The sequence below is a fragment of the Aristolochia californica genome, unplaced genomic scaffold, assembly GCF_029961685.1.
Source record: "Aristolochia californica isolate CCGP_79_NKW_82.1479 unplaced genomic scaffold, dmAriCali1.0.hap1 SCAF_4, whole genome shotgun sequence".
Lineage (NCBI taxonomy): Eukaryota > Viridiplantae > Streptophyta > Magnoliopsida > Piperales > Aristolochiaceae > Aristolochia > Aristolochia californica.
In genome coordinates this window covers 42,492,012-42,613,907 of record NW_027182103.1, presented here as the reverse complement: position 1 = coordinate 42,613,907, position 121,896 = coordinate 42,492,012, and the positions used below count along the sequence as shown (strand labels likewise).

Below are 121,896 nucleotides of genomic sequence, written 5' to 3'. Positions count from 1 at the left end.
TTGAGAATCTATCAAAAATTAAATGGTACATATCAATACGGAGAATGTTAGTAGTTTCCTACTTTTTAGGGATGACCCATTATCCTTTAGAGATATGAAGGTGGGCAGTTGTAACTTTCCTCTTTTGATGGTAAAAGATGAGTTTTAAGAATTCAGATCTAGTCTAACATAGGCAATTTATGTCTTCTCCATGGAGAGCTTCTGAATAAATGAGATACTCTTCTTTTGGAATTTGATTGCCATGGCTGGAGGTAAGCATCTTTCTCTTTTGTTTACATTTCATCTATGAACTTCATAATGATGGTGGAAATTGATTCTTATAGTATGTGGTTCAAGAGACTTTTCCAACTCCGCGACAGAACACTTGCATAGTCAAAGCTCACGTTACAAGGTTTAGTTTACATGATCAGGTTCTTGTTTACATAATAATAACAATATGAATGCCATTGGGAAAGAGATAACCATGATCAAGGTTTTTCAGTAACACCGTTACCTCTTTGAAAATCTCACCTACTTCTCACTAGAACTTGTAGATGTCTAACCAAATCTAATAAAATCTTTACTTAGGAAAAGCAACTTGACGTAATTGTAGGAAAGGATTGCGTTATAGAGGGAGGATTCAAAGACACTTAGGATAACATTGACACCGTGTTGGTATCTCTAATTGGAAATTTATATCCCACTTAAAAGTTGGAAATAATTCTCCTAGGATATACAGTTCCAAGAATCCTTCAATATAAAATCCTATTACTACCTTACTAGGAATTTACATGAATAATTTTAAAGTTTACTTATACGCTATATTAGTGTATTTTCTAAGGAAATAAACAAAAAATTATTAATCAATCTAATATATTACCATATCTAATTGATGGATTTTTAGTAAAATTAGATGTCAAATATTAAATTTAAAAAATTATCTAATTATAAATTGATCATGTAAAATCAACTATTCTATTCTACATATCTAAACAAAGACCATTGAATCCTGTCTCGAAGGAGATATGTCTCCATAGCAATGAATTAACCCCCATTATCCTCCACAATCATTATTGAATGTTATACAAAAAGAGCTGCTAAATGAAGAGAAGAGACCACAACATGCTTAATATAAAACCGTCAAGCAAAAAATATGACTAACTAACCCTCAAGTTTGATGCGCTCCTATTCGATTTCTTCTACAATGGCGCAAGTAGAAGTGACGACTCAAAGAGATAGGGGGTATAACTAGAAGTCCATAATCTGCAAGGTTTCTTGATGAGTAATGGAAACCAAGTGAGCAATATTCTTTCTCTCTCTCTCTTCTTTTTCCCCCTCATTTGTCAAACATCATAAAAGCAATTTGACGAATAATTAGTGAAGCAAGAGAGAAATTGGGTTTGTGTTGTAACAACAAGATTGAATTGGCCATGTAGAACCACTCAACCTCCTTATTTTGACTAACTAACCGAATCATGGCAGTTTCTCAAAAACTTATTTCAAATCGGAACTCGAGATTGAGGAAATTGAAATCTGAATTTCTTTTGTTCTTCCCTTATTTGTTTTCCTTCAATGGATTGATTTTTTTATCCCCAAGCCTCTTATCAAAATCGATCCCTCTCCGAGGGGATCGGGTTCATTACCATCAACTAGAGGCGACATCAAACCAAGCCGGTTCGTGAACAATTCAAGCTTAGTTCGGCCCTGGCTCGATTCATCCCGTTCTATAATTTGAGATTTGGGTTGCATTGGTTTAGTTATACGGGTAGAGCTTGACTGAACCTCGGTTCTATTCATGAGTTCGCGAGCCGACTCAGTAACTTAAATGCCTTGGGCCTTCAGAAATCAGAATAGAGCTTCGAGTTTGAGATAACGAATTTTCAAATTCCAGAGACTTCGAGATGAAAAAATGGTCATTCTTGCCTCTCACTCTGTCCTCTGATCCTTCTCTCCTATCCACTCTCCACTTATCCTGTCTTCTCTAAAAAAATGAGAGAATAAAAAAACTCTTGGGCTCTACCCTTTTTTGGAGGGATTTCCTATTTCAATAGTGCCATCACCATGTTCTTCACCATCGAATGTCTTCCCATCTATGCCCTATTCCTCAGCCTCTTCAATCAACTAGTTTTCGCTAAGATTTGTTGTGGTTGACGAAACAGAATAAAAGTATAAAGGTAACATTTGTTCATCTACTTATAATCTTTTATTATTTAGGCAGTATAGAGAAATTTCTCTGGTAATAGGGTTATTTTTGTGAAATATATTTTCTTCTTTCTCTAGTTCATTTTTTTCTTTACCTTGCTCCCTTGTGCTCTAGAATGGAAGTTCAAATCTCCATTTGATTGCGTCCTTGCCAAAGTTGTTGATTCATTCATGGTCATATTCTTTCCCCCTTAAGTTCTATTTGCTTATGTTATGTGATTTTGTTATAGTTTATGTGATTTTATTTTAGTTTATGTGATCTTGTTATAGTTTATATGATTTTGTTATAATTTCATTCATTTCGGATAAGTTGGGTTCGAACAAAAACTAAGATTAATTTTTTTCTAATATTATTGCCTATTCTAATCTTTACTGGAATCTCTGATACCTATTGTGGAGATTTATTTCTATCTGCGTAAATTGTAATAGCTATAGGCATTACCAAGGGTAACAACAATAGTAAAAAATTATGCATGTTAAGAAATAACATGAGCTACACCAGACCAACATCCACATAAAAAGAAACAACACGAACTAGAGAAGTGATATTAATCATAGTTCTACACTGGAACAACATATTATTTTCTACAATTTGCTTCTTCTTTAGCTCATGCTCCAAACCCTTCTTATATTTATGCTAGTCTCAGAAGTGATGCTTATTGTAGCTCTTGTTGGCCCTGGTGGTTTCTCAAAAGGGGTGAATTGAGAATTACATATTAAAATTTACTAAATACGTAGAAATAGAAAACATGCAAACATACAATTTCAAAAGTAAAACATTCACATACTACAGAGATAACACAAGATTTTTTGTTATCGATGTTCCCCTATTGTTATTCACCACCCTAGAATTTGTGTTTGAAAAATTTCACTAATTTAGTTCTATTAGCTGGAATTTATATCAAAGAGATTGCGGTTCGCTTTAAACCACATGTAGCTGAAATACACGTTTTCACAAACATTTTTTCCCAAGAGATTGGCTAGATTTTAGTTCTAGTTAGGCCATTTCTATCTAAATTTCAATTGTTAAAACATGCGTGTAAGCAGCAAAAAACGAAGACCGGACAAGTGAGTCATAGTTAGCATGCTTTGAAATATAACATAAGTAGGGTGTGACATTAGAAATGATAGTAGGGATTCGATTAATAAGGAATGCAGTAGTAGAGAATGCTTCCACCCAAAATTTCTAAGGTCCACCACTTTGAAAAAGGACGGTGAAGCCGGTGTCCATAACTTGGCGATGCTTTTGCTAAGACACGTCCTTTTGTTCATAGGTATGTAGGCAAAAGACCTTCCAAAGGGTTCCATAATGATCTAAATATGTTTTGGAAGCATTGGAGAAAAATTCCCCACCTCGACATTAGAGGGAAGGGAGTTTCTCATAATGTGATCGTAGGTTGTTTAACAGATCCCTTTGAACTTACAAAGATAATTAGCAATGAAGGTGTCGGGCCCTTTTTTGTAAGGACTAGAGCTCTCGAATTTTTGATGATTGAGCATTTTTTGCCAAACTTCAAATGAAGTGAGCAGATCGATTACTTAGCAAATGACAACCTCCTCCATGGTGGCAATGAACCATGAGAAGATGAGTTGATCGAGTTCCACCCAGAGTTCAATATCTTTGAGAAGCTGCAGTGGTGGAGACTTGGGTCCATTGACTAAGGAGAGGAGTTTTCTGGTTAGCTTGATGGAAACGAGAAACATTAGCAGATGTGGCAGGAGGAAGAGATGGATAGCTGGGAATGAAAGAAGACAAGATGGTTGAACAAAGAATGGAGAGGAGATAGATCGGCAAGACTCAAAAGGAGAAAGAACGAAGGATTGTCCCTTGTTAGGCCCATACCATTTTGAAAAGTGAATTGAATGGAAATCTTTTGAAACGATGATAAACCTTTTCTAATTGATTGAGAGACATCTTATACAATATATATACACAATCTCACTTGCTTCCAACGGCCTATAACTTGAAAGTTGATGCAGCTTGACTCTCCCTATCCTTTCCCTTTGTAAATTCAAGACAATCACTACAAATTAAAAAATTTCTAAATCAATTACCATATGCAGAATATACCTCCACAGACATGCCTTGTTGGGTTTTGAAGTCCAATTGCGCAGGTTTCAGCTGCTTCCTATTATCTGGAGTTTTAAGCTAAGAGAACCTGTGCGATACTTGTTATCTTTAGGGTCTGTTTGGAACCCATGGAAAATAAAAGAAAAAGAGAATTTGCTAATTGTAGTAAATACTCGTTCATCTACCCTTATCATCTTTAAATAGGAAATATTATATGTTTTTTTACTCATTTATTTACCTTATTACTCTCAAATAAATTAATTAATTCATAAATATATTTGCAAATTAACTGCTGGAATGATATGGTATAGAATCAATAAAGTTTTTGTTAAAACCTTAAAATAATTACAATTTTTAGTTAAGCAAATAAGTGAGTTTATTTTAAGTAACCATTCTCTATATAATTAAGTCATAAATAGTAAATTAGAAATTCTTTTCTTATAAGTACTTTCTAATGGCTTAAAAAATTACTAAACTATCCTTCTATGCTTGAATGATCAAGTAACATCCACATACCTGCAATTTTGTAAGGCACACAAAGGAGTGCACGTTGCCCTCTTGATTTCCCATTATTTTTAGTGTAGACACAAACACTAGAACTAGTTTTCCATTATTTCCTGTGGGTACGAAAACAGGTGAAAAACAAAAAATTAATCTAAGAAAATTATTTTTCCCTTATTTTGTTTTCTTTGTAGCACGAATAATCCTTACTAACAAAGGGTTAGATGAAAATACTCATTGAATCCTGCCTACTCTAATCAAATCCAACTAATCTGAGGTCAACAGAATCCGTTGAATCCTGCCTACTCTAATCAACCCAGAACATTTGAAACCTACCCAAGCAAGGACGAGAGATGGATCAGGAACGACCAAAAAGAAAACCTCTGTTACCTTGAGCTTTTCAATGACGCCATCGAATTACATGCATAATGCCGATATATATATATATACCTATCAAACGAATTTATATATGAATGAGTACGTCGACAACTCCTCGGAAGTGTCAGTGTTGAGAGATCCTTTTTTCTTTCTTAAATGGGTGTCTCCAAAAGATGATGTAATAGAGACGAAGATTCTAAAACACTTGGTTAAGAAAATGCCTTACCAAACCCTTGTTTCCAAAGCTGAATATATTACAAGGAGAGAAGAACCGAACGAAGATTTGATGAAAGAAGCGTTGAGGAAAGACTGAAAAAAATAAAAGACGAACGATCACGTTGCTTCTTCCCAATGTGTTTTATGAATTACAGGCTGTAAATTTTAATGGGTTCTTTCCGGAATGACATCAACGCAGATTTGGAGCATTCATCAATCCATCTGGTGAGGAATCCGCCGCCACAAATTCCATACGGAAAAGGCCTGAAATAACCCATCAATGGCAACCGTCAAGCCAATGTGCTCACTCTATGGACTCTTCTGCTTATACTTTTCTTATTATCAACTCTGTAACCGAAGGGCATATGTTTTGTTCCCAGTTTGTCTACCTCTTTCTTCCCTGTACATCTCACGTTGTTTATTTTGGCTTTCATGGAACAAAAAGCAGATTATGGGTGAGATGAGATCACTTCAGTCCAGAGACTCCCCTGAATACTTCCGCGCTTAAAGTGACTCCAATTATTCGTCACCAACCTAACTTTAACCATTATGTTTGAGTTAAACCCCATGAACTCATTCAATCCATTTAAAAACAAGGATCAATTTCTTCGTCGATCGACTGCTTCGGAACCTCATTGGCAGAAGCTTCTGCTGGTGGGTAATGTGTGGATGATAAGAAGAAGTTAAAAGTTCATTTGTTAACGGTAGTGACGGCACTGTTGTTCAAGATAATTCAAATTTTAATGGTGTTTGGTGGAAGTGCTCGAGTGAGCATGCATGATCCGTTATAAACCTCGTTGCTGTAGAGGGGTATAGTTTCTCTCAACAGAAAAATATATCGCGAATAACTCTGGTTTAAATTTTCTCTTCATGCTTCTCTCACTGTACGAGCATCCTAAGACAGGATTTTAAATCTATATAATCTTGAGGAAACATCGTAAGAATGTGATCGTAAAACTAGCTTTCAACTGCAGAAAGCCTGAAATGTGACTGTATAACAACTGATCAACAACTCCAATGCATGAAGCTGGTCAAATTCCTAACAAAGAAAAGGTACTCATAAATAATTTGCTTCAAACATTCCTAAATGGAAGTGAGCTCACCCACTGCATCACCCTGCCTAATTCTCTCACTGTCTAACCTGTAAAAAGATTCGTTTTAAAATAGTACAGGAAATCAACTGGAAGAATGTCTTCATATGTAGGAGTACTGTGATGCATCTAGAGATCATTAGCTTAATAAAGATGAACAGAAACTCTTAAGATTAACTAATGAAAACTTGTGGATGTAAGAGAAACCACCCACAAGAAGGGTCAGCAACGGTCCTCTCCATCCCTCCAAAAGGCCAGAGAAAGAGCAGTTGAAAAGACAGAGAACAGAATGCTCCACAAGAGGAGAGGTTGCACGGAAACAGAAAAGGCCATCTTTTCGACCTAATGACATCGCTTTCCAGATTGCAACTCCATGTCCTTTGTTAGATAAACAGACGGCAACGTGTCGTGCAGGTGAGCTCTTGTAAGTTCAGGTTGCAGCTAGCTTACACTATCGACATTCTCGGATACTGATCAATGGACCCTGTTGCTTCTCGAGTTTTGTTCGATCACGAGTCTCATCCTCTCTCTCTTTCAGTTATAGTTAAAGAAGAGAGTTTCTTCACATGGCAGCTCCTTGTCCATTCAAATTCGGAAAATTTCCAGGAGTTGTGAACCTCTTCCTGCAATCTCCTGTTTGGTTCACGTAAAGTTTTGTGGGTTTTGGATAGCTATTCATATTCATCAAATTTTTCTGGACTGTAGATGCAATGGCAACTGGCAATTCGTTCCGGAAACCAAAGAAATTTCTGTAAAACAAAAAAAAGAAATCATCACAGCAGTGTCGCCATGGTTTGTGAGAGAAAAAAAATTAAGTAAAAGGCTAAAAAGTTTTATTCAGTGAACTTAATGAGTAATGACAAAAGTACATGTCGCGGCTCTTTTATTATATGGAAAAGGAGAGTTGTTTTGGAACAACAAGCCACGTTGAAGACTACTGTAGATTTGTACTCACGCGTAAAGGCCAATGTACTCTTTGCTCACTATTCTCTACTCTGGCTCTGTAGATTATTCTTGCCATGGAGTGATAATGTAGCATATATGCTTAAAGAAGCCTCATCGGAATCTCTGGTACGGTGGTACCCCTAATGACCGCCCTTCACCGCCCCTTTACCTAACTAAGCCTCAAATAAATTAAAAAACAGGGATTGGAATTTGCCTAAACAACAAAAGAAGGTTTAGAAAATTTCTGTTTCAGACACTTTTAATTTTTTTTTTTTTTTTTTTTGACAAATCTCTGACCGGCCTTTTAGAGGAGGGAAAAAGGCCTTGCTTCAGAAAACTCAATAATTAATACCCTGATTCCAACATAAAGACTTTCAGTATACTATCTTAAACTAATCAATATTGCATCCGATTACTGATCAGGCATTTTGACAAACAGATCTATCTTCCTGTGAGAACTGCGCAAGGATTGGGGAACCCCAAGAAGCGGACATGTTGTCTCTATTTAGGGTATAGGCCACTCTTCGTCTTCCTTCTTCAAATAATTGCTTTTTTCCCTTGTATGGGACGACTTAAGTCGAACAACCGTGATGGAGAATAAAAACAGAAGCGAAAGCAACGCCTTACCGCTCTTCGATGTAAAACAAAGGGCAAGAAACGTTAACTCATCTCAATTACAGACAAAAGCACTTAATTACTATCCTAAATTCCTAGTCAGTTAATTAATTTGCCAAATTATCGTATCGGAATATCGGGGGAAGTGTCTTTACTTTCCCCTTTTTTTCTTTTTTTTCCCCCTTATCTAGTCACGGCGCATTTCGTAAGGCGAAAAAAGAAAGAAAAAAGCGTCCGCATGTGTGTAAGGGTATGTGTATGGTCTGTGTCGCCACTTACGGACTTTGTCGAAAGAGAAGAACCTTAGGAGAAAAGTTACAATTAGCGATTAGGTCCAATACCACATCAGCAAAAGAAAGTCTCAGCTTGATGAAGACCCTCGATCTTGTGGGCCCAGAAGGTGAATTTGCTTTGTTCCCGGCCATAGGAGCTGCAGCATCGGATGGTGGAAAAGGAAAGGTGAAAGCGAAAAAAGGGTGGAGTTCCGCCATTGATTGGGGATGTAAGTTGCTTTCCGTGTTACTCACATGGACCCGTACCAGCTATTGAGAGTGGTTTCTGGCTTGGTTTTGGTTGCTAAAAGTCGGAACACGAGTCGCGCGTGTGCCGTTTATCTGCCACTTGTTCCTTGGGGGTAAAATGTTAATGGTCGACAACGTAGTCTTTTTCGGAACGTTGCCCTGTGTTCAATCGATATCCCAAGCATCTATTCCGGTACGTTCGGCTCTGGTCTTACCCCAAGGGGCATTTACATTTTATACCGGAGTCGGTGGTGGGTGAGTCAGCCATACGTGTCTCACGTATTATTTATTATTATTCCAATTCTACTAATGATATGAAATTTTATTTATTTGCATTTCTTTTCAGCAGTATAATGGGTTATAACTCGAACCAGACTACTACGAAGTCCGCAACTCAATGCTAGAATAATGTTCTTAGTATAATAACCAATTTAATAGACATAAAAGAAAAAGTAAATAATTTCATTAATATTTTATTGACAATAAGCGGTGAGTTTGGCTTATTATATTTAACGAGCCTTATTTCAAGTTTGAACTCGAATCAAACTCAACTAATGCCGCCCGTAATAATGAGAGAATCATATAATCAATTATATTGTAAAGTTACTGATTTCTAATGTGCTCCCTCTTCGTTAGGTTTAAAATCAATTAGACCCACTTAACCTTAAATAATTGACAAGTTCAATCTAATCAAGACCTCTGTTAATACTATACTGATCTAGTCATGTGGAACCGAATTTATGTCATTTGGGTTAATCCTTGTAAAAGGTCCTGTTGCGCATTTCACTAATGCCTAAAGGTTTTAACTGGGAAAACTTAGCTAATTTTGTGTAGGTGACTTGTCTCTAATAACCGACGAAGAAGATTTTTTGTTAAGCATGATATCGTATGACATCATCTTTTAAGTCAACAAATGATTAAAACCATTGGCCCAACTTATGGGTAATGATTTCTAAAAAATCTGTATTGAATAGACTATCTTATTAAACATCTACTTGTACTATGAAAGAATCCTTTGAGAAAATTAAAAAAGCAGTTTGGAAAAGTCTCACCAAAATCACAATCTATTAACACCTACCTTTTTCCTTCTTATCTTTCCGTCTTCATCAAACCTTTTTGCCAAAGAATCTAAGACACGGCGTGAGCAAGAGAACCTTAAAATTTGACTGAATAGGGCAACAATTTAACAAGCCTCGCAGATATTTTCCATGAACAAATTCCCCCCCTTCGGCGTGTCTAAATGTAATGTACTAATCGCAGTACAGTCATTGGTTTCTTTTAGGAGTGTCTTCACACCGCCGCAATTCGGATGAGAAAAAATATTTTATATACTCGCGTCGTGGAGGGTAGTTTGCCCGTCCCCGTCCCCGTCCCCGTCCCCGTCCCTGTCCCGTAATACTGAAAATACAAAAGAGAGTTGTCGCTGGGCCCTGGCGTGGCCGTCCACACTCGCAACCAAGCCGCGGACGAACTGGTGGTTCCGTTACGCGCTCAACCGATTTACCGGTTGTAGTAGGTGTCTGGGGACCTGATGCGTCCCGCTCAAGCGACATTGAGTTGGTTTACGGTTTACCCGATGCGAAAGAAATCCACCAAATCCACCGCTACGTGTCATCGTAAGTAATGCTCACGTTTCATTTCATAAAATTTGCTCTCGTTAACCGTTTGCACCGTGTGAGAGGCGATCAGGATAATCCCGCCAAATAAGTAACGGGCCGGCCCACGATAAGAATTTCGGCGTCAGGGTTACCGTCCCCGACAATCCAAAGTTTGGTAATGTATCAAATCGTAACGCGACGCTTTCAAAGAAGGGAGCTTAATTTATGCTTTGAGAGATTTTTCTTCACGCTGAAACCGAAGTTTCAACGACACGAATCGTTGTGAATCCATATCGGGCGAAAAATAGCCTGGTAAAAGAGAAATCGTTCAAGGAAGGAAGCCATCCATGGTCATTTACGTCGGTTTAAATTTCGCTACGGAGCTGCAGAGTGCTTACAGTTACAGACTGTACAGCTTTTTTATTTTCTGTTTTGTAAATCTGCCTAGGTAGAGACTAATCATACACGACGCGTGGGCAGACCCACTGTTGATTATACACGTACGGTCCCACGACGCGGCTATTGGATCACCTATCACAAGTCACTGTCTGTGACATGGTGCGTGAGGTGGACTTATTACTGTGGAGTGTAACGGGTCGGGGTCCACCGCCGAAATTTAACAAGTTAATGACTCTGGCGCCGTAGCCACTTGAGACGTTTCCGAGGATTTCGGTATGTTGTCACGCGGTAGTCATGTACAGACTAAGCTGGAAAGAAGTCCTTAATTGCGCCGGCTGACCGATTTGGGTAATTTGCTTTTTCTGGCGGTGAGACTAGTGGCATCTAAACTCTTAGATTGTCTCAGATTTAGTACGGATCGATATTTTTGTACATTTTGTTTTTTATTTTATTTTTTGGTATAGCAAATAAAGTTATTCCATTATCTATTTATTTACCTAACTAATAGCTTGATCTTATTTGTCGACTACATCCTTATTATAAGGTTGCATTTGAAAATAAAATATCTAAATTAATGTGCATTAAAAACACATTATCTAAATCACTCTTCACGATTCCATATTTATGAAAAATTAAAGACTCTCTCACATATGTCAAACCGTTCTTTTATCCTCCGTTACTGATCTCTATCCTTTTGGAATAATTTGATTTTTTAATCTCATTATTTCATAGCTTAATTTCTTTGGGAGTCGGTCTTTTTTCTTCCCTGCCCTTAAGTGGGAAGGATGGGTTCTTCCAAGTTTGAAGGTTTGGCGTGCAGGTGATCTGTAATTGCTCAGATGTTTATCCTGGCCTCACATCTTTACAGGCAAGATACCTTTGCGTCTCTTGCTCATCATGACCCTTCAAATTAAGCTTTGTTTTTTTATTATGATTTATTATGTTTATCCTTTCCGTTTTTAAAAATTATTTTTATAATATACAAGCATAAATTCGAAAGAGTTTGATGGCCGATATATTGGGTTGTTGCTGTGAGCAGGCCTCTTGTCTTTCGCTCGTTCGCCTCGCGCCTTTCTCGCCCGAAGCGGAAGGGTTGAGAGCAACCACTCGCTCTCTCACTCTCCTCAAATCTCTCTCTTTTTTCTACCTCTTTGCGTATGCACCTGTGACTGTGAGAGGTAGATACATAACGCGGAGGTAGGAGAGGTTGGAAGGGAAAAGGGCGCGGTTGGAGATAGACAGGAAGGGGTTCCTCTTCTTTCTTCCTCCTCTCCAGATTCTTCAAAGGAACGCTAGACGCCCTTTGCCGAACCTGGAGGAGGCACCACACTTTCTTTTCCATCCGTTGCTTCTTCTTGTCTTGTATTTCTGGCGTCCAGATCTTGGACATTTGCTCTGCATTCTCTCTTTAAGAAAAAAAATCGGGATCTTTTCACTGTGAGTGGGCGGATGGGAATGTACGAGCTCATCAAGGGGGACGAGAACGGGATGGCGCATCAGTATAAGAATTCTCTGAAGATGGAAGAAGGATATGCGGAGAAGGAAATGGAATTGGGAGGGCAGGTCTCTCCGACCAAGGCCGGTGGCGGGGATGCTCGTGGGAGCACCGTCGTTTTGATCGCTGGAGGAGGAGGGAAAGGTGACACCGCTACGCGAAGGCTCGTCTCGCTGGACGTGTTCAGAGGCATCACCGTTGCTGTAAGATCCGTAACGCTATTTCGGAAACTTGGATTCTCTGTTTTCTTCTTTTACAATCCAATTGGTTCTGTTTGTCTTGTTCCGTTGTCTGATCTGCATTGTCTGTGAATGGCCGTTTCTGTTCGCATGTTTCTTTTGCTTTTTGTGATCTTAAACCCCGTAAGCGCAACTGTTTTTTTTTCTTTCGTGAAGTTTGATATCGCGTTTTTCCCCCTCTCAAGTTGGAATCTGGATTCTTAATTCATAATGCTCAATGGAGATTTCTTTTTTTTTTTTTTGCTCTTTTGCCAATCGGATTTTCAATACCTAAACAAGCGCCATTTATCTACGATTGTTTCTCTTCCGCTCTTTTCCATCCTCGGCAGTTTCTCCTTTTCCTTTTTTAGTCTGGAACGGAGACATTGGATGCTCTTCGGCGAATCTTTTCATGATAGAGCATATTTTTCTTCGCTTTTCCATTATTTGATGCTGTAGTTTGCAAGGGATTCGAAATTCGGCCCTGTGCTTTCGGAAGAGATCGACTGTGAGAGAGTAAATTTCTGATTCTTTTCGCAGCGTTTTTCCCGTTCGAAATTCGATTTCTTACCTTATATTTCTTCCTTAATTCCTAATTAGATCCTTAATGTCGAGAGGAAATTCAATGAGTATATATGAATTTGGAAATCCCTCTCTCCTCTTCGTCAGTTCCGTCTCCAGCTGTGCAATCTTATTGCGTTCTTATCTTTTGAATTGAATCAAACCTCTGCTGCTGCCGCCAAAAAAAATTGGATCATCTATTTCTCGACATGTCTCTTTCTCATCCACCTTCCTTTTTATTCGTTGATCCTTACTCTTGCCTTTTCTGTATCGCACTCTTTCCTCTCCATTCAATTGCTATGTGGAGATTTCGCTCTCGCCTCCTGTCTTTTGGCGCTCTCGAACAGATTACATCTGGAATATAACATCTATCCCGTATTTATGTTTTTAACAAATTTTCTGCAACCGATTCGCGAAAATATCTTTCTCATTTTTACGGCATCAAATTATGAAAATGCCACTAATATGTAGCATATTACCGTACTATCTGGTTCCATGCGTATTTCTGTTAGATCTCCAACGAGATTATTTTTTGTGATCTTGAAAGGTTTTCTAGTTTTCTAGTGCTTTTAAGTATTTCTTATTATTAATTTAATAAATGTTTGTACGTACTGATCTAATCCTTGTAAAGGGCGACTGTCAGTGGTTTAGTAAAGGCGTGGACGGTCGAGGCATTGAACCGTGGATTTGAGTCCCCTCTTTAAAGTACTTTTGGAAATATTTGGGTCTTCATTTTCGCGCCTAGAGAGAAAATATCGGTTGGGCGTCGGTGAATATTTTAATGATAGTTTATGTTTTTCCCGTTTCTCTGTTTTTCTCATTAGAAAAATCGATAATAGTTTTAAGCGACCTTCTTGCTCCCTCGATTGAGGTCGAGAGTGGAGGACGAAACATGGGATCTTATCTGTAATGCTTGCAGAGATAAGTTCCTTCATCGTGCTAGAAGTCTGATTCTAGGCGGAACAGTGATCGTTCCCTTCTATAGTGGTCCCCTGTTTTCCAACTCCCATCTTTCTCCACTGAATCTTGCTCTTTGTTCTCCAGTCAACTTCGCTATTTTTTGTTCTTGCCTTGTTACTGATCACTTACCAATTTACCATATCCACTTCCTCTGTTTTTGGGAAGAACGGAGGCCCTTATGGTTTACTCTCTCTGGTTCAAATTCTGGTTTTTATAAAGGTTGTTACCCGTTCATCCAATCTTTTTCGTACCCACTTATCTTATATATTAACAGATTATATAACTATAATGCAAAATTAATTTGGTAAATTTTATTTGATTATATTTAGAAAAAATATGATTCAATATCTTTTAAGAATTGCTAATATTTTTAGGATTTTGTTATATATAAAAATCATATTCTTTTTAGTTTTCTGTATATGTGATATAAATAATTTCTCTAAGTTATTTCTATTAGTAGTGACAGTCAAGTGCTTTCGTCTGCTTCGCCGTATTGAATATTGCCGCCCTCTTATAGACGCGGGAAATGTTTTCGGAGTGGATAGGCCATTCAATGGACGTGGGCTGTTTGCTGTGTTTTGAGTGTTTGGGTTAGCAAACTTCTTCGCCTATCCCGAAAATTTGCTTTCCTGCGACAATTAATATCCCAGTCTGAGACAGAGCATTAGTACTCGTTAGCGTGCTGGCCCGCGGCTTGAGTTCTGACAGGTTCTTATATCACATGAAAAAGGATCTCGTAGAAAAAAATACCCAGTGAATTTTTCATCTTTTACAATCTTAATAAAGAAAATTATTGCCACAAAAATCTCAAAAAAATCTGATTTTGCCGGTTTTGATAGCGGCTTCCTGGTCTTTTATGGTTTTGTTTGCCTGTATTGGGTGTGGACACCTTAACACTGAACAGGTGTCTAGTATATGTTTGCGAGGATAGTCCGGTATTTGCTGCCACAGCTAATTGCCAACCAGGTTGCTGCTGAATCACAGGACAATATGAATGGATTTCGCTGCTGGACAAGACCTACCAATTTTGTGCCTACCAAAAAACTTGCAATTTTATATATTGACAGTCTTGTCATCTGTAGCAAGACACGCGGCATCCAGTAAGTTTTAATAAGCTTGGGTTAGGAATTGGCCATGGGTGCATTCCACTTGGTTGCTGAATACTGCATGTCTTCTTACCGACATTCGTGGTTATTGAGGTGTTAGCTTTATTAGCTTATTCTATCTTTAGCATCGGTTGTAGTATTCGTCTTATCGGTCCAAAATCTTTACAAATCTTTATAGATATGAATAAAATGCATTTGGGTGCTTTCCAGTATGCACATGTGGCCTGGAAAGTGGAATAAATCGCCTACAGACAGTCACGTACATCGCATATGACCTGTTAGGAGCCTATCTCACCCAACTCTTTTGTTAGGAATTGATTAAGCTTCCCAGCTCTAAAATGTATATTGTTTGATGTTCAGGGTGGTATCTTCTAACAGTATACAAGAAATGAGGAAAATCATAAGACGAGAGAAGAAAGAAACTCTTCAGTGTTTAACAAATAATTGACAGTGTCCTCTGACATGAACTTTTGATCTTGTACAGAGATGCAATACGGAACTTGTTGAACTATGTCAGATAGTTTGACTGTGTTAGGTACCTAAGGTTAATGTGCTGAGATTTTTTCTGTGGTTTCTTTATGCAGCTTATGATACTAGTAGATGATGCTGGTGGGATCTTTCCCGCTATTAACCATTCTCCATGGGATGGTGTGACACTTGCTGACTTTGTCATGCCATTTTTCTTGTTTATTGTTGGAGTTGCCCTAGCACTTGCATATAAGGTAAATGTTGCCTTAAGTGCTTTTACATTTTTTGACTTGTCTGTTTAGCTTTTACTTAGATACAGATAAAGCTGGGAAAACAAAAGAGTGATCTAACCCTCTATCATGGGTGCAGAGATTATCAGACAAAGCTCTGGCATTACGAAAAGCTGTTCTCCGGGCATTGAAATTATTTTTATTAGGGCTTGTTCTGCAAGGTACTTAAATCTTTCTTCTATTTGGTAACCACATGAAATTAGAGTGTGCTTTGTTGAGCAGTTTGGTTATATGAATGCATGCATAGATAGATTTTTGTGCCATTTCTTATTATCTGAGGATTTTTAATTCATGTGCTTATCAATCTTTTTGAAAACCCTTGACTCAGAATAATCTCTTCAATAAATTTGACAATATATGGCCTTTTACCTTGTTTTCTTTCCCTTCACCAGGTGGCTATTTCCATGGCATCAATAATCTAACTTATGGCGTTGATATAACACATATACGCTTGATGGGTACACTGCAGGTATTATTTTTGTTTTCTTTTATTTTTTGGACAAATATAGGTTGGAAAGGCTTAGGCTACCTCCGACTTCCTGGCAAATATTTGACAAATCGGAAATAGAGGTATCCTTTCTTGTTCTCAAGAAGCAAAAAGATTGACCAGTCTTTAGACAAATGTCAATTAAGTGGTTTAGTGCCTTTTTATGTGAACTTGCATTGGCCATGTATTTTGATTTAATACCATTTCTTGTTGATGAATTTGTAATTCTTGACTGATCTCGTTGTTTCATGTAGAGAATAGCCACAGCATACTTGGTGACTGCAGCTTGTGAGATTTTGCTCAAGAATGAGATTGATGTGGATTATGGCATTTCATTACTTAAGAAATACCAGTACCAATGGTAAATTATTTGACTGCTTAATTCCTCCAATTAATAATGCTTTGCTTGATGTAAGTTTTCTGGCTTGGTAAGATTCTCTTTGTCCCATTGTTCCATACGTGACACCATAAGTAAGCTATTAATATAGCGTCCTGTTTGCATGGTATGAGTTAGATGGTTAACTGGGTTTCTTGGTGCATCTTTTCTGCGATGATTCACCTATACTTTTCAGTCACTGAGATATATCCTTTTTGAGTGTCTGATAATATAACGGAAAGATAACATACTTTTGTACACTTTTAGCAATAGTGTGGAACACAACTTTTAGAAAAATAGTGGTGATATTTGGTTCTCATTGTGTGGTGTCTTGGGTTAAGTATCTAGGATGTGAGTATCACTGTGTTTTTCTGTAACCAATATTCCTTTTGGAATATAATGTTATCAATGCTCTCATGTTTCAAAAAATAAAGTTATAAATTTCTACTCATGATAATAAATCATCTGTTTCTTACCAGCTTCATTGATCTATTTTGCAGGCTCGTGGTTTCTGTACTTTCCACTGTATATATCATTCTATTATATGGTCTTTACGTGCCAGATTGGGAATACCACGTCCCATCAGGAAGCATGTCTGTTGCCCTTAAGAGTTTCTCAGTAAGTTTCAAATTTCATATTTTTTTCTTTACATATTTGGTACTTGTTTCAAGGCAAGAATTAATTTTTCAAAGCATCTTGAGTAAATTATCATAACTATATGCTTGCGTCTAACATGCTGTTCTTTGAAGGTGAAATGTGGAGTCAGGGGTGACACCAGTCCTGCATGTAATGCTGTTGGGATGATTGATCGTAAATTACTGGGTATTGAGCATCTATACAAACGACCAACATATGCACGTACAAAGGTTCGTGTCATGCTAGATTGGGTTTTCATTGTGTCAGTTGGTATCTGCTTGTAGATTTGTTTGATACATTTATATATTCTGAAACGATTTTTGGATTTATCTCAAGTGCACATTTACTATGTTTGCAGCAATGCAGCATCAATTCCCCTGATAATGGTCCATTGCCACCTGATGCTCCTTCTTGGTGCCAAGCACCTTTTGATCCTGAAGGTTTACTAAGGTATTGACCATTCTTGCTCAATTATTTATTTTATTTCTTTTGGTGTTTAATTTTTTAAATGTTTCTTTTTCTTTTCTTATTAACGTGATTGCAGTTCTGTGATGGCTATTGTGACTTGCTTGATCGGGTTACATTATGGGCACATTATTGTACATTTCAAGGTAAGAAGTACTTTATCAGTTTCAGCTGCTACTATACGTTTTTTTGAGCCTTTGCATTGCTAAGCTTGCTTTATCTATACCTTCTGCAGGATCACAAGGACAGGATCTTACACTGGATGATCCCCTCTGTCAGTCTTGTAGTTGTCGGTTTTTATTTAGATTTCATGGGTGAGAATTCTTTCTCACGTGATCTTTTCCTGATAATATTCTTTCACGTTTCCCTCGTTTTTCATTCTCTTTTCTTTCTTCAGGAATGCATCTGAACAAGGTCCTCTACAGCTTCAGTTATACATTCGTGACTGCTGGTGCTGCTGGCATTCTCTTTGTTGGAATTTATGTGCTGGTTAGCAGATGACTTGAACATATACTTCTAATGTAAAGCAATCGTTGTTGTTGTTTTGCTCTAAGGGTTCATTATGTTTTGATCCTTGGACAGGTTGATGTATACGGATATAGGCGCCCGACATTGGTGATGGAGTGGATGGGAACTAATGCCCTGATGATATATATCCTTGCGGCTTGCAACGTTTTGCCAGTCATGCTTCAGGGTTTTTACTGGAAGAAGCCTGAAAACAACTTTGTAAGTATTCTTCTTCTGTAACCCGTGTATTAATTATCAGTTTTGCTTCTGCTGTTGTTTGTTTATTCACGATTGTGTGCTTTTCATCATATGCAGTTGAGATTAATCGGAATCGGATCTTGAACGATGGTTCAATGAGACATATCAGCGGGTTTTTTGTCTTGGGGAGGGGTATCTCGTGGGGTCTGCTCGCCTCCCTCCATCTCAAGTAGGCAGATTTTTCCCTTCATTGTCGATTCCATGGGAAGAGATGACGGCTCGGACTCAAAGATACTTGTAAAGTCAATGATGCATCCTCCCGCCCCATCTGCAAATTTTTTTGCATTTCTGATAATTGCTCTCCAACACCTTTCTTTTTACCATGCTTGTAAAGTCAATATCATTATCCAATATGAGCAGCTAGACCTGGTGCTTTATCTTCATTCACGTATATGAATAATTTTTACAGAGTAGGCACATATTGGAATTCGTACATTTTTAGATCTTTCAGGAAGGCATGACGATGAGCGACGCTACTTAAATTTTAGAAAAACTGGGAAAAAAACTGATATATTTGGTCTAGCACATCACATGCGTACATTACTCCAAAGCAATGTTTGTCCAGGCCGCATAATGCTATGTGAAAAGGAAAATGGAGTTTTTACCTGTCGTATCATATCGGACTAAAATTTTAGAATTTTTTCTGGTTCGGTCAGGTTTTAAGAACTGATAACTTCGTATGATTCGGTCCGGATCTCATATTTGAACTAGAGTGGATTATTCCGGTTTTTACTATCTTGATCAATTCGATATCAACAAGTGTTAGTGTCAAACCCGCATCCCTAAACTCATTTGAAACACGGGTCAGTTATGCATAAGCAAATGAGAGAGTATGAGATTGGTATTCATTCAGAACCTATTACAAGAAAGACCAGATATGAAACTAGAGAATCTATGGGCATGACATGATGAAGAGCATATCAGAATACTTCACTTTCGGGAAACAGTGGCAGAGTCAGAAATTTTTGTGGGAGGGACTTGTTATACAGTTATACTTATCAAGGCAAAAGGCGTTACATTGTGGATGAGGAACAAAAAATTTAACGAAGAGACTGGGAAAAAAATGGGACAAATATAGTTGGTAGTTCACGATTTACAGGCATTTGCCTTGCTCGAGAATATAGGTATTAAGAGGACCCTAAACATCAAAATGGATCAAAGAAACGGACCAACACTTTTGAAATAAGCTATGTCAAAGTAGTAAAATTTTCTTTTCTCATGTTAGATATTGAACTAAAACACCGTCCTTTCATTGATTAAGGGTGGTATTTATATTGTTTACAATATGAAATGATAAGTTTTACATTAAAAGATAATTACAACATGAAATAAATACAATGAGATTTTGTTCGATAACTGAAGCGATTATTCTAATCCCTTATCATGCTCCCTCAAGATAGGCTATGGTTAGATAGATCAATTTTGTCTCGTTGCAACTGATATTGTGAATCTGGCACTGGCTTTGTAAGGAAATTTGCTTTGTAAAGATATTTGTTTTGAGGGTTATTGGAAACAAAAGGATAGAAACAAAATGACAGGAAGAACAACAGTACTAGTAGCAGTTAAGGCAGACGGAATCAGAGAGAGTACATCATCCAATGAAGAGATGTGTTACGAAGGTTCTTGGAAGAAAAAGGATGGGAAAAGCAATGGTACTAGTAGCGGCTAGGGCAGACATAATCGGAGAGAGCGCATCGTCCACAGAATAAATGTGTTTCGGGGGTTCTTGGAAGCAAAAATGACGGGAAGAGCAGTGGTACTAGTAGCGACTGAGGCAGACGGAATCGGAAATAGCGCTTCGTCCAATGAAGATGTGTTTCAAGGGTTCTTGGAAGCAACAAAATCGAAAAAGCAATGGTATTGGTATCGGCTGGGGTAGATGGAATCACAAAGAGCGCATCGTCCAACGAAGAGATGTGTTTAGAGGATTCTTGAAAGCAAAATGACGGGAAGAGCAGTGGCACTAGTAGCGGACAAAATCAGAGAGAGAGCATCGTCTGACAAAGAGATGTTTTTCGAGGGTTTTTGGAAGCAAAAGGGTGGGGAGAGCAGCTACACTAGTAGTGATCGGGGCGGATGGAGCTATCAATGTAGCCAAAGAGATCATACCCGATAAGGGTGAATTTGAGCCAAAAGGGCAAAACTTGAATTTGGGGAGAGATTTGCAATGTGCTGGAACTAAGAAACAGTGAATTGGCAATCATTGACTGCGAGTTTTTGAGAAGGGGGATTTTTTCCCCTGAACATAGGTTTCCCATGCTTGGTTATGCTGAGATGATGCCGAGGGGGAGTTTGGTGCGGCACCCATGAGGAGCTTTGGGAGCGATCGACACGGTTGTTGGCAGAGCTAACGATAACGACGAAAATGGTTGTGTCGATGACGAGATGTTTGAAGGACAACGATGGAAGGAAGAATGGTCGTTGAAAGTGATGGTCTTTGGCGACAGCGATGGGAGAGGAGTTGGAAAACAAGGAGCTACTGTAGGAAGGGATTCTGGGGTCTGAAATGGCACCATTGCGAATCAGGCGATGGTAGGGAAGGTCCAACTGCTCGGGCAAGGGTACGACGAGCCCACAACATGAGATTTGGGGGAGATAAAGAACTTGCTGATGAGAGGTGATGACATCCACTTTTGGTGGTCTGCTGCTTGTTAGGCTTCTGCTAGAGTACCGACATGGCCAAATGTCATGATGAAAATTAAACCTTTTTCGTCGATGGAGTGAAAGAAGGAAATAGCCATCGGAGCAATATCCGAAAGGGGAAGAAGCAAAAGCAAGATGAAAAGAGCGGATTAATTGGAGGAGGAAAATAGATGAGAACTGTACGGTTACCCTCGATGTAGTACACATTAGGAGGGGTGACACATGCGCACGACTGCCGATGGTTCAACTTAAAAGGATGGAGGGTGTTCACGAGAGGGAGTTACTGGTGGAGAAGCAAAGGAAACTAAAAAAAATCAGAAGATAGCAGATACAGAAGATCTATCTGCTCTGATACTAGATATTGAACTGAACCACCATCCTTTCATTGATTAAAGGTGGTTTTTATACTTTTTACAATCTGAAACGATAAGCTTTACATGAGAATATAATTACAACATGACACAAATATAATGAGATCTTATGTAATAGTTGAAGTGATAATGCTCACCCCTTATTAGCTCATAGCTTCCACCAATCACTTGTTTAGTCTGGCAGTCCTGAAGAATACAATGAGAAACATAAAAAGTTACAAAGCATCTAAGTTTCTTTGTAAGTTAACTAACTGACATTAAGGGTTACATGAAATTGAAGAACAAAGAGAACATCAGATAAAGGTTGAGAAGAAGAAGGATTTGGAATACCTACTCCTTGAATTTGTGTTTCAGATCTATCGGCAATGGAGACTAACCGCGAAGTTGAACATGAGGAGTCTTCCCAATAATATGTTCAAAAGACCTTGTATCAATGATCAATCAAGGAAAAGTGTCACAAAAGAGTGTGGTTGACATACATGCAGTGGCAATGTTGGTTGAAGAGTTACTAGGAATGTTAACTAACATACTTTTCAACCCTAAAAGACTTCATAATCCTCTTCAGTGAGAGTTTTATATATTTTAGAGACTTCTTTTGGTTCACTTGATTCATAAGTGTTGGTCGACCATGAAGCTTCCAACACTTGTCTCGTTCATGATTAGAAAAGCCACAGTAGGTACAAGAGGGAATGTGAGAAATCTGACATACTTCGACCTTTGCTAAAATTACCACAACTTCTTCCAACTCTTCCTCGTTCCTTTAAAGTATTAGGGGATTCTCTACCTTGAGAAAACATGCAGAGGTCACCAAGTGATTTTAATCTTGAGTCATTGATTGGGACTATAGACAAAGCAACACAAATATCATCAAAAGAAGGCTTAACTTTAGAATTGAGGATTTGAGATTTTGCCACTTTTAAATATGACTTCAAATTAGCTAAGCAAATTGCTCCAACCAATTCTTCTGGTTGTTTTTCTTGAGTGGCCACATCAAAGGAGTATGACTGAGCCAACTTCTAATATTGCATGTATCTTCTAAATTTTGCAAAAACTTCTTTGAGGTTAGCTTCACATTTTGTAGTGTACATGACTTAAAAAAATACCCTTAAGTCTTTGAAAATTATCAATTCTAAAATATATCTTAGCACATGTATCCTAAATAATTTTGGTTATATCATGATGCACAATATTATTAGTGATGCTTTCTTCCACGCTATTGATTAGCCAATTTATAACTAATGTATCTTAATTGACCCACCTTCTATAATTTGCATCTTCCTCATAAAGTGGTGGTGGAGATTTGATGAGGTGATCAACACGATCTTTTGTAATAATAAGCCTTTTGATTGATTGAGCCCATGAAAAGGTCGTTTGCAACCCGTTTAAGAGGTATGGTGGTTATTCTAAGAAAGTTTTTTTAAGATCGAATAAGAAAGTGACTATTTCCAACTATAATTTGGCTTTATATGATTTAATCAATGTTCTCTTAGAAAGGAAAGAAAATATTTAAGACATCAAATTTAAAAAGTTTTCAAAAAGGAATATTTAACTTGCTAAATTAAGCATAAGAATATAATAAAGGAAAGTAAGAATATGGTAATTTTTCATCCTATTTTCTTCTGTCTCTCTTTTTCTTTCCAAAAGAGAGAAACTTCAACAACTAATTAGATGCCCACAAATTTTGGGATTTAATTTAGGAAATTTCTTTTAAAAGTACAAGGAACTTTAACATTAATTTAAGAAGGAATTTCAGCAATAAAGAAAGACAAGTTTCCAAAAAGAAAAATGAGAAACCAAAAAAGAAGAATTCCTAATTGAGCAAAGTGATTGAGATAAAAAAAAAAAAAGGCAACAGAGGGAATTTGAGCCATGATTTTGTACTTTGAAAAGGGCAGTGTCCCATCTAAAAAAACAAGTTTTTTTGTATGGGATGGAGCAAAAATGAATTTTTGAAGAGGATTTAATAAAAAAAACTTGTTGATCCCTTTTAATAAAAAAATCAATTAAATCAAATTTCATAAGAAAGATGAATTTATCTTTCGAAGGAAGATACTAGCTATGCTTGATTACCAACGGTGTTTTCTTCAATGACTTCAATTTCTTCCAAAGGATTAACGTTGAGCAGCCTTCAAACGAGGGCTTAGATCATTAGTTTTGATACCATGTTGATTTCTAGGGTTATCTTCACATAATTGCTAAGGTCTAATAGAATAGAAAGAAAAAGAAAAAAAAAGAAATTGCTAAGGGAGAAAAGAGGGTTGCAACAAACAGAAAAAATTCTATTTAAGAATGTTATTGAGTATTGCATGTGACGCCACAATTTATAAATAAATCCATACACTAAATAGGGTGACGTATCCTACATTTAGAATAACATGCAATGCTTTAAAATTATTCGGAATAATAATAAATTTCATGTAGCACTTATAGAAGCAAACATATGTTGTTTTATTCCTTTTAGGTTTGATGTCTCGATTTTTTTTGCGTTTATTGTTCTATTTCTGTTATTTATAACACTTTCTAATATGAATAGACTCTTCAAATTTTACTGTGATGACCTTGGTACCGATGAACTACAAGACATCGCAGAGGAGTCCAAGACTTTGTAATTAAGTATACTAATGTATAACAGCCAGCTTAATAGAACTAAAGAAAGAACAAACACCTCCATCAATAGTATTTATTTTATTGGCAAATAACAACATTAGATGTTGAGGAACCCAAAAGGGCTGAACGATTGATCATCTTTGAGGTTTGAAGTAAATAAGAGCAACTATCAACTAACTAAAAAGGAAATTAACAAGAACAATTAGAGTAAAGGGTATTTTCGTAAAAAAATCTATGATAACGAGTCAGCTCGTGAGCGAACAAGTTGAGCTAGGAAGAGCTCAAGTTTGACTTGCTATACTTGAGGAGTCTTATTTCAAGTTTGAGCTAGAGTTGAACTCAAGTAAAAACTGAATTGAGTTGAGTTTTTTCGTGCCAAGCTCAAACGATTTGCAAGCCGGTTTGTCTTGGTGACACTCATAGTGGTGGATATGGGGACGAAAATAGAGTCAAGGTCAAAGTTACCTTTTAATAAAGTTTATCTTCTTTTTTACAGTAAGGTATGAAATAACCATTACTCAATTCTATTGCAATTAATAAACAGCAAAATAATAAGATTTTTATTTCATTTATATTTAATCAACAATAAACAGAGAAAGAAAAACCAAAACTGTTTGACAGCGCCTCACAGAACACATCAAATTGACCAACTCAATTAATCTTCATCTGCAATCTTTCCCTTTTCGCTGACATAAATACCATCAAGGAACTTCCTTATATCCTTGTTCTTGACGAGACATTTCTGTATATACAATCCGACAGTTGAACAAGTAATAAGATGCAGAGAGAACATGGATTGAGATTAGAGACAGGAGGGTCACCTGGTTAATCAAGGCAGCAGATCTTGAAACAAGTTCGATGTCATTAATCACTTGCTGAAGTGGGTAACTGAACTGCACTTGAGATGGTATGTTTCATTCCAGAATGAACAGAAGAGGATTTAAAATTTTTCCCTTTCAACTCCAAGACTCTATGAGCTCATTTCTCACCCTTTCTTTCACAAGTGTGGTATTGCCTCAAATGTTTGGTTCATGAAGGGCATATTGCCCTTCATCGTTCTTGCCACTACAAATAACCAAGTACAAGTAAAGCTTCAAAACAAATGAAAGTAGAAAGAAGAACAGTGAAAAAAGGATATAGAAAGAAGAACAGAAAAAACCTGGTTGTAATGACTAGAAAACCAATGGATCTCCTCATGCATCTCTACTAAGGTAAAGTGCAAAGTGTCTTTCAAGGTAAGGCGTCGACCACAAATTATACTGCTCAAACTTGTATAATGGAAAGAAACCACACACAATTATCACAATGTCAAGAATACATTAACACCAGATGCTACATTAGTAACATAAAGGAAATGGCTACATGACAAATACTCAACAGACAAATCAATATACTAAATATCATACAGACCTTCATAAAATTTTAACACGATTTAAACTTGACAAATCTTTGGGGGATTAACAAAAAAAAGAATAAAAAAAATGCTCGATGTTCTTTCAATTCTATAAAGATCATATTTAACTAAAATTCCCACAATAGCAGTAAAGATCTAAAATACATCTCCACCCATTCATGAACAGCAGATCATAGATCAGAGGAGAGAACCAGATTGATAAATAGACATCTAAAACTTCATGTTACGCGTAAGATCACATGATATGTCAATAATAAGTCACAATCAAAACCAAATGTAAATATCATATAAGTGTTGGGAGACATGATACTCTCCCACTTTGTGTAAATCTGTTGAAAAGTAATTTAATAGAGAAAAACCACACACACTCAAAGACCCAAGATTTTTTCCGTGGAAAACCCTTCAAAACAAAGGGAAAAAACCACAGGACCTAATCCAGTTAAAACTTTCACTATCAACATTGATGTGTACACAAATATTCTCTCTAGATAACACTAGAGACATACAATCAACAATAATCTCAAGAAAAAAATACTTTCTTGGCAACCATATAATGTGATAGAAGAGATTTTACGTAAGATGATGTGTTATTGTTCATGGCTTAAAAACATAAAAAATACGGCTCTTAATCTGATATCCACCATTCAGATTGTAGAACCCTCAGTCGTGAACGTCTCTGTAAAGTTTTAGCTTGATCGGACCATAGATGACATCGATCAGTGCGTTTGACGGGAACTGTATGGACTGTTCTGTTTTAGCAGTCCCTTTCCTCCTTTCTTCTTCTCTGCCTTCTCTCACACGTTTTCTTCTATTTATAATGTCAACATCACTAAGGTTTTATTAAACCTAAAAATAGTTGGGCCTAAAACCTCTCTCCATGTGGGCTTAATGGACCCACATGGGCCATCCTCCATATAGGAGGGAACCCACACAATGAATATCCCCCTTCCCGACTATGTGGAGGGACTCACCATCTCCACCATACCTGCTTTTGCTCTGCATAATTCAAGTTTTTGCATAGGTAATGGTTTTGTCATCATATCTGACCCATTCTCATCAGTATGGATTTTTTTAATCTGTAACAACTTCATATCCAATGCATTACGAATCCAGTGATACCTCACATCAATATGCTCGGATCTTGAATGAAAGGTTGGGTTCTTACTGAGATGGATGACACTCTGACTATAACAATAGAAAGTATATTTCTCTTGTACTGAGCCAATTCTTCTAAGAACTTTTTTCATCCATATCAACTCTTTGCTTGCTTCAGTTATGGCAATATACTCAGCTTTTGTGGTAGACAAAGCAACACATTTCTGTAGTTTGGATTGCCAGGACACTACTCCCCCTAAATAAGTAATCAAGAACCCTAAAGTGGACTTTCTGGAATCAATGTCACCAGCCATATCTGCATTTGTAAACCCTTCAAGTATAAGTTTACCATTTCCAAACCACAAGAATATCTTGGAAGTACCTCTAAGGTATCTCAAAATCCATTGAACTGCATTCCAATGCTCTTTTCTTGGATTTGAGAGGAAGCAACTGACTACTCCAACTACATGAGTTATATCTGGCCTCGTGCATACCATTGCATACATTAGGGTACCCACTGCTGAGGCATATGGGACTTTTGCCATATCTTCCTTCTCTCTATTTGTAGAAAGACTTTGCTTCGTGTTCAACTTAAAATGAGTAGCAAGATGACAACTAATTGTCTTAATTTTATTCATATTGAATATGTTGAATACTTTTTCAATATATCGCTCCTGTGACCACGTAACTTCTTCTCTTTTCTATCTTAATAAATTCGGATACCAAAAATTTGCCTCGCTGGCCCCAAGTCCTTCATATCAAAGGACTGTTTTAACTGCTTATTCATATTTTCAATTCTTGAAGAATTCCTTCCAACAATCAACATGTCATCAACATAAAGCAGTAATATTATGAAATCATCATCACAAAAATTTTGGACAAATACACAATGGTCAGAGGTGGTCTTCTTGTAGGCTTGTTCCATAACTTACTCAAATTTCTTATACCATTGTCTAGGCGCCTGCTTCAAACCATATAAACTTTTCTTTATACGACGCACACAATCTTCTTTTCCTTTCACCCTAAAACCCTCTGTTTGTTCCATATAAATCTCTTCCTCTAAACCACCATAGGGGAAGACGGTTTTCACATCTATCTATTCAATTTCTAAGTCTAGGCTAACTGTTAAACCAAGAACCACATGGATGGAGGACATCTTCACAACTGGAGAGAAGATCTCATCAAAATCGATACCTTTTCGTTGACTAAATCCCTTAACAACCAGTCTAGCTTTGTATCGTGGTCGGGAAATGGGTTCATCTTGCTTCAATCTATAAACCCACTTGTTCTTCAAAGCTCTTTTGCCTTTGGGTAACTCTAACAGTTCAAAAGTGTGATTGTCATGTAATGACTGCATAATCTTGCATAGCATCATCCCATTCTGCCTTATGTTCATCTTCCATGGCTGCAGCATAACACCCGGGCTCTCCCCCATCAATCATTAACACATACTCGTTTGTAGAATACCGAGTGGAAGGATATCGGTCTCTGATTCTGGTAACTGATCAAGGGTCTCATTCTATAAGGGAGCATCTACATCACTTGGACTTTGTTGGTCATCTTGAGTAGCATGTTCAACCTACACTGGCAAATCGGTCAATGGCACTGGCTCCAAGTCAATTGAACTATCAAACTGAAGTGGAACACATGGTGTCATATTAAGAATATGTACGATTGTATTCAAAGCTTCACCCCAAAAAAATCTAGGCAATTGTGCTTATGAAAACAAACATTTCACTCTCTCAATCAGTGTTCTATTCATCCTTTCAGCTAAGTCATTCAACTGAGGAGTCTTCGGAGGTGTCTTTTGATGCCGAATACCTTGCTGTTTGCAGTAATCATCAAATGGGCCTGAATACCCTCCCCTGTTATCAGTTCGGATGCACTTCAGCTTCTTTCTAGTCTGCCTCTCAACTAAGACCTGAAACTGTTTAAACATTTTTAATGCTTGATCCTTTCTTTCAAAGTATAATAAACCCAAGACTTCTTTGAATGATCATCTTTCAAGGAAGAAGGAAAGTTTGGGGAATTTCCATTATTTTTCCTTATGTCTTCTTTTTTTCCCTCTGCAATTTGATTGTGTTCTATATTTTTTCCCTATACATTATAAAAGTAAACATATATATCACGGTCGAATTTATGAGGAAAAACAAGAATAGCTAATTTATTAATAAAATATTAAATTATTATATATTTTATAATATTATATATTATGTTAAATTAATAAAAGTAAACATAATATAGATGACTCTTAATTATTCTATATTATAAAAGAAAATATTAAATTATTATATATTTTATATTTAATTAAAATAATAATTTAATTTTAATTCGTAATTTTTGTATTAATGTAGACTAAACTATAATCTATCTTAATTTATTAATAAAATATCCTACTTAATTATTTATTATATTAATACATTTTAATATTATATTAAATTACTAAGTATAAAAATAATCATATTATAAAAAGTAACTCATTCTCTTGTTTCAACTATATTTTTCATTTTGAACATTAACAAAAAAGAATAAAAATTCCAACTATATTTTTTAGGGTTACTTTATTTGTGCTCTCACTATGTTTTGGAAGTTTATTGGGTTCAGAAAAGACAACGAGGAGTGAGTCAATATTTTGGGCTGGTTTGGTTTTTCTCAAAACTTGAATAGGTTCAGAAGACAATCAACAAAAATAAAGGTATTTTGGTCTAAAATATTAATATTTTGTAATTTCATAAATAGAAATTAAAGAATCAAAATCCATATATTCTAAAATTTCCATTAAAGAACGTATATATAAATTACAAAGTGTTTTTTTAAACGTAGTCAAAGCGAAGCTCTCAGACGGAACACCGATCCAACCCCGCTTTTCCGCCGTCCCCAGGTCTAGTCTCTTCTCATATTTTGCCTTCGCGATTCTCCGCCGCAAACGGCCGCCACCTGCATCCCCTGTATACTGCGCGTCTGCACGGAGTTGGGGCAGGCAAGCCCTAGAATTCAGTGAGGCGTATCCGGGTGATAGTGAGTCACTTCCTTTTGTTGTACCTCGTTTCTTTTCCTTCAAATTTTCTCGTCGAATTTCCGAATCAATCTCTCTACTGCGTGCATCTTTCGTGTTTGGCTGTCTGTCTTTAGTTGTTGAAATCACAAGAGCGAGTTGCTCTTTCTGCCTAATTTTTACCTTCAGAGGCTTCGACAAGTTATCTCATAGTTTTGTTGTTGGCCCTCCGTTTTTTTAGTGTTTTATTTTTTCTATAATCTGAATAAAATCTACAGAAATTCAAGCGGACATTAGCTTAGGTCCAATGGAGGATTCTTCTATTTCGTCCGCCAACCCCGTGGCTTTTACCCCTGAAAATCCTCATTCGTCATACTATCACAGTTTTCAATCTGCTGATTCTTCATCTGATAATACTCTTCCTCGGAACCATAACCTTGGTCTTGAAGCTGGGGTTCCTTGTTTTCATCCTCAGAATAATTTCGTTTCTTCTGAAACCCTAGCTCCAACTCTGTTAGACACCTGGAATTTCGCTGAACAAGCACCTCAACCACCTCTATCTGGTGCGATCGATTCCTCTAATCAAAACCCTCCTCCTCCAAACATTGAACATCCTTCATCTGGAGCGCAACTTTTATTTGAGGTCAAGCCTGGCAGTGGGAGGCCTTTACTAGTTGAAGATGGCGTTAATGTCACCAACAGTGGGACTGATAAGGATATCTCTGGCGGAGAGGAAGAGACGTCCAGCAAGCGTCGCCGGCGCAGCCGTTGGGACCCGCCATCTGAGTCCGATAATGCTGATGCTGCAGGTGGAGCACGCAAACGAAAGTCTCGCTGGGCAGATGATGAGCCCAAACCTGTGATTCAGTTACCAGACTTTATGAAAGAATTGACAGGCGGTAATCTTGACCCTGAAGTACAAGCTCTAAATATCCGACTCCTGGAAATTAACAGAATGTTACAGTCAGGCCTTCCCTTGGACGACCGCCCTGAAGGGGCACGATCCCCATCACCTGAACCCATATATGACAACATGGGAATTCGGGTAAATACCAGAGAGTACAGGGCTCGTGAAAAACTTACACGGGAGAGACAAGAAATTATATCGCAGCTTATTAAACGAAATCCGGCCTTTAAACCTCCTGCTGATTACCGCCCCCCGAAGCTTCAAAAAAAACTTTACATTCCAATGAAAGAGTACCCAGGGTACAATTTTATAGGACTTATTATTGGTCCGAGGGGAAACACACAAAAAAGGATGGAAAAGGAGACAGGGGCAAAAATTGTTATTAGGGGCAAAGGTTCAATAAAAGAAGGTAGGTTACAGCAGAAACGTGATTTGAAACCTGACCCTTCAGAAAATGAGGACTTGCATGTTTTAGTAGAGGCAGAAACTCAGGAAGCATTAGAGGCTGCTGCAGGAATGGTAGAGAAGTTGTTAATGCCTGTAGATGAGGGGCTTAATGAGCACAAAAGGCAGCAACTTAGAGAACTAGCTGCTTTAAATGGGACCATTCGAGATGATGAGATTTGTCGATTATGTGGTGAGTCTGGTCACCGCCAATATGCTTGTCCAAGCCGCACAAGCACATTTAAGAGTGATGTTTTATGTAAAATTTGTGGTGATGGGGGCCATCCTACGATTGACTGCCCCATGAAGGGTACTGGGAAAAAGATGGATGATGAATATCAGAATTTTTTGGCTGAACTAGGGGGGACGGCACCTGAATCCCTGACTCGCCAGAACACTTCATTGCCTATTCTTGGTTCAGCTGGTTCAGGAAGTAACCCTCCTTGGGCCAGTGGTAACTCTGGAACATCACAAGCTGCATCTGGTGCTGTGGCCAAGACAGTAAAGGAGTATGATGAGACAAATCTGTATATTGGGTATCTGCCACCTAATTTTGATGATGATGCTTTGATACGACTATTTTCATCATTTGGGGAGATTGTAATGGCTAAAGTTATCAAGGATCGGGTGACTGGATTAAGTAAGGGCTATGGTTTTGTGAAGTATGCAGATGTTTCACAGGCCAATCAAGCAATAGCCAGTATGAACGGGTATCGTCTGGAAGGGAGAGTCATAGCTGTAAGAGTTGCCGGAAAGCCACCTCAACCTTCTGTACCATCCGGGCCTCATGCTCCAGCAGTCTCTACTTATTCCTCTTCGGAGCAAGTGCCCGGTGCATACCCATCTCAGCAGTATACAAGTGGACCATATGGACATATGCCTCCTGCGAACTACATGGGTGCTCCAGTCCCATGGGGTCCACCTGGCCCACCTCATTATCCTCCATATAACCCCCCACCTCCTGGGTCGAGTGTATATACTCCAGTTCAAGGCCAAACAGTTCCTCCCTATGGCGCTCAATATCAGCACCCTATACCTACATTACCCTTGGCTGCACCTTCTCAAACAGTGCCTTCCAGTGAGGCTTTACAGAATCTACCACCTGGGGTGCAATCTCAGATCAATCCTCCTGCACAATCAGTTCCAGGCAATTTCTACGGAAGTTCAGTAGTTGGAATGGCCTCTACTGTTCAATCGCGATATCCTCCATCTTCGTTAGGTTACTCGTCTTATTATCATGTACCTCCTGCTCCATCTCATTCTGTGGTGGACCAGTCACAGAGTGTGGCAAATATGCCATGGGCCACAAATCCACCTGCAGCACCACAGGCTGTTTCATCTGCAGAAACAACACATGCTGCCGACTCAGAGTATGAGAAATTCATGTCTGAGATGAAGTGATAGTATCTTTAGCTCTGTTCCAGTGGGAATAGTAAGTATGGACATCTTTGTTTTTGTAATTAGTGATTAATCTGTCTTTGAAAAATATGCCATGTACTCAGTTGTATATTCTATTCTGGGAAGATTGCTTACTCTAGTTTCTATTAACATTTGACTAGTGCTAGTAGTAGGAGTAAAGTGGACTGACTAGGAGAAATAAACCAAATGTAGCATTGAATCACATAGATGAAGAAAATGTTATGTAACTAAAGTTGTCTGGATAGGTTGATGAATAGAATCTGTGATTTTTTATCAAGTTCCATTTATATCAGTACACAGTTGATAGAATCTGTGGTTTATGATAGTAGCCATTGATATCGCTCCTTCAATATAAGTTTTACTTCCTACTCTGTGCTACGATACATTGAGATCATACTACTGCTCCATACTAGTCCCTACTCATGGAAAAAACTGAAGCAAGGCCCAGGAAAGAATATACAACTGAGACACCAGTTATATCTGTTTGTTGAAGTTTCCTACTTTCCAAATTCTAAGGCTTTGCAAATTTACTTCTATCTGCTTGAAACATTAGCAACTCTAGTATTCTGCAGTACATTTGTATCTCAACATCTTTCTCCTTCTGGTGATGCCATTCTTCGAAAGATTGTGCTGAGCGGGAACATGACATGCTATATCGAACTTGTTCTTAAGTGAATAGCCCCTGCATGTCTATCATTCATTTCTTTTACATGCTACTACTGCTCTTTTTTTATATTTCTCTCTTCCTTCTGTTGACCTTTCTTCTCGTGATTATTGAATTTTTTACAGGCTTGGTGTTTCTTGGAGCTCTTTTGTACCTGATTTAACATCTTCCTATGACCTCAACTTCTTGGAAGTTATGGACTCACATCTTTAACCTTGCTGTGCTGTTATGACAATTGCAGAGAATTATGGGCTTACAAGGATCTGATCTTTTACGTACTGCCAACACTTCTGTTTGTCCAGTTTGTTCACATTTTTCCAGGTTCATTGTTAGCCTTGGGGGCTAGGCACTCTGTTTCCATATGGCAATCTGGGTTTAGCATGCCAATTTCAGTTTCTTCAAGATGCTCATTTGCTCTCATATCTTACTCTTTTCTTAGAGATGCTAATTCCTGACAGATATATATTTTGTCTTATATTAGATGCATTCTATGACTGGTTTTTCTCTGGCTAACTACTTTTGATTGCTTGGGAAATCAGTTTGTTTTTCAATATTGAGCTTTATATTTTTGTGTGATATTTGATTTATTAGATTTTGGTTAACATGCTCATGAAGCTTCTTGATGCTCATAACCAGAGCAAAAGGTTTTTCCACAATCTGGTATACACAGGCAGATACGGGTACATTGGGTTTGGCTATAGGAACTCAAGGTATTTGTCATTGCAGTATATTTGGATTTCAGCTCATTTCTTGGCTTGATGAATCTTCTAGTTCTAATGTGGCAGGTCAATTGACATCTTACCTGTATTAATAATCAGCGGTCTTCTGGGACAATACGGAACTCATAAATGATGGAGAAGTGGTTTTAACATTTTTATCTAACAGATTATTTTTGTTAGTCCTTGTTGTCATCCAATGTTTCTAACAGATGACTCCTGTGGTCTACAGCCTCATCAACAAGCCATGCCTATATTTCTTATGAACATCAGTTTAAAAAAAACCTTTATCGATGTTTGTCGTTGTTGTTTTTTTCTTTTTCTTTTGGGTATGTGTGTCTAACCTCCATGATTCCACTCTAGAGGTAAAAAGAAAAAAGATAAAGTAATTGCTTAGGTCAGTATTGTGGTGGATAATGCTTTCTCTGTGTAAGATTTGTTTGGCTAGCTATATAGTCTTCTTCTCAAACATGATTCATGTTAGTGAGGATGATGAAAGAGGGGGAGGGGGAAAAGAAATGGGAAATGTGGTAAATTGAGAGGCTTGCTAGGAGGAGAGTCAAGTAATTTTAGGTTTATGTGATATGCTTCTCATTGCTAATACGAGAAGCACTTTAGTTAACATATTGCTTGCTTCATCTTCCTTGTTAGTTGTCTAGAGCACAAGCACTAGAATCCTCCTGTATCCAGTGTCTTTTTTTTTTTTTTCCTTTGGTCCACTTCAAGGATGCATTTTTAATCGGTTATATGAGTGCTGGGTAGGGAACATTACAATCTTAGTCATTCCTACATTAATTTTTTGGAAAGTTCTTTCTGTGCCCATTTCTTTGTACAATCTTAGACATTCCTACATGAATCCTTGGACATGAAACCCGGTGGAGTTCTCTCTGTTCCCGTTTCTTTGTACAATTTTCTATCCTCTGTTTGTGTTACTTGTAGTTTGGTTCTCTGTCATACTCTTCCCCAATTTAGTTTTTAGTTGCACAGAATTGGTAACTCAAGGAGCGGTGGTTCTGTTATCTTATCATTGCTGGCTGCTAGTTGTGTATTATTGGTACGACAATAGTATGAGGTTTTGGTGTCTATTGGCTTAATGAACTTACGGAAGTTCCAAAGGATTGAATGGGATTTGATTAAGCGTCCATCTTTTTCCTTCCTTGTTTCCCAATTTTCTTCTTACTGGTGGTTTTTGATCTTTAATCAAAGATCAGTTATGACTTTTTTCAAGGGTCAGTCCACATTGTTTTTTTAGTGTTCTTATGTGTCATTTGAATGTACAACTGCTCTGCTTGATATAATAGTTATGGTTCAAGGCGTACTCTATAGTGGAAATTTTAAAGTGGACGTTTCAACCATGTTGTGTGGTTAGTGTTCTGCGAATATGTTCTTATCTGGGACGGACTCATTCATTAGTCTGACAGATTGTTCTTCTACAGTAAAGAGATCTAGTATAGTCTTATGTGATGTCTGTAAAATTGCCATTTGGTCCGTTGGTTCTACTTCTCGTACGCTTCCCTTTCCACCTTTATATTTTACTATTTCTATTTTTCAAGAGAAAATTGTGTGAGTAGTTCTTTTTTTGTTTTTCTTTTCTGCTTTGAGTGAATTTTGATTTTTGGATGCTTTCTTACATGCGTAATGAAGCAAAATTAGGGGTTGGTTTATTTCTTCGACGATGATACGATGACAAATTTGACTTGGTTTAATGCTAATCCAATGTAGCGTAAAGATTGGAGCGGGTTTTGACTGGGTCAAGTCTCTATCAATATTAAACATTGGCAGTAAATGTGTGAAACGGTCAAGCTAATAAAATATCATGTTAGTCGGCTAAGGAACAAGGTTTATAGTACTATTAGGATGTATCAGAACGATGCTAAGGAGCGTCTTCTAGACAGAAGAAGGGCGCAGGGATTTTGTTTTCATCGATTTTTTTTATCTTTTTACTTATTAAATTGACATCAAATGATGACATAGCAAATCAGTAGCTGCTCCAACTCGGTTGAGCTGGGTTGAAATGGAAATAATTACCTTTGCCAGGTCGGTTATAATATTACAAAAAAGTATTCAGATAAAGGATGTCAACATGGTTATATTCGCCTATCATATAAACGAGCCTTCGTTTACCCGCTCTCCTCGGGGGACTCGTGTGTGTCACGGGAAAAGAGAGCTCTGCAACTTAGGTAGACACGGGTCGGGTCGGGTCGGGTCGGGTTTATACTTAAATTAAATTTTAGACAACGAAACCTGAACCCCAAAGCCAAATCCGACCCCTGGCTAATCCCGGAAACTTATATCTGACTCATTTTCACCTTATTCTTGTAAACGTAATGTATCTCAACAAACCCGACCTAATGACTACCCCTACGGGTACGTTTGAATTCTTAGGAACTATAACCCAGTGTATGTAAAAACATACATTTGCATTAACTTTAAGAAATAAAAACAAATTTACCTAATTATATTAAAATAAAAATTAATAACTAAATTTCTTTTGATCTAAACTCCATTATAAATAACTAAAAATATGACTTCTTAGTTTTATCTCACCTTTTGTTATTTATAAATAATATTTGTATTTTTGGAGTAATACAAATACTATAGTTAATATTTTTCTCATCATATGTCAATCAAATCAACCATATATTTAAAAAAAATTATGTACATAAAAATAATAATAATAATTTTTTTTCAATAATTGTCTGTAAATGCACCAAGAGAGTAAAGGAAGGACAAGCCTTTCCATTACTCTTATTGAGAAGTTGATATTGACAACCAAAACTAAATTGACTACGCCGAAAATATGAGGAACCCTGCTAGCAATCGCTCAGTGCAATAAGCTGATCCACCACACCTGGATCGGCAAGTGTACTTGTATCTCCAAGCTGATCCAACTCCCTAGAAGCTATCTTTCTCAAAATCCTTCTCATGATTTTTCCGCTTCTTGTTTTAGGGAGCCCTGGTGCCCAATGAATTCGGTCTGGAGCAGCAAATGCACCAATCTGTAGCAGTAAAAGATGGTTAATTGCAAATGTGTAATGAGCCCATAACTCTGCACGCCGAACCACATATGATATGTGATAAAAGAGGGTGGAATTCTAGCTGAAGATCAAAATCTCTCTGAGTTGCATAATGTACACTTTAATGTCCGAGGTCACCTATATACCTTCTGACAGCTACATAAAAACCGTGGATTACCTTCTATATACAGTATTTCATAGATTGTTTCCTTAAAAAATGAAGCAAGTCTGCATAGTTTCTTATTTGAGAACAAGAGATTAAAGAGACTAATCAAAACGTGCATTTAAATAGTCCAGTAGCGAACCTAAGCTAGGAAATTTCAAGAGTATGGTACAACCAAATAAACAAGTTGCTTCTGTAATTACACCTCATAATATGTATTGCCGACTACAGAGTATGACGCAGGTTGGCAGACGCAGCTTACGACACTTCATTATGACAAATGAAATGCAAACTATGCTTGTACAGTCATGTTATTAGAAACTGTCTACAATCTACAGCGTGCAAGATGTATCCCTGTATTTCAACTTTCCTTTTCTAAGTAATGCATGCATGCATCCATGTACGGAGCTAGAGACTCTTGTAATACTTTGTTTTTGGGACTGTATGGTTATGAAGTTCAAGATTTAAGAGGCAAGAAAATGGTATACCTGTTTTCGAACCGTTAATATGAGACTTTTCCGAAGTTCTTCACTGTAAGGAACACCCTCCACCAAAGTCACAAAGGCATAAATACCCTGTCCCTTGACCTGGTAAGAAAAGTGGAGGTTCTTAACCCAAGAAATAAGAGTTTCTTACATAGCTATTCACATACTATGCTTATTAACATATTCAGACTTCAAATAAACCTAAATAGTCAATCAAATTGACAGACGATGAAACAAGCATTCAAGCTATAGTAACCTAGTTATTACCTCATGCTCAAAACCAACAACTGCCGCTTCTGCACATTGAGGGTGTGAAACGAGAGCAGATTCTACTTCAGCGGTGCCAATTCGATGTCCACTGCACATATCAAATAATTAGAGGAATTCAGCAAAACACTTTCCCTTTTATTGTACAGGCCTTTGGGTAAGACGAATTTACTTAGCACCAGAAAATCACCTGACATTTATAACATCATCGACCCTGCCAGTAAGCCAATAATAACCATCCTTATCCCTACAACAAAGATGAGCAAGATGTCCAAGTAAAGAAAAGGGGTAAAAAGATCAAAAAGGTAAAAAAGAAGGTACCGAGCAGATCAGGCAAGTCAGAAGTGGAATACAAAAGGCAGACAAAAGAAGAAAGTGCATTTAGTTAGATGGGTACCGGCTACAACCATCACCACTGAAGTAATACCCCGAGAATGGTTTAAAGTATGTAGTTTCGTATCTTTCATGATCACCATATAGCGTTCGGAATGCTCCAGGCCATGACTTTTTCACGCATAAATTTCCGCTGCATTCACCTTCAATCTCTATGCCTTTCTCATCAACTATAGCTGGCTGCATTGTGAACTTAAAACACATACTATTAACAAACCAAATGGCTAAGAGGTAACTAGTATCAGAAAATATTTAATTCATTGACACATGCCTGGATTCCAAAAAAGGGAAGAGTGGCAGAACCAGGCTTCTGTGGCCATGCACCTGGTAGAGGAGTAATCTGCAGAGAGCAGGGAAATTCAAATAACTTCAGCAACCACTTAAGAAATAGACATCCCTTGAACACTTAAACATAAAAACTGAAACCATAAACTATTGTGTCAAAAGAAATTGCCTTGAGTTTCATTTTAAGCATAACAAGAACCAGAGGAAGCTAACCATGAAGCCTCCTGTCTCAGTTTGCCACCAGGTATCAGAAATAGGACAGCTGGAATCTCCAACAACATTATAAAACCATCTGTAAAAGATAAGAAAATTGCTAAATATTGCTAGAATAATCAAATAGCCTAAACTGCACCAAGGATAATAGCCTAGGAGGCTAGGTACCTCCAAGCACTTGGATTTATAGGTTCTCCAACACTTCCAAGAACACGTAGTGATTTACGGGAGTAGCGAGTAACATACTGCATGAAAAAAAATATATATATAGAAAATGTGTATTTTGTGACTGTAACATGTTCCTAATGTATTAGTATTCCAGAGATTATTAAAATTGTTTCTTGCCTCATTGCTTTCTCGCATGAGGGAACGCACAAGGGTGGGAGCTGTATAGAATACTGTCACTTTGTATTTGTCAACAATGTCCCAGCAACGACCAGAGTCTGGATAGTTTGGGGCCTGCAGTGTGCTAGACTTATTAAAAAAATATAACTAGATAGAGAACCATGGCCAAAAAGCTCTGAAAATTGTGATGATGATCATTGCATATTAATAATGGAATCACTATCCTCTTAAGAGGAGTAACAATTCTCTTTAGATGAGCATAACCAAATAAAACACTGATCATTCGCATGATTGCATAGCCACAGGATCTTGGGTTTCAAACTCAATGGCAAAGAAACTACCAAATTCTTAAGATCATTGGCTCAAAACTCTCCAGTTAACTACCAATGGAGATGAACAAGTACTCGTTCGTTAAGTAAAAAGTAAATATCCTTATGGCCGAACTCAGTGTGAAATTTTTGTTCCGTTTACTGTTAAATTTGATGCATGCAATTATGGATGTAATATCTTGCTTCCAACCATTTTCAAATCACATGGCCACATTATTCTAAAATGACAAGGTTTGGTATCACTACCCCCTCAAAAACAACAATGCTAGCACCATTTAGCAGAGGACCATATGTAACATAACTGTGTCCAGTAATCCAACCACAATCAGCAGTGCACCTGAAAGTCAGAAAAGGATCATTGTACGGCTCTTTACAGCTATTAGAAGATGGTTTAACAGAAGATTAAACTACACCATGTGAGACCAGCATACCAGTATATATCAGATGGCTTGGAATCAAATGCATATTTAAAGGTCGTCGCTGTGTATATCATGTATCCACCTGTTGTATGCAGAACACCCTGTGAACGTGTACAAGGAGTGGACCCAAAATGAAATTAGTAGGCACCCATTAATAACAATTACCGTGTAGGTGGCATGTTATAGCATGATGGCAAACGGTTTCAGAGAGTTATAAAGAAACAAAAGAGGGAGAATGAGATATGAATCAAGGGGATACCTTTGGTTTTCCAGTGCTCCCACTAGTATACAAGAGAAAAAGAGGATCTTCTGCGTCAACCCACTCTACCTCACAGGTTGTTGGATATTTTGGAACAGTATCCTGGAAGAAAAACCCAGATTTTGAGAATTGAAGAAAACAATCACATAAAATTAGCTCTAGGAATCAAATCCTAATGTTTGATCGTACGAAAATCGCCACTAAGATCAAGGAGATTTCCCTTCTTCATAATTTGAAATTCTCATCTATTTCACAATCAGGAAGAACCTGAATTGTCGTTATTGAATTGCCCAGATTCCCCACAAAGGGATTACAACAGCTAAGGAAAAAGAAAAAAAAGTCAAATTTTCAACCTGCCACCAAACATCCCTTGACGCATGCCATTTTGTTGCTTCCCTCTTCATAACAAGCTCGTTTTCATAGGTCAAACACACTCCTGAACAAGGAAAAGTATAATCTGCTAAACATATCCTCCAAACACAAGAAAAAAGAAAAAGAAAGGACAAATAATAATTTCATTTACAACAAAAGTTACCAAAACATATTAATCAGTGCACATGAAACTATGAAAAACTTTGCTAGGTATGAGAAATTGATAAAATAGCATTAAAATCACAAGCTTATAAATAATGAAGGAAAGCATTCTCTATAAGAAAATTGTATTTTTTAATTGTTGTTTTGAAACAGATTGAGTAGGAAAATGAGGAGCTCAAATTGGCTTCTGCCCATCACAGGGAAATCAACCTAGTTCATCCTTCAAGGAGCAACAGGGTCAACACAAATATCAACAGCAAAATGTCCTTAGGTGAAAGTTATAGTTCACATACCTACAGAGATGCCTTCTTTAGATGATTGAACCAATGCAGCATCTACAATATCTTTGAGATGAATAACCTTAGGACCCCTTCTAACAGCATTGCAGGTTATAACTGCCTTTGGTTTGCAATCCATGATTCTTTGTGAAAGGGAATCAGCAGAGAACCCAGCAAATACAACCTAGAAGACCATTGAAATAAACCAAAATTTTCCGCCGCAAGACTGAATAAAAAATAGTAGTATACAAACACCAAGATATATATAAAAACTAGTAGTATGGAAACACCAACATAGACAAATATGGCTTTTTGAGCAATTACCGAGTGTACAGCACCAATGCGAGCACAGGCCAACATTGCAACAGGCAATTCCATCAGCATAGGTAAATAAATTATAACTGCATCTCCTTTTCCAATGCCAATATCTTTCAAGTAGTTAGAGAGCTGTTTCACCGGTGATATAAAAAATCAGACTTCGAATTTTAAATGCAATAAGTCTAAAATTTAAAGTTCATAAAAGATTCCCATTTAAGTACCTGGCAAACCTTGGCCAACAGCTCGGTGTAGGTTAAAGCCCCATCCTGTCCGAGGTCATTTCCTTCCCAGTAAAGTGCAATTTTGCCACCATTTCCAGCTTCTATATTTCTATCCAATACATTGTAGCATATGTTTGTGACACCACCCTTGAACCACTGTCAGGAACATATAGACATATCTGAGAACCCCTAAAATAGACCAATAGCGCATACAGAGGTTAAAAATGATAGAAAGTCTTACTTCAATTTTTACAGTGCCCTTATTCACATCTAGATTTTCTGTAACTACTTGTTCACCCCATTTCTTTTCCCAGTAAAACTCAGAAGCTATCTCTGACCAAAAACCCGCTGGATCCTCGATAGATCTTCTATACAGCTCCAGATACTGATAAAAGGACACTAAACAGTCAGTCAATTGCTATAACCAATAAAGTTATGAAAATTCGAATCCAAATTCGGTTTTGCTGGGAACAAGCTTCATGGATACGAAAGTCGACTTTTCGTAAAAATCAGATGCAAAGACACGTATTACCAAAACCAGATCAGAATAGACATAATGTCAGCTTTCTGGTAAATTTCGACCCGAGATCTACCAGAAGCAAACGTAAGTACGCTTACATAAACAAGTTAATTGAAACGTCGAAAGGAAAATAATCCCTCGTTGAAAAAAAAAAAAAAAACTCGCATATACAGGCAAGAATAAATCATTTCCTGAAAGATATCGATGAAGTTCAACGGAGATAAAAGATGAAACAGAATGGATATAATAAATTATAAGCTTCAGGTTGCAGAAAGTTGTTTTAAGAAACACCAACCGAGAAAGCGCAAAAGCAACTTATGATAGTATAAGTAGACAACACAAAAAACAGCAGACACTCTGCCTGAGAGTCATCTCCATCCTAAAAAGGAAATGTGAAAAGAGATAGCGCAGAAGCATACCGTTAACCATGTGTTGTACAAGGTAACAACCAAAACAAAATGGACAAAGTCACGACTCCTAGAAAATAGAAATCACCTTCTCAAGTGAAGGAACGATAGCATGTCTGGAGAAATCCTCGCTGGGGCAAACCAGATCGTTCTCCTCGGAGGAGAGTGCCTCTCCGAGAATGACCGCATTCAAAAGGTCAAACTTCCCAGCACCAGACGGGAGGACGGCCATTGAGTCGACGTGCCTGAGAGGATCCGACACGGTCAGATTCACCTGAGGAGCGTCGTCCGCCATCAGTCCCAGTCGCCAAGGAGAGAAATGCCGCCTCCGTGCACCAGAAGCGCGCAAAGTTGACACGCAGAATCCCACACCTCGGCTTAGATCGAAATTCGGGGACAGCAGGTTCATGTGAGGAGTTGATGTGGGTTGAATTTGGACTATCTGTGTTTGTTATTTGTTTATTTACTCGATTATTCACAGATAATTTTATATATTTGTAGCATGACCGTTGAAAAAGAAAGTGTGATAGCATTTACGGCCCGTCATTTGGATCTTGTCCCTTGCTTTGCTGACCTTGACTCACATTTAGAAAGTGACTCGTGAAACGATCAGGACTCCATTTGTGCAGGATCACTTCCACGTGTCATCTGACCAGATGGAACTTGCCATATTTTCAAATGTGGTCTGTTAGATTAGGTAATTCTACATATAGATTTGAATTGGACCCATTATGTCTGGGTCCTATTAAATAAAGTTGGATTAGAATTCGAATTCACAGACAAAGCGGAGCTCGTTAAAGGCTCATAATAAGTTATTTGGATCGTACAGATCTGGGCTGGTTTTGGGCTTAATGACAGGCTACTTGAGCTATGTGGATCTGGGCTGGTTTAAATGGAGATTGTGGACATTTTTATTACTCTTGATACAATGGCAAACCACTAGGAGTGCTAACTTTGTAGTGGAAGGAAGCCTCGTTGGTATCTCCAATTATTGTCTTTTTCTTTTTAGCTTGTTTTGTAGGTTGTTCTCGATACCTGCTTGTCATGTTACGACTAGGGGTGGGCACGGTCGGGTCAAGAACGAGTTTCCTAAAACCTGAACTTGACTCGAACCCTGAAAAACCCGAACAAGGTTAGGAAACCAACCCCGTCGCCGCTCTGCCTTGCCCCATTCACCGGGACCATAAGATAAAAAGGCTCATTAAAACACTTATAAACCTATAAAAATTATAAAAAATTTAATTTTCCATAAATACCCTTAGAACTTATAAAGTTGTATTACTACATCATTAAATTATATGTCATTCCTATATTTTCTAAAGGCATTACGGGTATAAAACCTTGCAGCTCAGGTTTGGGGAAACCTGTGCACGACCTGAAACTCAACAGGGTCCCCCACCCTTCTCACTGACCCATGGGATGAAATGTAAAATCCATCCACGTGTTCTTGGTTCGAGTCGGATAGGGTAATGTTCCCCATGAAACCTGACCCAATGCCACCCATAATAATGTACTTTCTTATCTTGAGAGTGCATCCTTAATTATTTTTTTTCTCCTTAGTCAAGTGGTGTATTTGTAATTCATGTGTTTGAACAGAAAATTTAGTTGTATGAAAATATGAGTTCCCATGTAATTCAGTGTTCCTATGACCATTTTGTCTACCTTGCTATCATGTGGGATGATGGCGACTCATTGGGACCCAAAGAAGTGCATGACTACGTAAATAGAGTAATGTACAAGAGGAGAAACAGGTTTAATCCTCTTTGGAATGCAATTGTTCTTGGTGGAGTGACTCTTTAGTTTAAGATTCCTTGTAACTTTTTGTTGTCATGAACATGTCAGTAAGTAATAAGTTCAAGTCATAAGTGTGCTGGGAATTTAATTTCCAGGTTAACATGATTGGTGTGCATTATGACGACAACCATGTTGCAACTGGATTTGGAAATCACCTTACCCGGCCAATCCTTCGAAACGAATGGCATGAGGACATGAACTTTGAGGAGGCTGTTAAAGCTGATTGAGAAGGGCGTGCTAAATCATATATACTGGGATAGAAGACGTCGTTTTTATTAAAATTTGTAAAAATCGAAAAACGATTGTGGGAAACGTTCAGGAAGGAGGGGAAGGGCCCCCACCTTCCCCTTCCCCCTTCCCCCTTTATTCTGCTAGCAGGGGAAGGGCCCCCACCTTCCACTCCAGTGTGTAGAAATCAATACGGCAGAGGGGAAGGGTGGAAAGTCTCCCCCTGCTCTCCATTGACCGAGGAAAAGGAGGATTGGCAGCGATCCCATTCATACTGAGTAGGGGAGGAGGTCCTCTCCCCTCCCCCCCACCTCCTTTTCTTGGGGAGGGCAGGTACTCCCTACTATAACCAAGAGAAGGAGGAAGGGAAGCTGTCAGGGAGACTTCCTCGTCACCTGTCTGGCTCTGTCAAGTGGGGAATTTCCTCCACACAATAGCGATCAGTTGACGAGCGGGCTCACCAGTTCTTCAGTTAAACAGGAAAATCTGGCCAATGAGTTAGGTTTTATAGGTCTGTAACCTGTAGGAGATTGGGTCTGATTAAACCTCGTTCAACTGACCCATCATTGAGTTTATGAAAGAACCTTGGAATTCATGTTGAACTGAAGGGATGATTATTATATATAATTGATTTTGCTCTTACTTCAAGTTTTTCTTTGTTTGAAGCCCTGGTGGTAGTAAAAACATGTGATATGCAGGTTATGTGGTTGATAACTCTATGTTTCTCTTATCCATCGTCTCTCTGAAACAGCAGAGATGAAAACAAAATAAGGGAGGGAGGAGGGGGGCTTCCCCTTACTACCACTATTTTGCAGAAAGGTGCAAAAGGGTGGGGTCTTTCCCCCTCACTCGTCAGAGATTGACAATGAGGGAGGGGGAAGGTCGCCCTACCTTTCCATCTTTGCCATGTCAGGGAGGGTTATGCCAGGTTACAGGGCAGCAGAGGCAGGTGGGGTGGACTCAATCAACCCTATCAAAGGTCAATGAAGGTACAGGGTGACAGGTCTCCTTGGTAAGTTTTACAATAGTGAAATTCTTAAACTGCCATATACCAACTCAGCCAAAGTCCTTACTTAGATTACACAACTTAACAGTATCCGTTTGTCACTGCATTATATACTGTAGTAGGGCCTATTATCTTGATATTTAGTGTTCTTTTGGTCATGCAGGTCGCTAAGATAATAGAAGAAGGTACTACTATTGGTCAGCCTTACTCTTTGAAGACATTTTGGGGTTTTTCAGCTTTCAAGAATCCAATTGAGGGTGCAGTAGGATCGTGGTAGTATCTTTATATATTCAACCGCATGGAATCAGATAGTCTTAAAAAAAAAAAAGATTTAGCGTGCGATTTCATGTAGCCTGTAAGGGAAGATTAGAAAAGTATCTTCATCAATTTTAAAATACATCTGGATCTGATATTAATTCATGTATACTAATTTAATATCCACCACAGGAATTCATGTATCCTGGGGTTAACTTTCACTGGTAAAATACAGACGATTAACTCTAAATGGAGACAGCCATGGTTTTTGTTCGAAATTATGATTATGCCTCGAGCTCAGGACGAAGAAAGACTACCGAACATTATGGAAATTATAAATACAGAGGCATCTGCTTGGATGTTTTTCTTCTCATAATCTGTAACCCAAACGGCCGACAACGAGAGCTGGAAGAATAATGGAGGTGTGCATGGTGGATGGTCTCAAAGAATTGAGAGAAACCTAACCACTCACCCCATAAATTTGAACCAGAAGAAAACGAAGCGTTTGGAGTTCAAATTACTCTACACAAATGTGGCTTCCATGTCGTTTATGGTTGTCTCTTCGCTTTCAAATTTTCATCGAGTCTAGAAGATTAGACCAATTTAAGAAAAATTATGAAAACTTTGGCAGGCCACCTACCCACCTATCTTGTCTATATTCCAAATACATCTAAAACCCTTAATCTCATCCATCACATCCTACCAAAAGCACCAACGATGAAAATTATATTTCCTCCTAAAATGATAAATCAGGCTTCTGTTTAGTGCCTAATCCACTCTGCTTTAAAGAATTAAGAGATTGAGAATAATCAGTACACGCACTAAAAAAAGAGATCACTTTCCTTGATGATTTCTTCTTTTTGCTCTAGGATTCTCTCAGGAAATCTGAAAATGATAACCGATTGAGATGTCTGCAACAGCCGTCGGGACGTCAATAGCCATAGCAAACAGCCGTCGGGATGTCAAGTGATATGGATATATTTTTATAATGCTATCTAAGATGAAGCTTCATTGTCAGTTTATCTTCTTCAAGTGGGCGGTCCTTAAGCTGACAAGTGGGTCGGAGAGAAATGCAAGAAGATAACGACGACGACGACGAAGACACTTGTTATCCCTAGAATGGAATGGTAGGTGAAATCAAACAACAAAATATGAGAAAATTTTGCTGAATTATTAGCTGCTGACAGTTCCGTAGATATCTTGGCTTACTGGAGTTTTAGAACTCAGAAGAAGACGAACATTTTGCAGTTGAGGATCATCGGCTTGTCCGCACAGAGTATAAAAATTTAGCTTCACCCCAGTAATTCGAAAACCGAAACAGAATTCTTTCTCCATTGTCGTTTGAACGACAAGGTTCTTATCCAACCCAACAGGAAGGCTTGCAGCAATTCTTTAACAGCTCATTTCCGGAAGCGGCTCTGCTTTTGAAATAAAAACGAAACGAGCATCCTTTACTGCTAAAGATTAAACCACTCTAATATCCAGTTGGATGATAACGATTTCATGATAATGGCAGCGAAGGAAGAGGATGGCAGATGTGACGTCCTGCCCAACGAGTTTGATGAATCAAGCTGAGCATGTCGACATTTCCCACTAACCAGGTCCTACTTCCATGGAGTAACGAGTAAGATTACTACTTGTGTGCAATTTACCAACAAGGTTTTCAAAATAATATCTTCAGGATCGAGCCACGTGGAAAGAGGGCCCACTAGTAATAATGTTTGTTACCTTTGATGTGCAGATTAAAAGCTTCGTTTATTTGGTCTTATTCAACACGGCTCAATTATTAAACATATTTTAACCCGGGTCTATTATTGAAAGGAGACAAATATTTCAAGTGACTTGTTCATTTGATTTCACATCATTTGTCACGTTTGCCTCGTAGAATAATTTTTTTTTATCAAATAAGGGTTAAATCCACCGAATTTAGCATTATAAGTTACATTTGATCCTTTATAATTATGTGACAAGGGAGAATGAGACCTTTTTTTTGTAAATAAATCTTATTCGGCTAACCTTCCTCTTGAAAACAAAAAGAACCAACAGCCGAAGCTGCGAGCTGCCAGACCTCCTTTTTAACTTTTGTGAAGCCAGCACCGCCCCGTTCCACACGCCAAAAGCCGAACACCTTTTCCTTATCCTCTGCGCTAAATTAGTCAAGGCCTCGTCGCTTCGTGCCGCTTTTCAGCTGGACCTCACGATCCCTGTTTTCACACTCACACGTATCAAAGCGGCTGATCAATCTTTCCGAGTTGTCCGCGTTGCCGTGCAATAGACCCGGCATGAAAACCCGATCCCCAGGACTGAACCCGAGCCTTTTCGGGTTGTCACTTGTCCGAGCTGATGCACGGAGCCGGCATGTTACCCATTACAACCTCCGCGGATGTAATTGTTCAATTAAATGCGCGAATGCGTTCGGATTCATGTTCGAGCTCAATGAAAGCTTCTGAAATGACGACAATGTCCCGGATCGTTCCAGAGAGTTGCCAAGGGATGCTGTTACAAGCAGGACAGATTCGTCACGTCCTCATTGCTTTCAATTCCGCCAAATTTTGATAAATTTTGGGCGCCAAGGGGAGGTGGGTATGGTGGGGCCCATGGTTTGGTAAAGGCAGAGGAACAGAATCACGGGAACTCCTGCCCTTCCTGCCCTTTCTGCCCTTCCTGCGCTTTCTTTACTCTATAAATGCAAGTGCCGTCGAGAGAAATGCAGTTTGCCGCATTGGCTACTGAAAGCCGGGTGCGAAGGTTAGTGCCCGGCCTTTCTTCTTCGTTCTTTGATTTTTTTCTCCTCATTTTGTATATTTTCTTTTTACATATGTAAATTCATTTTGTTTATGCTGTTATGCGATCCGAGGGGCGAAACCCTAAGTTTTTATATGTTATTTTGTTTATTTTATTTTATTTATTGCGAGCATTAGAGACTATGTTCGTTGCATATTCTATTTTCTATTTTATTATCCTTTATATTGTAGTTAGTTTACTGCATCGTCTACACTGGAGCTCGATTGTGTTGTTGCAGCTGGTTCTTGTCAGCGTTTCACGAGTTCTAGTTATTATTCGTCTCCCGGGGGTGTTTTATCTGCGTTTGTAGTTCGTTTTTATAGTTCCTTTTGTTATTTATTTTACCGATTACTAGGTAATTGTGGTCTCTCAGAATCTACAAGACGATACATCATTTGCCCTTGTTTTCTTATTTTGTTCAATATTTTTTTTATAAAATTTCTCTTTTTGATTATTTTTAAAATTTTAAGCCGAGTATTTTCTCATTTTGGGCAACAAGATCGCGATCTTTTGCGCGGGAACTTTTTATTTCTTGTCCATGATTATACTGCTGAGAACGCAAAATCTAACCTGGCTGGATCTGACGAGTTATGGAATGAAATGGTCGGTTCTTATTTCTTACCTCGTTTAAATTTCTCCAAAAAACCTTTGCCAGCGTGAATTTCTTTACGCTCCTTGTGTCTCGTATCCTTGAACGCTTGCTGCCTTGCATTGTTTCTGTTGATGCTCTATCGATTGTTTACTTGGCTTCTTTTTTATTTTTTGTAGGTTCTTCTTTGACATTTCTTCCTGTTTTCCTCTAGAAACACTAAAATGGCGTCCTCTTTCTCTGATGAAAGTAAAGAGCACTGCAAGAGCGTGCCGGGCCGAAGCTTCAGGCGTACTTGTTCTACCAACTCCAGCGACGCTTATGGTGGTCAATCGACCAAATCCTGTGTCTGCGCTCCCACTACGCATCCTGGATCTTTCAAATGCAGGCTTCACAGGGTAAACTCTCACAGCCATTCATCTCCACCGGCCCAGCAGCCCCCTGTCTCGGCATCATCCGCAAGGACTGTAGAGGCACAATAGAGATTAAAATTTCAATACTATATTTGGCAGTAAAAGATAGAGATATTATATGTGACTCTCTATCATGTATATCTTTGTTCCTGCCGACCCATCCTTTTCTTTGTTTCTCCTTTTTGGCCGTCGAGTATTGGGTTTGTTTTGAATGTAGCCGGAATACCGGATGGTTTGGGTTGGCCTGTGTAAATGAATGTAAGGGTGCGTGCTATTTTTGTGAGATCACTATAGCATTCCGCAAGGGGGAATGATCTTATTCAAAAGAATATGCTTGGGGAGTGTAGTTGAACCAAACATGGCACGACATGACGATGCCTTTCCGTAGTTCATTTTCAGCATGCAAAGCACATTCTTAAACATTGCAGTGTCTGTTAAGGATTTCTCAAGGCTTGTTATGACGATGATTAGAGTTTCAATCTGGGGTGGGTCTTTCGTCTCCGTTCTATCACTTCCAGTATATTCTCATCAATGACGCGAGCACATTCAAGTATTTAACTTACCGTTCGTCACTTTTGTTTCAGGTGCAATTATTCTCCGACACGCCTATTCACGATGCTTTGCTGTTCTCCTGTATGTGCAGGTCCATTTCTTGTACTCTCCATTATGCGTAACGCTTACAAGAATGGATCAATAATTGCTTTAATCAACATGTTCATTGTATGTGAGTGTCAAAATTCATTCTGTTTGTCCCAAGCTCATTTGTATTGATATTTTTGTGCAAACCTAAAAGCAGAACCATGTAATACCATGCTCTATTTTATGTAATTGTGATAATTGGGATTGTAGTATTTAGAGGTGCCAGCAGCTGTTCATTTCCGCTTAAATGCTTGTATGGTCTGTTGAAGAAATCAACATACAGCAATTGTAATGTTTGCTTTGGTGCATAAAAGACTGAAATCATGTTCCAATAGGTGCATATGAGATTTTAGTAGTTGGTTGTTGTGTTCTATCCTTTCCATACTGCTTTTTATTTTCTGAACTTGGTCCCTTTCTAGGATAATTCATTGCTCAAAGTTATGGTCACCACATATCGAATCACCTTGTTCAATATCTCATGGATTGATATTCATTCATTGGAGAAGCTTTTTTTTTTTTTTTTTCTGTTTTCTTGGCAAGAATTCATGGAAAAAGATTGGGAAGCACACTGAAGAGAACTATTGGAGAATGACAAAATCTACTACAAAAGGTTGTAAGTTTTTTAGATCCTTATAAACTAGTCATCCTGGTGGGAAGAATTTGCAAGGAGGGGATAGTAGTAGATTTATTCAGGTTTTTAACTGGGATATGAAGACCAGCAACTATGGAACATTGCCCGCAGTGTTGGAAGTTCAAAATTTGCACTATCTTAGTAAGGCAAAGTGGATGTTGTAACGACAGTCAATTTACTCTAGAGATCTGTATGCAAACTGGTGCGGCATGAACTCCTCATGTATTGCTATCCTTGAAGAATGATAGAATAGGTGGTCTTTCTATCCTTGATTTCCCAGCCTAAGAAATGGATGTTGCAGGATCTACCGTTAAAAAAAGAATATTTTTTAGATCGATGGCAATGTATGCCTTTGTAGGAATAAAACCTGTCACATGCATAGAATAGTTTCTATCTTTCTGAAGTTCAAAACAATAATTTCCTTGAATTTGGAAATATTAGACCCATTTGAGGCCTTGCTCTGGCTAGAAGACTTGTGTTTATGTCAGTTTGACAGGCAAGAAATAGGGTGGAGTGAAATGATGTGGAGGTGTTCTGACGACCCATTGGTATCTAGGATTGCTTCTTTTTAAAATATATACTTCTTGGATGACCCATTGGCTTGGCTGATAATAGGGGAACAATCTTTTGTTGGAGGTGCTGAAGTCACCCTTTTATCGGGAGACACTATTCATACTCTTTGAGGAAAAAGCACAAATATGTAAATGGAAGAACAGTAAAGAGTTTCGGAGGTTCTAATTTATCTATGATATGCTGGACAATCTGGACCTGAAACCCAATTTGTTAACGGGATCAGGCGTGAAATTTTATGATTGTGCTGAATCAAGAGGTTACATAAGCTCATCACCAACTCCAATCCATTACTCAAGATTACTTGGATGGTTTTATGATTAAGGGTGCTTTTGGTATTGCTGCTCTATATGGACATTTCTTGTGGCGGCCTAGCTGAAACAGGCATCTGTGGATTGGACCGTAGTGGTGGGCAATCTCTATATGGACATTGTCGTTGTTGCTGTGCTTAGCTAGTTTGTGATATTAGCTGTATCTGAGAAACGTGAAGATAGCCCCGCAGAACCAGGGATGCTGACGACCTGGCAAGAATACGCGGCAGTGGTGGCTCAGTTCATAGTACATATGCCCCCATCATCAGTTGGACACCCAACTAAATATGATTTGTAGAAATGTGCGACATGAGCTAATTAACCTGAACAGACTCCATGGCCCAATGGATAAGGCGCTGGTCTACGGAACCAGAGATTCTGGGTTCGATCCCCAGTGGAGTCGCGCTGACGCATTTTTTATTTTATTTTTCTCTTTTAAGAGTTTTAGCGAAGACAGCCACGAATTTTGCAACTTTGTTCTCGATGCAAGACCGGAAGGCAGATGTAAATTCACACCATATTAATGATGACGATAAAATCAAACCATACTTTGTGACCTGTAACATATGACTCAAAATTAAAACAAGATAATATTACTGAAGTAAACTTTATTTTTGAAGATAAATAGTAAAAAAAATTATTAGTCCTACTAAGATTAATTTCTGTATCCCTTTTCTTGTAATTTATTCTTTTCCACTCAATTTGACAAGGTCATGATTGCATATGGGAGAGGCCGGAAATTCAACAAAAAGTTGAGCAATTTATAAAAGTGCTATGTAGAGCAGGTATTTTGTTTCATTGTGAATTAAAAGTTTTTTCATTGCTGATAGAGCGATGGAGGCCAAGAGCTCTAAATATGTAGAAGGTTGGAAGTTAAAATTGCAAAAGCTAAAGACCATTTCTTCTTTGCCGCAGAAGTTGAATCGACATGTAATATAGTGTTTTTTCCCCCAGTACTCTATGCGAGCCTCATCCACAATTAAGGCCAATTTTGATGTACTCCTCGAGGGCCGACGCTTCACCAAACGCCTAGTTCTCGGAATTTGATCAAAATGGACCTATTTCTTCACTTAAACCATAACCTACTCATTTATATTCCACATTTTCTAATAATTGAAATAAAAAGAGAATGAAACAAAAGGAGAGAATACAATAACAGATATTCCCTTTCTCTCTGAAAGCATTAACATCCAAATCAAGTACTTTCGACATGTCCTATAGTTTTCCTGTTCAATATATGCAGAGAATACTGTGGATAACAATGTGATTCAAGACGGAAATCTGGACATCAGTTAACAATATTAGAGTAGCATCATCAAGAACATGTATAACATCTCCGCCAACGTGGTAGATATTTACTCGGAGACTTATGGAAACAAAATCACTTGCCTCAAACAACTGCAGGGTTATTCCACTAGGAGGCTTCGCACATCTTTTAACTACAGGTTCACCACCTTGGCTTTACACACCCTTCTTTTTCCAGTCAGACTATCTTGAAACGTAGATCAGTTTTCCTTTTTCCTAGTCAACAATTTGTATCCACAAACATTCAGGAAGCCAACCACTGCGAGAGAACCCAACTCCTCACTAAAAGAACCCAAGTGTGGTAAAGTGAGGAAAGGGCAGAATCCCAAAGAAGTGGCTTCAAAGCAAAGTCACTCGATTCATGGGCTTTCGCTGAATTCCATTTCCTGGTGTCAAAACAATGATGAGATAATTAGAAAAGGTGACAAGACTAATCAGATGAAGCAGAAAACAGAACAAGTGGTAAACAGATAAACGAATTTGACTGTTTATGGTAAACCGTATGAGAGACATATCTAACTAGCCTACTGGAGTATATATCTTTAGCCAAGTTGCAACGAGAGAGAATCATGTGACAGATGAAGCAATGCTGTATCTTAATAGTCAAATAAAATGTGAGAGACATCTTTAGCCCTAGTCAAGATTTCACAGACCTAAAGGAAGCGGAAAGTAAATACAGGAAGGACCAGCAATAATCTCTACCAACAGTAGAGAAGTTTCCTGGAACCTGAAGTTAGTCAAAGAATTTCTCTCACTGGTTCACAATATGTAACTGCTCTGATATATCTAACTGCACTTCATACACAGATTCAGATAATACGAGATTTAAAATATTGAATAGTTACCAGTGAATTTCGATTCCAAGTTTCTGACACTATCAATGGACATTTTCACTGATTAGTAAATTGAATTGCACATCCTGCAAAATCTATTTGTGTTTGCTAACAAACTGAACTGAGATAAATGCGAATATATCAAATATGATTGATTCTCTGGTTACCAGTTTAATTTTCCATAATATTGCCTGGTGCTCACAAGAAAAGAAAAATGATTTATACATTATTTAAGCATGAACTTGCTTCGGCTTCCACAGAAAATAATGCGAATGTAGACTTTTCTCCATGCTTCATCCAATGAACAACCAAATGATAACTTTGAAATTGTTTTTTAGGAGTCTATGGTTTTGATTACAGGTTGTTCTGATGTGTGATTAGTGAGATGGAATGATACAAGGCATGGAGGGTATTTAAGTAAAAAGACTACATATATTTGAATGAGAAATAAGTAAAGGGGATTGAATTTGAGCCCCTACTGTGCAGTCTACACACACTCTTCTCTATCAACTCTCCATTTTCTTCTTTCTTCTCCCCCCTATTTTATACTTTTTCACATGGTATCAGAGCAAAGGTCCAAATTCTTAACCTTTTAAGCATTCAATTATCCTCTTTCTCATGTCTCCACATTCCAAGAAGAATTTCAGGATTCTCTGCTAATTACAAGTCAAGGTTAGGGTCTTCTAATTCTTTTCTGTGCCAATTGAGCAGTTATATGTGTGATTCGTGCCCCTAGAGGCTTGTGCCTAGGGAATTTCCCAGTTGAAGTGGGCATAAGATCCCAATCCTATGCCTAGCACCTATGTCATCACCAAGAAGGCTGATGTCAACCATTTTTTCGTGATTCTTTTGTTTATGGTGTCAATTGATTTGTTGCCTCTCACATTTAATGATTGTGACTGGATAGGAGTAGTTTGTTGAAAACCTTAATTGTTGTAGTGGAGCCCCACAGTGCCTACACAGGCATCAAATTCTGACTACTACCTATTATTGTTTGTATTGATTGTTTTAATTCTCCATAGCTGATTACGGTGAAATAATTACTCCAAAAAGAGAAATTGGGGGTTCAGCAGGTAAAAATAATATTGTTATCACTACTGAAAATTGTATGGCCATAACTATATTAGTTGGTCTAAATTAATTTGACTTTATCTCAAAGCAAAAAGAAAGGATAGCTTTATCCACCAATTCCTTTTACCTATGATTGGGAAGCAAAGGATAGCTAGGTCATGGCCTGATTCCTCAACAACATGGATTCTAAGATAGGAATCAGATTATGAATCGTGAAAATGCAAAAGTTGGATATCTCTTGAATCTTTAAATGCATAGGAGAGTAACTTATCCAAAAATTTATAAAATGTAAGTGAAATTATTTAGTCTCAAGAGAGGTGACAGGACAATAATAGACTACTGTAGTGAGTTGCAGAGCATTTCACAAGAGATCAGCATTTTATCATCCATTCAACATAGATGAAAAAGAACTTTAAAAAATAGCAGGTGCAGATCCACGTAGCTAGATTCTTGAATGGTTTGGGACCAGAGTTTGATGCAATTAGAGCTCAGTTACTTGCCTCAGATGATGTTCCATCACTAACAAAAGCATTTATTAGAGTAATGTGTGCAGAGACAGCCATGATGTCAAGGGTCAGCAAAGACAGTAAGGGGGTGTAAGCTGCTTGTCTTAATACTCAAGATCCATCAGGCCCTACAACAAGCCCTAGTGGAAGTGGTAGAGGCAGAGGTTGTGATGATTCTGGGAGAGGTAGAGGCCGTGACAAAGGTAAAGGTGAAAGGAGTGTACATTGTGAATGCACCAATCATTTTTTTTACAAATGCTGAGACAAGTATGGGTCAATTCTACCATTTAGGGCAGTAGTGAGACAGCCTCTTCTAGACGAGCAATTGGTATTGTACGTGGTGCCCTTGATGAACTTCAGCAGCTAGCACTGTGCATTGCCCAATTGCAATTCTACCATTTAGGGCAGTAGTGAGAAAGACCTCTTCTAAACGAGTAATTGGTATTGTACGTGGTGCCCTTGATGAACTTCAGCAGCTGGCGTTGTGCATTGCCCAACCTTCTTGTCACCCTCCATTGCATTGAAACTTCAGCCTATACCTCCTACAGCTACTCTTGCAAATTCAAATACGCCTGTCTCATATACAAGTCTAGTTTCCTCATCGGTTATTAATTCAGGTGCATTGTCACATATGTTAGATATGTTTTCTCTTTTACAGATCTTAGTTCTTCCACTTTCTTCAAACAAATTACTCTTGGTAATGGTTTAGTTCCTCTAGTCAATGGAGTAAGCAAGGTCCAGCCTACTTCCTGCTTGTCCTTAAAATCAATGGAGTAGACAAAGTGCAACCTACAATGTTATTAGAATCAATGTTATTTATTCCAAAGTTCCCTAATAATCTTTGGTCAGTTAGTTAACTTACCAAATCTATGAACAACTCAGTAACCTTTTATCTTACTCATTTTATGTTTTAGAGCCTCCAGATGAGAAGGATGATTGGTTCAAGAATTGAAAGAGATGGACAATATTACTTGGAAGGTTAACCACTACTAACTTATTTATTATTTCATATAGTTAGTTCACCCTTCCAGTGGCATCTACAATTAGGACATCTTTCTCCAGCAAAGTTGATTCAATTATTCAAGGATTTACTATTCAGTTTATCATTCATTGCAAGTCATGTCAGCTTAGAAAACATCATCAAGCTTCATGTCCATTGAGTCAAACCAAGGGTAATAGTCTTTTTGAAATAGTACATTCAAATATATGGGGATCATGTCCCCTTTCTAGTAGCTTTGGTCATAAGTACTTTGTTTCTTTCATTGATGATTTTAACTATTCTACTTGGGTGTATCTCCTAAAAGAGAAATCTAAAGTTGTTTGGTACTTCTCTTCACATTCTTCGTACCGGTAATGGGCTTGAGTTTATGAATCATAAATTTGATTCCTTTTGTCAGACTCATGGTATTATCCATCAACTTCGTGTGTATTCACCCCTTAGTAAAATAGAGTGGCAGAGACAAAGACCATCATCTTCTGGAAGTTGCTCGTACTATGTTAATCTATATGCATATCTCAAAATCCTATTGGGGTGATGCAATCCTTACTACTTGTTTTCTCATAAACAAGATGATGTCATCTATACTTGGTGGGCAATTTCTTTTTCAAGTTCTGAAACCTGATACTGAATTATTATCTCTCTACCTTGGTACTTTTGAATGTGTGTGTTTTGGATATGTTTTTGGTTCTTCTGTTGATAAATTGTCTCCTCGAGCTATGAAATGTGTATTTCTTGGTTATTCTCGTACATATAGAGGTTATGTGTATGGTTCTGCTACTAAAAAGACATTTGTATCTACTAATGTGAGGTTTTTTGTTGATGTTCTATTTTTCTCCGTGTCAAACAAGTTGTCTACACCATCCCTTATTGATACAAATAGTTTTTCTCCTAGTCCTATGGAGGATGCTCCTAGCCAAGTGCCAAACACTGCAGCACCGAAGCCGCTACAGGTTTATCAACGTCAAAAGCCTTCCAATACCCCAACCAAGGTTGTCTCTCCACCTCCTTTGCTAGAATCGTCCTTGTCTACAACTCCTGATGTAAGTGATTTGGATCTTCCCATTGCTCTTCGAAAAGAAGTCCACTAGACATCCCATTTCCCAATTTATTTAATTTGATTTCTTGTCTAGTCAATTCAAAAAGTGTGCCTTTGTTTGTCCTCTTGTACTATTCCTTCTTCAATGCAGGAAGCCTTGGTACCTCCTAGTGGAAGCAAGCTATGGATGTCAAGATGGAGGCCCTAAATGACCCGGGTATATGGGTATTATATGATCCATCTCCTGATGCTGCAATTGTTGGGTGTTGTTGGGTATACACTATGAAATATAAGGCGGATGACTCTATTGACAGTTGCAAAACACGACCAATGGCTAAAGGGTATACTTAAGACTTATGGAATAGATGTGCTTGAGACTTTCTCCCTGTAGCTGTGAATTAGGGATTGTTAAGCACCTAACCAATACTACCCAAAAGACTGGCCTAGTAGGTAGCTGAAAGCCAAGTACTTAACCCAGGATTATAACATCACATCCCACCTTCACGAGCCGACAACCACGACGGCCCACTCTAGCGAGACCGCTAGGTCGCCCCCTCCGGGATTTGAACCCGCGACGTGGGTGCCTGCTCTGATACCAAATATTAAGCACCTAGCCAATACTAACAAAAAGACCGGCCTGGTAGGTAGCGGAAAGCCAAGTACTTAACCCAGGACCATAACAGGGATGGCCTTTGTTTCAGCTGGACATAAAAAATGTCTTTAAAGGTAATATATGGACTCAAGCAAAGTCTTAGTGTGTGGTTTACCAAGTTCAACAAAGTAATAATGTCTTTTGGCTTTTCTAGAAGCCATTGTGATCACTCACAATGTGCAATGAGAAGATCCTCAGGAATTGTGGTGTTAATTGTGTATGGAGATGATATAATGATATAAAAAAGTAACAAAAAGGGAATTGAAGAATTCAAGGAGCATCTGGCTAAGCATTTTCAAACCAAAGATATGGGTTCGTTCAAGTACTTCCCTGAGATAAAAGTAGCTTGAAATAAGGTAGGGGTTTGTTAACCCAAATGAAGCATGTTACAGATATGTTAGTGGACTTTGATTTAGTAGGGGCTAAACATGTAAAGACACCTATAGAGGTCGGTAATGATCTTCATGATGACAGCAGCATTGAAAACAATGCACTAAAGATTGGTTGGATAGTTGAATTATGTTACACTTAATGCCCTAATATATCAATTGATGTAAACATGGTGAATCAATTCATGGAGTGTCCACATAGAGTTCACTTGGAAGGGGAAACCAAGAAAAGGTTTGTTATTTCAGCTACATAGTCACTTGCAGTAAGAGACATTTTTCAAATGTAGATTATGCAGGGTCAAAGCTGAATAGGAAGTCATTACTAGACATTGTGTATTATGGGTGAAATTTTGGTTAGCTGGAACACTAGAAGCAAAATATAGTAGTCCACTTCAATGTAGAACTAAGATATAGAGCAATGGCTCACATAGTAAGTGAACTAATGTAGGTCAAATCTGTTCTACAGGAGTTGAACTTCCCTACTGCAAAGTCCATGACAATGTATTTTGCAATTAAATTGCAATCAAATTGCAAGTGATCTAGTATTCCAAGAGCGGAATAAACATATGGAAGTTGATTGTCATTTCATTTCAGACGTTGTGATGGGGAAAGAAGTTGTCACTCCCTATGTTCAATTAGATGACCAACGGGGTGACATATTCACTAAAGTCTCGAGTAAGTGCAAAATTGTGATGTTTTGTAATAAGTTCAGGTTTCTAGATATATATGCTCCAACTTGACGGGAGTGTTAAATTTGATATAGGGGTAATTTGGTTATCTTACATACACAATATGAATATGTAGGAGTGACATTACATTCACTTAAGTAAGAAATAAATAGAGAAGGGGTTCAAATTTGAGCCCCCAACAAGTGCTGTCTATGCAGTCTCTTCTTTCTCAACTCTCTATTTTCATCTTCCTTCTTCTCTCCTATTTTATACTTTTTTCAAAAGGGTAAAATTTGCATCTGCTTTAATATTAAACATCTTTGCTAACTCTATAGGCCATGTTCGTCCAATATATGGTACTTAAAATTGTACATTTGGAGATAGTATAGTTAGATGGCTGTATATAGAAATACTCCGTCTAGGGCCATAGAAGCTACCCTAATTAAAACCAGAAGTATGGCTCTTCGTTATAGGTGGTAATATACTAGAATCAAACATGAATAGCAAGTGCTTGAATCCATATTTAGAGGATTTTCTAATGGAAGTTTATAGATTATAAATCACATAATGACCACAGTATGCTGTCCAAAATATCTTCTGAGAAGGTAAAAACACCAATAATCTTTTGGAAAAGCAACAAATGCCTTTCAAGATACAACAACTTGATCTTTAAAAATAAAATAGAAAAAGATACTACAACTTGAAATAAAGCTCTGGATCTAGGAGCATTAAAAAAACACCCGGATGACTTTTACCTCCCATCTAATTTCTATGAAATACGAACAGCCTATACCTCTATAAGAAACAACATATAAAGTAAAATTCCAGTTGCAAGGGGAATATGCCTGGTAACTAATAAAAGTATGATTTGTGTACCTTCCCGCATAATGGACAGTTCTCACTTCTTTCCATCCACTCATATATACAGCTGAGGTGGAAATGATGGGAGCATTGTGTCACAATTTTTGGATTCTCCGAAGTATATTCTGCAGTCATGAAACAGTCAATCAAAATATTTATACAAAATCTAATAACTGAAAAACTGTCTTAACATAACAGATGGCTTAACCTCCTCTTGACACAATAATTATAGCCACTTTGATACACACACATCACCGGATCACATATATGTACTACTATATTGGCTTCTCTCTAGAAAGCTAGAGATACACAACTTATAGTAGCCAAAGACTAGGGAAGTACACTATCAAAACATTTATTCCTTTATTTCTCCAAAATGGTACGTTACTAAGTAGTAAAAACTGGACTGGTTGAACGGTGTACTCCACAAGATTATCGCATACAATAAGTACATAAATTTTAATTTGGTTCCCCTTTCCAATAAGTTTATATTAGATATAATTCATTTCCTGGTACTTACACAACTCTGGTATAGGTTGGTAAGAGATCTCTTACTTCTTTGAGAGGTGAGGGATTCAAATCCCGTGCTCTCATTTCCAAAATTTGCACCTTGATGGATGGAAGGAATTGAATTGGACTGGTTTTACAGACAGTTTTCCAGTCGAACTGGTCCACCAACTGGGTCAGCCTGAATCACACTCAAAACATGTTTTATCATGTAAGAACATGACTACCCTCCAATTCCACTTTGACCAGATTGAACCAGACAGTCTGAACCAGTACTTACAACAAGGAAACTTTCTACTGGATATCCAGTGTACAAAACATCAACACCTTCTTCCCTGCCAGATCTTCTGAGGAATTTGGAACTATTTTCTCAATCTCTTCGAGCTGTCTCTCTGCCTGCCTAATTCTCTCAATGACTTTGTTTCTTGGGACTCCTCTCCCATTGTTGGTAAGATAATGCTCAAAGCTCACCTAACTCTCATTCCTTAGGGCATTTGGTGGGATAGAAATCAGAGGTGCTTTAAGCAGAATTCCTAGTATTGGGATGCTGTCACTGCCAGAATCATGCGACACGTAGTTGCTTAGCTTAGTTCTCTAAATGACTTTGAAGAGGTCAGGGTGGTCTCCTCAGAAGCAGCAGGAATATGGTGGCCAGACTCTCAATGACCTAGCAGCCGTCTCATGCGGAATTGAAGCCCCCTGAAGAAGGGACTATTAAACTCAACTTTTGTAGATCTTCCATTGGTAACCCTGAGCCTTCTGATTTTGGGCGCATTTTCAGAAAGTCAAATGGCAAATCCTTGCTTCCTTTACTGGTCCTCTTGGTGTTTCAGACTCTACAACGGCTAAAATCTAGGCCTTGAAGCATGGGTCAAGAATCTTTCATGATCGCTTTCAAGGAAAGATTCATATGGAAGGTGATTCTAAGCTGTTTTGTTGGGAAATGCTTGGGAAAGAAGAACCCTCCTTGGCATCATCGATTGAGCTTCTATGAAATTCAGGATCTGTCAAGGATTTTGTTTGTATTTGATCTCTTGTACCATGGTCAGTAAATGGTCTTGCTGATGTTATCACCAAAGAGGGGGTTACCCTCCAATCACTTAAGTGTAATGAGCCTCCCTCCTTGACAGTGCCATTTCCAAATAAAAAATAAAAAATGTACAGAACAGTTTTCACTTTTCAGCAACCACTATCGTGAGTCCCCAAATATATAATAACAGAAACAAATAAATTCTTAAAGAAAAACAAAGAATCAAAACAGAGAATTTTTTTACCATCAAGACATGTTGGGCACACATCTTCATCTTCTGAGGATGATGGGATATAGTTCACTCCTCGAGACACTTTTGTGGATTTCTCCAGTGATTCTGAATGGACAGCTTTACGTCCTTCTTCACAATCTATCTCAGTCCATTTTTTAGCTACCACAAGAGGTTCTGCACAAGAGCTACTACTGCTTCTACATAGTGGCTGTGTCTCTTCCTGGACATGGGTTAGGATTTTGTCACGTCGTGAGACCAAACCATCTCGCTGTACACGAGAATACCTAGGATCTGCATCATATGGAACAGGTCGGAGAAGAGACAAGTTATATGGATCAGATATTGCAGTGTCCGATGAAGTAGGGCCTAGCTCATTTGATGCCAAAGAAGTAACCCCATGAACAGGAGATGTAACTGTTCGTCCTTCAAGTCTTTGAAATGTTGCACTGTACTGAAACCAATAAAAGAAAACTGAGGAAACTTTAGCCTTGAAAATTTAAACAACTATACATCAGAGGTGAGGGAGGGAAAACAGGGTATCAAGATGAACAAGTTAGATTCAAAATGCAAGTGTGAGGAATATGCATTACAACTACAAGTTTCAATGCTGACTACATGATAAAGAGAGCGCTTCATGAAAACTTAACATATCAGAAAGTGGTAACTGCATTGTAACCAAAGGCAGAACTTCATCATTAGCAGTGCCACAAAAACTCTATGAGGCTATTGCCGTACTCGGCATAGAGTAAACTATTATAGATTTAGCTAAGACTAAGTGAGATCGCTTTCTCGTGGCAGTGGAAATGGAATCAGTTGAAGACAGCATTTCCAAACCAAAGTCCACGTATTAAAGGAATATGGTTCCAAGCACAGCATCCCCCCTCCCCCACCCCTTCCCCTTGTAATTCTCTCTTATCCAAGTGTTTTCATCATTCATGACTTGGCCAGTTGTTTCTTTGAACAAAGGTGTTCATCATAGTGGCAGAATCAGCCAACTCCTGAAAAACTTTCAGGAAAAATAGGCAACACTTAGAGACTATTTCCTTGATAAGCACTAGAATCAATAGTTTCCCACATGAGAATTTTAGTATTTATCATGAATTTTGAGTTAAATATAGGGAGTTGCTAGACGGTGAAAGTCATAGGTGCCCAGACTAATGCCCAAATTTCTCCTAGAGTACCCAAACATCCCAAGACAACCACAATAATAAGAAACAACAGAAGAGATAATACAGGCAGATTCGGCACAAAAAAACCCAGCTTCGACCTATGCTCTTTCCGAACTAGAGAAATATTCGGGCCCAAAATAGAAGTGAGAGTTGACAATAAGGACCTTATCATGAGCTAAAATTTGTCTTTTTTCCTCTCCTTCTCGCTCACAAAAACAGAATGCTTTTAAAGGATGAGTGAGAAAAATAACAGAAAACACCATACAGGCAAAGTAAATGTAGTTGAGATGATATCGTGAAATGAAGTAAAGCAATACATGCTAAAGTCTCTGTGTTGGATAACAAGGATAAGTCGGACTATGTAGGGGGTTGCCTAAAATGTTTCAAGATAAAAGTTGTAAACATGCAAATCTAGCAAACACCAGCAAGTTGAACAGGCAGAAGGATTAAAACATGTTACCCATTACGGGCACAATACATACCCCACTAAATAGCTGATGGAGGAAATATCTTAGGCATGTGCAGTGTCTATAAATTGAGCTGCTTGGCCAAGCATATTCATCGAATTCTTCACTGCATGGACAACAACATAAGGCACCCATATTTGTATTCCACCAATAAAGAAAGGCAATGGCTGAAGAATCCACTTAGCAGTAACTTTTTATGAATTTAACAGCTGTGGATGCTGTTGTTGGATATTATGCTTGACATGGAGCAAGATATGTTCAAAATAAAGCCCCGATGAAGTATGAGCACATAGAAGCAGCTGACTTAGAAACACAGCTGTAGAGGCTACATGGCATGAGCTTTCACCGCTGGGGGCACTAGATGTCAGTAACAGTAATTTAATGTTTTAAGATATGTTATACGGAGTCCGATGCCCAATATCTCCTGAAAGCACCTCGTTGTAAAGATGTGACAGGTCACAACAAGAGAAAAACAGCAGATCAGATCAAATTCGTGGAGCACTCTGAGAATCCACACACTGCAAATTAACAAGTTTTGACACACAATAGCTATCAGAAACATATTCAAATTACGATTAGAAAATCTAGGAACCAACTTGACATTCCCAAAATTTCAATCAGTTACATACATGAGCTAAACAAGTCATGTCCTCATATTACACAGTTATATGCATTTAAATGCATGTATAAAGCAAATTCCATCTATCATATATAATAACTTGTGAAGTTAGAGCAGTTCTTCCAAAATGAAATTTCCCAACTAATAAAATAAAAAAATTTCTAAGACAAATTCAATGTAGAACTACTGACCTACACCTTTGTCACCCTCAGACAAATAGCTTGAGATGTAGAGCACAAGTGCAACTAAAGAATATAAGAACTTTTACTGCCAACTGGTTAGGCCCATAGATGCCACTGAAACAAAGATGTGAAAAACATGACACAGAGACCACTAAAGAGGAATATACAGGTCAGAATTTGCTCTTTTACCATGTCAAAGTTGGGCCAGTCCTTGTATAAGATCCGTGCAGTTGCTTTCCTATTAGGCTCAATCCTTCTAGCGTAATGGTCTCAACACTCCCCAAATAACTAACCAACACTAGAAGATCTTTTGACAATGAACAAATATAGTATCTTTCCAAACCCAAACAAACATGGAGCTACTCTACCACAGCAACTTCACTCACACCCAGACAACTATGTGGAGTAATGGAGCACATGCACTACTAAAGAATGTGAGAAGTTTTACTCACTAAAAATAACTAAGACCATGTACGTTTACAGTAACTTATAATAGGACATTAGAAATCAAACTTGAGAAAATGACGGATGAAGCTCAAAGTTTAAACAGTATAATGAAATAAAGGTTAGTTTTCTTGAATAATAAGAATTTTATGAGGAAACAGAAAATAAAGTTGATTATTTATTGACTCACAGTCCAAATGAAAGCTGACAGATATTATTGACATATTTTTAATATCACAATACTGAGGATGTTAGAGAGTAGTTTCAGGGAAAGAACCAAATAACTCAAGTCAAATCTCCCAATCACCTGACAAAGTAGCATAGTAACTTTCACATTACTGTAAAACATTCAGAGGCCAGTGGGCCTACCATTGCAAGCAGCCATTCACTTGAGAATGGATGGAAACAAATTCCTTGTTACACATGCAACCTCCAAAGAGGAAAGTGGCATATATAAAAGTTTTTAAAACAGATAATAAACAAACATCATACTGCTGTTTAAGGCAACTTATTAAAGTCGGCCTACTCCTCCCAAAATGACCAGTCAAAGTTAGCACACCTTTTCTCTACTAATAAGCGTAGAATTTTTTTAAACCCAAACTAATATAAGACTATTCTCCCACACACAACAACTCTTTAAACTCAGACAACAAACTTGAGATGTGGAGCATATGTATGGCACTAAACAAGTGGACTTTTCACCCACCAACAGAATAATATTTTTTTATTATTTTTGAGAAGGGTGACATAACGGAACTATAATTTGAAAAACAATTAAAAAAATGAAGAATAACAGATGACCAAATATATTATGTTTACTTGACTTCTACTTAATAACGAAATTTACACCAAGTTCAAGGTTACTAGAGGAGGGTAAAATGGTACTGAGCCAAAGAAACACATTTCATTGTAATGATATCATGAGACATTCCGTTCCTATCAGAATTCCACCACTTACAGTACGTGTAGAGGAAGAAGTTGTCATTTTTGTGGTGAGAGAAGAGTACATTTCTATTTTTGAAAGAATTTAAAATGTATAAATGGCGATTCCTTATGCATGATGGGAAGTGTTAAGGATAGTCCCACATACATTAGTGAGTATAAAGATCTTGCATTTATTAGTTGGCAGAAGAGGTTTCCTAAGTGGCTAGTCATTTTAGCCTTGGACCCAATTTCACATGGTATCAGAGCAAGGTTCTCATATGTGGGCATCCACCCAAATTATCCATGTGCCACCAGGTGAGGGCCTCTACCCAAATTATCCACGTGCCTACACGTGAGGGGGAGTGTTAAGGATAGTTCCACAAACATTAATGAGTATAAAGATCTTGCATTTATTAGTTGAAAGAAAAGGTTACCTAAGTGGCTAGTCATTTTAGGATAAAGTCTTGGACCCAATTTAACATGGAATCAGAGCAAGGTTCTCATATGTAGGCATCCACCAAATTATCCACATGCCACCACGTGAGGGCCTCTACCCAAATTATCCACGTGCCTACATGTGAGGGGGAGTGTTAAGGATAGTCCCACAAACATTAATGAGTATAAAGATCTTGCATTTATTAGTTGACAGAAAAGGTTTCCTAAGTGGCTAGTCATTTTTTAGTTAACGAAATAGTTACCTTGTTGAGGCACCCTAAACAAAGAAAAATTTCAGGCCTGAATTTCCTCCACATTTTAAAAGGCTAAAGAAAATGATATCCAACAGATCCAGTTATGTACTCCACGCTCAACTTGTTGTCTTTGAGGGAGTAAACTTGTCCCTTCACTTCATAATGATTCTAACTTCATTAGTAAATTCATAGGGGCTGACAAACTGTCGATCCAGTATGGATGATCTTCCAGGAAAATGGTATATCCAAAAGATATCTCAAGAATTAACACACTAAAAAGAATAAAAGGATCAAAACACTAAAAAAGACATACCTGAAATTAGTTAGTCGTTCACCATAAGACCACAGGTCCAGAGCAATTAGGGTCGACAGTCCAGCCGCACCTGTTTTTCAGCGGCCTCAGAAGATGAAATTTTCAAAGAGTCGCTCATCGAACAGCCAGCATTCGTCTAGTTGGGTTCAGCAATCGAGTTCTTTTATCTTCAGAAAATAATAATAAATAATTAATTAATGAAATGCGGCATTACATATACGTAAGAGACAAAAGGACAATCGAAGTCGACCAGCAATCTTCCTGGGACAAACATAACAATCCACGCAGAAACAATATGAAAAACTAACAGAAAATGGCAATTCGGCATTTAATTATACCAGAGATGGAAAACAACCCCTCAAAAAGTCAACTTCAAGCCTTGCATCACGGGGAAAAGCAGGTAGATTTCACTCGATAATCAACAAAAGAGCATCCTTTTTTATTGGAAAATTAGTTCAATCATGTGGTCAAAAGAAAAGGCAACAAAAAAAATAGTATTCAGAAGTTCTCATGGAGAAAATTGCAGCTCCCACTATTACATTAACAAACGCACACTCACTCTCTATATCCAATACGGCAAATCCGGGAATTAGACATTAAAGTCAGCAGAAACACGATACCGAAGAAGACTGCGAAAAACGATCACAGCTGGAGGGGAGACGACGATCCAATGTTCCTTCGAGAAGAAGAGCAGTTGAAAGAGACTCTACAGTTTGCGGTCGGTAGGAAGAAGGAAAGCAGACATTTCGCAAGGAGAGGAAAATGGAAGAAGAGGACGTGGTGAGGTCGGTTTGTCGTCTACCCATTTAACGAGTCTCTAGAATCGACAGTGGGGCCTGATTAATTATTAAAATAATCCAGGCGATGATAAGCCGAGCTGAAGTTTCCAATTTCCATGGCTCAAGCAGATTACTTCAGGAAAGAGAAAATAAAAATTAATTTATTTTTATTTTAATAAATAAAAGTGTCAAATTCTATTGGGAAAGGGCAGATAAATAGAATTTCACTAATTTACTTTATCTAGTAATATAAATTTATTAAAACTTTTTTATGTGCATTCAGACAATTTAGGTATTTTATATGAGCTTCATATTCTTTATTAAAAATGCTAAAAAATTAATAATAATTATTAATCCATCTTACGCTGTAGTTATAATATATCTAATATAGTAATTATAACCATTTTTGTTACACTTCCAAAATTTTGACATTCTTACATATACACAATATTAAGCCTCAATACGATACAAATGACAGGTCTTAACAAACTCCAGAATGGATCAGATGGAATTTGATTAGTGCTCGTAAGTGATTACAGAATCTTCTTCTGTTTGTTTGAAGCAAGCTAAGTTTCAACGAAGATACAAGAACAGGAAAAACAGTGGAACATGGACTAGAATCACATAAAACAAACCAAAACGCAAAAGACAACTGCAGCAGCAACGGTAAAGCATAGACTCTTCAGTAACTTAAGAAAATTGAACTCGGATAAAATGTATATCTAATGAAAGTAATTACTACATATGAAACAAATGAAAAGGATGATATTTCATAACAAGATGTGCAGTCAGAAAAATGGAAGAGAAAAACCACAAACTCTGGAAGGAGATTAGAAATTAGTAACCGCCCTTCAGGTCATTAACAACATCATATGGAATGGGGGTCACAGTTTCAAGTGTGGCACCCTCCACCATAAAACCAGGCTTAGGGCCCTGGGGCTGCCTCTTTGTACTGATCTTCTCTCCGCGTGCTTTTGCCTCCGCCTTCAACTGATCATTTTGAACTTTCCTCAGACGGAACTCCTCTCGACACCTTGATGGTTGAACATGCTCCACCCTAACATGGATTCTCTTCCTGATAATCCGGTTCCCAACCTGATTATTACAATCCCAAGTAATGAATATCCTCAATCTTCCACAGCCATTTGTGAGTAAAACTTTGGGGCACTAACAACCATAAACATGACAGGATAGACTAAATGGCCTTCGGAAAGTTTTAAACAATTTAGATTCTTTTAACATGTCTAGGAATAATATAATTCTAATTTAAAGAGTTTTGAACATTTCCCTTACAGACATAATTTATGAGAAAAGCCAGTAATAAATATATTATAAATATAAAAGCTAATTTGACACCGGTGAGAAGATGGATAAAGATCAAATACCATATATTCAACAGATAAGAGCTAGTTATGAGAATACCCCAAAACATACCTTCCTTTAAGCTCTCCAATACAGGTTTTCCACCAAAATACTTAAGAGAATTAGAACTCTTACATCCAAAAACTAAACCCTAATGCTTTCCTAGCTCTCTTCTTTTAATTTATGACCTTCAAATCATACAAATGTTTCTGTTTTTTTTTTTTTAGCATACCTTTCTTTAAGCTCTCCAACATAGTTTTTTCCACCAAAATGCTTAAGAGAATTAGAAAAACACCCAAAAATTAAACGCCTGTTCATCCACAATGAAAATCTAAGAGCTCTAACAAAAACGAGACAATTTGCGGCAAGCATGTCCATTAAAACAAAGAACAGAAGTTCAGGTATAGGCAAACAAGTCCAAGTGTTAACGAGTCACTAATCACAGAATGATCAAATAAAACAGGAGAAGAAATAAATAGCAGGCAATGCAAAAAACCTGCTTGTTGATCTCGACGCCAATGGCTCGCTTGGTAACGTTCCATACCCTACCGGTACGGCCGTGATAGAACTTGTGAGGCATACCCTTGTGCACTGCACCATTCACCTTGACGTCAACATAATCGCCGATCTTGAACGTTCGGAGATAGATCGTAAGGGGAATATAACCCTTCTTCCTGAATGGCCGGGAGAAGAGATCGCGAGTTCGCGACCTTAAACCGTGACCCGCCGGCATCTTTCCACTGTCCCTGACTTTGCTTCCTCTGCTCTCTCACAAACCCTAGCTTCATATTTTATACTCGATCCGGATTAGCTGATTAGGTCCAGTCGGGAGAATTGACGACAGAAGAATGAATAACAAAACTACCTTCATGTACCCGATTATTACGATGCAACCCCATTACGTTGTAGTGGGCCTCATATCATCCGACCCACTGAAGAGCCAGGAGGCAAAAGATATGTCAGTATAACTAATTGGATAAACCAAATAAATAATATAAATATTAATTAATAATTATAATTAATATATTAATTAATAATTCTTATAGAACGATAAAGAATTATTATTATTATTAAAATTTAATATCATTTAAATCGTTACAATATATAATAGTCTAATCATATACATTGAATAATTATATCATTAGAAATTAAAATCATAATTGTTAGATAATATTAAGTTAAATAAGTTTTTAATTTAAAAAATGAAATGAACTTTCAAACAAATATATCTAGTAATTTAACTTAATAACTAATATAATAAAATATGTTTAATTTTGTTTTAAATTAATATATTTATAAAATAATAGATCTTTATATTTACAAAATACCCGCTTCCTTAGCTTTGTTGAGAGGAAGGTGATCGTTCACTTTCATTTGTTGGAAGAGGAGCATTGCCACCCTCCTTTTGTAATGGGAGGAGGATGACAAGCCCCTTCCTTTCCCAACTAGAACCCCCTCTTGCACCTGCTATTTGAAGGGGAAAGGGAAGGAGATGGGAGGCCTCCCCTTCCCTTACTAAGGATGGAGGGCAATCCGCCTCCTCTTATGGTAGAAGGAGAAGGGCGACAGGGTTTTTCTACACAACAATTAACTCGTGACCTGATCGGGTTGATTTGAATTTTCATGAGACTTAGTTGGGTCGGGAGGACGAACTTGCCTTTTTTTGTTTTGATTGAATCCCAACCAAAGTTGGGACTATGTTGATGGAATCAAAACTTGGTGGGTATCAGATACAACAAAGGTTGCAATTGAGCATTGTGAAAGACTGAAAGTGTGAGCAGTGTGAGCAGCTTACATGACAACGATGATGCCTATTGGAGGACATTTGTCCTCTCTGGAAATCGCCCAACTGTTCACACATAGAAATGTCTAAGAACCTTTTTGTGGAGGTGTACATCAAATTCTCAAGAAAACATTCTTTCCTATTTGTGTTACTTGTTCCAAGTTGAAGTTATGAATGCCCCAATTAGAATTTTATTTAAAGTAAGAATACTAGACTTTAAGTTATTAAAATTACCTTGAAATGAATCATTCAATGCCCAAGAAAAATATCGAGGTTCGATGTCTATAAACCTTTAGTTTTAGTCTCAAATGGAAAAGAGAGTCGAATGTGTTTTAGAAAATAATCTATATAATATAGGTTTGTGCCTTGTAGAGTAAATCTCTCTCTCTCTCTCTCTCTCTCTCTCTCTCTCTCCCTCTCTCTCCCTCTCTCTCTCTCTTCTCTAATTATTTTTTCCTTTTTTTTTTTCTTCTTTCTTTTGTTAGTGAGCTGATTAACCACGATCCAAGTAAAGGTTGCGTTCAACATTTGGTATTAGAGCAAGACAATTTGGAAGGAGTTTCATGTACTTAAAATTATGACAATTGAGAGGAGTTTTATGTGCACAAAATGAGATGAAAGGGAGGAGTTCCATGCTTTCAGAGTAGAACCATTAGTCGGAACATCTTGTGCTAAAATTTGTTCCTGAAAGGCTACCATGACAACCAATAATGGTTTAAATAGCATGTTCATGCTACTAAAATATTATGGCAAAGGCGATCGCGAATATTGGAGATTGCAGATATTGGTGTTGTTTGTGTTTCAAGACTGATTAGATTTGATGGAGAATGGTTAGAAGACGCTGGAGAAATACATACCACAAATGCTAGAAAAAATAAATAATTGGAAGGAAACGAAAAAGAAGCATCTAAAGACCCTATATTTTGAAATCGTGAGGGTGTCTAATTTAGAGAGTATCTCTAAATACTTTGAAAGACTTATAGTATTAGTTGACGAGATGGTTGACAACGGAGAGACCTTGAGTAATATCCAAGTAGTAGAGAAGACTCTCAAAACCATGAGCAAGATATTTCAATGTTTTAAAGGAATATAAAGATTTGAGTAAGATGACACTTAATTTTTTTATTGGAATTTTACACGCTTATAAGATTAGGTTAAAAATGACAAAGATGGTGAAGTCGTACAAGCCTTGCAGAGTTGGTTAACTTTGAAAAGGGAGAAGAGTAAGTCACCTAGTAGCTCTGGAAAGAAGGGTAGTAAATATAGGGTGAGAAGAAGATAAAAACCTCTTCAAGGTTCTATCTTTTCAGTTTTCAAGAAGGGAATTAGGGTTGGAAGTCTTGGGGAAAACCTGAAATTTGTGTGTGAATGTAGAGCTTTGATGGAGGAGGAATGATTGGATGATGAAGGGGATTGTGAGAGTGGGCTAGGGGCTCTTGGGGGGCAAGAGGGATCGCGTGGGGATCTTGGAAGAAGGACACAAGAAAGCTTATATGCAAGGGGGAGAGAGAGGAGAGATGACGAATTTTAGGAGAGGGAGAGGATAGCAAAAAAATAAAATTGGGAGGCTTGATTAATTTTCCCTTTAGCCAAAGCCTTTATTTGTACCTTTTTTATTTACATATTTAGGGAAACTCCTAAGGGAAAGATTACAAAATCAAATGAGAGAATACAGGAAACTTTTAAATCAATTATAATCTTATCTCTAGAGATTCTTTAAAAGAGGAAAATAAAAATTCTATAAATCTATAAAAAAGAGGAAGGTAGAACTCTCATTTTTACCCTTGATTTTTACCTTATTTTTATTTTTGCCTTTAAGAACCATTTTTCCTTTTTTACCCGTGAGCTCCAACTGCCCCATGCTTGTGCATGGGTTCATAGTGTTGTTTTGGACATGTCATTTTTTTTTTATAGTTTAGCACTACTAGAGCATAAGAATATAGTTCAAGGCATGTCTCATATTCATGTGCATAGATTTGTTTGTAATAAATATATACTTGGAAAGCATAGTTGGCCCTTTTTCATATGGGCGGACTTGGTGTATAGCAGCACCTTTATAATTGATACATTCAAACTTGTGTATTCCAATTAAGGTACCTTCACAAGGGAGGAACATGTATCTTATTACATTTATTGATGACTACATGATAAGAACCTTATTTGTGAAAGATCCTTATCTTTTATAAAAGTGAAATGAAGAATTGAACGAGAAAGGTAAAGAGGGTTGGAATAAGAGAAAAAAGAAGAACAAATAAGTAAATTTGAGGAAAGAAGGGAGATAAGAAGAGGTTTAGAAGGAAAAGAGAGAAACTAGAGGGGAAAAGGGGGGGAGAAGTGCCAAAAGAAATTTGAGAGGGAAAAGAGAGATTTGGAAAAGGCATGATTGATTTCTTCCCTCAACCAACACCCTATTTATGGCATTATTTGGGTAGTAAGATTTTATCTTATCAAGAAGAGAGCATTTCCTCCTTATTGCCTTCATGCCCCATTTTCCCTTTTTACTCTCATGCCCCACACCTCCTTTTTTCTTGGAGGTGGTGCCACTTTCCATTTTGTAGTGGTACCACTTTATTTTGTAGAAAAAAAGAGTAGAATATGTTCTACCTTATTTTTAATTTCACATAGAAAAAAGAGTAAAATATGCTCAACAAAATTGTAGGCTCTCTGTTTATTTTCTTAGTTTTCCTTAATTTTTTCCTTTTAAATGTGTCCCAGTGTATACATACATATAAAGATGTGAGAGGATCAAAGTTATTTCCAACACTTCTAGTAAAAGATAAAGTTAAAAGAATTTAGACTCAAGAGCCAATTTCAAAACCTATTATTTTTCTAGATATTTGTTGATAGCAGCCCTATGTAGAATCACTTAAAAGAAATCATGGGCTTGTGGCCTTTGCATGCCTCTACTAAGCTAGGAGTGGGCATGGGTTGGGTAGGGATCGGGCTTACCAAAACCTGAACCCCAAAAAAACTGAAAAAAATCTAAATCGTAAAACTCAACCCCAACTCGATCATTGTCCCTGCAACCCCATACCTGCACCATTCCCGTAAACCCAATTTAAATCCGACCCATCTCCACTCCGCCCTCATAAACCCGACCCATTCAAACCCCTCGACCTCATTTTATATCTCTATTTGTGGGTCATGTTCGAGTAAGATTTGGGAAGACCTGTCCTCAACTGAAACCCAATGAGCTTTTTTCTGTCCCATCTCCCATCTCCGACCCCCAAGGTGAAACCAAAAACCCAAAGCTAGAGTTTTTGGGTCTAGTCAAGTCGAATTCCCTTTAAAACCCGACCCGAATACCCACCCATATACCCTGCTTGACCAATTTCCACCACCCATGACATTCATTCTAAATTTGTGAACGACACTGAAATTGAAGCTTGCAGACCAGGCTTCCATAAGCCGGAAACAATGGATCACCGAGCCAGTAATAGTATTCTTCCATTATCAATTTGTATATAAATACGTTTGTAATGTATAATCATGGTGAAGAAAAGTTTTATTATTAAAAACTTATATGGTATTAGAGCTGGTCGATCTCCCATTTCTCTGATCGCCATTTTTTCTGACGAAAACTTCTCCTCTACGCATCGTTGCCCTGCTTCTGCTATTGCCCATCTCTGTGCACCAGCATAGTCGCTGCTCATCAGATATCTATCTCGATGCAAAGACCACCAGGAGTACCTCCTTTCACTGCCAACTCATCATCGTCACGTCCCACGACTTCCTTCTCTTCCACCGAACTCGCTCACTCATGACCCGAGACTTCCTCCTCCTTTTCATAGTCTTCCTCGACTCGCCCTAGCTCTCGACACTGTCAAGTTGTTGTCGTTGCTAAGATCGATAGTCCTTCGACCAACACCTTGCTCTCTGCATCGATATTTTTTTTAGGAACCACTGAAATCGATGTCCCGCAAAAATTTTTGAAGACTGAGAGGTAAGATCATGAGGGTCACGCGTTAACCAACCCACGCACGTGAACCCGGGTCAACGAATCACTGAACCGAAAATAGTATTCTTCTGTTATCAATTTGTATACAAATACCTTTGTAATGTTAGGTTATAATTGTGGTGAATAAGTTATATCATTAAAATCTTACATGGTATTAGAGTAGGTTGATCTCCTATTTCTCTGATCACCATTTTTTTCGACGAGAAGTTTCACCTTTGCGCATCGTTGCTTTGCTTCCGTTGTTGCCCACCTCAGCGAATCCATGGCCGGACTCATTCTAGACAAGGGCATCACCCTCCTTTTTGTTAGATATGTCGTCTTGATGACCACTATACTGATCGATGCAACCAATGTTATGCCCACAGTGAGTTAGATGAGTCTCATGCCCATCTTGTCGAGGCTTTCACTGGATCTATACCCTCCGACTGGTCCTTGGACACTAGGGTTTCTGCTCATATGTCCAATAATGCATCCATCCTAGATCAGTCCGCTCCGTACACATGTAAGGAGTCTGTAATTGTGGAATGGGGCCTCCTTACCTATCTCACACATTGGTATTCTCTCTCCTACCCCAAATATTCAGTTATTAGATGTTTTAGTAGTTCTACATCTCACAAAAAAATCTTCTCTCCATTAATAAATTAACATTTGATTTTCCTTTAACCGTTACATTTACAAACAATCTTTTCACCATTTAGAATCGTCTCATAGGAATGGCGATGGCAACCTGTAAGAGAGATGGAAGCTTATATGTACTGGAGCATAGCAACCCTACCCTTCTTTCTATTCTTAAAAATAAATTTTTACATGTTTCCTATGATTTATGACATACTCGCCTTGGACATGTAAATCATTCTGTCATTTCCTCTTTACATAAACAAGGTTATCTCTATCTTACCTCTTTATTGCCTTCGCCATCATTATGTAGTTCATGTCAACTTGCGAAAAATCATCGTACGTTTTATCCATGTCATGAACATAAGTCGTCTCATGTGTTAGATCTTATTCATTGTGACATATGAGGCTCTTCGGCTGTCAAATCCCATTTAGGATATGCATATTATGTTATCATCATTTATGATTTTTCCCATTTCACCTGGCTTTATCTTTTGAAATTCAAATCGGTTTTTATGATATTTTTACCCAATTTCAAAAACTTGTGAAAAAACAAAATTCGCCACATATTAAAAAATTTCAAAGTGATGGCAGGGGCGAATTTACTAATACTTGCTTCTGACTCATCTCCGTACCTTTGGAATCCATCTTCAAATTTCTTGCCCATATACACCTGCCCAAAATGGACGTATAAAACACAAACATCATCATGTGACTGAGACTAGTCTGACACTTCTTTTTCACTCTCATCTTTTTCCTTGCTTCTAGGTTGAAGCCTTCAGCACTGCAACTTACCTTATCAACTGTTTGCCCACATCACTTCTTGAAGATAAATCGTTGTTTGAACTTTTATATGGTTCCTTTCCAAATTATGAAAAATTTGATCCCTTTGGTTGTCATGTTTATCCTTGCTTACGTGATTATATGTTTAACAAATTTTTTCTTCGTAGTATTCCTTGCATTTTTTTTGGGTTATAGTCCCTCTTATAAAAGGGTTTCGCTACCTTGATCCAATCACCTCTCGGATCTACATCACTTGTCATGCTCAATTTGATGAAAACAAATTTCCTTTCATACAATCATCTCAGACTCAACCCTCTTCCTCTCTCCATTTTTCCAACTTTTTGGAACCCAGGCTTATCCAAACAAAAACCCTTACTTCCTCCTCACATCATTATCCGCACATTACTCAATGTTGATTTAACCCATTTTCTATTTGCGTTGATCCGGTCGATGAGTCCATGTAGGCCACTAATTCATTTGCAGGTCCCTCTTCGCCACACTAGACTTCCAGTCCAAAACCTACTGAGACACAAATCACTCCTCCTGCTCCAATCTCTACACTACCGTTGGGTTCTCACGCTATGCTTACATGAGGTAAAACTGGTATTTTCAAACCACGTCATCCGGCCAACCTCGATATCATGGACTCCTCTGGATTTCTCTCTACTCTCTTTGTCTATATTGCGCCTAAATGATTCAAATATGTTGCTAAGAATCCCGCTTGTCTTACTGCCATGGATGAAGAGGTTCAAGCTCTGCAAAATAATCGGACCTGATTTTAGTCCCTCGACCTGCCAAAACTAATATTGTGGACTCCAAATGGGTGTTTCAGACTAAATACCTACCTAATGGATCCATTGAGTATCTCAAAGTATGCCTCGTTGCAACAAAAGATTTGGGTATGCTCAGTTACTTTCTTAGCCTTGAAGCTTCGCCCACTACCAATGGATTATTTATCAGTCAACTAAAACATGCACGAGATATTCTTACTCGACCTCAACTACTTGATAGCAAACCGATTTCTACGCTTATGGTCAATTCATAGCATCTGTCCACTAATGGTTCTCTGTTTACGAATCTCACTCTTTACATGTCTCTCGTCGACGTCCTTCAATACTTGATCATCATTACCCTGACGTAGCCCATGCGGTCAACTCTATGAGCCAATTCCTATATAGAATATTTTCTTGTTGTTAAGCATATTCTTTGCTATATCAAAGGCACTTTGGCCTTGCCTTTCGCCCATCTACTACTCTTGGTGCTCTAGTTGCTTACTCTGATGCTGACTTGGCTGGTTGTCCTGATACTTATCGCTCCACCTCTGGTTACTCCATTTATCTAGGAGATAATTTGATTTCTTGGAGTGATAAAAAGTAACCTATAGTATCACGTTCCATCAGTTAGAACCGACGAATCACTGAAATACCTTTGTAATGTTAAGTTATAATCATGGTGAATAAAAGTTTTATCATTAAAAACTTACAAAATCAACCAAAGAAACTTAAAAAAACATATCCCTCTAAACTTAACTTCCCACAACTCAAAAAGATTCATTACTCAAGCCCAGACCACACGTACAAAATCTCCCATTGTCTGAGTACTCGTGTCAACTTCAAATCACAGAAAACGATTGAGATAAGAGTCCCCAGCCGATCTCTCTCCTTGTGCCTCAAAGATGCAGCACATGTCTCCCGTGAAAAAGCTCCCCCAGATACAGGAAAAATGTTCTCCCCACCTCTACACAGTAAAGCAGAGTATCTTTTCCATTCCCTTTGTGGCTCTTCGGCATTGATTAAGGTCGTCTGCAAACCGGATAGTTATGGCTTTAAACAAAATTAAACTTTCGTGTAAACCTCTACCCTTTTGCCGACTTTCCTCGTTTGATTAGCTTATAAAATCACCAACAAATCGATTAAGAAAATTAGGGAGAAGTCATCGGGTATAGGAAGCAACATCACCCTATCTGGAGCTCTGCGCTCTTATTGCTTTCCTTTTTCTGGTTTAGTCGAGACTGGCTTTTCAGGGAATCTAACTTGTTTGAGTAGCGACGGTGAAGTGAGGGATTAATGCTTTCAGTAAAGTTGACACGTTTGGTTTGGTGGTATTGTTAAGAGCTCGGGCTTGTGAGGTTCGAGTGTGGATGTCACGCGTCCTTAGTTGATTAATTCGTTTCTTAAACAGTTATATCGGATCCTGGGACCATGGGATCTAAATTAATGTAAATAACTAATTGAAGCTAGGCCTTTGTATTACTGTGTTTCGCATCCGGTTTCAGGCTGCTAAGATTCGATTGCCCCAATTACTATTGTACCCTCTAGTTCCAAAATTCAGGCTATCTAATATATATTTGACGAGTTGAATAATAGAGATACCAATAATGTACGCTTGCGTGGGTTCCGATGCTCCATAATCTGACTTTATTTTCTCGCAGGTGATGACACATTAGGAGTCCCACATGCACCAAAAACCTATGGTCCCCCCGTTCATTTATTTCATTACGTACGTTTACAGACAAAGCCACCGGCCCACCGAAATGGTGGAGAAAGCTGCTGGGCGGACTACGAAGAGAAGAGACGAGATGAGATGGCCTTTCGCAGCTACACGGGCCCCGCAGATCTCCGTGAGAACGGGCGGACCCGGTCTTCGGGCGTCTGCACATATCCAGTCAGACTTACACGAATGCGAGACCTTACGCTTCGATTGGTCACGTCCCCGCTGGGGCTCACCCCTGTGCCTTTCCTCTACCGGCACGGGCCCGTCGAGTCGCCTCGTAAACCACCAAGCTCGATTTATTCTCCCCTCCGAATTTTTTATCCTCTCCTGTTTTAATTTGAGAAGGTCAACTGGTTTCGTTTTCCTCCCGTTTTTTTCTTCGCTACTGGTACTCTCCTCGAACGCCATTGGAGCTTTGATTCATCTCTGCCTTGCAAGTCTTTTGAAATCTCTCCTCTTCGTGTCTTTATTTATCGTCTCTTCTGGAATACCTATTATTTGTGTAAAGCTCGTCTTTCGAAGTTCGGTGCTGTGCGATCTCTCCTGTAAGTTTATAATCAAGCTTAGCATGAATATTTGTTTATAGATTTGTTTTTCGATCTTTTGTTTTGTTCAGCAAGACGTCTTTTGTGTACTTGCCTTGCTTTTACTTTTGCGATAGTGATATGGTTTTTTCCTGTTTCTGCTATGAGTACGGGCTATGTTGTTGAAGTGATGGTGTTCGTTTACGTCTTTGATTGCCTTTGGTATAGTTGATCTTCACGGGTTTTCACCTTTTTCGATTCATTGGGTTAGCTTAGGGTTTTCATATCTTGTTACAGGACTGTGAGATGTGATTTTTGGATCAGTTTGATTCTCGACTTATATGGTTTGTTGCCTCTCTGACGGTTACGTTTCGTTCGTCGTTCTGGTAGCTCATACGCTGTTTACTATTTGGCAATATTTATTAATATGTTTTAAGTTTTAGTCTGTTTAATGATCGACTTGCCAGATTTAGTCTACCTTATAAAAAAAGCTGATCACTGTCAGGATTTTTGCGGGTAAGATCCTTGTACTGCAGAACCTGTTTAGCTAGATTTAGAAAAAAATTATTCGTTTTAGTTTAAAGTTGATGGGATGTTGAGATATCTTTGTTGGATATCTTATTTTCTTTTTTATGTTTTTTTTTTTAAAGAGTATTTTCCTTTTTATGTTGCTATGAGGATATGTCGCTTCATATATAGTCGATCTGATAACAGTGTCAGTTATCAATAGTTACTCTTCGTTTAAGTTATCTGAATTAGAAACCTGAAGATAACTATATTCAACTGTCATTTAAGCCTGTTTGTTCGCAGAGGCTAGGAGGCTATCTTTCAAAGTGATAAACGTTCGCATACGTACACGTCTGAAATTATTTAGTTATTATTTCCTAGCTTTTTCTATGATATGCTGATTTAGCTTACTGTTGGACCTTTTGTATTGAATTGTATATGGTGGCTGGTTAGACCTTGTTAAATGACAAGTTTCCATTTGTCTTTGCTGGGGAAGGTGCTTTGGATTGTGGAACTGGCATGACTTTAGATTCGTACTGAGAATACTTATTGCCTGGAATAGTGCAGGTATAAGGGAGTATCTCCTCTAGTTATTTTTTAGGAACACTTGCATTTAGTTTGAGTAAAAGACACACTTGAAGGAACGACGAAAATGGAATGGTCCCTCAATCACATCACTTGACTCATGTGAAGGATGGAAAAAAAGGTATTTAGCACTTACAAAACATATCTCTGTGGTCCTGGGCAATTTTTGCATTTTCATTTCCATACCTTATTTTTTCCTTGTTTGAATGCTGACATGTGCTGGGCAGAGAAAAGGAACTCAAAAGTGTATTCGAGCTGCTGTAATTTCATTATGCTCATGGAATCGTTTGTTAAGGAGAAGACCATTTCCCCGAAAGGTAAACATTGCTTTTGGCAGTTTTATTGTGTTCTGGTATTAATAATACAACTTATAGTGCCTTGAAAAAACAACTTTTGAAAAAGTATGCTAGAATGGCTGTTTATGCTATATAATCTGGTGGTCATTGCATTGTTGGTTTCTCAGCTTAAAAAATTTGTTTGTAAGTAATTTCATGTTAGCTGGATTGATTACTGTCTTTTGCAATAATCTCTTAGTTCTAGTATCTGTACAGCCAAAATTGTTGCTATTGGCCTTTAACTTCTTTGCATAAACATGTTAATTTTGGATGTTTAAGTGAAATTGAGCCTAGTAGTCTTGTAGGATGATTTGAAGGAGACCACTGCCCTTTACTGTATTTAAATAGAATTATATGTTTTACTTTCCTTTTTTTTGTCCACATCTGCAGATTTTATCCTTTGATAAATGCATAGTTGCATATATGTGAATATATGTATGCATTTATGTTATGTTTAGGTCTGACAACTGCCATAACCTTACATTGCCTCAGAATAAGTTTGGTGCACTTATGCAAATAAGTTTTTTTTGTTAATATTGCAGTCATGGTATTTTTAACTGCTGCTGTAAGAAGACAAGTCCTATTGAAGAAGAATACTTCCATGTATATTTCTTTGTTTTTTAACACTTATTTGCATGCAAATCCAAAGTATCTATTTTTCATGAGATCTGTTCTGACCATCGTAAAGTTTGCTACTTTGTAGGTGTATCTTCATTTTGTCACCAGATGTTTGAAACTCTGTCTTTTAGTCTCACATGGGATCTAAACCTTCTATTCCAGAAGGAATAAGTAGTGGTTGAGGTGAAGTAAGATATCTACTCTTTTGTCCTGCAAGAAGCAATGCAAGCCTCTGAAGAGGTTGTTGATCCTACTGGAGAGCTTAGTGTTAGTTTTGGCTACCAGTGCAACACCAATCATGGCAGCACATTCCTTTTTAATCCTGATTTTGAGTCTTCAAAAGGGATTGTAATGGAAAATTCCAATTTTAGGACAAAAAGTGGCCCTTTTTCTTGTTTATCTGGTGCAGCGCTTGGTGCTAATGCTACTTTAGCCAACACAAACATTTGTAATGGTGTCATTGGGGAGAAAATGCTTCCGGGTCTAGACTCACCAAAATCATTTAAAAGACTGGCCTCGTCTCCTTCTCTGTCCAGGTTGGACCTCCTATCCTCTTCTTCTCAGAGCAGCCTAACTACCATGGGAGGAAGCTTATCAACGGAGAATGACCTGGTTGAGAGTGGTAGAAATCTTTGGATGCCTATGAGTGCTCCTACACAGCTTGAATCCTCAAGCTTCCTCAATGGGATGGATGTGCAAATGGCCGGCGGGGCAGCAGGGGAAGACAGGGTTCAAGCTGTGTGTTCTGAAGAAAATGGATGGCTTTTCTGTGGAATATATGATGGATTCAATGGAAGAGATGCAGCAGATTTTCTTGCAGGAACCCTCTATGAAAATATTGGTTTTTACTTGCATTTGTTGGAGTGGCACTCAAAACAACATGGGAATGGTCCCACTAAAAGTAGTTCATCTCTATCTACTGAAATTGATTCTTGTAATAAAGAAAAGGAATCTCATTTATTGTCAAATCCCATAGAGACAGTGTTTTCATCTGAACCATTCCGTCAAGGTATAATAGATTGCCTTTGTCGTGCTCTTGCACAAGCTGAGAATGATTTTATGTTTATGGTTGAGCAAGAAATGGAAGATCGGCCTGATTTGGTCTCTGTTGGATCCTGTGTCTTGGCTGTGCTTCTTCATGGTGATGACTTATACATACTGAATTTAGGGGACAGCAGAGCAGTTCTGGCAACATGTAATTCTTGTGAAGATGGCTTATTGAAAGCCATCCAACTCACTGAAACCCATACTGTTGATAATGATGTGGAGGTCCTGAAGGTTTTGGCTAATCACCCAGATGATCCTTTAGCAATTGTTGGTGGAAGAGTGAAAGGAAAGCTGAAGCTAACCCGTGCTTTTGGAGTTGGTTACCTTAAAAAGGTCTAATTCTAGTTCTATATTTTTTAATAGTTTGAAATGTGGAATGTTAGCCTTTCAATCAGGTTCTCATTAATTATTTCTTACTCTTGCAGAGCAAAATGAATGACGCTTTGATGGGTATTCTTCGAGTTTGGAATTTGAGCAGTCCACCTTATGTGTACACTAATCCTTTCACTAAGAGCCATAGAGTATCTGAGAATGATCTATTTGTTGTTTTGGCTAGTGATGGGCTGTTTGATTTCTTCAGCAATGATGAAGTAATGGTGCTTGTTTATTCATTTATAGAGGATAATCCATCGGGTGATCCTGCAAAGCACCTGGTTGAGCAGTTAGTGCTAAGGGCTGCGGAAAATGCAGGTGTGCTTATATAAACTTTCTTGTTTGTCTTTTAATATTGATTCTGGTTGAATTTCAGATTGGATTAAAACTGCTCTTTGTTGTGAACTTTACCAACTCATTGTGGTATTGATGGTAATGATGATAATGATATCTTTTCACAATCTGCCATGTTAATTTTGACCTGGTGAGTTTATAGTTTTTCTCTGCTTTTATTGGCCTAGTTTTACTTCTCTTGTCACGTCTGTTGATTGTAGATGCTCTGTACCTATTTTGGACAACCATTGCTCGTTCTTGAGCAGCCAGTCTTTGATTTCATTCATATTATTGCATTTTAACTGAATCTTCTCCTGTTTACCTCCTTTCATGCAGTTGAGAGGTAAATATTTCTGTTAATTTATTAGCAGAAAGCAGCCATCTAAGTAGACCCTGACAGGCTAGCTTTACTGCCAGACGTGATTGTATCCTCCGTTTTTTTATCATATCTTGCGTTCATAGCTTACATGAAGAAATAATATGAACAAAAAGGATTTTTTTTTTTTTTTACTGCTGATCCTTGTAATGTGTTTGCGTAGGTTTTAGCACCGAGGAGCTGATGAGAATTCCTGTGGGAAGGCGGAGAAAGTATCACGATGATGTGACTGTTATTGTGATCATGCTTGGAATTAAACAACGAATGTCAACTGCTTCAACATCTTTTTAGGCAAATCGGTATTATGGCAATATCTTCTCGGTTAGAAAAGACATTGTTTATCTTGATGAATACACTGTTTGTATTTGGTTGCCGTGGTTTATGCTAAATCTTCTAATGTAATTAGATTATATATCAATTCTGTTTCAGCACGTTGGGTTAAGTTTCATGATATAAAATTCAAATTGGGGAGCGCAATATGATCAATTTCAGGAACTTAGGCTGGAAGTATTTCGAAATGATGACCATCCGTTGGCTTAGGTCTTCTGAGTGCATGTCAAATGCAGAAGGTGCGCGAGCACAGGCGCAATTTATTGGTTAGCAGCCAATTTTAATTACTTGAAACCCATTTCCTTAACCAGTGTCATGGGAGAAAAATAAAAAAAAGGTAGATAAATTATCAGGAACTATGTTTAATATTGAAAAAAACTTCAAATGATGAAAATGTAAAATATTGTAGAATTAAAATTTTTATGTAATTATAGGGAGAAATTATTTAAACATTACTTTCAATGTTGGGTAGAATTCAGTAAAGTAATTAAGTATCATAAAATTCTTTAATAAAGTAATATTTAACAAGAAATAATGAAACCAGAAATTCTAATTTGGTAATTAGAAAGTAACCTTTGCCTAATTTTGTTTTATCTGTTTAAGCTACTTGTGCAATAATAAAGATGTTGTCAGGAAGACATTATTAAGACTTAACCTCTTAAATTAAGAAGAAAATAGAAGTTTGTTAATCCATCTAAAATTAGGGCCATTAACTTTAAAATGAATGAAAATAAAATATCACAGATAAAATTGATGAAGGATAACTAATTATGTAATTAATACATAATTAATTCATGATAAAAACTATTTTAAACTATTATTTTGTTAGCTTTTGGCTGTATTATGACATAAATTATTAGTTAATAAAAAAAAAAACTTTGATAACATAAAACAGGAATTAATATAAATCCAAAAACTGTTAATAAATAAAAAATAAAATATATTTTTTAATAAAATAAAACCACAATTAAAATACATGAGTAAGTAAAGAGTAATAAATTAATAAACATTTTAGTAATGAAGAAACTTAACTTAAAATAAACACAAACTGAAAAATTGATCAGAAAGTAAATACTTAATAAAATTAAATTGTTTTAATTAGTTTAAATCAAACAAACTGACATTGAAACAAACATAAACTAAAATTACATTTAATTATCAAAAAATAAAAATAAAAACATCTGAAGTAAACATAGAATAATATTATACTATAACTATAATCTAAAACTAATGTATAAATAATAAATCATAAGATATATATTTAATAAATTTCCAAAATGAAAATACTTTATTTTTAATAATAAACAAACTAACATATAAATAAAATAAACTAAAACTAAAATTTAAGTATTAAATAATCATAATAAAATTATAAATAATAAATCAGCTAGTTAATAAACGATGAATCAAATAGTTAAGGATTTTAAAGATAAATTTTATAATAAACCGACCGATGCCCACCTCTAATCTCAACACCTTGAATATGGTTTTTCCCGTAGTTTTCAATATTTTCAAATATCTATTTTATAATATCATCAAAATTATTGATGTAGACTCCATACTAATTAATCATAACATGTGTAGTCTATTGGACCAAATTCACATAAAATAGTTATTTTTAAAATGATTTATAGAAAATAAAATATTCATAATTTTGAATGTAATTAATAATTTCTTGTGTTTTTTTTTTTTTAAGAATTGTGATTCTACCCCAACGATGATAGATGCATCAACTAAATGATTTATTGATCAATTTCAATTTAAAAGAATCATATTATTCATACAAAAGTTAAGACAATTATTATGATCAAAGAAGTGAGATTAGGAAGCGGTCAAATTCATGAGTTGAAGGTTTAATTATCCAATTAAGTCTCACTTATCCTACATATTATACAAACACAATATTATGCGGTCATGTGACACCAATTCAGTGCCTAGTCCTGCCTATTGTTAGATTTGTGAATCAATTGCAACTCACTGGTACTGGTCTTTCAGTGGTTCTTCTTGCTCTTCACCAGGGATGTGAGCAACGAATCCACAATTTCGATATCAAACCTAACAACATTCTGCTGGACCACAACTTCAATCCTAAAATTTCTGATTTTGGGCTTGCCAAGATGAAATCATCGTATCCATGACTGCTGCGAGACGGACGGTGGGATTCATGGCACCAGAAGTGCTTTCCAGAAACTCAGAGGAAGGAAGAACATTGATGCAACAATGGAGAACGCAAGTCAAGTCTACTTTCCCCAGTGACCCTTTGATCGTAAGTGATATCGAGATTAAATTGCATTGTCAACCACCTCTCGACAGTGGCCTTTGACTGGGTTTCGCGAAAAAAAGGTCGTTGAATCGTCGTCGAGGTTTTCTTCCCTTCTGATTCTAATTTTCAAAAGACGCTACACCCGGTCAAAGAGGAAGACCTAGTCCGACAGATAACCTTCTTGGAAGACAGGAGCCTTGCTCGGAGGCCTTCCATGAAGAGTAACCAGTGAAAGCAATAATATATAACTAAGCCGAAGGGGGTTCAAAGAGGCTTTACAAAGTTGGCCTTCATAGCGTTAATACAGCCATTAAAATCATGTAAAGTATCACCTTCTTTTCCTCCGATATCATTACCGGCCGCTCTCTTACCTGCTTCCTTCAACAGTTCCGACATCCTGTTATTTCTTTCCTTCTAAATTGCTTTGACAGAGAAGACAGACAGCCATAACCAAACATACATGTTATCTTAGTCAATATTTGCTTCGAGAATGTAAAAAATGAGATCATAACACGATCATTAGTTTTAATGTGGGAAGAGATGGTAATTAGTGTATGGAACGTGGACTATTTCGACAATCTTTCTCTCATTAAGAGTCTTCATATATTAGCAATTAATCACCATGGGAGACTAATGAGACCTGTTGGAGGGGTCCTGTCTCTGGTTTTCGTCACAAAAAAACAAAAATCGCTTGAACTGAGTTTTTGGATAAGTGCGGAGGACTGCAAGGACTGTATATCCCAGAAAACTGGACGCTCGTAAAGCTCCAGAAAGTGTTTTTTAATCTGTCGTTTCGGTTCCTTGTAATCTACTGGGTTTATTTCGCCACCGAAAGAAGAAAGACTCGCCAAGTAGCGAACCGGCCCCAAAAGGTGAGCAACTCTCCTCCAACGATGGGCAGCGGCGGCGATCCCACGCCGGAGGCGTCCGATGACCAGCAGAAGCGTTCCGAAATCTACACCTACGAGGCCCCTTGGCACGTCTACGCCATGAATTGGTCCGTCCGCCGGGACAAAAAGTATAGACTCGCCATCGCTTCCCTTCTTGAGCAGTACCCTAACCGTTTCGAAATCGTCCAACTTGATGATTCCACCGGCGAGATCAAGGCCGACCCCAACCTCTCCTTCGAGCATCCTTATCCCCCTACCAAGACCATCTTCATCCCCGACAAGGAGTGCTCCAAGCCCGACCTCCTTGCTACTTCCAGTGACTTCCTCCGAATTTGGCACATCTCTGACAACCAAGTCGCCCTCAAGTCCCTCCTCAATGGCAACAAGAACTCCGAATATTGTGGCCCTCTTACCTCCTTCGATTGGAACGAGGCCGAGCCCAAGCGCATAGGGACCTCCAGCATTGACACAACCTGCACTATCTGGGACATCGAAAGAGAGACCGTCGATACCCAATTGATAGCCCACGACAAGGAAGTTTATGATATTGCCTGGGGAGGTGTTGGGGTTTTTGCTTCTGTTTCCGCTGATGGGTCCGTTCGAGTCTTTGATCTCCGAGACAAAGAGCACTCCACTATAATCTACGAAAGCTCGGAGCCGGATACGCCTTTGGTTCGTCTTGGGTGGAACAAGCAAGACCCCAGGTACATGGCGACTATTATCATGGATAGTGCCAAGGTCGTCGTCCTGGATATTAGGTTTCCGACGCTACCGGTTGTCGAACTGCAGAGACACCAGGCAAGCGTGAACGCAATTGCGTGGGCGCCGCATAGCTCGTGCCATATTTGCACTGCTGGGGATGATTCTCAGGCCTTGATTTGGGATTTGTCCTCTATGGGGCAGCCCGTGGAAGGCGGATTGGATCCTATTCTTGCTTATACGGCTGGAGCGGAGATTGAGCAGTTGCAGTGGTCGTCTTCCCAGTCAGATTGGGTAGCTATTGCTTTCTCGACCAAGTTGCAGATACTGAGGGTTTAAACTTAAATACATATATTGTGCAGAGTAATGCAGTAAGGGATAGGAGATGGGAAGGAACGGTTGTTGCATTTCTGGATTCTTTTCTCTTCGTCGCTTCTTTGCCTTTGTTCTATCGTTATAAATGACCAGTAGGAACTTAACTGTAGACTCATGTGTGAATCATTGGCAGTATGATGAAAATCTTTTCTTTCGCTAACCTTGTGAAAGTTTTGGTGTATGTTCATACTAACCCTCGATATTTCTTTCTCTATCGTTAAAACTGAAAGGATGCTTTGGTTGTGGGTATTCTTCCTCTGGTTTCTTCATTGCCTTTGAGTTGCTCGGTCGGAGGTTTTTTGTTTTAACTTTGGCCGTGCTTCACGCAAAAAAAAAAAAAACTCATTTCATTTAAAAAAATTCATGGGTTCCTTCTTCCATTTTGTATGCTTTGTGTGCTACTTATTGGTATTTGTGGTTTTGTTAGTACCTTCGTAAGTTCTGTATTGGGCGGCTTCTTCTTTATTCTTTATCCCTGTGTATATTTCTGGCTACCAATCATCAGGCGCCTCCGGATATCAAGCACGTATATTTCGGACAATATCTGCAGATGTCTTGAGAACATTTGATCTTGTGGAATCGTTTAGACCAGGACAGGGGGAAAAGTGGCAAGTTTTCTTCTGTGTTTAATGCTGACGGGTCTAATTCTGCCAGAGAGATTATATTGTTAAAGAGTGAGATTATGTTGGTGAAATGTATTAGTCGTTTAATTTAGCCTAAGATCAGAATTTGGGTCTAATTCTGTTGCGAGAGAAGGGAATTGAAGAACAGGGATCTGATTGAAATGTGTAATTTCTTGGATTTATACCAGGTTGGGAAGATCATCATATTCTTGAGCTTATAGTAGCATTGCTGAGTGAAATACCTCTATCTTATTGTGGAGAAGATCGATAGTTCTTGTATAAGAGATAAGATCTGCTGTACACAAGGTGACTGATCTCTGCTGTACCATGGCTCCGCTTGCCTTTGAAGGGGGATCTTTCCTATAACATTTCTTGACATTCGTTCTCATCCCACGGGGGAATTGTTCTTCAGTCTACGGCAGATAATTGTTGCAAAAATGGAGTAGATGAAATTTATCTGCAGGTTCCGTGTTCTGGTTTTTCATTGCATCTACTGTTCTTCGTCTGATTCTTTGTGCTCATGCTCCAAATGAATAAAGCTTGCTTCTGTATTTTCCTGGGCTGCTTCGTGTCAGAATCCGGGATCATTGGATATCCTATTGGGACCATTAAAATCTAATATGATCAGCTGAAATTCTATCTCTGTGAATATAGTTGCTCAGTGAGTGTCATCCCTAGTCGTCTTAATTTTTTTTCGGGACATCGTCTTTATAAATTTCCGTAACTTCTTATCAGTATTTAGTGTTTATTTTGTCGCCCATTACTCGTCAATGCAGATTTATGTGGTCAAGAAAGGGCTTAGCAGCGCTGCCGACTGCCGTGAACTGAGTGGAGAAGCCATGGCTATAGAGAATCGTTACTGTGGAGAATGTTGATTCTGGGGGATTGATGAACATCTTATATTCATGATTGTTACGACTTTACAGCTACTGAATGGGTGGAATTTTTCTCTTTCCGCTCGTTCCTGTGAGATTCTTCCAAATAGTTTCTTGAGAAGTTGAGAGGGTTATGACAAGAATTGAAGGTTAAGACTTGGGACATCGTCTCAAGATACTGTTGCAGCTTGTCGGTGTTGATATACTGTTCATGTTATATTTGCTCTTCTAATTATTCCAAAGTTTCTAGAAGACGACGGCCAAAGTAATCCTTTCTTCTTTTCTGCTTGGCTGTGTCACCCAGGAGTATGCTTCCCAAAGAGGCTGGGGTTGGTGATTTGCTGTTCAGTGAGAAAGAAAGGACAAACTCCTCTTGTGCTAGTTTTGTTTTGTACAAGATTTACTATACGCACTCAACGAGAGGAGAACTATCTTGGACTGTTTATGAGCCACACTGGCATCCTTGGGTAAGCTCGAATCCTTACAAATCCAAGGCAGGATGTTTTCATCATTGTCCTCGGAGGCAATTGTACTGCAGGAATATCTATCTAATGGCGTGAAGAAAGGGAAGGCGACATCATTGGTAACACAATCGCCACCGTGCCCAGCTTCCCGCACACGGAGGAGCTCTAATGGATCCGCCTCCTATGGCCGGCATTACTAAGAAATACTTACAAAAGGAAGTATTTAATTTGCAAATAACACTTTCCAGCCAAGATAAACAAAAAAATTATAAGATAATTTTTGAATTAGTATTTGATAATTGATGTTGTAATATTTTCAGAACCAATCATTTTTTCATGATAATTTTGTATTTGATAATTTATTTTATAAAAATTCATCGGATAAGTTTGGTTATATATGAAATTGATTATTAATTTCCCTAAAAAAAGCACTAATACATCCATTTAGTTTTCTTTGAATTTTTTTTAAAAAAATCATATAATTTCCTAATAAGGTACTAATAGGATTTTACCTGAAGATTTTTTTAAAAATATGTATCCTATAAAAATATTTCTAATTTTTTCTAGGATATAAATTTCCAACTATGGGCATTAACAAGGCCTAATTAATTAAGTCACCTGAAAATAAATTTTACTCGAATCTTTCTGACAATGTTATAAAACCTAACACAATTTCAAACTTTGTGAGGTGATCTGTCTAGTTGAATCGTTGATTCATCATAAAGGAGCTACATGAAGCAATAATTGATTCAGAAATTTTCACTAATAGTAAGAGGAAGTGGGACAGGTTTTGATAATGGACTTCTGTTACATTGGACAATGGAGAATGGACCTGCCCAAAACTTGCTGTACCACAATCCTTAGCAAGAATCGAAATTCACTGACAGCTTATTTTCTGACTCCGCATTCAACAACAGATACGTGCAGTTGTGCACCATCCATACATTGATACGATCCCAAGCACCGTAGTTGAAGGCGCATGTATTGTTTTGAATTTATGAATGAAAACATGCTTACTTGCTCCATGGATCAGCCTCATATTAACCCCGTTGTTCATGTTAGCTCTGAAGAATCCACTTGACTCCACAGAGTTTCTGCGTAGACCTTCTCTTCTTCTCCCTCTCCCACAACATAATCTCTTATCACCACCTCCTCTTCTTCATCTGAAACTTCGACATCCACCAGCTCCTCAACAGGAGGCACAATGGGAAAATTTTCTCTCTCTTCTTTGCGAAGTTCAGCCAAAGCCTCTCGCATGGACTGAGCTGTTGCTGGTCTATCTGTAGGACTGTATTCCGGAGCAGGCATAACAAATGGCAAAATGATGTCATCTAAATCCCAGTCATTTTTTTCATCAGTTTTATTAAATGCAGCAGGAGGCGGACAGACGAAAAGGACACCAAGCTCGTAGTTGCATATATGAAGCTTTGGAATCGAACTACAGACTCCTATAGCTCCATTCGATGTATGGTTTAATGGTTGTCCCCAAGCAGCTGCACTGAAATTGTGAGATCCAGAGTATACCCAACCAAAGGAAGAACTGGTACTGGACTGGAAGCGCCTACGTGCCACCTATTTACACGTCAACAACACCGTCAGCACAAGGTAAAAAAAAACAGTTGCACTGCATAAATGTTGATGAGAAGCAATGAACCGAATATCAAGATCCATACGTATTACACAATACCTTGACATGCATTGGATATCCTAATCTTTCGCTTGGATGTGGAATGGCATCGTGAAATATGTTGGAAGTTCTTAACCTCTGCCATGTTTTCTGCAATATTCCATAAAAAAAACGCAACGGACTGCACAGTCAAATAGCTAGAAATTTGGGATACAAATGGAGGATATCTCCTCAATAAAAGATGTCACACTAAGGCAGTCAAAAAGCCTTATAGGCTACCGAGCTTGCTCATATGGGGATGCAACGCTAAGATGTGAGTCCAAACCAATCAAGCCCACGACATAATCCTAAGATGAAGGAGAGGCTATCAAATCAATTAATTTAATGTTTATTAAGATTCACTAAAAAGATAGGGTCACCAAAATGTCCACATGGTTTCCAAGTGCATATTCAGACTTGATAAATGTTAATCTTGTACAAGCTGGAATATCTAAGAGAGCCAGCCTCTGACCTCCATCTCCCTCTACCATGGAGAAACCCTATATAGTGAGGCTAAATATTAAGAAAATGTAAATGGGGAACCCGTGAAGTAGGTGTAATAAGCAGGTGTGTGTTCCATAGTATGACAGTTTTTTAATTGACCAATTGTACGAGTACCCTTTATGCTATTGCCTCATGCAACAAAAGCTAATTTAGTGAGTCTTTTGCTGCTTCACTGTGGCACATAACATTCACATAAAGAAATTTAACTTCTGAATTTTCTACCTCAGCCAGTGAAAGCATGCATCTAGAAGCTCCAATTCCACAGATACCACTTTTCACTCTTTCGATAGTGGGGAATATTATCCCCATTGATGGTCTTCTCTGCTCATAACTGGTGTTCCAATGGCCCCACTAGCAAAAAGTAAATACCATATTCAGAGTGAAAAAAAAGAAGTGAAAACCAGCCTAACCAAATCAGAGAAAAAGATTTATAGATCTCCATTCAGAAATGAAAACAATATTTTGAGAAGCTTTTACATCTGGATCAGACTCTTGGCTCTCTGAGAATATTGATATCCTCTTGCCAGCTGCTGCAGAAAATGCTGCTAAAAACTCCATATTGAGAGATGTACCAATTGAGGATGACCCTTCATAGTTGAAACAAATCCTTAATGTTAATTTTCTTTCCTTGTGATCAAAGAAAACCAATAAGAATTGAAAAGAGTAACCAATTTTCTCACCATAACAAAAATCAGTTTCTTGGGATTCGGGCCACTTATACAGACTTAAAACCTTATTATGAAAAAATAAGAAAAAAAATTAGGTCTTCAGAAAGCACAGCTTCAGAGAAGACATGCGGTTTAGTTCCTTACCTCTTGTAAACGCCAAAGGCCATTGGACCTTTGCAAGCAAGCAAGAAGTGAGCTCAGAGCAGGAACATGTTCAGGCTGCATCAGCCTCACAATCTCTGAAAATTTTGGCCCCTAGAAGTACCTTAAAAAATTTACTTTCATTTTCATATGATCACAACTAGGATAAAAAAAGGCGGAAAAAAACCTTAGATGTTTATATTGACAAAACTTGACAAACCTGTGACACATACAATATCAGCTGCACCTTGCTGTTCGTTCCTCCTAAAGCAGATGCAAGGACTTCTTTAGGATAAATACATGCAGAGAAGCTGAAAAATCCAACATCACACAAAGGGGCGACCCACTTTGCAACTTGCTTTGGAAGAAAACCAAGTTGCATGTAAGCTGATCCAAAAAAAAACAGCCATATAATTTACATGAGTGGTCTCATACCATAAAAAGAAGAAAAAAAAAGGAAGTGTAAATAGGTGAACAAAATACTTATCAAATTAGATAGACACTAGTCACCAATTCCAAGACATTCACATATTAGAAAAGCACTGAAAACCCTCTCTCAAATCCTCCAGCTATGCATGTCAAATGTACAGTTAATCATAAAAAAAATTATGTATATATATAGTATGATAACCAAAGCGTATGACAAAAAAAACATATTTTATAACAAAGGTATCTGTGTTTTATATGACCAAGGCATCTGTCTCCTATCTAAGAGAACCATCAGCCTTTTCTAAATAAAGAGTGACGATGTTGTGCCGATTACTATGTCATCCAATGGATTACAATCCATCCTTGCTTTAGGGTCCCTGTTTCTTTGGGAAATTGGTTACAGACCCAAGATACCCCACCAATGAGACCTAAATCCAAGACCACAGGTTCGAAAACTCCCAATGTGGGCATTAACATACCTAGCGCTAGCGTCTTTTTAATTGGTTACTGTTGCCTGTTCACATGTTTCAATTAATGGGTAGATCACTTCAGAAGACAGCATCAGTCTCCAGATAGATAAGCTGATTATAAACTACTTACCTCCCTCACAGGATTCATCTAAGTCACAAACAAGAACGCTTACAGCATTTGAATCTGCTGGTATATCACAGATTCTTCTCAAGACTACTTCTGACATTCCATATGCATTTTCATGGCATTTTCCAAGGAAAGCAGCAAGAGTCTTCAACTGTGCACCATTTGTATCAGCAGGACCATGGAAACGGTGGCTCAGGCCAACCACAGATGTTTGAACAGAACCTAGGAAATTTTTGCAACCTGAAATTGAACGGGAGATCTGCTTCACCTGCTTATGAAGAAACAACAAAAAATATTCTCATCATCTCCTTTATCTCTTTATTGGTAGAAAACAATTAAGCATAATGATCTGATTGGTTCAAAAAGACCTTTCAGAAATCAAATTTCAACAAAGTTTTAATAGTACTTACAGATAAAACATGGACAGTATCAGGAGGATTTAGACAATTTTGTGTGTGTATTCCAGGTATTGAAGCAACCAGATGAACAGAGGCCCCACTGAAATCATACTTTGTTAATTCAGTGACCCAATGTGCCTGATTTGGTACATCAACTAGAAGAGATGCCATAAATCCTGCTAGCTGAGAAGCAAAATCCGATGGTTTTGAACCTCCACTAGTGTTGATGAATGAAAAATGGGTGAAAAGAGATGAATAATCAGGTAAGAAGCGGCAAGGAAAATCTTGCCACCAAACCGTATTAGTCACATGGTTCCACTGTCAAAGTCAGGAAAATCGAAGTAAGCATAAATAGGCAAAAATAATTTCAAAGAGATACATATACAAAAGATCATTAATCAAAAACATCCAGTTAATAAAATTGAAGAAAACCCTAATAAGTTCAGCAGACACCTGTTTTGAGACTAAATTTGCTGAAGTGACAATAACACGGATGCTATCATCCCTCAGCAGGACCAGTAGTTTTGGGTGATGACATGCAATCCCTTGTTTCTTCCGCTCTTTACCAAAAGCTATTACTTCAGGAAATGGGGGATAACTACAGGAATAACTTAACACATTTGATAAAGAAATTTTGAGTGATATAATAACTTCAACATTTAAGCAAAATATTTTTGAAAAAAATCACATACACTACTACTAAATTGGGATAATCAGTATAAGGCAATGACGTCCTCTTAACAGGATCAACACTCCAACATCTCTCAGTGTTGTGGCATGCAATTGTAATTGGTAGGAGGTTGGGCACTTGACAGTGTGACAAAAACCTGAAGACTTTCCCAAATCAGACCAATCATCACCCTAAAATAATATAAGATAAATATAATCAAGTGATAGGACTACACATTTTAGGCGTTAAAACTAATGCTTTGAAATGTGTCCAAACAAATGGAGAGGCATTTTCCATTTTTTCCTGACAAGCTTCATTGTGTGGTGCCACTAATCAACTACGGATTGCCAGTGGATGACATACCATAAAATGTCGCTGGTAAAGGTTGCTATAAACATGCGTAGAATGCTTTTTACTGGATGTAAAAGCTCTGGTAAAGAAACAGTGGAGTGCATGGCCCTGGGTCTGCAGTTCATAAGTTCAAGTTTGTTCAATGCAAATGCCCTTCCTGGCACAGAATAAATCCTTTGCTGAAAACTTCCATTAGAACTTGTAGCATTGTTCTTGGATTTCTCCATGTTCACAGATATCTTATTCCCAACACATCTTTTCTGTAATAAAGCATCTTTAGAGGCACAGACAGTGTGATTTTTTTCTGAAGTGACCAAGTCTGCAGTCAGTTTTATCTTCTGGGAGTCCTCTTCATACCCATTTTCAGAACGTAAATTATTTCCTTTCTGGCATCCTGATCTTACCTGTTCCTCCATCCCATTTACAGACATTTGTGCAGCTTCTAACCTCAGTTGACCATGTTGCTTGAGGTCAGACAGAGATAGTCCAGTATCTACTATTAAATTTCCCGAAAAAAGAATCCGATTTATTTTGTGCCTTAATAGTTCTTGAATCTGACAGTCTTTACCGGTCAAGGACAACTCAGCTGTTATGGCCCTGTACTCTTTATTCAAATTCATATACCTTCTGATGTGAGATACAGGATCCATGCTTTGCAATATGCTTCTGCATCTACTAAGGAGAAACAGAGCTCTCATAATAGGTTCCATATTCTCAGCTTTCGTGCACTTTTTATTTTCGTTTAGAGCAAACAAATGACTAGTATCAGAACCTGCCCGACCAGAGATTTCTCGTTTATTTTCTAACTGCATCCCCAGAGTAATCCCACTCTTCCCTCCTACCTCCTCTTTAAAAACCACCCTTTCTACAAGAAACCCAACCTTCCGTCCATGAATCAATGAAATCTCATCTCCAACAGAAACTTCAGTAACTAATCCTCCCTTGACTCTACGTCCATTAACAAAAATCCCATTCAGAGAAGCCTTCCAATAGTCCTTTAAACGAGATTTAGACCTAATCTCATCGAAGTTCAAGTTAGACGGTAAAAAGAATCCATCAAAAACAAGTATCTTGCGCTGAATGTCATCAAGGAAAATCTGGCAGTGGCGCTTACTAATTCGACAATCATCAAACACAATATCGCAATATTTATAATTCCGGCCAATGGTATATAACCTATTGGATCTCAAACAAATTAATTCACATACAGAATAACTAGTTGAACAGTTCCCCAGAGCGGCTAGAGATCTTAGATAGCAAAATCCAGCCCTCGAAATAATTTTCTGCTTCTTGCCAGCGGAGGGGGGAATATCATCCCTCCGTGGCCGCTTACTGCATTCTCCAGTTTCCATAATTCAAGACGACATAAGATGAAAAATACAATCAAAGAATCAGTTAGAAATTTCATGACAAACTTCGATGGGCCAGTGAACACTTCGAAGGGAAGCACAATCCAAGGAGCGAGACGACAAAGTAAAAGCAGTAAAGGAGATGAAAGTGGACCTTTATCCGATCGAAAACTGAGAAAGAATCAAAAAGCAAATGGAAAATGAAGTGCACTCCATCGAGAAACCCTACTCCCGCCAAAACTTTTGATCGCCAGAGCGGTCGAGAAAACGGCTCCATAAAATGTTCCACGATCTCAATCGTTGAATTTTATCAATTTCCCTCTTAATCATAATTCATAAAGAGTTCGCTTCCAAATGAAAACAAATCCAAGGGCTTCACAAATTATGACGATTATAACTATAAACTAAGAGGCCCGATCCAATACGAAACTCCGAGACGGCTATCTCAATCATCCCATCATGATCAAAACGGAATGGGATCGGCCTCTTATAACTAAATTGAAATTGTTATTATTTATAACAAATCCAATTATAAAAATCATGAATTGAGCTAATTAATTTGGATTTATATTCTAATTTGCTCACCTGAACAAATTCCTTGACGCTTTATTTTGACCGGCCTATTCAAGTCTTCAACCATCAAAAAAGCATTAAAGCTATGTCCATCTCTTGATGTACAGCCACTACAGTTTTTGCGTAGTGGACGCTAATTCTGAGTTGGCTGGTCCAATGTCATTAGCACATTGAAGCTCTTTCTCTCTCGCGCGCGATCAGAAGTGGGAAATCTAGGTGGATTCGAACGGCAAAAGGAAACCTTTCACTCCCTCCTCTGGCAAAGCAGGAAAAGTTTACCAAAATGCTTGAAGATGCTTTTTCTCTCCTTTGGGAGATCATGGCGTGGACCTTGATTATTAAGTAAACCTTGCCGATTCTAATATTTCAACAATCTGCATCTCGGCTTTGATATCATAGCAATAATTCTGAAGCTCGATGAGTAGACGAGAGAGAAAAGTCTTGACAGGGAAGGAACTACAAAAATTAACCAATCCCTCCATCCTTGAGACGATGAAAAATAGAGAAGAAAAACCCATGCCAGGCGAGTACACTTCTCTAACTAACACAAATATGAACTAAACTTTGACATCACTATATCTGAAGCCAAAGGCGCATTACATCATGCTGCAACCGACTGAATCTTCATCGTCAAAATAATCAGCCAGCATCGGCTCGGACGGTCGCACTTGTCGCCGGTTTGTTGACATTTCCCGGTTGTAAGGATCTTGGACATAGTACATAGGAGGGGCTGAATATGCAGTCATCATGTAGTACGTCTGGGGAAGGTAGGGAGGAGGTACAGGTGTATAAGGGTAAGTACCAGATGCGGCATCACCAGTGTAATGCACTATACCTGGCCTTATTGTGTGATCCTCAGGTGGGGAAGAACTGACTTTCTTGTCAACTTCTGGAGGTGAAGAGTTGCTGCTAGTACCATCCTTAACATCTTTCTTATCTTTCTTTCCTTCGTTTACAGCACTTCCTTTCTCAGAATTCTCGTTTTTGTTAGCCTTTTCGTTAGCCCCTGAAGGGCATTTCTCCTTCTCATTGCTGGATTTCTTCTCGTTCTCACCGTCCTTTGCCTTTGGTTTTGAATTTTTCTGGGCAGATTCTGCTCCACTAGCGTTTGTCCATATCTCTGCAGGTTTTCCAATCTTTCCCAGCTTCTTGATGAGAATTTGGGCATCAACCTTGCGGACCTCTACTGTGACTTTAGGCAGAGAAGCATGTACTTCTGTCCGAACAACCCCTGCAAATGCTCAGGAATTAGAAAAAGGGATATCTATCGCAAAACACGACAGAGAAACATAATACACATTTGCTTACCCTCAATGGTCTGCAAAGCCTTTTTCACCTTCCTTTTACAACCATCGCAGCAATGAACATATACCTTCAGTTCGATAGTCTGGAAAACATCGATCGCAAACTGATGTTAGCTTCATGAAGTACTAACATAGAAAACAAGAGACATCTTGCTTGAGATTGTTTTGTACCTTCAATTCTGGTTCCTTTGACATGTCTCTTCACCTGTTTGAGGCAGGGGAAAGGTACTTAAATGGAGTTAAGAACCTTGCAGCTCTCTAGGACGAACCCAGAGAGCAGAGCAAGGGGAAGAGCTTATGAAAGAACAGAAGAAGAAAGAAAAGCTGATGATGCATGTTCATGCCCTCCTTTGGTATATATATATATAAGGAGTTGGGGCCAAAGTTCAATATTATTAATTCATTTTTCTATTCTGTTGCCTCAATGTAAAGGCATTTTACACAGCTCTTGTTCATACTCTTTGTAGCTAATACACCCAAATTCCTTATACTATCAATGATTTCCCAAAAGGCAAAAAGCACAGGCTGTAAGCTTGGTGCAAACAATTCACGGACCTTGGAGCAGAAAGAGGTGCAGGGTCTAAGAAACAAATCTCGTATCATTGTTGGTCCCATCTGGTCCACCGATAACATTGCTGGAAGTGACCATTTAGAGGAGTGGCATTGAATCGTATATGGGCAGCCACCAACTTGTGTTTTTAAAAGAAGTTGATTGAGAAAGATTCTGCATGCATGATAGAGATTAAACTAGAAAAGCAAATTTTGTTAGTTGGATCATCAACCCATCTTAGCTGAGATCCACCGTAGGTTTCATTTTTAATACTTAATCAGACTTGTTTTATTCTTCTTTAGAAGGGGAGCCAGGCAACCGTGATTGTTTGGCGAATCAGAGTTTCTACCTTGAGTCTGTCATATGCTGCCTGATATCCCATTAAACTAATCAAACAGAACTTTTCGTACGATTTGGAATTAATCTTCACTTTAAACAACTCAAAGAGAGTCTTCCTGGATACGAGTAATCCCCTGTTGAGATTTTTATGAAGATGAATATAAATATCTTGCAGATCTAATCTTTAATTAAACGCGGATTAGTTTTGCTTAGGTTTTCTGCTGCTTCTGCATAGACTGGTTTATCTACTGTTCTCACTTAACAAATATAATGTGTTGGGACAAAAATGAATCAGTTACTTCGGGGGGAAGGTTGCAAGGCATGCCTTCTGGAAACCCATTCCATAGGCTGCTTTCTCTATCTTTCTTACTACAGGAAGCGAGAATCCTACCCCTTCATGTATCTACTACTCTTAATTCCTTCAAATAAGACCGTCTCTGTCTCCATAACTTGTATTTATAAATATGATTCTGACATGATTAAACGTTATATTTAAGCATCATTTGAGGCTTCATGGGTGAAGGAGCTTTCTTGATTCTAACTGAGGCAGTCAAGCAGAGACCTAACAACAACCTTACACCTAAAGCATGAGTAGAAAGGGATCGGCTTTTAGTTACAGGCAAAGGAGCATAAGAATTTTCCCAAATTCTCTCCGTCTTTCTCACTTGTTCTGCTCTCTTTACCGGATGAAGGGTCGGCATTAAAGCTGACGAGTTCCATACTGGGTCATTCTTCCATTCGAAAGTTAGAGGTAGAGAACTTCCATGATTGCTCTGATGCCTGCGATTTGATTTAAAACTCTGGGATGAGGAATAAGCTCGCTTACATACTTCGCCGCGCTTCCAGAGCCATACACGTGGTCAGGTTGCCATTGATATTCTGATGTGAAGATGCAGTCTAAGCTCAATCCCTCGTACTTGCTGAAGATGTGTTTGAATTAAATCAGGTCCGCTGCAATTAACAATTATATTGAGAGGATTGGTCTCTCTTTATTCCTTCGTAGCCCTCTTATTGAACAACAGAATTTAGTTAAGGTTGCTACTCAGCAAACGGGAAGACAGAAGGGGGGAGACGCGGATATTTTTCGATATGCTGGTTGCATTTACTTGAGGCCGACTCGAAGAAGAGTAGGTTGATTGAGTTAGAACTCGGTTGACTCGTTCAATAAGCCGTGTACGGAGTATGGATTCCATTGTCAGTGTACTTTTGTCAGAGTCTTTACTTTCCGTACCTAATAGATCGGTCTTTTGGATTGTATTGGCTAGACGTCTCACTCGAAATTCTAAAATTAAGAAAGTTTGGGCGAAAATAGTACTAAGATGGGTGACTTCCTCGGAAGTCCTATTGACTAAACGTTGATATAGTATCAGAGTTAAGCGTCCACGTTCCGCGTTCGAATCCCGAAGTGCAACGGTCAGAACCTGGGAACGGTGGGTGTCAGAGGTTCCGTCCACTCTTGTCAGAGTCTCTGTTTTCCGCACCTAACATACTGGTCTTTTGGTTTATATTGGTCATTTGGGTTTCTATTAAGATTTACTACTGATCTTTTTATGAATTCTAATTAGCTACTAATACCTAAAATTAACTCTGCCGAACAGTCGGAGTATAAGCAAAGGGTTCTTCGAAACGGACGCCTCAGTTCGAGTCACCTCGTTGAAACAAGTTTCATCCTCTTCTTCTGTGTCTCGCCGCCGTCAAACATTCGATATCTACTGCACTCCTTGGGCCCATTTGAGAAAGCCCAGAACTTCGTGTGATTGTGGCAATTGTACTTGTTTCTGGTGAGAAGCGTCGATGGATTGAGAACCATTCGTTCATCGAGAGGCTATCCATTATCTCATCCTTTGGTCTATCCTCTCTCCTCCTCTGCTTCTTCACTTAGAAAAACCGCTTCGTATCTGCCACTCCTTTACTCGATCCTCCTCTCCATCTTCTTCACTGCTTCTGCTCGCTTCAATCTCTATCCGTCTCTGTTGCTGCCAAGTGATTGCCATGGCATCGGCTACTCTTTCAGTAGCCAACGCCTCCCTCCAGGTACTCGCTAGCTGTACAGTTTCTTTTTTTCTGTAATCTGCTTGTATGGTTCTCTCAGTTCGGTCTAAATCTAACTCGGAAGTTGTGTCACTCTTTTCAGGCAAACGCGAAAGGATTTTCAGACTTCTCGGGTCTCCGGAACTCTGCTTCCCTCCCGTTTGCCAGGAAGTCTTCGGATGATCTTTTCTCCGTGATCGCCGTTCAGACATCAGCGGTGAGTGTCTCTCGTCCCAGTCCTCTCTATAGCTCAATGTGGTGTTGATAATGCTAAATGTTAAATGTCAAGAATCAGATCAAGTCTTCTGTCTGTCTGTTACAAAAATTTTCTACTAATTGCAGTGTTTTCAATTTGCTCCATTAGTTTAACAATTCACGTTGGCTTTGTGTTATGTTTGAAGATTGGAAGTGGCGGGAACAAGAGAGGAGTAGTGGAGGCAAAGATCAAGGTTGCGATAAACGGATTCGGGAGGATCGGAAGGAATTTCTTGAGGTGTTGGCACGGGAGGAAGGACTCCCCGCTCGATGTCATCGCCATTAACGACACCGGCGGTGTCAAGCAAGCTTCCCACCTCCTCAAGTACGATTCCACCCTCGGCATCTTCGAGGCCGACGTCAAACCCGCCGGAGACAATGGCATCTCGGTTGACGGCAAGGTCATCAAGGTCGTTTCCAACAGGAACCCCGTCGACCTCCCCTGGAAGTAAGCCCCATCACAACCTAACTTCATCCCTCATCTACCAAACCGCTAACTATTACCAGCTGGTAATCGGTAACTGTTAACTAACTAGTTGGTATTTACAGTCTTAAGACTTCATCTGGTCTTTTGCCCAATTGAAGAAATGCACTTCTTTTACGATATAATTGAAAAGCTTTTTATTTTCTTTTTAGCTTTTTGTAGCATTCAATAAAATTTAAGAAAGACAGAAGTAGAACACAGTAAGAAAAAAAGAGCTGCTTTTCAGAAGGAAACAAGTAATTTACTGATAAGCATTGCTGCTGCTAATTAAGCATGATGTGAGACCTTTGCAAATCTTATCGCCCCTACAATGTGCGTGCCTGTGAAATTAAGTCTTATCGCTTGTGTTGTGAGTCAGGGAACTGGGCATCGATCTGGTGATCGAGGGTACGGGAGTGTTCGTGGATAGAGAAGGAGCAGGCAAGCACATCCAGGCCGGGGCAAAAAAAGTTCTGATCACCGCCCCAGGGAAAGGTGACATCCCAACCTACGTCGTCGGAGTCAATGCCGACGCTTACGACCCCTCCGAGCCCATCATCAGCAATGCGTCTTGCACCACAAACTGTCTTGCCCCCTTCGTCAAGGTTCTCGACCAGAAATTCGGTATTTTCCCTCTCTTCTGCCCTCTCTCTCTTTCGTTTTTCCAAACATAGCTGGCATAAAATTTTCTTCACCATGTCTCCATTAACCAAAGATTTAATGCTCACGAATAAAACAAGGACCGCTCCAGCGATTGAACAAATTTTATTACCATTTTATCTTTCTTAACTGTTTAAACAAATTAACAATGATTGCGGGTCATACTTTTAGAGATTTTCTGGAATAAATACGTCATAATTTTGAAATTATTTAACCTCATATATATTGACAAAATAAAGCCCTAGCAATATATTGACAAAATAAAAATATATATTTTATTTTAATATTTGTTGACAGAGATTATGTTCCCATTGAGCATCATCATGTCTTAAAATCATTCCTTGGTTAATAAACATTTACAATTGAGAGAAATGTGAAATTGGATCCAAGGTTCATCCCAAAATGGTTAGCCTAACTTAGGAATCATTAATCCATGTGGGGTTATTCCTTAATACTCCACCTCACATGTATGTCCTCTTTTTTGGCTCTACATGTGGATAATTAAGGTGGAGGGCTACAAATAAATACCTACTTTGATACTATGTGAAGTGGTGTCCAAAGAGCTTACACACTAGGGTGTTGGAATATGTTGGTGATCTGTGATATAACCTGGTCTTCCGCACTTTAAACGGTTAACCTGTTAGGTGTGGATGGTTTGGTACTCTGCATTTGGCACATTATCCCGCGTTCGGATCCTGGGTTGTATTGGTTAGGTGCTTATATGGTATCAGAGCAGGTTTCGCCCATCCTGCCTTCAAATCTCCGCGTGTTCGCATGTTTAGTGCGGGGACTTTGCATTTGCATTTAAGACTTGACTTTTCACACCTTAATCGACTAGTCTTTTCGAATTATATTGGTTAGGTGCTTACATAGGAAGTGTTGAAAAATAGTCCTATATGGATTAGTAACTATAAAGATCTTGAGTTTATTAGTTGAAGATATGTTTACTAAATTAGCTAGTCATTTTAGGATGGGTATTGGACCCAACTTCACATGGTATCAGAGAGAGAGAGAGCAAGTACTCATATATAGGACTCCACCCAATTTATCCATTTGTAAAATTATAAAACATGCAACTTATCCTCTTGTAAAACGACAAAAGAGGCATGTAGAATTTTTTATATTTTTGGGTAAATATAGTTTTAACCGTGAATGCAACTATGTGACAGGCATCATCAAGGGCACCATGACCACCACTCACTCCTACACCGGCGACCAACGGCTTCTGGATGCTAGCCACCGTGACCTTCGACGTGCAAGGGCAGCTGCCCTCAACATCGTTCCCACCTCCACCGGTGCAGCCAAGGCCGTCGCACTTGTCCTCCCATCCCTCAAGGGAAAACTCAACGGCATTGCCCTCCGTGTCCCCACCCCCAATGTCTCTGTCGTCGATCTCGTCGTCCAAGTCACTAAGAAAACCTTCGCCGAGGAGGTGAACGCGGCGTTCCGCGAGAGCGCGGAGAAGGAGCTCGAGGGCATCCTCTCCGTTTGTGATGAACCCCTCGTCTCTGTCGACTTCAGGTGCTCAGATGTGTCATCGACTGTGGACGCTTCACTAACCATGGTGATGGGAGATGACATGGTTAAAGTGATCGCCTGGTACGACAATGAATGGGGTTACTCGCAGCGAGTCGTGGATTTGGCTGACATTGTTGCCAACAACTGGAAGTGAACGGGATTAGTTGCAGGCCAGTCTTAATTTTTGTTTATTCTCTTCTTCAGTCTATCTTTTGCTGCCATTTTCTTATTTCGCTTTATCTTTTTAATTTTGTCAAAATTGTACTGAGAATCTAAGTTCTAAACCTTTTTTGCCCTCTGCTTATTATGTATCATCCTGTCAAAGGTACTCTATGGCCGAATCAGTTTTATTGTTCAAAAAGAAATCCATGTCCGCTATTCTTTTCAAGAACTGCAAACATCTACCAAAGATGCCGCATAAAATTATTCCACGGAACAAACAAAAAGATTAACGGACGAAACTTGGAATGATAAACAATCAAAGGACTAGAGGAGATGATTCTTGAATAAAAGGATAAGTTGGCTTAACTCGAGACGAAACTTGGAATCAGTTTTATTGTTCAGAAAGAAATCCGTGTCCGCTATTCTTTTCGAGAACTGCAAACATCTACCAAAGATGTCGCATAAAATTATTCCACGGAACAAACAAAAAGATTAACGGACGAAACTTGGAATTATAAACAATCAAAGGACTAGAGGAGATATTCTTGAATAAAAGGATAAGTTGGCTTAACTCGAGACGCTTATATTTTCAAAATGATGTTCGTGTGTTCTTTCATGAGAAACATGAAGACTTTCAATACAGGGACGAGGTCGGGTAAAAGAGGGAACCTGAGCAAAAAGCCAAGGTTTGGAGGTTTTCCCTCACCGCTCGAGACAGGGACGAGGTTGAGAGGAAAACTGCACGGGTTTCGATTGTGGATAGGTTGCTCGAACCCAATCCAATTCGAAACTAACTTAAACCTGACCCAAATGCCCTACATACATTTGTTCAAAATTGAAATAATATGCTTTTAAAAAAAGAGAAAATTCCCTTATTTATTGGAAAATTATTGATTAGTCTTTTTTATTTTGTAACATTCATTTTATGCTTTATAGTAAGTTTTATATAAGGATCAATGAAAAGGATTGAGCGTAAAGGGGAGCACAACAAGGAGCAAGTTCATTATAAGAGATTTAACTACTCTTAGTGAAATTTCTCTTCAAGAAAAGTCTGTCTTTTCCTCTAGAAAAGTATTCTCAAAAATAGCCAGACTATACAAGTAATTATGGGTGAAAATAAATTTTCACAGATAATAATTAAGCGTTTGTCAGATAAATTAATTTTCAAGATTTTTTTCATTAATTTTAAAAAATAATTCTCATTTAATTAATCTTGTCAAGAATTATTTCATCGAGATATTTTTTAAAATAATTCTTAAATTTTTTTAGCAAGAATTATTTCAAAAAATTAAATTAAAAAGTAAAAATGAAATTAATTAACTATTTTTTTGAATAACTAGAAATAATTTCATGAATAATTATTTCTAATTAATATTTAAAATTAAATACTTAGAAATTATTTCACATAGAATTTTTTAATTTATATTTTTATGATTTTTTATTTTCTACTAGCCATTTAAAATATTCAATACAATAAATAAAAAATTAGACAGAAATGAAAGAATCATATTTATTCTATTGAATATATATATATAATCCATGTAAAAAAATATATACAAAAAATGTATAAAAATAGATATCCAAAAATAATATCAAAAGTCCAAAAACTTAAATACAAGAATATGTCCAAAATATGCAAAAAAAAATAAAAAAGTTGAGGATGTAGACCTACCTAAGAAGATGATTGAAACTCGCCGAAAGAAATCATGAAGCCACGTGAAGCTAACAAACTCATCGTCCAAGTCATCTAGGCCTCAAGCCTACTCATAACAGTCTACTTTGAGTAGTTGAATGTCAATAAATAGGAAGGATATTGAATAGTTGAAAGTTGATGCATAGGAGAACAAAAGGATTGTACACATAAAATATATGTGAGGAACTTCCTACTCGTTCTCCTTTTGAATGCCCATTATTGCGTATTGATTTTCAAAACTCCATGGATTTAGCTCATTGAGAAAATGAGAGACGACATATTGGGAAAAAACAAAAAGAAGAAAAGAGGGTATGGACTTGTGTCCTAACCCTACCCCTCAGGGTTCATTTATAGATGAATAAGATTATAATATTATAATAATACCTTTAAAACTTAAACTAATTACGTCAATGTCATCTTTATGATAACTCTTTATTTACCATAATGCCACCATTGTGTGAGCATGTGGGATTCTCCTTAGTTTATGGGTTTTAGCCCATCTTCCACCTCTATTAGATATATGAGCCTTCCTTGGTCTTATCGACTTGAACCTATCTTTTAACACACTTGGACGAGTGTGCTTGCCTTGATCATATGGGCTTGGGCACATCTTCCAACATTGAAACACAAGGCTATTAGTTTATTTTATTTATTATTTATTTTTCTTAAAGAGGTTAGGGCAACCATTTCAAACTTGTTTTTTTTTTTTTTTGTCGAATTGATTCAGAACATATCATTTAAAGTTAATTTGATTTTTCAAAACTAATAATTATATCAGTCAAATAAATTTACACATAAATTACGATTCTTCAATGAAAAGTCTAAATAGTATTGCTAATAAAAAAAATGCTCAGCCAATGTTACCAAGAAAACAAGGGCATGGCCTTCCTCAGAGGTTTTCTTTTTCATCAAGAAGAAATCAATGTTTTGAGGAAGAGCCTCAAAGTTAAAGGTGTTGATAGTTTGTTGTGCCTTCAATTGTACATCTATGTTCTAAGGATATCCAATCAATTAGGCTTTACTTTTAAATTAGATGAGTGTGCTAAAAAACGTAAAGAGTTTTACTTAAAGAAAAGATTCAAGCAAATAGAAGCTAAAAAAGAACAACTTGTAGGCAAGAAAAATAGAGGAGAACCAAGAGAGTGAGATTAAGCAACAAAAAATTTGGCATTTAAAGCGACACCAATGTCTACCTTTTATCATGAACCATCACCTCCAAAGGTGAAATAAATAATATTCCAACAAACAAACCCCAAATACCCAAACTTGGACAACACAAGCCGTCAATGCCTTTGATAGAGATCTACAACAAAAATTATTTCATTGCCTTCTAAGCATTACCTTCCCCAATTGGATTCGAGCAAGCACAATGGAACTTCACTAAAGGGTAATAGATAAGTACCTCAAACTTTATTAACAAGGAGTAGTACCTCAAACTAGTGATATGTGTTAAGTAATAACGACCAAATTTAACTAGGAAGCAAATACAACAGGACACCAATTTAACGTGGTTTGCCCAACTCAGGCTACGTCCACAAGCTGATGCAAATATTTTATTATAGGGAAAAAAATACACAAGGTGTTTACAACATTCAAATCACACAACCCATAACTCAATCCAATGACAAAGATGGCCAAAGAACGACTGCACCTTCCTACTGTAGTACTGTCACTGTTGTTGTCGGTAATGGTACTGAGCCCTGTAATATTGCCACTGCATCTGCCAATAATGGTATTGAGCCCTTGTTGTTGTAATAATGTTACTGCTGTTGTTGGCGATGGTATGAGCCCTTGCTGCTGTCAGTGACATTACTGAGTCTTCTGAGCTGCTATTCTTCCTCCCCTCAGTGGTTACTTGAAGGGCAAAACTCCGAAGACCGGAAGGTGAACTACGGAGAACGATCCTGACTGCTTTTTCAAAGAGAAGCAAAAAACAATTTAAGTCTTTTTTCCTTTCTCCTCTCTACACACACTCCCTCTACAGTGAGGTCCTCGATTTTTTCTTGATTACCTAGGCGGCCATGCCTTCTTTGATAAAAGATGACTTTCATGTCCCGTTCTGGACCATTTAATCCAGTCATGCCCATGCCCTCTCTAACAATCTCCCACTTGAACATTGATATCAATCCGTATTCACACATATCAATGCAACAACTCTTTCTTGGTCTTGTCATTCTTGCAGGCCAACTGAAGCTGAACATAGCTTCAGTTTATCTATAGTCACCGTTATTGTTAGCATATATGTAGGATTCCTGTTACCTTAGATCTTCTTCAATTTTAGCACCTCATCCTCTAACAGAGATCTGATGAAGTGATAACATAGTCCAATATGCTTGGTTCTAGAATGAAATGCAGAATTCTTTGCCAGATGTATCACACTCTGATTGTCACTATACAAAACATTCTTCTTTTGTTTGAATCCTAACTCGGTTAACAATCCTTGAAGCCATATCGTCTCTTTACTGGCTTCTGTTATTGATATATATTCAACCTCAGTGGTGGATAATGCAATCTTTTGTATCTGCGACATCCAACTAACAGTTGTTGTGCCCACGTTTAGCACATAACCAGAGGTGCTTCTTCTGTGATCAACTTCTCCTACAAAATATGCATCTACGTACCCTTGTACTTTCAATTCACCTTTACCAAAGTAAAAACACTTATTTGTGGTGTCTCGAAGATATCTCAAGATCCAATTTACTGCTTTCCAATGGTTCTCTCCTGGGTTTGACATAAACCTGCTAACAACTCCCACTGCATGGCCAATATCTGGTCTCATACAGTTCATTGCATGCATCAAACTACCAATAGCTAAGACATAGGGAAACATATCCATAAACTTTCTCTCTTCTTCTGTCCGAGGGAACTGATCCTTGGATAGGCATAAATGTTTGTCCAAGGGTGTGCCAATTAGCTTAGCATTGCTCATGTTGAATCTCTGCAAAACACGATTGATGTACTCTGTTTGAGATAACTGCAAAACTCCTCTTCGCTTATCTCTTGTCATTTGCATTCCGAGAATCTTCTTTGTCGGACCCAAGTCTTTCATGTCAAATTCTTTTGACAATTGCCGCTTCAAGCTTCTGATCTCATCCTTATCTAAGCCAGCTACTAACATATCATCGACACAAAGTAGCAAAATAATATAACTGGACTTGTACCTTTCAAAGTAGCAACAATGATCAACATATTATATTTGGAAATCTTCCTTATGCATGAAACTATCAAACTTTTTGTACCATTGTCTTGGGGCCTGTTGCAAACCATACAAACTCTTTTTCAGTTTGCACACCATATTATCTTTCTCCTTTTCTGAGAAACCTTTTGCTTGATGTATATATAACTCCTCATCCAAGTTTCCATGAAGAAATGCAATTTTCACATCCAACTGCTCTAGATAGAGATCTTTAGTAGCAGCGATACTCAACATTGTTATGATACTATTGAGCTTCACAACAGGAGAGAAAAATGTCGGTGTAGTCAATTCCTTCCTTCTTTTGGAATCCTTTGACAAACTAGCCGAGCTTTGTATATCTTAGAGCCATCATGCTCCTCTTTTACCCGATACACTTATTTGTTATGAAGGGCCTTCTTCCCTATGGGTAACTCAACTGGTTCCCATGTCTGGTTGGAGATTAGAGAATTCATCTCGTCTTTCATAGCAAACTCCCACTTGTTAGCATCTTCAGTCTAACATGCCTCTTCATAGCTTACAGGTTCTTCTCCATCAGTCAACAGTAGATAATTCATATATCTCCTGTTAGGCACATGAGGTCGAGAATACCTTCTCAATATAGGAGTAGAAACAAGAGACTATGATGTGTTGGACTACTGTGCACTATTCTGTTCAACAAATTCCTCTGGCCGACATCTGGGACATCATGGCTTCTATAATATATCTGTCCTTGTACATTACTCTTTCATTGAAAATCATATTTGTGTTACAGATCACCTTTTTGTTTTTATCATCCCAGATGTGGTATCCAAACTTATCATTGCCATAACCAATGAGGGTACATTTCTTGGACTTGGGATCAAATTTATTCCTGCCTTGATCACTAATGTGCACATACACCACACAACCAAAAACTTTAAGGTGTGAGAGTTTTACTTCCTTTTCGATCCATATCTCTTTTGGTATTCTGTACTCCGGTGGAACTGATGGACCTCGGTTGATCAAATAAACAGCAGTGTTAACTGCTTCTGCCCAGAATTGCTTTGGTAGGCCTAATTGCATACGCATACTTCTGGTTCTCTCAGTCAAAGTTCTGTTCATACGTTCACTTACACCATTACGTTGAGGTGTACCTGGACGGTTCTCTCCATTTGGATCCCATAATCATAACAGAACTTTTTGAATCTGGTATCTTCATATTCACTCCCATTATTAGTCCTAAGTATTTCGATCTTAAGACCTGTCTCACTTTCAACCATGGCTTTCCATCTTTTGAAAATATCAAACACTTCAGATTTGTGACTTAGAAAGTAAACCAATACCTTCTGAAAGTGATCATCGATGAATGTCACGAAGTAGTGTTTTCCACCAATAGATGAAACAATTGTTGGCCCTCAAACATCAGAAAAAACGAGCTCCAACCTTTCCTTCTTCGAAGTTTGGCCACTTATCTGAAAGCTAACTCTCTTCTGCTTTCCTAGTATGCATTCTTTGTACATGTAAATTTCTACTGACTGTAAACCTGATAGTTTTCCCATGGAATGCATATTCTTTGTTCCTTTCTCAATCATGTGGCCAAGTCTCTGGTGCCACAAGTTGGAACTTTGGTTGCTTGCTGCAACTACAATTGTACAATATGCCTTTGCTATCATGTAAATAGTACCACTTTTTTTTTCTCGTGCAACCACCAATACACCATTTGAAATCTTCCAATCATCACCATGGAAAATCATGGTGTAGCCTTCATTGGCTAACTACCCTTCTAAGATTAAGTTCTTTCTCAGGTCGGGAATATGCCTGATATTTTTCAGCTCCCATACTAACCCATTCAACTTAATCTTCACTACACATTTGCCAACAATATCAAAAGGTTGATCATCATCGATATATACCTTACAAAGGTTTTTGGACACATATTTCTCGAAGAGTTCGTTCTGCGAGGTAGCATGGAACGATGCTTTAGAGTCTAACACCCAAGACTTTTCCTTGCTCTCAATAGAACATATCAATGCATCATCATTCCCTAAGGTGGAAGCATGATCCTTCGGTGCACTGTTGCATTGATTTTTTTAGTGCCCGGTCTTCCCGCAGTTCCAACACTTGACGATCTTTGAGTTCTGAGAATTATTGGGATTTCTGGATTTGGACCTTCTATTATGAGATCTGCCTCGGTGGATTGGCCTACTATTCCTATTTGCTCTAGGTCTTCTTCTTGCCTTGTAGACAATGTTTTACCCAACGTTTTTCTTCTGATTTCTTCGCTTAGAACTAAATCACGAATATCATTGAATTTTAACTTATTGCTTCCTGACGAGCTACTCATTGTTGTAACGGTGGCATTCCAGCTTTTTGGTAGGGAAGACAAAAGTATCAATGCATGCACTTCTTCGTCGAATTCAATTTCAACTGAACTCAGTTGGGTTGTGATTGTTTTGAGTTCGTTGATATGTTGAGCTATTGATGCTCCTTCTGTCATTCACAAATTGAACAAACGTCTCATCAGATGCACTTTATTTGAAGTCGACAGCTTCTCGTATATACTGGCGAGAGCCTTCATAAGACTTGTTGTGATATTCTCCTTTGCTATGTTAAAAGCAACATTGTGGGATAACGTTAATCGGATAACTTCAAAGGTTATTCTGTTTAAGTGTTTTCACTCTTCATCCTTCATAGTTTATGGCTTCTACTTCAAGCAATAGATATAATTTTTTCTGATACAAATATTTCTCTATCTGCATTTTCCAAAAATCAAAGTCCGTACCATCGAACTGTTCAATTTTTACATTCCCTTCATCTGCAGTCATTGCTCCCACTCGAATCCGGTTATCTTTGGATTGTTACTGATTTTCTCTACAACCTTGCTCTGATACCAGTTGTTAAGTAATAATGACCAGATTTAACAAGGAAGAAAATATAACAAGATACCAATTTAACGTGGTTCACCCAACTCTGGCTACATCCACAAGCTATTGCAGATATTTTATTATAGGGAGAAAAAATACATAAGGTGTTTACAAACACTCCCAAATACAACACATAACTCAATCCAATAACAAAGATGGTCAGAGAACAACTTCACCTTACTGCTGTCGGTGATGGTACTGAGCCCTTCCTGCTATAATACTGTCACTGCTGCTGCCGGCAATGGTAATGAGCCCTTGTTAGTATAGTATTGTCACTGTAGTTGCCGATGACAGTATTAAGCCCTTGCTGATGTCGGTAACGGTATTGAGCCCTATGAGCTGTTATTTTTCCTCCTCTCTTGCCACTTGCCGCCCTAGTGGCTACTTGAAGGACAAGACTCTGAAGACTAGAAGGTGAACTACAGAGAATGATCTTGACTACTTTTTCAAAGAGAAGCAAAAAGAATTTTAAGTCTTTTTTTTTCCTTTCTCCTCTTGACGCACACACCCTCTACAGTGAAGTCCCCTTTTTTTCTCGATTAGCTAGGCGGTCATGCCTTCTCTGACAAAAGATGACTTCCGTGTCCCGTCCTGGACCATTCAGTCCAGTCCTACCCATGCCTTCTCTGACAATATGTCCTTAGAGCGAAAAACCTTCAATGTTCCTCATAGGTTAGAATACAAAGTCAAGGGAAGTATGGTGGTTTTCATTGGAAATCATTTTATGAAGTTGGGTAAATTTTTTTGAGTTCATGTGAGTAATTCGTGAAGACCTTGTCTACAAGAGGCACTTAGAGAATTCATTGCATATCTGTGATTTTATAATTTAATTATTTATTTTTATATATTATTAAATATAATTTAAAAATCATCAATTCTCCCAGAAAATATAATTAAAAATATAAAAATTAATCACTGTATGCTAGAAATTTTCAAAATACGTTGGAAGAGGGTTTACGAATTTGAATTTCGTTAGCCTAGAGTTTACCCTTTCCCAACAAATTTCAAAATTTTACTATCAAAATTGTTGACCCTCTTGCTAGCAAATTTCAATTTTTGTTGGCAAAGTGTTGCAGGCAAAAGTTCTAACAATGAAAACTTACCAGCTACGTTTGCTAACGAATTTATCGTAGGGAAAACTTCTCTAAACAAAATTTGGACTTTAAAATGATTAGTCAATAGACTTTCATTAACACACCCACTAACATGTAGACCTCCTTTTGTGGTTCCTAAGCAGTTTGGATAGAAGCCCATGTATGAGCAACTACTTTGATACCATTTAAAGTTGGGGACAAAACCTATGCCAGTTTTTATGTAATCTACGCCAATTTTTTGCCAGCTACAACAGAGAAGTTATAATAAAGAAGGCCTGTAAAGAAAAGCCCATATACATCTGTAAGAAAGGTCCAACTGATCCATCAATAATACATTTCCACATTATCTAGAAGGCCTGATTATAATGGGCTTTCCGATGGACGCTTTAAAAAAATAGCTCTCTTTGTAGGTTAAATGATGACGACATAAATACAGTTGGATTTGTTTCGCCGCGAGCGTCGGTCTCGCTAACCACTCATGAGGATCCTGAAAACTGGCATCTCGATGAGTTCGTCAACCATCGTCACTATCAGAACTCAGAGGTCATCTCAGTGTTCTCAATTCTCACGCGTACTTTCTCTTTGTTGTTCTAATGAGAGGGATCATCTTTCATCTTTTCAAACTCCCCTAATGAGCTTGCCGGAGAGGCCATGCGGTCGTCTCTGTTCCTTTCACCAAAGCAAACGTGAGATGCGGACAAGCTGAATGACATAATGTCTACAAGAGAGAAAAGATAAGGCAACCGAGGAAATGCCATCAACTACAGAACTGTTGCAACTGCCATCACCCCAGCAACTTACTGTATAAATACATCATCTTCCTCCTCCTCGCAGGGCCCCATGTTTACAGTCCTCATCACCATAGATGCTCTGCATAAGTGGGGGGGTTGCACCTCGCTAGCTTCTCCACCCAGAAAAGTAATTGCCCGCACAATCTTGTCCACCTACCCAATAATTCAAATCACAGACAAGACTGAAAGGAAAAGCTCACCGCTTGCGGTCCTGTATGTTTTCATTGTTCTTTCTATCAGAATGAGAATATACAGTTTGGATCAGTGACTCTCCTAATTTACTCCCACCAATTCACCATGCACAGTTCGATGTCCTTCCGTCCTAGACCAGTGAAATGGCGATAGCTAACCACTCACCACAACCAACAGAAGGGCAGAAAACAGTAATGCTCCCCGTATTCCAGAAACAGCATTTATTTGTACTTCGTGAAACTAATGTTATTGTGTAGATGAAATGCATTAAAGGTTGTTTTCTCTACTTCCGTACTGGAAAAGAGATTCAATTTCCTAGTTCAGTACGAGATATGTCACGTGAAGTTTTGGAGAGAAGACTGTGCCGATCATTATTTCCATCCAATCTACAGAAGAGCACTAGAACGAGATGGTTCAGAATTCAATTAGAACCATAATGAACGACGACCTGGACCCCAGTACAGGAAAAACACTAAAGAGATTCAATTTCCTAGTTCAATAGGAGATATGTCACGTGAAGTTTTGGAGAGAAGACTGTGCCCATCATTAGTTCCATCCAATCTACAGAAGAGCACTAGAACGAGATGGTTCAGAATTCAATTAGAACCATAATGAACGACGACCTGGACTCCATGAATGGCAAAACCTAATTCTACCAAATCGTTAGTCAATCCATTAACGTTGGCGAGTTTAGTTGTATCGATTCTGAGAGGCCGTGTTCACATGAATGGCTGAGTTTTAGTTGCATTAACCGATTTAGAATGATAATCTAGTTGACTAGGCAGTGCAAAAATTCCGTCTGTCCCGGCAATTCTGATACAGTGGTAGACCCAAGCTAGCAATTGATTCACACGGCGTTGTCCAATCCCAATTTCCATCTAGTCTTTAAAATAATTACATGGGGAATAATGTACCCAAGTGGGGAAAAGGAAATGTTTGCATAAACGTTAAAAATCTTAATCGCAAAACGTAATCAATTACAGTCAAATTGTCAACGGATCAAAAGTTTAAACAAGATATTTCCTTGCGATATCTTCTAAACCCGGCATTACAGTTTTCTGTTTATTTTTGTGTTAATGCTGAGAGAATCATCTGACCGTAAGCTTCAGAAGCCAACTGCTCCAGTGCCGGATTTCTTTTATGCAATGTCGGCAAACAGTTCATTAGACGCTGTCAAGGAAGGATTGATAAATTCGCACTACCAGAGATGTCTTGTGATTTACATCATGGGTTTCAGTTTTCTAATTGGTGCTTAGCAATTAGAGTTGCGTAGTACAGTATCTACCTGATAAGGACAGAACAATTTATAATCTTTACTTCTTTTAAATGCACGGAGAGGAGGATAAAAAGATGAAGAAGAAGAAGAAGAGGAAGGAGGTAAAGTTCTGAACGTCCTGGTGAGAAGGTTGAGTCTCCAAACATCTCAATGTGTGCTTCTTGCTGCCTCTCCCAAGAGTCTATTTTTTATTTTTTCTTCAAGTAAAAGGCATGGTTTCATAATTCTGCCAGACTCCTTGCCGTCTAAACTTAACTTTACCTGCTAGGAACTAATAATAGACTCAAGTGGTGGAATAAAAAATTGCAGGCTTCTGAATGAGAGAAAACAACCCTATATGTTTATTTTGCATCTCTGACAATCGAGTAGTGGTGTCTCAAAAGTCTCTCCCGAGTCACAACTCACAAAGAGTCCATATGGAGCATATCTCCATCACAGCAGCTGCCACCTTGCAAATTTCTATGTCAGTACTCTCTATAACTCCTCCCTTAAATTAGCATTTTCTCCATTAAAACCCACTTGGACTTGGACACTAAGCTGCCCGAGTAAAAGGTAAGATTCCAAGAAAAGGAAAGAGACATTGTAAGTGGCGTCTTCAAATCAATTAATCCTCGTCTTGGGAGAACCCAAAGTCTTCCACTATCAGTTTAGTTTCTGTTTCATTGTTTATCTGGGGTCGATGGCTCGATCCTGATTGGAATATACTGCTCAAGTGGTCAAATAAAGCCTTGTTTCGATTGAGGATTACATTAGGCCATGATTCAATCAAAAGCATTGGAGGTGATGCCATCGATTCTTATATATATTTCCTGGGTAAAATGATTTCACTGAGATGTTGCCTCTCCATCTCTGTTTTTTTTTTCATCATGAAAGCTCCATCTGACCTGATAATTGACGGGTGGCCCACTCTCAATAGGAATCCACTTCCCACATTGAATGTGGAGTTGGGGAAGAAAATGATGTCAGCTATTATTCATTGTTAAAACCCACAAAGAAAAAAACTAATTGCCAAGCAGAGACGGAACTGCAATGAAGCACGAATTTAAGTTATTCTGATCTCCCACATATCCCAATTAAGAGTATTCCCCTGAAAGTGGGTAAGATATAGACATCCCACATTCCAATATAAGTAAAACCTCTCACACTGAAAAAATGAAAAAATAATGGTGGCTGCTTCCTGTTGACAATATCGTAGGATTCCAGGTGACTCTTCAATTCATATCGGATGCCTTCTCCTTCCCATCACTACACCTTTAGGTAAATTACTTGGAAGTTAAAACAACGTTACGAGATGATATATTTAAATCCCCACAAAACGAAAGGCGGACAAGTCAACTAATATCCACGGGCAAACAAGCTCTCTGCCATAATCATGGGGTCCCATCTCCTTGATTCCTACTTCTCATCTTTGAATAAGAAAACACAGAAACCCAGAATGATAAAGTCGCTGCTCCCACTCCAAATATCCTATACCTGTCTGCATCTATGGGTTTCCCACTCGTCATGCACAGATGCCTCCACCAACTCTCCACCTTCATTCACTCCTTTTTGTCTCCACGCCTTTGCAACCTTCTCTTCCAAGGGCATTTACCACCACCTCTCCTTGAACCGAGAAAGATAACCCACTCAAATATTTAACACCATTGGCAGCATCTCCTTCCATAAATAAGACAGGGGTCGTTTTCCCGGAGTAGTCTCTCTCGTATTTATGACTTTCATCGTCCCCATTTGGCTGTGTGACATTGAAGAAGGAAAGGAGGTGGGGGAGAGATAACTTAAGAGGTAGAAAAATGCCTTGTACCTTTCTTAGGGAATCAGATGCAGTAGTATAGACCGACACTCTTGCCTCTTTTTTCTAACAAGTCTTTTACTCACTCTTCTTTCCAAGCTAAAGGTGACAGTAAAAGTAGTAAATGGGAAGAAAGAGCGGACACATCTTTTCACGTAGGGTTCCCTCTCCCACCATAATGCAAGTTTTCCACCGTTTACTCATGACACGCCAAATTACAAGGAAGGTGGCTCTGTCACGCCTATTAAAGATAACACCAAAAGAACAGGTCTAAAGCAGTATGCGAAGACAAATTTTCATTTATAAAAACGGTACAGATGGTCAAATTATAGTACTAATAAAACCAATAATGGTGGAACATGGCAGAAGGGGAGATGGGACTGACTCTAATTAAGATAGGCTTAATCCACCTTCGCAAACGTGCTAATCCTAACAATAGTTTTTTAAAAAAAAGTAAAGATGGCAATAAAGTTAAAAGAGTGAAATTAAAGCAAAATGAAAAAGGACCTAGTTTCAGTGTCGTGACAGGCGTTATGTCGATATCATCAGAAATAATACATAATAATTAGCTTTTACAATAGTAAAATGGAAGAGAAATGGGAATTATGTAAGTGTCGTATCTCATGTGATGCTTAAAAAGAGATATGGGGCCTTTTTCTTTTTTGTACGATGCGGTCACCCCATCTAACGTCCTGCTTCACCAAAACCAAGCAACTTCCTCCCCCACCCAAAAGGATGGAAAGAAAAAGAAAAATGAAGATTTTTAAAGAGGGGTGGAGAAAAGATAGGGCGTCGGTGGTGGGTGGTTGGGTGATGCGAGTTACCACGCGGCCCCCAGACATGGGTCGGTCCCTCTCTTCCAAACCACTACTAGTAGAATAAGTCATCCCTCCTCACCCCTCTCACTCACTCAGGCACCCCTTTCCCCAGCGTCAGTCAGGTATTCAATCATGTCATTTCTTTTTCTCCGTGTTTTTACACCGCAACAAGACGCCTCGCATCAATACGACCGATAAATAAAAAAGACTTGTAATAGGTAAAAAGTAGAGAAACTAGAGTGGCCAAATAGGCCACCGAATCAGGACGCTTCCGCCCTGGCTCACGCTGCGCTCAGTCAAGCCTGTCGCTGTTCATACTGGTCCAAGACATAAATGGGGATTCTGCCTCTCTTGAGATGCTTTCCCTCTGGCTCCGGTATCCTCTACTGCAGCAAAACTTGCATACGGAAGGAGAGATAACAAAGACTGTTTTTTTACCCAAAGATAGATACTTGCAACAGTGAAGCAGAGTCACTCCAATTTCTCCTTTCCAAATTGACGTCCAACGCTCTAACGAGTTACAGAAAGTAAAAGCCGCAAATCTTCGGTCTCTTTAATGGCACAAGCCCCCCATCCGGAAACTTGAAACAAGAAACTAGAAACCACCCCACATCGATGTCAAATTTCGAAAATGACCCGCCCGTGCCACCGCTCAACGACATGGGTAGTTTGGTCAGTTGTTAAAAAAGGAAGAAAAAAAAAGTGTTGTCAATACCGTAGAGGGGGCTGACCGACCCTCTGGGGCAAGAAAAGCATAAAATAAAGACTTGAAAAGCTGGCTTTGCTCCCTCCTACGTACGACGCACATAGCCGTTAAACTCGGCCTCTTTTGAAGGGTGTTTTTAGTAAAGCAAATCAATTGACCCGGAAACAGAAGTGGAAAAAGATTCTCGGAATCATCACAATCCGACATGCACGCTGTCAGAGCAACCAAGGATAAATGGAACAGATATAAGAAACTATCGGCGACCGAACCCTTTTTTTCATCACCGAGAGGCCTTATCAGCACAGAGTACAAATACAGTTTACGCTAGTACCACTCGGGAAAATAAACCTTTAAGATAGAAAAAAAAACTGTAACCGATACAAAACGTTTCGATACATTGTATCGGGGAAATTTTTTCTTTTCAAAAAACGGCGTTCTGGCCGTTTTTCCTCTCACGACATGAAGATTTGCAGACTGGCGTTCTTCATGGATTTGCAGATCGGGCATGTGTCCAGCTTCGACTCGCAGTCCTTGCAAAGACAGAGATGCCGGCATGGGAGAAGCAGAACGGACACATCATTTTCCTTGCATACTTTGCAAGCTTTCCGACGCTTCATCTCACGGTTCTCCCGTTGCGTCTTCTCGGGTGTTTCGGTCTGTTCATCCACATGACAGCACGACTGGGCGTCGTCAGCGAGCGCTCCAACCCTGTCCGTACTGTCGCCATAACCTTCTTTGGCGGGACCCGCGTTCTGGAGGAGAATTTGCTCTAGGTTCGTCCGGAGGTTGGAGACGATGGCCTCGTTGTTTTTGGCGACGTTGAACCAGATCTGATTCTCCGCGCTGATTTGCCGCACCTTCTCTTCCAATTCCGCGTTTCGACGGCTCGCGTTCTCCAGTTCCATTTCCTTTTCTCTCAGACGTTTCAAAACCTGCTGCTCGAGAATAGAAAGCAAAGATCTACAATGCCTCTTCCTTGCCTCTTCCAATCCCAACCGAAGCTTCTCGCTCTGTAAGTGTTGTCAAAGATTAGAATGGGACGTCAAAGAAAGAGAGGACAATGAAAGACAATCAATATACTGTTAACTTCTGCAATCGCAAGGATATAATAATTAATGCAAAAACATTTTACGTCGGATACCTGAAGTCGGATTAAAGCGTCGATTTCTAGGTTCTGTTGGTAGAGGCAAGAAGCGAGATCTTGACAGAGAGGAGAAAAGATAGAAGTCGATCTTCCGCTAGTCGATGTACCGGCGGACTCTATCATCCGGTTTTCCTCGTAAGAAAGCTGCAAACCAGCGGAAGCCGCAGGATTGTCACTTTTGTCTGCAACCTTGGGGAGATTCGCGAAGCGTAACTGGCTGGACATGTGCTGCTGCTGTTGCTGCGTAAGCGCCATTTGATGATCTTCGCGACTCCTCTTTCGCGACCCAGACAAATTGCAAGTTAATTCGCTCTCCAGGTCGCTGAATACGGTGCCAGTAAAGATTGGCTGTCCGGCTGCATGAATTCGTAAAAAACGAATAAGAAAACGCCCGTTCGTTTCATCGGCAATCAAAACGATGAAAAGAAAAACGACTCAATCGGCTGGACGACAATAATAAAGAGAACAGCCAATCTCCGGCCGTTTCAACCGCTTACCGTAATTGTTGTAACCTCTCAACAGATTGGCGCCCTGGTTATCCCGGTACTGCATCTGTACCTCTTCGAAAACACCGTTCCGTACGCTAAAAACCAAAAGAAGGAAACGAATGAATAAGCTTGGCAAGACTAGAAACCCGAGGGAAAGCGGACAGAAAGACTACTTCTTCCTCGGCATCTCATATTGGAATTGAGGACCCTTTTTCCTCACCTGAATGCATTCGAAGGATATTGCGCCTGCACAGCCATTAAAAGAGGAGATTTTTTTTTTTTTTTTCCTTCTGATTCGCTTGTGCTTTCGTCTTCCGTTACTCGGGGAGAGCGAAGGCAAGCGAGAGAGAGGGACCGAGAGGTGGAAACGAAGAGAAGCGCGTGGGAGGGAGCGGTTTTATAGTAGTGGGGAGGGGGGGAAGTGAAGTGTCAATTTATATATAAAGTAATAATACAAAGATATTAAATTAGTGGGAGATATGAATAGAATTAATGAAGATTCTGGCGTGGAGGTGGAGGTGGAGGTGGAAGCAACATTCACACACGAATATAAATAAGGAGGGACGCTGTGGCGCTGCAACAGACAGTCAAACGAGACAACACGAGAAACGAGCGCTAAAGTGCGGTCTCATCTCCCTTCTTTATTATCTCTCTCTAAAGAGCTCGAAAGCATAACCTCCTCTCTCTTCTTCCCTCTCCTAGCTGTTCCTTTCGCGCACAAAGCCAATTTGCCAGCGACTCCAAAACCTTACCCATTTTTCCTTTTCTCTGCCTTCTGTGCACTCTCACAGTCGAACCGTCCATTAAAAACAAGCCGGGCCCACTTCGGCTTCTTCCAAGTAATGATAAAGTCGTGTCACCTCACGAAATCAGCCACTCCCTCTAATTTGGTCCAACCTCTTTAGTCTTTTCGGCCCGACTCCTTTCTATTCTTTTTAACTTTATCCTTCAATCTGATTTTTTGGTACGGGACCACATCATCGGGGGCCAAGCTCACGAGCGGGGCCCACGCCGGTGACGCATTCAATGGAAGATAACGTGAACTGGGAACTCTCCGAAGAGAGTGATGGGGATTGGGATGGAAACCGACACCCCGCTATATTAATAGTACATTAAGTCATTAACTACTATGACCCCAACCGAACCGGCTCATCCGGACCGCTTCACCTCACGTGAACCAAGGACTTTCCTGTCTTTAAAATTTGTTTAGATAAGGGAGGAGAAAAGATTTTGGCCTCGGGACGTCTTCGCCGGCGGGGGTACGGCCGGCTGCTAACGCTTCGTGCCTTGGCAAATACGGAATCCACGGGCTGACGTGGAGGTTTCCGTATTGTGCGCTGACAGCAATTAGTCTACCAATTTTTTATTTTATTTTTCCATTGTTCTGTTCTTGTTTTTCTATGTTTCGACCTCGCCCTAGGCTACTCCCGGAGAAAAAAACTAATTAAACAAATGAAGAGGAAGGCAAGGAAATTGTCAAGAATTGTCCTCGGAACCGGTGGAATTCTCACCTTTCTCTCTCTTTCAGTCACTCCTCCTCATCAACAACTCTGCTGCTGTCGGACTGCAGCAGTAAATCCCACGAATTACGGCACGCTCAAGGACTCCGCGGTCAAATCGCAGCTCTGTTTGGTTTGGAAGAAATCAATCTCTTGTCCTTCTGTTTTTCTTCGATAGAAACCCGGTCAAGCTAAGCAACCCTTCTTTCCCGGGTCTGCCCAACCGTTCAGGGGTAGGTCTGGAAAACAAGTTGCCAGTTACCAGGCACCAGTCATGATTCCCAAGGTTAAGATTCGATGGGACTTCGGATGCTCGGAGCCATCTTCCCCGCTCCGCAAGTTAGAAATAGAAAAGATGGGTTTCCGTCCTTTTTTTGTTTATTTTTTCTTCTGCACTGTCCACGACCAAAGTTTAGTCATCGGAACCGAAATTTCTGCATCGTTTTAAACATTGTTTGGTCATAAGTTGATCGAGATTCATGCGTTGAGTCAATCTCCATTTCAATGGCTTCCTATCGGGATT

At 38.5% G+C, this 121,896-nt stretch overlaps 11 protein-coding genes, 1 long non-coding RNA gene and 1 other non-coding gene across 17 annotated transcripts; 7 read left to right on the top strand and 6 right to left on the bottom strand.

Moving 5' to 3' along the window:
- The first annotated feature begins 11,579 nt into the window (after window positions 1-11,579).
- LOC137962432 (uncharacterized) lies at window positions 11,580-18,753 on the top strand. The gene is made up of 13 exons (XM_068809285.1): window positions 11,580-12,214; window positions 15,441-15,578; window positions 15,694-15,775; window positions 16,007-16,083; window positions 16,356-16,462; window positions 16,978-17,095; window positions 17,227-17,343; window positions 17,472-17,563; window positions 17,658-17,724; window positions 17,814-17,892; window positions 17,976-18,067; window positions 18,161-18,304; window positions 18,401-18,753. The coding sequence occupies exons 1-13, from the start codon at window positions 11,966-11,968 to the stop codon at window positions 18,425-18,427; spliced, it is 1,389 nt and encodes a 462-aa protein (XP_068665386.1). The 5' UTR covers window positions 11,580-11,965; the 3' UTR covers window positions 18,428-18,753.
- A 10,562-nt stretch (window positions 18,754-29,315) lies between these two features.
- Window positions 29,316-33,304, top strand: LOC137962659 (splicing factor-like protein 1). The gene is made up of 2 exons (XM_068809660.1): window positions 29,316-32,251; window positions 33,028-33,304. Exon 1 carries the CDS (start codon window positions 29,776-29,778, stop codon window positions 32,218-32,220), a length of 2,445 nt encoding a protein of 814 aa, XP_068665761.1. The 5' UTR covers window positions 29,316-29,775; the 3' UTR covers window positions 32,221-32,251; window positions 33,028-33,304.
- A 2,983-nt stretch (window positions 33,305-36,287) lies between these two features.
- LOC137962431 (acetyl-coenzyme A synthetase, chloroplastic/glyoxysomal-like) lies at window positions 36,288-42,485 on the bottom strand. The gene is made up of 18 exons (XM_068809284.1): window positions 42,160-42,485; window positions 41,386-41,529; window positions 41,145-41,300; window positions 40,930-41,052; window positions 40,621-40,789; window positions 40,147-40,229; window positions 39,794-39,895; window positions 39,547-39,635; window positions 39,362-39,452; window positions 38,787-38,900; window positions 38,610-38,686; window positions 38,442-38,520; window positions 38,215-38,283; window positions 37,948-38,123; window positions 37,741-37,797; window positions 37,551-37,641; window positions 37,287-37,385; window positions 36,288-36,617 (listed from the first exon to the last, which is right to left on the bottom strand). Exons 1-18 carry the CDS (start codon window positions 42,478-42,480, stop codon window positions 36,432-36,434), a joined length of 2,226 nt encoding a protein of 741 aa, XP_068665385.1. The 5' UTR covers window positions 42,481-42,485; the 3' UTR covers window positions 36,288-36,431.
- Window positions 42,486-48,023: 5,538 nt separating this feature from the next.
- LOC137963764 (uncharacterized) lies at window positions 48,024-50,004 on the top strand. 2 transcript variants are annotated; one of them, XR_011115240.1, is made up of 3 exons: window positions 48,024-48,102; window positions 48,942-49,625; window positions 49,725-50,004. It is a non-coding gene; the product is annotated as an uncharacterized lncRNA (long non-coding RNA). The 2 variants fall into 2 exon arrangements; XR_011115241.1 differs by having other exon boundaries at window positions 48,066-48,102; window positions 48,907-49,625.
- A 1,617-nt stretch (window positions 50,005-51,621) lies between these two features.
- On the top strand, window positions 51,622-51,694 carry TRNAR-ACG (transfer RNA arginine (anticodon ACG)). The gene has a single exon. It is a non-coding gene; the product is annotated as a tRNA-Arg (tRNA).
- Window positions 51,695-52,447: 753 nt separating this feature from the next.
- LOC137962817 (E3 ubiquitin-protein ligase At3g02290-like) lies at window positions 52,448-67,187 on the bottom strand. Of its 4 annotated transcripts, XM_068809901.1 has the most exons (7): window positions 66,809-67,187; window positions 66,189-66,355; window positions 63,828-63,932; window positions 63,033-63,535; window positions 61,394-61,832; window positions 59,628-59,737; window positions 52,448-52,982 (listed from the first exon to the last, which is right to left on the bottom strand). In XM_068809901.1, exons 4-7 carry the CDS (start codon window positions 63,150-63,152, stop codon window positions 52,956-52,958), a joined length of 696 nt encoding a protein of 231 aa, XP_068666002.1. In that variant the 5' UTR covers window positions 63,153-63,535; window positions 63,828-63,932; window positions 66,189-66,355; window positions 66,809-67,187; the 3' UTR covers window positions 52,448-52,955. The 4 variants fall into 4 exon arrangements, with proteins under 4 accessions (XP_068666002.1, XP_068666003.1, XP_068666001.1 ...); XM_068809902.1 differs by lacking the exon at window positions 63,828-63,932 and having other exon boundaries at window positions 66,748-67,187; XM_068809900.1 differs by lacking the exon at window positions 63,828-63,932.
- Window positions 67,188-67,653: 466 nt separating this feature from the next.
- On the bottom strand, window positions 67,654-69,100 carry LOC137962477 (large ribosomal subunit protein eL21x/eL21w). Its single transcript, XM_068809365.1, has 2 exons — window positions 68,826-69,100; window positions 67,654-68,062 (listed from the first exon to the last, which is right to left on the bottom strand). The coding sequence occupies exons 1-2, from the start codon at window positions 69,060-69,062 to the stop codon at window positions 67,805-67,807; spliced, it is 495 nt and encodes a 164-aa protein (XP_068665466.1). The 5' UTR covers window positions 69,063-69,100; the 3' UTR covers window positions 67,654-67,804.
- A 9,202-nt stretch (window positions 69,101-78,302) lies between these two features.
- LOC137963798 (probable protein phosphatase 2C 40) lies at window positions 78,303-83,135 on the top strand. Its single transcript, XM_068811001.1, has 6 exons — window positions 78,303-78,506; window positions 79,555-79,698; window positions 79,805-79,894; window positions 80,616-81,910; window positions 82,003-82,267; window positions 82,822-83,135. The coding sequence occupies exons 4-6, from the start codon at window positions 80,753-80,755 to the stop codon at window positions 82,947-82,949; spliced, it is 1,551 nt and encodes a 516-aa protein (XP_068667102.1). The 5' UTR covers window positions 78,303-78,506; window positions 79,555-79,698; window positions 79,805-79,894; window positions 80,616-80,752; the 3' UTR covers window positions 82,950-83,135.
- Window positions 83,136-85,966: 2,831 nt separating this feature from the next.
- LOC137962288 (WD repeat-containing protein LWD1-like) lies at window positions 85,967-87,324 on the top strand. The gene has a single exon (XM_068809068.1). It carries the CDS (start codon window positions 86,145-86,147, stop codon window positions 87,177-87,179), a length of 1,035 nt encoding a protein of 344 aa, XP_068665169.1. The 5' UTR covers window positions 85,967-86,144; the 3' UTR covers window positions 87,180-87,324.
- A 2,507-nt stretch (window positions 87,325-89,831) lies between these two features.
- Window positions 89,832-96,347, bottom strand: LOC137963727 (uncharacterized). The gene is made up of 12 exons (XM_068810899.1): window positions 94,614-96,347; window positions 94,273-94,407; window positions 94,034-94,178; window positions 93,593-93,898; window positions 93,186-93,450; window positions 92,377-92,543; window positions 92,160-92,270; window positions 92,028-92,079; window positions 91,825-91,934; window positions 91,570-91,698; window positions 90,865-90,954; window positions 89,832-90,749 (listed from the first exon to the last, which is right to left on the bottom strand). Exons 1-12 carry the CDS (start codon window positions 95,951-95,953, stop codon window positions 90,231-90,233), a joined length of 3,369 nt encoding a protein of 1,122 aa, XP_068667000.1. The 5' UTR covers window positions 95,954-96,347; the 3' UTR covers window positions 89,832-90,230.
- Window positions 96,348-96,887: 540 nt separating this feature from the next.
- LOC137962149 (heavy metal-associated isoprenylated plant protein 32-like) lies at window positions 96,888-98,137 on the bottom strand. The gene is made up of 3 exons (XM_068808878.1): window positions 97,999-98,137; window positions 97,832-97,910; window positions 96,888-97,754 (listed from the first exon to the last, which is right to left on the bottom strand). Exons 1-3 carry the CDS (start codon window positions 98,020-98,022, stop codon window positions 97,120-97,122), a joined length of 738 nt encoding a protein of 245 aa, XP_068664979.1. The 5' UTR covers window positions 98,023-98,137; the 3' UTR covers window positions 96,888-97,119.
- A 2,485-nt stretch (window positions 98,138-100,622) lies between these two features.
- On the top strand, window positions 100,623-103,954 carry LOC137962147 (glyceraldehyde-3-phosphate dehydrogenase A, chloroplastic). The gene is made up of 5 exons (XM_068808877.1): window positions 100,623-100,750; window positions 100,851-100,964; window positions 101,149-101,450; window positions 101,845-102,089; window positions 103,295-103,954. The coding sequence occupies exons 1-5, from the start codon at window positions 100,709-100,711 to the stop codon at window positions 103,795-103,797; spliced, it is 1,206 nt and encodes a 401-aa protein (XP_068664978.1). The 5' UTR covers window positions 100,623-100,708; the 3' UTR covers window positions 103,798-103,954.
- A 14,475-nt stretch (window positions 103,955-118,429) lies between these two features.
- Window positions 118,430-120,397, bottom strand: LOC137963612 (probable BOI-related E3 ubiquitin-protein ligase 2). Its single transcript, XM_068810752.1, has 4 exons — window positions 120,095-120,397; window positions 119,884-119,969; window positions 119,384-119,742; window positions 118,430-119,252 (listed from the first exon to the last, which is right to left on the bottom strand). The coding sequence occupies exons 1-4, from the start codon at window positions 120,130-120,132 to the stop codon at window positions 118,695-118,697; spliced, it is 1,041 nt and encodes a 346-aa protein (XP_068666853.1). The 5' UTR covers window positions 120,133-120,397; the 3' UTR covers window positions 118,430-118,694.
- Window positions 120,398-121,896: the final 1,499 nt, after the last annotated feature.

Coding starts and splice junctions, on each gene's coding strand:
- LOC137962432 (XM_068809285.1), top strand. CDS start 11,966: ATGGGAATGTACGAGCTCATCAAGGGGGACGAGAACGGGATGGCGCAT. Junction 16,084..16,355: donor GCTTGATGGGTACACTGCAG/GTATTATTTTTG, acceptor TGTTTCATGTAG/AGAATAGCCACAGCATACTT. Junction 16,463..16,977: donor AAGAAATACCAGTACCAATG/GTAAATTATTTG, acceptor TCTATTTTGCAG/GCTCGTGGTTTCTGTACTTT.
- LOC137962659 (XM_068809660.1), top strand. CDS start 29,776: ATGGAGGATTCTTCTATTTCGTCCGCCAACCCCGTGGCTTTTACCCCT.
- LOC137962431 (XM_068809284.1), bottom strand. CDS start 42,480: ATGAACCTGCTGTCCCCGAATTTCGATCTAAGCCGAGGTGTGGGATTC. Junction 41,053..41,144: donor TGTTGGCCAAGGTTTGCCAG/GTACTTAAATGG, acceptor CCGGTGAAACAG/CTCTCTAACTACTTGAAAGA. Junction 37,642..37,740: donor GATGATGTTATAAATGTCAG/GTGATTTTCTGG, acceptor TGATATGTGCAG/TGGACATCGAATTGGCACCG.
- LOC137962817 (XM_068809902.1), bottom strand. CDS start 63,152: ATGGGTGCCTTATGTTGTTGTCCATGCAGTGAAGAATTCGATGAATAT. Junction 61,833..63,032: donor TCCATCAGCTATTTAGTGGG/GTATGTATTGTG, acceptor TATTGGTTTCAG/TACAGTGCAACATTTCAAAG. Junction 52,983..59,627: donor ACTGTCCATTATGCGGGAAG/GTACACAAATCA, acceptor TTTTGACACCAG/GAAATGGAATTCAGCGAAAG.
- LOC137962477 (XM_068809365.1), bottom strand. CDS start 69,062: ATGCCGGCGGGTCACGGTTTAAGGTCGCGAACTCGCGATCTCTTCTCC. Junction 68,063..68,825: donor GCGTCGAGATCAACAAGCAG/GTTTTTTGCATT, acceptor TGTAATAATCAG/GTTGGGAACCGGATTATCAG.
- LOC137963798 (XM_068811001.1), top strand. CDS start 80,753: ATGCAAGCCTCTGAAGAGGTTGTTGATCCTACTGGAGAGCTTAGTGTT. Junction 81,911..82,002: donor GAGTTGGTTACCTTAAAAAG/GTCTAATTCTAG, acceptor TTACTCTTGCAG/AGCAAAATGAATGACGCTTT. Junction 82,268..82,821: donor AAGGGCTGCGGAAAATGCAG/GTGTGCTTATAT, acceptor GTGTTTGCGTAG/GTTTTAGCACCGAGGAGCTG.
- LOC137962288 (XM_068809068.1), top strand. CDS start 86,145: ATGGGCAGCGGCGGCGATCCCACGCCGGAGGCGTCCGATGACCAGCAG.
- LOC137963727 (XM_068810899.1), bottom strand. CDS start 95,953: ATGGAAACTGGAGAATGCAGTAAGCGGCCACGGAGGGATGATATTCCC. Junction 93,451..93,592: donor ATACTGTCCATGTTTTATCT/GTAAGTACTATT, acceptor CTTCATAAGCAG/GTGAAGCAGATCTCCCGTTC. Junction 91,699..91,824: donor GCCAAGAGTCTGATCCAGAT/GTAAAAGCTTCT, acceptor ACTTTTTGCTAG/TGGGGCCATTGGAACACCAG.
- LOC137962149 (XM_068808878.1), bottom strand. CDS start 98,022: ATGTCAAAGGAACCAGAATTGAAG. Junction 97,911..97,998: donor CAAAGGAACCAGAATTGAAG/GTACAAAACAAT, acceptor GATGTTTTCCAG/ACTATCGAACTGAAGGTATA. Junction 97,755..97,831: donor GGCTTTGCAGACCATTGAGG/GTAAGCAAATGT, acceptor GAGCATTTGCAG/GGGTTGTTCGGACAGAAGTA.
- LOC137962147 (XM_068808877.1), top strand. CDS start 100,709: ATGGCATCGGCTACTCTTTCAGTAGCCAACGCCTCCCTCCAG. Junction 100,751..100,850: donor TAGCCAACGCCTCCCTCCAG/GTACTCGCTAGC, acceptor CACTCTTTTCAG/GCAAACGCGAAAGGATTTTC. Junction 100,965..101,148: donor TCGCCGTTCAGACATCAGCG/GTGAGTGTCTCT, acceptor TTATGTTTGAAG/ATTGGAAGTGGCGGGAACAA.
- LOC137963612 (XM_068810752.1), bottom strand. CDS start 120,132: ATGGCTGTGCAGGCGCAATATCCTTCGAATGCATTCAG. Junction 119,743..119,883: donor GAGAGGTTACAACAATTACG/GTAAGCGGTTGA, acceptor GAATTCATGCAG/CCGGACAGCCAATCTTTACT. Junction 119,253..119,383: donor ACGCTTTAATCCGACTTCAG/GTATCCGACGTA, acceptor CAACACTTACAG/AGCGAGAAGCTTCGGTTGGG.